The 144,179-nt window shown below is 35.2% G+C and overlaps 6 protein-coding genes across 7 annotated transcripts; 3 read left to right on the top strand and 3 right to left on the bottom strand.

Moving 5' to 3' along the window:
* Positions 1-32,678: 32,678 nt before the first annotated feature.
* Positions 32,679-47,208, top strand: shop (shopper). Of its 2 annotated transcripts, XM_068770638.1 has the most exons (12): positions 32,679-32,832; positions 34,228-34,385; positions 34,956-35,070; positions 35,511-35,689; positions 36,633-36,786; positions 39,027-39,216; positions 40,451-40,494; positions 41,858-41,945; positions 43,773-43,965; positions 45,074-45,274; positions 45,957-46,126; positions 47,027-47,208. In XM_068770638.1, the coding sequence occupies exons 1-12, from the start codon at positions 32,807-32,809 to the stop codon at positions 47,153-47,155; spliced, it is 1,647 nt and encodes a 548-aa protein (XP_068626739.1). In that variant the 5' UTR covers positions 32,679-32,806; the 3' UTR covers positions 47,156-47,208. The 2 variants fall into 2 exon arrangements, with proteins under 2 accessions (XP_068626739.1, XP_068626738.1); XM_068770637.1 differs by lacking the exons at positions 45,957-46,126; positions 47,027-47,208 and having other exon boundaries at positions 40,448-40,494; positions 45,074-45,288.
* Positions 47,209-52,201: 4,993 nt separating this feature from the next.
* On the top strand, positions 52,202-53,619 carry LOC137926710 (gamma-butyrobetaine dioxygenase). The gene has a single exon (XM_068770388.1). It carries the CDS (start codon positions 52,377-52,379, stop codon positions 53,613-53,615), a length of 1,239 nt encoding a protein of 412 aa, XP_068626489.1. The 5' UTR covers positions 52,202-52,376; the 3' UTR covers positions 53,616-53,619.
* On the bottom strand, positions 53,612-54,795 carry PolZ2 (DNA polymerase zeta subunit 2). The gene has a single exon (XM_068770389.1). The coding sequence runs from the start codon at positions 54,660-54,662 to the stop codon at positions 54,078-54,080; it is 585 nt and encodes a 194-aa protein (XP_068626490.1). The 5' UTR covers positions 54,663-54,795; the 3' UTR covers positions 53,612-54,077.
* A 574-nt stretch (positions 54,796-55,369) lies between these two features.
* On the bottom strand, positions 55,370-59,620 carry ND-MWFE (NADH dehydrogenase (ubiquinone) MWFE subunit). The gene is made up of 3 exons (XM_068770465.1): positions 59,448-59,620; positions 56,077-56,163; positions 55,370-55,399 (listed from the first exon to the last, which is right to left on the bottom strand). The coding sequence occupies exons 1-3, from the start codon at positions 59,544-59,546 to the stop codon at positions 55,370-55,372; spliced, it is 216 nt and encodes a 71-aa protein (XP_068626566.1). The 5' UTR covers positions 59,547-59,620.
* A 1,658-nt stretch (positions 59,621-61,278) lies between these two features.
* LOC137926676 (cyclic GMP-AMP synthase-like receptor) lies at positions 61,279-72,540 on the bottom strand. Its single transcript, XM_068770351.1, has 5 exons — positions 72,468-72,540; positions 69,226-69,261; positions 64,275-64,473; positions 63,155-63,817; positions 61,279-62,451 (listed from the first exon to the last, which is right to left on the bottom strand). Exons 2-5 carry the CDS (start codon positions 69,252-69,254, stop codon positions 62,089-62,091), a joined length of 1,254 nt encoding a protein of 417 aa, XP_068626452.1. The 5' UTR covers positions 69,255-69,261; positions 72,468-72,540; the 3' UTR covers positions 61,279-62,088.
* Positions 72,541-75,361: 2,821 nt separating this feature from the next.
* On the top strand, positions 75,362-109,152 carry TppII (Tripeptidyl-peptidase II). Its single transcript, XM_068770495.1, has 25 exons — positions 75,362-75,535; positions 75,607-75,738; positions 77,777-77,963; positions 78,436-78,586; positions 79,502-79,665; positions 80,605-80,848; positions 81,633-81,763; positions 82,887-83,049; positions 83,422-83,492; positions 84,419-84,558; positions 85,450-85,627; positions 88,973-89,138; positions 89,779-89,945; positions 90,853-91,031; positions 92,171-92,388; positions 94,385-94,496; positions 95,194-95,316; positions 96,496-96,651; positions 103,486-103,574; positions 104,384-104,589; positions 105,026-105,137; positions 105,933-106,005; positions 106,401-106,486; positions 107,395-107,566; positions 108,722-109,152. Exons 1-25 carry the CDS (start codon positions 75,371-75,373, stop codon positions 108,929-108,931), a joined length of 3,795 nt encoding a protein of 1,264 aa, XP_068626596.1. The 5' UTR covers positions 75,362-75,370; the 3' UTR covers positions 108,932-109,152.
* The last annotated feature ends 35,027 nt before the right edge of the window (positions 109,153-144,179 follow it).

Genomic DNA, 144,179 nt, shown 5'->3' with positions numbered 1-144,179 from the left:
TTTTTAAAAACAATCTTATTCGGTTTTTAAAAAATTATCACTGTTTTTATATCTGGCCTCTATAAAAATTATAAAAAAAATTTCGAAAACAAAACACTTTTCTTGTCAACTACGATATTTTACTCCTATGATGTTTTGCAGAATTTTATTTTAAATTTTACTTTTATTATAAATAAATTAGAAACTTTTTCGGTGGAAAATTTTGGTGCAGCTAGTTTTTAACGGCTCTGTAAATACATTTGGACATCCACAAATTTTTTTTATTATAAGCATACAAAATATAGTCACAAATATATTTTAAGGCCTCTGTAAGAACATTGACTTTTTCAAAAGGCTTTCTCAAGGATGTTCGTGGCCCTAAGCCGTGAATTGCTCGAATGGTTTTCCTTTGTAAAACAAATACATTTTCAATATCCGCACCACTACGCCAAACATCAATCTATAGAACATAATGCGAGAGAAATAACTAAAATACACCATTTTGTTCATCTTACGTAGAAGAGATTTTCCTGAAACGTGATATATACAATATTAAGCATAAGAAGCATAAAAACATTCATACAACATATTTAACACGTTCACTACGGCTTGAGGCCGATTCAGCCTCATGGTAGACTTTGCACTAGTGCGGCGGCTGTTTACACTCAACCGTATGAGGTATGACAAAGACAAATATAGCTTTCTTTATGTCTGCGAAGCATTGACTCAATATTGTAAAAAAAATGATTGAAACATGAGGCAGAAAAGGCCTCAACCGCACTACTAGGAAGTTCAGCTTGAGGCTGATTCAACCTCAGCCGCACCAGCTGAAAGTTCTTTAAAATTGGGCCCGCAGTGAACGTGTTAATGGAATTAGGCGTTATTTTACGGAAGTCCATCCTAAGTAAGACGGTTAGAAATAATAAAACACGCGGGTATTGAAACTATATTTAACGAGCAAGTCAATGTTTCTTCCTCTCCATTATTGTAAGTTTGCCGAAGGACTCGTTCGGGGCACTCGTCTATTACGTGAAATCGCTCACGTGTTAGAGAGGATACAATAAAAAATAGCCCACGTGATCGGTCACGTGACTTTGAGTGGTAGTGGGGGAGGAGGTGGCATATAATAACAAAGCGGTGATAAACTCACTCTGTGTTTGGCACTAATCGGTGTAAGATAACTCCTGAAGATGCCCCGTGGAGGGGTGAAACACGTGTTGAGTGATTTGACGGTGGCAGTTGTGTAATTCGCATTGTTTGCCGCATACGCTTTTATCAGCGGGTTGGCGGGCGGTGTACTTTGTTGCACGACTACCACTGCATGTGCGGAAGTGACTAAATATTGGTCCTTTTCTTATTTAGGATGGACTTCCACAAGTTAACGCCTGGTTCCATTAAATATTTAAAATCGAGCTATTCTTCAAGTTATTCAGTGATCTCGGTTCTTCAGTGGATCGTGTTTTTACATGAAGACTGAAACTATTACCTTAAGACAAGCAGACCAATCACACTTCGACGCGTTTAAGTTGCGAAGACGCGTTTAACTACGAAAGTTGTGTAATTCGCATTGTTCACCGCACGCGCATTTATCAGCGGGCCGGCTGGCTGGCTGTAGCTAATAAATCTTTCTATATATAATATATACCATTTTAATAGGATCCAAGATAATATTCAGAAAGCTCCTAGTGTTACTCAAAAAATGTCAATTTACATTTGTCTTATTCTTCTTCTGGCTTATGGACGCCCACTGCAAGACTTGGGCCTTCTATAAGATCGTAACGACGACCGGTTCTCCGTTGCTCGCATACAACGACTTCTGGCGAACTTAACTAAGTCGCATTCCACCTAGTGAGAGCTCTACCCACGCCGCTTTTACCAGCTGGTGATAACCACTCGAGAACCTTTCGATCCATGTCTCTAGTCCACTTTAAACGAGCAATTCCTCGAGCTACGTCAGTATTCTTGATTCTTCGCCGGATCTAGTCATTTCTGATTGGATCTCGTTATGAAACTCCGAACATAACCATCTGCATTTCTCTCTGGGTAACCTTGAACATTTTTATGAGGTCCGTCTTAAGTGATCACTTCTGCAATCCGTATATCATCACCTGCAATACATTGATCAAAGATCTTCGTCTTCAAACATTACGGAATTTTATTTTGTGTTACTGGTATTATATTTATATACTTTAGTTTAATACATGAGATCGAAACGGGAGAGAGTTATCAGGAAACAAACCTGTTCACTCTATTCTTAAAGATTCCAGAGTTCAAGTTATCAGGAAAAATAGACCCAGGCAGGTCGTTTCAAATCTTGGCGACTCTCGCCGAAAACGAGCTGTTAAACCGTTTATTTCAACTTTTGGGTATATCAATTTTATTTACAATAACAAAAATATTTCAAGTCTACATTAAAGTAGTTGTTTTCGCGAAGCGTTTTGTAAGAGGCGGTCAATAAAATCTAAGATGAAGGCAAAGTACTTACGTGAGGCGAATAAAATCACGACGAGTGGTCAGGGAAGTTGGGCCATAGAACTAGAGATTTATTTTTGTATTTCCCTATTTAATAGGTCATTGTTTTATATATATTTATGTGTGTATATGTATGTATATATATGTGCAGAAGTATATACGAAATATGTTATGTGTTAGGACATATTGTTACAAAGCACGAGTTACAGAACCTAATCAATAAACATGGAACCTTAGAATCACGAACTTGCGTGACTTTGAAGTTATTTATAAATTTTTGTATAAGGTTCTCGGAAATTCTAACCGAATACTATCTCGAACTTACTAGAATCTTCTCCGTAGTATGAATATGTGTACTCCCCATGTCGACAGTTCAGTGTTGTTTTTTGAGTTATAAGATTAAGATCTACGATCAATGATGCAAAGTAACTATTTGGTAAGTTATTTGTACAGTGATTTCTTGCGCGATTTGGAAGCGTAGTTTGGACTAAGCGAAAGTATACTTTGTTTTAAAGTAGAGTGACCATCTGATTTGTGAATAAAGGAATCCTTGTGAACCACTGATGTTTCATTCCGAGTCAGTACTTAACAATATGAACAAAGCGTACAGACAAACTTTTACCATTCGTTCATTGAACGTTTATTATTGTTAAGTGTTATTTTACTTGTTTGTCTTTTTTGAAAATCATAAAAACATATCTTAACTCATTTAAATCGCTTTATACAAAGTATAAAACATATATAAGTAATTATTTTTAAGTTGGTGTTCTTATATACTCCTTTTGGGGAGTGTGCGACAAGATGCAATGATTCACGATATCTATACACGGTTAAAGTTCCTTCCATATTGAGCGTTTTGCTAATACTTTTATAGTGAAAACAGCCAAGGTATGGAACAAACTACGGCGTCGTTAGTTCAAGCCTATACCCAAGATAAAATAGCTGTGATATTAGAAATCTAAACTAAGTCCTGTATAGATAGTAATAAAATAAAGATCAAGAATAAGTAAATTGTAAAATAAACGATAAGAATACTAAACATAAAATTGTAGAACTCTGGAGGGAAATAGAAGGAAGTGAGACGAATGAAAGACATTGAAAAGGACGAAAGATGCGTGTTAAATTTAATCATATATATTTGAAAAATTACAATGTAAGGAAAAACCCATGAAAGTGGTTGAAAACAAAAATATAGGAGCCTTCAAGTTAAGAGTGAATAGGTTTCTTCTAGGCAAGCTTGTAACATCGTAGACCTCCTCATAACTTAACATCAGGGGAGACAGAGGTCAAATTACTTTGTATATAGTCGTTAAAATAAATTTATTTATTAGTTATATTGTGAAGTACGAAAGTAAAGAATGGAAGATATTGTGACGCGTGAAAGAGAGTGATTAATAAGGAAAATACTAAAAAAATTATTGAATAATAAAGTCCCTGATCCCAATAAGTTAGGGGTACGAGAGGCCCCCAATAGCGGGGGCCATATAAAAAATACACAAAGTTAACACTACTTAAATAAGATTAATTTACAGTACTACATCTTTATAAATTTAAATGGCAAAAGAATCTTTCGACGTGGGAAAAAAATTTAATAAAATTATTTCCGCTTTTTTCGTGGACACAAAAAACCGAGACCCTTACATTAAACGCGATTTTTTTGGCATTATATATTGTTTCATTTTTTTTCCCGCCTGCCATATTATAAGAGCTTACATGTTTTTGTAGTGTTTTGTGTTTGTAAGATATTTGAGATATTAATGTATTCTTCTGTGCAGATTTCGTTCTATAAGACTTTGTAAATAGGCATAAATATATATATATATATATATATATATATATATATATATATATATATATATATACGCGAGGGATAGGTTCCAAAAAAAAACGCGTTAACTGAAATTCGCGTATAACGAGGTTTATGATTAAACGTAGTCAAAAATTATTACAAAAAAATACAAATCATTTTAATCAATCACTTTAATTCTAGGAACACTTTATGCAATACATACTCTTATTTTTTACGGAAAAATACATCTACTGTCTTTTGGGTAACGTTTTGTTTACATTCTTATAAAATACGTTCATAACACTGTTGGGGATTGTGATCCCGCGACCATAGAGAAGTTGATGACTAAATTATATTTATACGAACTCTTTCGCGTAATTCGAGGCATTTGAGCGCGAAATTTGCAATTCGCGTTATAGTGAAACCGCGTATAACGGGGTCGCGTAAAGCGGGGTATTACTGTATATATATATATATATACACATTTTTTTAAATGTCTTCTTGCAACCCAAGCTTGAACACGTGGTATTGCGGGGTCAATTCCCGGGATATAATCTTATATAATTCCCACTTTGTGCATTAATTATACGGGATTGGTACTGCTCACAAATAAGTTTCCATAAGAAAGGCAGCAGCGTGCTCTGCTTAAATAAGAAATAGGGTTAGTTTATCAAGTTCTAAGTATCTTCTTCTTCCTTCCCTTTTCCCTTTATTTGGGGTCGGGTCTCCTTATCAATTTGTGTCAGGCCACTCTATCCTGGGTTGTTTCTGCATCAAGTTGAAGGGTTTCCAGTTCCTTGATGATATTAGACCACCACGTAGCTTTTGGACGCCCTCTCCCTCTTGGGAAAGTTCTAAGTATAATAATAAGTAATTAAAAACATAAATATAATGTTACTTATATATATATATATATATATATATATATATATATATATTCGTGTATATAAATAGTAGTAAAACCTATTAAATAACTTTATAAAGGCATTGAAAAGGAAATAAGATGTCGTACGAGAGAAAGTTTCCGGTATGAGCATTCGACACACATCGACTTCCTCTATACTCTACTCTGTTACGTTTGCAGCTCGTGTTACTCGTCCGTCCGTGTTTCGTTTTTACGTTCATTTTTATTCTTTCCCATGTTTCAGTCGTTCAAAAAACATTTGTACATTTTTTCATAAAGTAGATTATGTTTTGGATTATGTTGGAGTTACGCTTGACTACGATCTTGTGATAATCATGTTAACTTCTTTGTTAAAATAAGTAGGTTAGTCATGTTTCAAGTTCAAGAGAAGTTGCCGAGGTATACGATGCGACATGATTACCTTGAAAAAACCTATTTACTCTTGTCTTGAACACTCCTAAGTTATAGTTGTCTGGAAACAATGATTCTAGCAGGTTGTTCCAAAAATATATAAATGTATACGTACTGGTGAATGGTATTTAAATAAAATTTATTATTATAATGTAACAATGATAAATGAAGAATTGTTATTAAAAATAAGGTTATTAAGACAAGGTTAAGGGTAAGCAACTTTTGTATCCTGCTCTGCTATGGATATATATATATATATATATAGTGGTGACTACGAGGCAGTACACACTGAGTGGATGGCAAGGAGTGCTGGCTCCCCATTAGGTAAACTGAAGACATAGTGAAGGACACAGAAAATCACTGAACATATAATAAATAAACCTTTACGTACTGGTGGATGGTATTTAAATAAAATTTATTATTATAATGTAACAATGATAAACGAAGAATTGTTATTAAAAATAAGGTTATTAAGACAAGGTTAAGGGTAAGCAACTTCTGCAACCTGCTTTGCTACGACGGTATATATATATATATAATATAGTGGTGACTTCGAGGCAGTAGACATGGAATGCTAGCCCCCATTAGGTAAACTGAAGACATAGTGAAGGACACAGAAAATCACTGAACATATAATAAATAAACCTTTACGTACTGGTGGATGGTATTTAAATAATTTTTATTATTATAAAGTAGGAATGATAAATGAATATCATAATAAAGGAATATCGAACGGCACCCAGTGACATGTGTTGTGTTTTTGAATTTGTATTAAATATTTAGTACTGTGATTAAATAACAAACTAAAGATTATCTTATATCAATTTTGAATCAATGTCTAATATGTACATTTGAGTGACGTGTGTTTTATGTAAAAATGATTACATTTACATCACTAATCATTTATTATGGCGTCGTTGTATCTGAAGTTGTAGGCGGATGACTTTAAAAAAATAAATTGCGTCTTCTTTTCATCCAAGCGTTTTAATTTTTTTTTGTGCTCCAGCTCGTTAGGTGTTGTCTCAAAAGTTACCTAATAAACTTATTAAACCCCGCAATACATATATATATATATATATATGTGTGTGTGTGTATATGTATATATATATATATATATATATATATCTCGATTAAAATCTCGACAGTACCATTCGCACGCGGTGACATAGTAATGGACATTTAATCGAAAACAAACAAACAAATCTTAAATTGAATATTTATTTGTAAACTTCTCGTTTGCGGGCCGAATAAATCAACGGAGCCATCTGCGCCGAGAGACAAATGGCCGGCGTAATGGGAGATAAAAAATTATTGTATCCGAATGATCGAGCCGCTTTGTATTTTGCTTCGACCACTACTGTACTGTGTTTCAAATAGAAGGATTTATTGTTTTACATAATCACTTAACATTTATTTATTTATTGGAGATAAACAGTAACAAAAAGTAGTAAGAGAGTACAAACTAGAAGCATAGACATATAAAATTAGTTACAATTGCTACCTTATAACTATCTCACTGAAAACATTTTATGAGTTATGGTCAAACAAGACAATGACAGAACAAGTAAAAACATTAATAAAAAAGGGTCAAAGACTATGGTTTATAATTATATTTATATATTATGTTTGTTTATATATCTATATCATATATTTATATTATGGTTTAAATTGTATTGTGTGTACACAATAATTTCGAACGAAGTTGTCTTGTAAAAGATACAAGAGAGCACGAGAATATATCAATATATCATTTAAAACTTTACGCTTAAAATGGCTGAACACTACGTACAAAGATTTAGCTTTTTATTATATTACTAACTATTTAATGGAATCAGGCGTTACTTCGCGGAAGTCCATCCTAAGTAAGAAAAGTACCAACATTTAGTCACTTCCGCACATGCAGTGGTAGTCGTGCAATGAAATGCACCGCCCGCCAGCCCGCTGACAATATATTACTAACCTCTCGTATAACCCAATGTCTTGAGTTCAAAGGCACAGTTTTTTACTGAATAATTTATTCAATTTCTTTTCTTATTATTTCTCCTTCTCTTCCCTCTCTTTGTCTTCACATAATCTTTCATGTGTCGCCTCTTTTCCTTCACCATTTCCTCCTAGACTGCTTTTTAAATTTTTTTTTAACTACATTTTTCATAATTCTGCTGATATTTTTTATTTTCTTTCATAGCGTCATAGCAATTTCTTTTTACCGTTCCAAAGATTGTTACGCTCTTAGCTTTCTGCAATATTTCAGAAAGATCTGCTGACTTTATTTTTGTACCATTAATGAAGCGATATTCCTCTCCTCTATTCTCTTCTATAAAAGAAACTGGCAGTCTATACGCTCCTCGCTAAATACCACCACTAGGCCACAGGTGTAAGGACGTTTCTTGAGTTAAACCTATAAAAGTACTCAGCGAATCCTCCGTGTCTTGTGAACATCTGGATCAGAACTGTCTCCCGCGTAACCGTCGAAGTACCAAACATGCCCAGCCTAAGCTGTTGCTTGACTGATAAAACAGGTCATGAGTTAAGAGTGTGCCAAGCAGATTGGCAGGTTAAAGTGGGACTCCTAAAACGTAAGTCGTCCACAGATAATGTAGACAGATGATCTTAGAAAAATCGTCTTAGAACTAACATGGTATAGTCTTAAGGAGAGGGATGGAAGAGGCTTTAAGGCCACTCATGGATTCAACTTATAACTTCACTTAGATCAACGAAATGAGTTCCATAACATCTTAAGTTAAGCTATACAGGTCATTCAGTGATATTGACTTGAGCTGTCGCTTAGTACGTTATTCTTACACGATAGTTTCAGCTAATTAACGCCCACTGCAAGGCATACGCCTTCCATAACGATATCTATGAGGAAATAAATCATAATCGCCAAGCTTGGCAGACGAGTTGGCGATCGATGATATATTATAGTTTGTAGAGGTCGCTGCTGTCGATCCTCTTGAAACTTGTTTGTGAACAGTGGTAATCCTATAAGATTGTATTTCGGGAATCGTATTGTTCCGGTTCGACAGCCGCACGATTTCCCAGGACTAGTCAGGCGAAAGCAGGTCGAAAGGGAGAGCGCCGGTAGTTGACAGGATATGTTCGTGCCGGTGCGAGGTACGAACAGATTCAACCTCAATGACCGAAAGTTTTTAATAACAAAACCTAGGCTATAAAGATTGTGGCGTAAATTTAAAGATACTCCGAGAATGAATTTGAAGAACGGAGATGAGAATTTATATATTTCGAATATGCCCCGGCGCGTGAGAAGTCACATACCTTGTGAACGCAACTGACACAAAAAGTGTGCGTCCGTTTGTCTTCCTTCCGGTCAATAGATCTATGCTCCAGTGACTTGTGCGCGGGCGTATCTGTTATAAAAACACAAGTTCGAACAAACCGTCCGAAAGAACACTTCCACATTCCCACGCCACTTGAGATGTACTGCGCCCGTTCAACTGTTCAAATATTTTTTTTGTATTACAAATTATGTGTAATTTCTTCCATTCATATTTTTTTGGTTAAAATATTAATTTAGACATTTGGAACGGTTAACATGAAACCTTACAGTATCCGCGACCTACGATAGCAGATATCATTCCATACCACTGGGTTCCCACTATATTGACAAGAAGAAAGTATTCTAGAACAATATCACATGTTCTAAAAATTGAAAGCGTGATTCAAAATACAACCAACGCCATCTATCGGCAGAATTATCAAACTTGACACAAAAGTTTATATTATCTGTTATATTATCTGTTAATTCGTATATATCCAGTGGTTGATAAAAATTAACTGAACCTTAAATCGCAAACGCACTACTGCAATTGAACCCTGTAGTTAAATTTACATTTTGTAAAAACGATCTAAATATTAATTTAAAAAAAGGGGTGTATTTCAATGTCCAGGTGAGAATGACTCGCACGACACGACAGCGATCATCCATCACGCGCTGACGAGTCATGCCGATATCGACCACATATAACGAAAACATTGGAAACCTTTTTTATTCTCATCGTATGATTTATATCGGCGAAATTTTTAACGGAATAGTCACCCTTTTTAATTTGTATTAGATAACGGATTATGTTATCAACTTTATATTATTTAACACGTTGACTGCAATTGTAATTTTCAGAAATCTAGCCTAAAATGACAATTTGATTTAATAGCGTTATATATTATTATTAAAAAGTCTAATTCTAGTATAAAGTTATCATAAAAGGCTAAGATCCACAACTCTTTTTGATTAAATTTTATGTTCGTGCAAGCGTTTTTGTTTTTTTATATACTCGTTGGAAATCCTGCATGGGTTACCCCTCCCCTGCGAGGACAACGAAAGGTTTATGTAGGACTCCTAGCGGCCATGACCCCATGGTTTTCTTGAAAGCCTTTTGTTGGAACTACGGGAACGCTTTCGCATACAACCTCAGTGTCAACGGCGGCGTCCCAGTGCCTTGACTTCTTACTTGCGGCGGATCACACCGACTTTGTCGGCAAAGCCATGCTAAGGGGGTTGGAGAAAGGCACGGTATAACACTCTCCGACTGCGGATGGGGAGCTCAGACGTTCTTTCTCTCTCTTTCTCTTTTGGCAGCCTCCTTCTGCGACATCAATTTTTCGCAGAAGGTTACACCGGCGCTCCATGATCGCTCGTTCATTACTATCGCCGCAGCAATGAACGTATATGTTTGTGCAAGCCTACAATGCTTGTTTGTTCTTTTACCAGAAGCCTATTAGCACTGATATATTTCGAGTGTATTCGTAGCTGCGCAAGCAAATCTACAAATTATCTCATATATAGTCAACGTGTTAATTTTATTATTATTTAATGGAATCAGGCGTTACGTTGCGAAAGTCCATCCAAAGTTAGAAAAGGACCAATATATAGCTACCTCCACACATGCATTCGTAGTCGTGCAATAAAGTGCACCGCCCGCCAGCTCTCTGATAAATGCGCGTGCGGCAAACAATGCGAATTAGACAACTACCAATTTTATTATTACCGGATATAGAAATGACTAATATATGAGTAAAAATAGACGATACGAGAGAAAATGAGTTCTTTATCTTAGTATTGCGAAGCAGTTGAGGTCATGGAAGAGGAAAGAAAGAAGGAAGAAGAAAAACAGAATTTGTGTTCAAAGGTTTTAGGTTCAATCATAAAACTTATAAGTTATTTTAATTGATACAGATTAAGTTATATTGTATTGTATTATATTAACTATTTTTAAAACCGAGCTGTTGGATACTTTAGAAACTAATGTGTTCGCTTACGGGCGGTTTTTTTGCAGGGCGGTTGTGCAAATTACGCGGTATACAATATTATTTAGTGTCAGTTTGTTACAACAGGAAAAAGAATAATAAGATAGGAATACAAGGGTTAAGGAACTCACCATATGAGTATTAATTCTGGTCCTCAGAGTCCTTAGAGTGGGCAGGACAATCAGGAAAACATTCGGCCATTACAGCCGCATGAGTGATGTGCCCCGAAAGCTGTCACTTCTTATGAGCAATTCTTCGAGCTACATCGTGCATCTTGGTTCTTATGCGGATCTCTTAATTTCTGATCTCTCCTTTGATCTCTTGGTAGCCTGGAGCCTATTTAAAGGCCCGATGTGTATGTGTGTGTAGATAGATATACAGTAATACCCCGCTTTACGCGACCCCGTTATACGCGGTTTCACTATAACGCGAATTGCAAATTTCGCGCTCAAATGCCTCGAATTACGCGAAAGAGTGCGTAAAAATATAATGTAGTCATCAACTTCTCTATGGTGTCTTGACTATCTGTCAAACAATTAAAAACAGTGTAGGGTGCTATGAACGTATTTTACAAGAACAAAACGTTACCCAAGAGACAATAGATGTATTTTTCCGTAAAAAATAAGAGTATGTATTGCATAAAGTATTCCTAAAATTGAAGTGATTGATTAAAATGATTTGTATTTTTTTGTAATAATTTTTGAATGTTTAATCATAAACCTCGTTATACGCGAATTTCTGTTAACGCGAATTTTTTTTTTTTTTGGAACGTATCCCTCGCGTAAAGCGGGGTATTACTGTGTAATGCTTTAATTACTTGGAGTACATACAGTTCTCAACCATATGTCCTTCACCGAAACCCTTCATAAGTATCATTTCTTTACTAGTAGCCTATCACTTATTGTCGTTATTACAGCACAAAGATGCCCACTACAAGATATAGGCCCACCACAAAGTTATCTCTGATAATATTGTCTCTGTTCGGAGGTTTATATATATGCGAATAATTATTTCCAAATATAAAAAAATGGCCACCGAATAAGATTGGGTAATGCACCATTAAAAGGCTGCATTCTGTAGGTACCTTTTCAATTCCATCTGATATTAAACAGCTTGTGTTGACAGTGTCAAATTTCTCATCAAAATTTCAGGACAATTAGTTCTTATCGTGTTGGTTTATATATATGTATATGTACATACATATATATATATATATGTGTGTGTATATATATATATCTGCAAGCCATAGAGCAACGACGAAAAGTTACCAGTTTATCGATATTCTACATACTGCATTTTGGAGAGTGAGCAGCGGAATTACACAAGATGCACGGACTGACGATATTCGTAAACCGTTGAAAGTCCTTCGATACACACTAAGCCTTTTGCTAACACTTGTAAACTTCAACCATATAAGCAACCCGCAACTTGATTTAAGATTGTGTACCTTTTTAATTTAACGTTTATTATAAATCAAGTTTTGTTAATTATTATTTTGTGTTCATTTACGTGCGGTATGCTAGACATTTTTTTAAATTTAAGTTGTCTTGTTAGTTAAAAAGGTTGCTGATCTCTAATCTTGAGTATATTAGATTGTCTGTCATAATACTTACAATATGTTCTATATATCAATTGCTTTATTTCTGTATATAATATAGTTAATTTTATTGGGAATAATATAAAATAAATTTTAGGGAATTTAGAACAGAATCTCAGCAGACTTCTCCCTGAACAGCATGAGAGTCTGGGCACGAACGCGATGCACAGCATCTGTCCCGGCTCGACTAATTTAGTCAATATCGGCCGTATTCATTTCAAACATACTGTACATTCTATCGATTCCAATTTCATACCACGGCCGTCGGCTTCGTTTAAATAATGGATGCGGTAAAAGAGAATATTTTAGAATTTAACCACACTTGTTACAGCCGCATAGTGTTTTTTAAACCACTATTAACAGGTTCACTGCGGGCCCAATTTTAAAGAACTTTCAGCTGGTGCGGCTGAGGTCGAATCAGCCTCAAGATGAACTTCCTAGTAGTGCGGTTGAGGCCTTTTCTGCCTCATGTTCATCAATATTTTTTTACAATATTGAGTCAATGCTTCGCAGACATAAAGAAAGCTATATTTGTCTTTGTCATACCTCATACGGTTGAGTGTAAACAGCCGCCGCACTAGAGAGAAAACACGAGTTTTACGCGCCGCACCAGTGCAAAGTCTACCATGAGGCTGAATCGACCTCAAGCCGCAGTGAACGTGTTAATAGTTAGTTATTGCATAAATAAGTTTTTTTTATGATATGTCTTGCACTGACATAGTCAATTTCAAGTTCTCCGATGATCTAAGCAACATATCATGTGAGTCAAGTAAGAAAAAAAAATCTAGATTTAAGGTAAGTGTTTTAAACAAGATACTATAATGAAAGGAAAGGGTGTAGGCATTCCGGCTAAGTCAAATCGGCAACCATTTGAGCTTATTACGAAATTCAAAAATATGGTAATATTTGCACAGACTAAATATGAACTTAATACAAAAAACCTGAAGGTGCTACAGCTTATTAAGTTGGTTTTTAATTAATATTGATGTACTTCACCATCACTGAATGTTTTTATATCTGGCCAATCTATTTATAATGGGTCAGGAATAAGAAGATCATTGCGAATTCGATTTCGAAAAAAAAACCGCGAGTAAAGCTATCTTCATTTTTTCTTTGGGAAGGACAGGGTCGTTTTAATTTTTTAATTTAATTTTTCTCACTCTCTTTTTTATTTCCATACTTTCCTATCATTCTTTACATAATCTATCTATCTTCTACTTACATTCTACAATATCTATCTTTCTTATCTTTAACAACTATCATTCATTTATCGCCTCGCTTCCTTCGCTTCGTTCTTTAATATCGCAGGTTTTGTTATCTCATATATTTACATAGTATATACTTATTTACCATTTTACATTTTAACCCTTAATAATCTGATTTACAAAAAAGATTTTTTTTAATATTACTGTGTTTGCTTGATGGTCTAGATGAAGAGAAAAAATTGATTTTTTTTAAATTTTGTTGAAAAGAATATTATACAACAGTAAAATTCGTACAGCCAACCTATAAAAAAAAACTAATAATAATGTGAACATTCGGTTTAAAAGATTGGTATCAAAATTATAAATCTAGGCTATTAAGGGTTAAATTTACTTATTATTACTATATACCACAGAATTATTGATTATTTATTTAATTGATTTAACTATTAATTTATTTCTTTTCTATCGACCGTTCTTTTTTCGAAAATTTCTATATTGTTTTATTTTTAATAGGCCTGATATAAAACACTGTCAGTTTTGTAATAACCGGTATCAGATTTTTAAAGAATTTAATTCGAAATTAAAATCGCATATTAAAAATAAATTGACGAAAAAAGTTTATTATTAAATAAACGAATATTTAAATGATAAGAACCCTAGGCAATGATGTCGCTTGATTTTTTAGATTTCGTTTAGGCTATATCTGATAAAGTGTATATATATAAATTTCTATTAAACTTTATTAAAAGGTGTATTGTTGTTGATTTTCTTCCTAGTTTTTCTCTACAACTGTAACACCTTGCGAAGCGGAGTAGACTCAAAAATAAAATATTAAACAAATAAATAATAAGTTCACGATCATATTACAAAATGATTTAGTAAACTACGAGGCCTTACCCAAAAACCTTGAATAACCAAACCACATAGTAAACTGAATACATGAGAGATAATTATATAAACCATCTGAAATGCCGTATCAAATGGTTGGTGGATTCGTAGCTCCGTGTCCGAGCAATATGGGCAGGGCTGTACACCGCGAGACATTCCACTATTTACCCAACAACGTAAAGCCTTCATCCCAACCCCGCGCCGCCGGGCGATTCTCTCCCTTCGAAGAACCTCCGATAAACTTGACCTTTTCTTTCGTAACACGTGTAGCATAATGCAATAAATAAAAATCACATAAACATTAACCGTATTACAATTTCAGAATGATGTTACGCTTTTTTTTAAATTTAGTAAAAGTGCGTCGAACATATAAGAAACACTGTATTCAATGTTGCTAATCGATTTAGTTCTTTATTCTCTTCTGGCTTGTACCTACACTTCTTTGTTCTTTGCTTCTCTTGTTTCATATGGCTTCTTTATTTTGCCGCTATCTATACATTTTGCGTAGTACAACTCGTGGGTGAGTGAATCCCCACTGCGTGTGGTGAGTAATGTGCGAGCGAGACAGCACTAGAGATTAATCTTTAACGTATTATTGGTTGATTGGGCGCTCCCCATGTAGCTAAGAATTACTGTCAAATTCTGGTGCTATTGGAAATCTAGGACAATGGCATATATCTAGTAGTGGACGTACGGCTGGATGATAATAAAGGTATGATGATGAAACTGTCTCCCGACATATTATCTAACTCAATGAACAACACCTAAACCTCCCTTGCAGGTCGGGGGACCTCTACGCTTTCTAAGCCATGAGCAAGGACCAGTTCGATGCGGCGTGCTTCCTAAGTCTGCCTTATTTCAAACCCAGATGCTCACCGGGCACGGAGGCTTTTCTTTTTATCTATAAAGCAAATCTAAGAGCAACCTTACGTGTACTGCTGAGATGGAGAAAAAGCCGCTATACTTGTAGCTGGGTTGTTCTAAGTACGGGCGGTACATGGGAGATTTGAAGTCAGAGATTGGTAGAAAGTCGGACCTTGGCGGGTTGCTGAAGATCATCTCCAATGAAAGATCGCCCGTTTTCGCTTTCAGAGACCGATGTACCAGCCAGGAACCATAGAATAAGGTTTCCTAGCGGAACCACGGTATATATATATATATATATATATATATATATATATATGTATATAAAGGAAGGTAAATCAATTAGATAAAAACCGGTTGAAACAAAAAAAAAACAGGTCGATCATACTAAATACCATCTTTTCGAATAATAGGTGGCAGGCATTAATAATTATGACATTACAATTAAGATCCAATTAAATGAATATAGTAAATGATATAGTAAGTAGATAATTAAGAAAGAAAAAGAGACTAAAAACGAGATAGTACAAGGTCTCTGGCATTTTAAAATAAAGATTTATGGCGACTATTAATAAAAAAGTCATCCTTAACAAGCCTAGACAAGCTACATAGAAAATCCAGCCCCGAGATTGTGGTTGGATATCCTGAGCTGCGCCCGCCGGTCTATGGTCTTCACACCAGAACCTCTCTATCTAACGGTTTCAGAGATATCGTTTTGAGTCAGTGTGTCGTTGTTTTGGACGGCGTCAACAGATGGCGCTCATAGTTTTCTCACATAAACGTATAAAAGGAGCACCGTGCGGTGGAATCGACATTAAGAAAGAAGACACGTCAGCGCACGCACGCTATGTAACCTGCCGTCACTTCTTTCATACGTCTACGAATCTAGGCATTCCCAATTATATTTCAAAGATTAAACCAATAAATAATATTAAATTTAAAATGTTACCGAAAATCCACACTCAATAAATTTATAAAGACAGGAAAGTAATTTAACTTTTGATGTATTTACGACGAACAAATAGAAAGTCTGCCGATATGGTGAGTGGAAAATTATAATCGATATTATCGATATAATCGATTCCCGGAATACATTCTAATATGATTCATACTTTATGCATTAATTATAGGATTACCGCTGCTCACAAACAAATTTTCAGAGGACCTGCAACAGCGCCTTCCAAGGGCGGCAATTATGGTATATACTCCCATAGATATCTTAATGGAAGCCCTCTGCCTTCCTGTCTCTATGAGTTAAAACGACGATAAATACGTTAAAATTCATTTGGTAGCAAAACCTTCAAAGCTATTACATCTATTTTAAAAACACTCTACATAGAATGATTACTCTGAAATATGTTACAATGATTTATTATTTTCTATAAGGATTCCACAGGCCAGTTATTTCTGACACCACAGACTGCAGGGACAGAAAGTAAAAAATAATTAAATTTAATATGTTATTCGAAGTTTAAAAACTCTTTTTCTTACTATATTATTACGTTGTTAATTTTTTTCTCCAGTTTAAATCTTTTACATCGATAATCGATCCGATATAAATACTTGAAACATACGAGTCAATGTTCTAATAAATAGAAATAAGTCCAATCTGGAAGGCTTCACCGCTATACTATCAAGAATTATATTTTTTTTTACATACGTGTCGATCGCCAGTGTACAATCAGAGGCTTCTTTTAGGATTAAACAGGCTTTTATCGTATTATTTTTCTTCAGTATTCCACAGACATTAACGTCCGTGCCTATGTTTTACAGTTACATCCTTTTTATTTAAAAATTTTTGCTTGCGTTTCTGCGTGATTATTACTACGTCTCTTAAAATATTTCTTAGGTTTTTTTGATCATTGAATCTCTGTGAGCCACTAACATTTGAATCCACACCTGGGAGCCCGCGAGAGCTTGTGATTTGGACCCTGGTTTTCGATTTTGATGTCTAAGGTCTGTACCTTAGTTCTTATACACGACCATTTCATGTAAGTAATCACCTAACCACCACCACTCGAAAGCCTTTCGGCTAGTCAATTAATCTTGCTGCTAGCAAACTTACTTAAATAGAACCTTTGAATCCATAACACTTTCTAATTTGTATTAAAAATATTTTACATACACTTTATATTTATTAATAATTAATTTATCGATGTCGATAATACATGATAATGGCAACATCACTAGCGTTAAGATAAAATTTTAAATTGCCTCCCTTAGCCTGAGTAGATCTGATATCAACAAATAAATGTAGTATATTATCATATTGCTCTCTTAGTTGAATTGGATCGGAACGAAAAAAATGCTAACTCGATTCAACTTTTTGGATTGAATCATATTATACTTCTAGTGCGTACAAATATTAACTTAATCTATAGAATTTTCTAGAACTTAACCTTTTGAGAGCAGTTTAGCAGACTTGCGATAGTATATCGTATTCGATTCCCGGGATATAGTGTTATATATAATTAATACTATGTGCATTAATTATATAGGATTGCGACTGCTGTGCGTGTGTGTGCGTGGGCGTGTGTGTGTGTGTGTGCGTCGGCGTGTGTGTGCATGGGCGCGTGTGTGTGCGTGCGTGTGTGTGTGTGTGTGTGAGTTTTCGTGCGTGTGCGCGTGTGCGCGTGAGTGCGTGTGTACGTGTGTGCGTGTGTGCGTGTGTTTATCTGACGCCAGATCTTTCTAGAGGAAACTGTAAAAGAATATTCACAACGTTAATAAAAAGGAATGCCTTATGTCAATATAAAAGATAGATGAAAATTGTGTTATAGAAATGTATAATAGTAAAGTATAATAAAATAATGGATACAAAATAAAACATAAATGAATATAAGTATTGTTAAATAAATATCAATAATTAAAATTATCAATTGTTACAGTATTCTGAATGTAAACTGAATAAAATATGACAGATAACAGGTTATGGAAAGGAATGTAAGAGAATGACAAAGACAACAGAGGATAATAGAGAAGAAAAATTTGTTGTAAATAATGACACTGCTTACAGAGAAGCACGAAAGGTACACAAAAACGAAGGCACTAAATAAAAAAACCTACTTTATAGAGAGAAATTAAACTTTTTTGCGTAAAACTAACTAACAAATAAGCAAAATAGAATTAAAGCCGTAAATAAAATATATTTTGATCTACCACCAAACGTGATATTAATCTACGTGAAAAAAGAATTATACAATCCATTGCGCCGTTCATTTGTATCGTACACGCCACTTGACGCTAAGAGGCCAGCATTACGTATTCAACGAGCTGTTGTTATCGCTCCGAGATCATGACTCGTCGAGATAGAGCAATAAGAACTAACAACCTCTTTCACCGTTTGCGGTGAGTGTCGATGTCATGTAATTTATATATTGTATGCTGTCTGCTTGTAATCCAATCTGATTTGAAACGTACCATATATTTTATGTTAAAATTCTAGTTTTACTACTTTTATATTAATACAATTTTTATGCTATAAAAGAGTAATACATGAAATCTTCTTATTAAAGATGTCAGTCGGCAAAATTCGTGTTTTAAATTTAAGTTATAAAAAAGTAACTTAAAAAATATATTTATTTTAATAAAAATTGAAAATGTAAATAATGCGGATTTAGTTTTTTTTTTTTAAATCATGTTGTCTAAATATTAATTATTATTTCAGAAATATTTCTGGAATCTGACCACGGTATTGACACTCACTGTTAAAATAATCGTGGAATTGTACAAACCTCGCAAATGATATTAACTTTAAGCTCTAAGATAGTTACTAGATTCCAATACATACTTTACTTTATAAATACTTTCACAAAAAAGTCCATTAAGATAAGATCCGGTGTTCTAGACTTGTTAATTCTTCTGGAGATAAATCATAAAAAAGGGCAATGGTTTCTCTAGCTGTATGCGATGTGGCACCATCTTGTTAAACCACGAAATCCAAACTAATGACCGTATGTTCTTTAAATAAAAGCACGAAATAATCGTCGAACATTGAATTGTAAATAAATAAAATAAATATAAAGAGTCGGTGTTAAAAAAATTATTAATGATAATTTATTTAAAAAACTATGATCCAGGAATATAGATGAAAGAAGGAAGGAGATGCAAGAAAGAAGATCTACAAGCAAAGAATGACAGATCATGAAAAGCGTAAAAGGAATGAATAAAAGATAACGTGAACCACGAAAAACAAAGTAGCAGAAAAATAATATAAAAACTCCAAAACTCATTTTACCCAAATTCGTTACGTCCGACCTCACACAAGGCAGAGTAAAATAGATCAATCAAAATCCAAAGGGACAACAAATAAAAATAATAAAAGAAATCATTAAATATTTTCCAAACAAAAACACGTTATTGAAAGCCTTCAAAGATTTTCCAAAATAACATGGCCTGATGATTATGGTTCCATTACTGGATAAAAGGAACTAGAACGTCACTGTAGGACCATAAAATGACTGCTGATGGTTCAATCTTGTTTATTAACGCGTTCATTTAAATGAAAATTAGTGTTGTCTACTATTTTGATCGTATTATATTTAGTAACTCTCTTACATAGTCGAGATAGCTGCCCATAAACGCCCACTGCAAATACCTCCTTCAAAGTTATCTATGAGAGTATAATAAAATCATAATTATCAAGCCTGACAAGTGGGTCGCCGATCGCAGTGTGGTATTGTTATACGAAGAGGGCGCTACTGTGCAACATATTTAAACTCGCTTATGAGCAGTGGGAATCTTATATAATTAAGGCACAAATTGTTAATTACAAGATTGTGTCTAGGAAATCGAACTAAGATCTACGAAACCTTCCAAATCTGCCTCCAGTCGCTGGTGAACAACTCCTCGTAGACCTATCGGAATGGGTAATAACACCACGTCTCAATCTAGACTAAATAAAGGCTTATCACCACGTTGATCTTCTTCTTGTTCTTATCTTCACCCAGTGACTCAATGGAGGTTCTACCCATACCGTGTCTACCAGATTGGCGTCAATCGAACAATTCTTCGCGTTACTTCAGTGATCTTGGTTTTTCAGCGGACCGTGATTTTACATGAAGACTGAAACTATTGCCTTAAGACAAGCAGACCAACATTTCGACGCGACACTTGCACAAGTTGCGAAGATTAATGCTACGAATTCTTTTGGCACTGCAAATTACTTTATAGAATATAACACACCTTGTATTCACCACCAAGTTATTTCAATGTTTAATTAAAATTTGTAATTTAATATTACATAAACATATATATAGACCCTTGGAGTTTCTTTCCTTGTATTTTCAGATCTGAGGCATTTTTACCCGAACAGGTGATTGACTCAACTATTGATGTAACATCGTATTTTAAATAAAGAATTTACGAATTCGAATTTGGTGATAAGATATGAGATATTATTTTTCACTTTTAAGTCTCCTTGATTATTCCTTCAGTTAACGACAGAGAAAATTTTATACAAACAAGAAATTAGCGTTCTTAGTGAAATCTTTAATAATTTTAAAAAAAGGTTACGTCGTATTTTTTTGTTTAACTTCTAGGTTTAGACACTTACTTCCTATCATTAGATTTTAGTTTGACATTGATTTATAAGAAAACCTTGCATGTATTATTACGTATTTCATTTGTTTTGTTTTTTAATTTAAAATACTGAATTGCTAGTATTTTAATATAATGTATTAATTTCACAATTTCCTTCTACATTTATTTGTAGATCGTACTACGGCGTAGCAAGCTACGAAGTAAGAGCTACGAGTTTTCATTACTGTCTTATTGTAGCGGCAGAGACACTCAGCGCTACGTAAATAAAGAAAAATGATTTATAAGCCGCCCACAATACGCGCTCAAGATTGTTTACCTCGAGTGATTGATCGCGGTTCTATAAAGAATCGATTCCAGATGATACGACTTTAATATTGAAAATTGAAACTTGTGTGTCACGGTTTCCATTAAAAACAAAGTGTAGAAGCCGAGAAAGTACTTGAAATTTTTCGATATTCTAATGTATTACGAAATCTTTTATAGCTAACCTAATGTGAAACGATACATGAAGGAAATAATTACATATCTTTAATATTTAATGGAATCAGGCGTTACCTTGCGGAATTCCATCCTAAGTAAGAAAAGGACCAATATTTAGCCACTTCCGCACATGCAGTGGTAATCGTGCAACAAAGTGCACCGCCCGCCAGCCCGCTAATAAATGCGTATGCGGCAAACAATGCGAATTACACAACTGCCACCGTCAAATCACTCAACACGTGTTTCACCCCTCCACGGGGCATCTTCAGGAGTTACGTTACACCGATTAGTGCCAAACTCAGAGTCTCTGTGTAATTAAAAATTCAGTGCACTGTGGCGGTGCACTTTGTTGCACGACTATCACTGCATGTGTAGAAGTGGCTAAATATTGGTCCTTTTCTTACTTACATATCTTCATCAACTCGTTACCAGTAAGTTATAAGGACCTGAGAGGTTGTCGTATAGAAGAAGCCTCATAAGAAGGCTCAAGATAACTCAGAGAGTAATGGAGAGGGCTACTCGGAGTTTCGCTGCGAGATGGAGTCAGAGAAGAGAAGATAAGGAGAAGAATCAAAGTCAACGAAGTAGTTCGAAGAATTGCTAGTCTGATGTGACAAAGGCGGCACACTTTCGTGAAACCGATTTCCGTTGACGCCAAAAGGTTCTAGTCGCGGCGATCTTTAAGGGAGGCCTATACCTTGTATGGCGTCATCAGCTGAAAAGAAGAAGATAAACGCTACATATATTTATATATACAGAATACAGAAGATATCTAATAAATGCTGGAACCAGGTCACTTCTGACCAGTCTTATTGTTAATCTATGGTCGAATTTTGTGTCCAACTGTGGATATCTTACTGCTTAATAATGGAAAAACATATTTTCCACAGTCACCCATAAGAAGATTCAATTACGCAAATGATTAAATTTTCAATCTGAAAAAAAAAATAATTCATAGATCGAACCATACAAACTTGTCAATGATGCCATTAGAAACATGAGACCAGACAATTTCAACCTACTCGAGTCAATGAGCTACGAGATGCTCCGTTAACATATGTGAGTACGTGTTCCTAATACAAGCGAGCGATATTAAATTGTGAAATTTATTTAAGAATTTTATCTATAACTAGCTGATCCCGCAAACGTTGTTTTGCAAAAAAAAAGTTTTTAATTAACAAATGTAAGATAAGGGTTGATCGTAGAGGGGTGAAAATTTAGGTTTGTATGTATTTTTGTATGCTGTATCATAATAAAATAAAAACCTAAAAAATTGTCTAAAAAATTAAAAATAAAATTTAGAGGTGGACCACCCTTATCACTTAGGGGTATTGAAAATAGATAGTAGACGATTCTCAGACATACTGAATACGCATGTAAAATTTGGTAAAAATCGGTCAAGCCGTTTCGGAGGAGTTCAAGTTCGAACACCGTGACACGAGAATTTTATATATTAGATTATATTCTTATTTCTTTTCTAGATTACCTTTCAGCATGCCAGTCCAAATTGTCATATGACGAACATATGAAGATCCCGCATATGTTTATCTCTTTAGATGTTTCCTGTTCAGGTACTAACGTTACAGACCTATTTTTCAGTTTTCCAGAACTTTCTAGGTCATATGAAAGTTTTCTTTACATACAAATCTTTAAAAACGTAAATAGTTTTGCTGCATTCTACATATATATATATATATATATATATGTATTATAACATCAATATATATATTTGGACAGTTAGAATTATTAAACTATTGAAATGAACGCAATAAAATCCCGTAAAATGTATGTACCGCCAAATACCGTTCAAATTTATTTCGTTGGCAACCTCCCAGCAGGTGAAAACTCGTGAAATTAATATCGAAAATATATTCTGTAAGTTTCAGTTGATAAATAAATAGATGCTTGAAAGCTTTTACATCTATTTCCAATCAATTTGTACAAAGTGATCACTCTGAATAATGTTAAAATAAATATATTTCTCTATTTAAATGCGATATTACTTAGTCTGCACAGACAGATAGTAAACAACAATTGATTTTAATGAGCAGTAACATGAATTTTGATAACGCTCTTTCTTATAACATTATCTTTAAAAATTTGTAAATTATGTTATTGTTTGTAAAATATGTTGAACTAATTATGTTTCTTTATTTAAATGCAATATTACATAGTCTGCACAGATAGATAGTAAACAATAATTGGTTTTAATATGTAATTACCCGGATTTTGATAACGCTCTTTCTTATAACATTATCATTACGTAATTTATTGTTTGTGAAATATGTTGAACTAAATATGTTTCTCTATAATATAAATGCAATAGAGTAATATATTTTATCAGTACAAAGTCTGGAGAGAGAGATAGGAAAAAATAATTGATTTTAATGCGCAGTAACATGAATTTTGATAACGCTCTTTCTTATAACATTATCATTACGTAATTTATTGTTTGTGAAATATGTTGAACTAAATATGTTTCTCTATAATATAAATGCAATAGATTAATATATTTTGTCAGTACAAAGTCCGCAGAGAGAGGTAGTAAAAAATAATTTATTTTAATGTGCAGTAACATGAATTTTGAAAACGCTCTTTCTTATAATATTATAATTACGTTATTTATTATTTCTGAAATATGTTAAATTAAACATATTTCTTTATTTAAATGCGATAGAGTAATATATTTTATCAGTACAAAGTCTGGACAGAGAGATAGTAAAAAATAATTGATTTTAATGAGCAGTAACATGAATTTTGATAACGCTCTTTCTTATAACATTATCAGTACGTAATTTATTGTTTGTGAAATATGTTGAACTAAATATGTTTCTCTATAATATAAATGCAATAGATTAATATATTTTATCAGTACGAAGTCTGCAGAGAGAGGTAGTAAAAAATAATTGATTTTAATGCGTAGTAACATGAATTTTGATAACGCTCTTTCTTATAACATTATCATTACGTAATTTATTATTTCTGAAACCATTGATCTTTGTAAAAGGTTTTACCATACGTTAATTGACAACAAATGGTTTATATATTTATCCTATTAAGGCTTTTATAGCTACATATTGATGTTAGCAAATTAGTTGTCCGATGACGATCATTTAAAATCAGAAAGCCTATATTATTTAATCTGTAGTGAGTACACTAGTGAACCGTGATAGTCTAGCGCAGTGATTCCCAAAGTGGTCTATATCGACCCCTAGGGGTCTATGACAACCTGCAAGGGGTCTACGTCAGCGGAAAAAAATTAGGGGGTCCATGAAATGAAATTTTATGTTTATTTAATGTTACGTATATTTTACATGACAGATACAAATTTTACAAACAGATACATGTACACAGATAAAAACAGATACATATAGACAGATAAATATTTTAATTGTAAAGATAAGATAAATATTTTAATTGTAGTTTTAATTTAAATTTAATTAATATATATATAAAATAACATGTGTTTTTTCTTTAAGTTTTCAACACTAAACTTCACTACAGTTAGAAATTTACAGGAAATCAATATCAGGTAAGTAGGGGGTCTACCCAACACGGAAAAACATGGCAAGGGGTCAACGACACAAAAAAATTTGGGGAACTCTGGTCTAGCGGACTGTGTATTGCGATCATAGGACACGGGTTTGATTTCCGTGATATAACCTATTATATATATATATATATATATATATATATATATATATATATATATATATATATATATATATATATATATATATATATATAATTTACATTTTGTGTATTATGTAGGATTGCCACTGCTTACAGTAAATAATAATTTATTATAATATATATTAAACTGAATTTTTAATTATGAAACCATTGATTAACATCCAATCAGCTATACTTTCACTCCTTTAAAGTTTTTACATATGTATCTAATAGATTCAGGCGTTACTTTGCGGAAGTCCATCCTGAGTAAGAAAGGGACTAATATATAGCTACTTCCACTATGTAGCAGTAGTCGTGTAATGAACTGTAACGCAGTGTATATACTGGTCGGTGTAACATTATTCCTGAGGATGCCTTTTGGAGGAGTGAAACACGTGTTGAGTGAATTGAACGGTGGTAGTTGTGTTTCGCATTGTTTACCGCACGCGCATTTATCAGCGGGCTGGCAAGCAGTGCACTTCATTGCACGACTACTGCTGCATAGCGGAAGTAGCTATATATTAGTCCCTTTCTTATTTACATATGTAATCAATCACCCTATTTATTAATTGTCTCTCCACTTTATTTAAATTCATCTTTTTATTAGGTTTTACAAAATAATAAAAGAGAGTGAAAAAATAATAAATAAAATAAAATCCCTGTTCCCACATAAATGGGGATGAAACGAGAAGTCCCCAAAAAGAGGAACATTAAAAATAGGTTTTACTTTGTATAAGGCATAGATGGAAAAACTGGATTATTGCATAGAAAAGTGAAAATAATAAAAGCAATATGAAGACTATTGAAGATTTGCGAATCTGACAATTCGTTCTAAACTTCGCGCGTATATAGCGAACTGTCAAACGTGCAATTCGCGCGCTTTTTATGATCAAAGTCGCCGGTCTCGCGCTGGCGCGAGACGAGAAGAGTATGGTGATGAGCCGGTTCCGTACCGGTGCGAAATATCTACCAATTAACTTTTATGAGCCAGCACGACGATGGCATCGCGCGAAGTAACATTCTAACGTGTCTTGCGCTTGCAATATGAGCACGAGAAAGGATTCGCCACATGTCAAAAACACGACACATATCATTGAGAGAGAATCCCTTCCGCAGTGCCGATCTCGCGCCGGTGCGTGATATTTTTAATATCTTATTTTTATATTATAATTACTTCATATGTGCAAAATGGTGCTTAATTAATCAAACAAACAATAAAAAGGAAAGTTGGCTTCTCACTTACTCTAATGTTCAAGACATTGGGAGCGCAACTGCTAATGCAATTAAAACACTTGTGTTAATATAAGTAAAAAAAAAAAAAAAACAGAATTGAAAATATAATTCCGCCTCACGTTAGCAGAGTAATAATGTACATTGTTCATTTGAATACAGTCGCAAAGAAAAGTTTATTCTAACTTCGAATGGAACGTTAACGAAGGTGGAGCCTTGGGTTGTTAAGTACATTCAGGGCGTAACCCATCCTAACTGAACCTCTTTAGGATTCTCTCCACGAATTCCGAGACGAAAAGGAACTTATTGTCAAGACTTATATGTAGTTATCAGAAGATTCAGAATGGGCGGTGCCGCGAGTGCTAGCGATGGAATTATAAAACAGATTAAAATATCACATCTAAAGATTTTTTATTTGAATAAAAATTTGTTAAAACAGTACAAACTACAATACATTAGAACTCGCTCATAATAGCATCTTATAAGATAAAATTTCTTCATCTCTCTTGTCTAAAATACTGCAATGTGTGGGGACGAAGGTCATGGTCTACGGAACGGTCTCATAAGAAAGCTCCAGGTTACTAAGAGAGCAGTGTAGAGTATCAGACATGAAGAGATCTGCAAAAAACCAAGGTCAACGACGTACAATGCGATTAAAATAAGAATAGGACGGGCTCTCGGCTAACTTCACTCATATAAGTACGGTCAGCATTAAATATTTAAAATAAAAAAATAAAAATCTCCCGATATTGAACTTTATGAATTAATAAAAAAAACAGGCCACCGAAAGATTACACAATAGATAACATATTAAAATCGCATGGCCATAAAGTGTTAAGACTGCCACGAGCGTTTAAAATCAAAATACGTACATTCACTAAATAAAGATAGTTCAATGTGTTTCTGTGTTTACTTTAGTTTACCTACCTATGATTCGTTTTTAGACTATTTTTTTCTCTACCTATCAGATAAAAAAGTAAGTGCTATTACAATATAAAACAAGCTAATATTTTTTAACATTGTTTTTTTGCACACTATACCAAGTTCCCGTTGTGACGTCACAACATGGCGCTAGGCCGGTCCTATTCTAATTTTAATCGCATTGTAGGTCGTATTACTCATCTGAAGTGACAGTGAACGAGAGACATCACTCATGCAACTGATGGCTGTTAGGGCCAAAAAGTTCTAAATTGGCGGCCTCAAGGCGGTAGACCCGGTGTGCGAAAGCCTCCCTCTACGTGGATTTACGACATAGTTAAAGTCGCGAAAAGTCTCTAGATGCGGGCAGGGCAGGGCCAAAAGCATATGCCTTTTAGAGGTCATCTATTGGTTGAAAATAAGAAGTTTATCTATTATAAATACATTTAAAAAACTTTTAAATCAAACGGTTTTTTGATACCGATATTGTGATGGTTGTGGAAAAATATGTACCTAGTCCGCCATATTGGAACGGCGTCCATCTTGAATTTTAAATTTTGACATAATCATCGTGTTTTACTAGTGTAGCCCTTTCATTTGATACCCATATTGAGAGGGTTAAGGAAAAATATGTAATCCGCCATTTTGTATCGGCGGCCATCTTAGATTTATAATGTTATTGATTTTATTATATTATATTGTCATCTAAATTAAAAGTGTGTACCAAATTTCAGATCAATCTGTCAACGGGAAGGTACTTAAATTTTAATTTCTAATTTTGACCCAAATAAACTCCGTACGGGTCGAACTAAATAAAACCGTTTAATAACCTATGTATGAAGTTCATAACAGTTACCATACCATCTGATTCGATGAAGATAAACTAAATAGTGAAAATATATTATATACATATATAACATGATAAACATAAGTACAAAACTATGACAAATATACATAAAACAAATTAACGTATCGTATATATTAATTTCGTTTTTTCTTAGAATTAAAAACATTTATTTTATGCAGTAAAAAGTTTGCATCAACAGCTGACTTCATTACACATTTATTTATTCCAGTAGCAATACATTAAGTTACCTATTTTGCTTTTATTTTTACATGGCAACACTTAAGTGTTAGAAATAAATCGTACCAAATCGTGCCGAGCGAAATTATTATATTTTCATTTGGGGAACGTTTACAGTGAAATTTTATAGCGGGCTTAATTTTTCTTTTATGACAGCCATTGCTCATTTAATGGGTTTTCAGGCGAAACGGTGTTTTTTTTTGTTATTAGCTTCTTAGGTACGAAATAAAACGCCTACACGCGTAATTGCATTTTCGAATTTATTTCTTGACATTAAATCTTAATAGAAATCTTTTTTTTAATTATTTACACTTCAAATACTATAAAAATGGCCACGTTCAAACTGAATACTGCTGTCACAAAAAACCCGAAATGGAACACATTATAGAGAATTTCACTAAAATAATGGTTAAGAAAAAGTATGCTATAACTGTGATACTAAAAAATGTGACAAAAGATGAGAGGCGGTGTTTGAAAGGTAATAAAGTATAGAAAGGAATGGAAGAGAATGTTTTGGACAAAAAAAACTAGCAAAATATATTGAAACTGATAGAAGAAGACAAAATACAAAATTATGTGATTAAATGACCCATGAGAGATACAAGAGGGCCTAAAACGCGGCAATAATACAACCGGTTTTAATGCAATGGATGTTCTGCATATAAAATGATGACTTGTTTAGAAAGAGTGAGAGATTGTCTTAACTGTAACATACGTTTAATTTGACATTTATTTCATTGGTGTTATATTGGTAGTATTGCCATATAAATTTGTATTCAAAATATAAGTAATATTAAATTTTTTTTTTTATTTCAGTGCAAAAATTAATGGTGCATATTTAAGTCATAAGCATATTGTTTATGATGTAATAGCACTTAATTATTATTAAATTAATTAAGAAAAGGGCCAATATTTACCACTTCCGCACATGCAGAGGTAATCGTGCAACAAAGTGCACCGCCAGTCCGCTGATAAATGCGCATGCGGCAAACAATGCGAATTACACAACTACCAACGATAAATCACTCAACACGTGTTTCACCCCTCCACGGGGCATCTTCAGGAGTTATGTTACACCGATTAGTGCCAAACACAGAGTGACGTGAAACGTGAGTCACATTTTATTATTGGTCCTTTTCTTACTTAGGATGGACCTCCGCAAAATAACGCCTGATTCCTTTAAATATAAAAAATAATGTTTAATATTAATTAATATCAATAATCATAACGATGTTGCCCATTAAAAAATTGTTACAACAAATACAATGAGGGCAACGAGCGGACTAATGCATGGGCTCTTTAAAAACTCATTAGTGACTTGGGTTTGCGCACTTACATATTTTCTTACGTAACAAATGCAAGTGTAACTGTTTAAATTTACATCCTTGTACCGCATTTATAAGAAATCATATTTGATATACGCAAAATATAAAACCTCTTTACAGTCACACGAATTTAAAAAAAAACGTATTAAAAGAAACGTCAACCTCTTATTCATGTATATACGAATCTAGACTTATACTATATGATACTGTGATCAAAAATTAAAGTTAATATGTTTATCTAATATATAAAATTTCAATGTCACAATGTTAGTTACCGTTCTCCTCCGAAACGACTTGACCGATTTTTGCCAAAAATTTGGCAAATATATGCGTATTCAGTAGGTCTTAGAATCGGCTATTATCTATTTTCCATATCCCTAAGTGATAAAGGCTTGTCCACCCTTAAAAAATTTTTTTAATTTTTTAACGAATTTTTTTATTTTATTTTTTTATGATACAGCATATAAAAATACATACAACCCTAAATTTTCACTCCTCTACGATGAACCCCTATTTTTTATTTGTTAATTAAAACATTGTTTTTGCAAAACAACGTTTGCGGGATCAGCTAGTATGATATATAATTTGTTTATAACTTCTGTATTTAGTCTTCCAAATCTATTTCATCCTATAAAGTAGTAACCCCCTTCCGTTAGAACTTACTTTTTTCAATTATTTTCCAGTTTTTTTTTTAATGGCCCCCGCTATTGGGGGCCTCTCGTACCCCTATCTTAGGTGGGACAGGGTCTTTATTGGCAATTAAATTTTTTTCACATAATTTTTTATTTTCATTCTCTACTTTCATTCTTCACATAATCTTTCATTCTATTCTTTTATGCCACAATTCTGCTTTCTTTCACTTTTGCTCTGTGTCCTTTCATTCCTCCCTCATTACTTGTGACATTTTATCTTGTTTCTTTAATTTACATTTTTATCACACTTTATATCACATTTGAGTTACATTTTATCACCTTTTTTCTTATTGTCTATTCAAATTGTTTTTTTTAAAAACTTTTTTAATTATTTTCTTGCAGCATGAGAGGAATTCTTCCCTAGTTTCCTTTCCGCCTATCAGGGAGGCTATTGTCTCCTCCCTGATTTTAACGCCAGACCGGCACTTTCCAGTGCTTGAAACATTCGGAACAGTCTTTTTCCAGAACACCCTTCAAGACCCAAGACTCGGTTTTTATCTTCTCAAGCGTGTCAAAATGGCGTCTTCGCATTGGTCTTTGAGTTTGCTGAATAGCTAGAAGTCACACGGACTCAAATCAAGCGAATGCGGTTGTGAAATGTTATCAGTCGAGTTTATGACAAAATAATGTCACGAATGTATTTTGAATGTATTTTGACATCGACCAATCGAGACTGAAACACAAAACATGCTTGAAAATGATTTGGGCTGAACCAAATGACATTCCAACTTTTATATCTAATAGATTCAGGCGTTACTTTGCCGATGTAAGAAAGGGTATGGTAACATATAGCTACTTCCGCTATGCAGTGCACTGCATAGCTATATATTAGTCCCTTTCTTACTTAATTCCACTTGACTAACAGATGCTTGGCAAATGTTATATACAATCCTACCAACCTAAGAAAAAAAATTACCTGCCTTCATAATGCACGGGAATTTTAAAAAGGCAATTTCTTATTTTTTTAACACAGTCTATATCACTAAATTTTTAAAAGATTTTCATATAGAACTTATTTAATCTGTCATAAAGAACGTATGTAGAACGAAGAATATCAATTTTTTATTAATTATTTTGTTTACAAATCTGACTATACGCCAATTTTACTGACAACATTATTAAAAAAAAAACTTCCTTCGATTCTCAGGATACATATAGAATTTCCACTGCTCACAGACAAGATTACAGAGGCAGCAGCGTCCTCTGTGGTAATAGCACACTGCGATTGCCAAATCACCTTCCAAACGTGGCGATTATAGTCGGTTGGTGAGTATATGTAATCTCTCCATAGATATCTTTGGGTTTGGCCTATGCCTTTCAATAGGCGTCCATATGCTGATACGATTTCATATAACTACACGTTAAGGACTACTAAGATGTTGATGTAGAAGTAAGACTGTTAATACCTTCCATTAGACCTAGAAGTATTATGATATAAGACTACGTACAGTTATCTCATTTATCAAATTGCCCCAAAACATGCTTCAAAAACAGTAGTTTGTGGAGGTTTTCACAAAACGGTCCAATAATTGTAAAAATATTACCCTTATATATCTAACATTTGTTCATAACAAGTTACGACTCCTATAGCTGTAATTCACCATGGAATCTCTGCCTAACACCTGTAGCGTTGGGTGTGTAATGCTTTGGGGCTGATTTTGTGGATCAAATACACACATGGGTAATTCACAACCACTCACTAAGCGTTTATACACCTAAAAGTAAAACTAAAACTAAATTGCAAATTTTTACGGGTTATGCTTATTTTTATAACAATCAATATGTTAAAATTGTCAATCTTCTGATATGTTCTGTATCGGTTTTTTTATTTTTTTTTTTAGTTCATTTTACTTTGCATTTAAAACAAATCTTTTTATGTTTTCCGAAACAAAATATATTCATGTTCATTTTAATGTAATAAACTTTTGATTAATATTATGCTCGATGCTTCGATTTATCGGGACATATTTTAAATTTGATTTTATCTATTATTAAGAAATATATTTTAAGGTAAGGATAAAATCTGTCTTCCTCGTTTATAGATTTGTGGCATTTTTCTGTACACAATTATTGTAATGTACAGGCAACCTTGACAGATCTGTCAGATAGGGTTTTTGACTTGTCAACTAACGGTATTATATACCTTTTAATAATAATCAATAAATAAATATATTAAAATCTCGTGCTAGTACCGATCCTTCAAGGATAATTGGGACATTCAAGGATTCCCAAAGATTATTTTTTTTTTAATTTTTTTGATTTCTTTTATTAAAAATTATTAAATTTATAATAGCAACACCAAATATATGTCAAAACAAATCTGACGTAACTATTTGTTTTGATGGTCGGATCTTATGTTAGATATCTCATCGATAACATGAGTTCAATGAAGGTTAATTTAAAAGATTGCATTGTTTAAAAAATTGATAGTGAACCTATGTTTGCTTTACAGCATTACATTGATTTAAAAATCTTGAATAGTCTGGCAAAATGTCGCTTCGTAAACTTATATTAAGGCAAGTAAAAACTTTATTACATTATTAATTTACTTAATATCCGTTTTAATTAAAACACTGCTTATTTATAAAAAAAAGTAATCGGCAATGGTTTTTAAATGGTCTTCCAAGCTCAACAATACTTCGTTCGTATTGAATTTACCCCTGTTTCATACGGATTAATTCTTAACTATTGCAGATGTATTTTTCTTTATTAAATTCTCCACCTGAAGGTGGTGGATCATATAAATATTTTGAATTTATATATATTCGTCACCAAATGCAAAACATTTAAATAGTGATATTTTTTTGAATATCGAAATTCTAGAAACCGATGGAATATATAAAGTTCTTAGTCGAAACATATAATGGAACTCCAATATTAATAGTCTGGTTAATAGATTTACCCCAGCCAGGCTAAAACACTTGAAATTATAATTAAACAGCTACTTCACAGTAATGTCTAAGGGCATATCACTGTTAGGTAGTGCTACTATAATGAAAAAAATTTAATCCTGCAAAAAGAGCTATTCATGCTATTTATAATGTGGTGTCTTCAAGAGCAAAACTATACAATTTAACCATGCTTGCCATTTATACATGTATAAAAATGTATTTATGTACATAAACCGATTTTTGCAAAAACCTTATTTTTGATACCTAAAACTTAATTTTGTTAACTTAGTGAATCTTTCTATTGTCAATATACATACAATTGGATCATAGATAATGTTCAAAAAGTTCCTATTGATATATTTAAAAGAATTATGTGTGATTTACTAAACTGTAAAGGACTTCTTAGAACATAGTTTATATAGAACAAAGTTTATAATTCTATATTCTTTTAACTATTTTCAGACTGAACTGAAAAAAAGCCTGTATATACTATGTCATTTTTTAAAAAATCCAATTAGAGAGAGTTGCCGGCATAGCTTTTTATTATATTAAACTTGTTTTGGTTGAATATATTTTATATTTCCCAATAGCACTTGTTAAAATTAAACTCATACAGTGTAAAAATAATAGATGGCTAGTTGAACAATAGTATTCATTTACTAAATTATTTTAAAGAAGAAAAATGTAATAAAAAAAATTACCTTCTTTTTCTGTTATTTTGTATCTGTCATCTTGTTGGTTACCGGTCATTAAATTTTTAATTAGTCTTTATTAATTTGAGTTTAATCAACATATACAATTTAAAAAAAAAACAAATTATGTTAATGTGTAATATTTCTTTTTAAATAACATTGTATTTTTTTAATTAAAATAATATTTTTTTTTAAATTTCTGGAATACCTTAAAAAAAGGCACATAGAATTTAAATTTTATAAATTCTATGTGCCTTTTTTTTTAAAATCCCATGTGAAGTTGTGTTATTTATTGTATTATTTTTTTTAATAGAACATTACATTCCAGGTCACTTCTTCAACATAATAAGCTGAAATATTTTCCAGTCGTATCACAGCATCACAATTACTGGAAAGAAAGAGATTATGAGGACAAACACAGAAAGAGCAAAAGAAATTTTACAATTACTTTGTTTGGATCTATTTTAGTTGGTTCGACAATCACAGGTATTTTGAATGTTACTAAACAATGTACATTACTTTATAATAAGAAAAAAAACGTAATGACACATTGTAAATGTAAGCATGTAAAAATGACAATATACAGTCAATATACAGGATGATTAGTTTTAGGTGTAAATGCTTTAAGATGAATATAAATCTAATTTGGTATTAATAAATCTAGTAATTTTTATTTATTTATTAAATCAATATACAATAAATATTATTGTCCCCGCTTTTATGATTGGAAATTTTGATGACAAAAGAGCTATATGTTCACCTTTTTAAAGCTCACATATAAACAATCATCAACATCTGTCGGAGCTACTCTCCTCTGATCTATAGTATTCAATAAGCTTGAAAAGATGGATAAAGGTATTTAATCATATTCGAAACACTTCAAGGTATATGATGACATGTAAACATTTTTTTATTAAGTATATGTTGATAATACAAGAGATAAAATGTCAATTGTTAATAGATATATTATTTTATTAAAATCAAAACAATCACTCTATTGCACATGACAACTAAAATATAAAAGCTCGTGAAGTTAAAGTCATGTGTCTCTTTCAGATGAAAAAGAGAGGCTAAGGGAGAAGAAGAAAGAAGAACAAGTCATAGAGGCTGGTGAGAAAAGGCCTGATCTGCCTACATTTAGAGCGGAAGAAGTCAGCAAACACAACACTATGTTTGTATTTTCTTTTCAGTTCTTTATTTGTTAAAAAAGGGTTCAAATTGTTTTAATGAATCACCAGCATATAAGGTAAATTCAATCAAAAATATCACGGCACTGCTATAGGAATTTTCTTTATCAGTGTGTTTTTGGCACGTGGCGGAAGACCCTTTCTCGTACTCATATTAAAGATGCAATATAAAATATAACTAAAAACCAACAATTCGCCAGCAAAGTTTGAACGTTCAAGTGTAGTGCAGTCATGTTAGCATGTTACTTCACGCAATGCCGGCGCCGTACTAGCTCATTAAAGATGGTCGATAGCCAACTCGCACCGGCGCGAGATCGGCACCTCACTGTATATCCGGCGTCTCGCGTCGGCGCGAGACCGGCGACTGAGTTATTAAATCAAAAGTGCTAAATGTTGAGTATTTAATTCATACACATTTCCACAGGCAAAGCTTTTGGGTGGTATACAGACATGGTGTGTACGATGTCACCACATTCCTGCCCTCCCATCCTGGTGGTGAACAGATTTACAACGCAGCTGGTCTCAGCATTGAACCGTTCTGGAATGTATACGGAATGCATAAGACAAAGGAAATTTATAACCTGCTTGAATCATACAGAATAGGTAAGAGATCTGAATAGTTGTGATGATTTTAAATGACACACACATTCACACAGGCACACAGAGAGACACACTTGCGCGGGTGCTCGCAGACATATACAGACAGGCATAGAGGGAGAGAAAGAGAGAGAGAGACAGAGAGGACACACACATACACAAATTTCTAACAGCTTACCTGACATCTGATTACACTATATTATAAATAATTTAATGAGATGTCAGAATAAATAAATAAATAATGAAGCATTTCCGAAAACAATCAACATTTGCATGCAGAAAGAAATGTTTTTTACTTTTCGCTTACTTACCTATAAAACTAGACTAGTGTATATTTTAATTATATATCAATTTACACACACACTAACATATATATATATATATTATGAGAGCCAGCCAGAAACCTAACCGAAAACTAAGCCTATAGTTGCTCTTTTATAATAAATTTAATAATTAAAATGTAAATTATAATATCAATCATGTAAATGAGTTAATTTTTTATTCATTGTATATATGTGTCTGCCTATTATTAAAAAATGTAACAAAACAAATTTTCTTACGTAATGTACTTAAAGTGTTAATAATATAAGTAATTGTTTAATGGAATCAGGCGTTACCTTGCGGAAGTCCATCCTAAGTAAGAAAAGGACCAATATTTAGCCACTTTCGCACATGCAGTGGTTGTCGTGCAAGAAAGTGCACCGCCCGCTAGCCCGCTGATAAATGCGTATGCGGCAAACAATGCGAACTACACAACCACCATTGTTAATTCACTCAACACGTGTTTCTCCTCTCCACGGGGCATCTTCAGGAGTTATGTTACACCGATTAGTGCCAAGTGTTTGGCACTAATGGCTGGCGGTGCACTTTGATACACGACAACTACTGCATGTGCGGAAGTGGCTAAATATTGGTCCTTTTCTCACATAAGTAATTGTGTTTTTCAAAGGAAACCTCCACGATGAAGACATAGTCGACCACAGCGACGAAGAACTCTGGGTAAGGGAGCCATGCAGGGACAAGAGACTCATTGTGAAGACTGCGAAGCCATTCAACGCTGAAATACCACCAGAGTATCAAATTGCTCACTTCGATACACCCAAGTAAGTAATTACTTATAATATATTGACTTTTGCATATTATTACACACTTAAGCTTATATGTTGTATTTACTTGTATACCAGTGAAGCATAAGTGCTGATAAAAATTGGAAATATGTGGGGTATATATAGGTGTATATATTTTTTCTTTATCACTGTCAGAAATAACTCTCATTCATTTTATCCCAATCGAAGGTTATTTGTGTCGATTCGATGTTTAAAGCAGAAATGTTTACATCATGAGAGATGGTAATAAAATCGGTTATCAAAACAAAAAAAAAACTTATTTGGAAAACCGTGTAAAAGCGAAAACGTGTAAAACAATTACCGTGTAAATCGTGGGATAGGTGTATAAGACAATTTCTATGGACTACGTTGGTATATGCTTCGTTTAAAGTTGTTATTAAAATTGTGGAAACTTTTTTAATAGTTTATTCTTTTATATTTTAAATTATCACTTTGATATCTCAAATACCAACTGCTTTACCGACCACGATAGACGCCATCATAACAACATTAATAACAGCGCCATCTATGAAGTGTCAAGGTTAAATAGACGCTGCTTTACCAACATTACAGTACCCAGCGATAAATATATTGCACCTTTAGAAAGAGACAATTGGCTAGTTCTGGCTACGTACAGCATTATCTCTGTTCCACCCTACCTATGTGACGTTTTGTCAGTCGTGCGACAGAGATAACGCTCTACGAAACTGAAATCAGCCGATTGTCTCTTTCAAAAGGTTGTTGTGCAATATTAATCGCAGAGTATTAAAGAAACTAGTTTCTTTATATGTGTTTACTCTGATTTATTTACCAGAAAGGACCTGTACGGTCTATCTATAACTTAAAAGCTATGATTCACTCACAGAGGTGTTTTTAAAATTGATTTTCTTACGTTATTTTTCGACCTTAACACATTCCATGCCATACGGGTCGTATACGACCCCCGCTGCACTTTCCGTTCAGGCCATTTGCAGTTCTCATTGAAAAACAAAGGATTCTTAAACAAATTAACTGTAGGCTCGAATATAGATAACTTCGCATCACGCATGCGTGTACGTAATGCATATTAAAATTTATATATTACTTTGTCCCGCTAATCATAGCCTTGCTGTTATTAAAAAAGGATAAAGCATACGTCTTAAATGACTCTTTGTTTTTAAACTCAGGGTCGTATACGCTCCACGCGGCCTGAATATAAAATCTTCAAAAATTGTCGCGGCACGGAACGTGTTAAACTATCTTGTTTGAAATATAGTACAAAGATAACTCCAAGATGAGTCAGCACATATATATATTTAAAAAGAATATTCTAGATCGTTCACATTATTACACATTACATTTACACATGCGTTGAGTACAACGCCATCTAGTTTAATCGCTTGCAACAGTATGCTGTTTTATCGACACCTGTTTTGTAATTTAGCGTCATCTAGTGAATTATCTGTAATATATACGTCATGTGAAGTTTGAAAGGCTTTTTTGCATTGTATTAGACGTAACTAGATGACTTTGTAACACTATATGAAAATAAATAGAGAATGAACGAATTTATATTAAGAGTAAATAAACCATTTAACCAAGACAGCAACAAACCTTTCTCTAATATATGTATACGTATGTATTATATTCTTTCCTTCCATGTCATATACTTCTTTTTAAATATTTATTTAATAGTAATTATATAATATATGGATATGTATTAACATCTGATTCGCAAGGCGTCTTTTATTCACAAATCAGATGGTTACCCTTCTTTAACACAAAGTATACTTTCGCTTAGTCTAAACTTGGCTTCCAAGTCGCTCAAGAAATCACTGTCCAAATAACTTACCAAATAATCACTTTTTATCAACGATCGTAGATCTTAATCTTATAACTCGAAAAACAACACTGAACTGTTGTCATGGGGAGTACACTTATACTACAGATAAGGGTCTAGTAAGTTCGAGATAGTACTCGGTTAGAATTTTCGAGAACCGTACACAAAAATTTATAAAGAACTACAAGGGCATTAAAGAAAAAGATATGCTGAAATTAATTATAATTTACTATCTCTCTTTAAAGACTTTGTACTGATAGAAGTTATAGACTTCCATTCCAGCTACAGTGGTCACCTATTACTGAGTGATTAGAAACAGATGTTCTATTCCCATGGTGCATTAATTAATTAAAACTCCCTCATCCTTTGAGCCATATGATGGCGAATTCTCTATGACACTCTTTGTTTTTTTTTTCAGCGAATTGTTTTACGTGCGCCAGCACATGCCTGTTCCAGAGGTGGATGCTGCCAGCCACCAGGTCCGTGTGGTTGTGGAGGGTACTGGCAGCGTGACAACGCTGCCGCTGCAGCAGCTCGATCAGTTCCCACGTGCCACCTTCCGTGCCGCGCTCATGTGCGCCGGCAATAGACGCAGCGAGATGGACAAGGTGAAGGACTATAATATCTTTTTAAACGATTTTATTTAGTTCGACCCGTACGGAATTTATTAGGATCAAAATTAGAAATTGAAATTTAAGCACCTTCCCGTTGTCAGATTGATCTGAAATTTGGTACACATAATTAATTTAGATGACAATACAACATAATAAAATCAATAACATTACAAATTTAAGATGGCCGCCGATACAAAATGGCGGATTACGTATTTTTCCTTAACCCCCTCAATATGGGCATCAAATGAAAGAGCTAAACTAGTAGAACACGATGATTATGTCAAAATTTAAAATTCAAGATGGACGCCGTTCCAATTAACAGACTAGGTACATATTTTTGCACAACCACCACAATATGGGTATCAAAAAACCGTTTAACTTAAAAGTTTTTTAAATGTATTTATTTCGTTTTCTATCAGCCATTCATAGATACAAACTAATAACAATTGATATATTAGTGATATTGATATATTCTCGTGTTTTCTTGTATCTCGCAAAAGAAAATTTCATTCGAAATTATTTGATATACACGATATAATTTAAATCTCATTGCAATATGACTGCTTGCTGTGATTCGTAATTATTAGTCTATTCTGCAGAATGCGCTGGATTATTGATCCCTGTTTGTTAATGTTTTTGTTTTGTTTTATTGTTGTTTTAAGGTAACAACTGTAACTAATTTTATATTTCTAAGTTTATACTTTCTTACTGCCTTGAATATATTAGATCAGACTACGACGCGTGACAGTTTCAACACGTGACGTCAGTGGTAAGCGGGCCGGGCCGGACTGACGGTCGGCCGAGTGTAACAACAACCTTTCTTTCATTTATCTGTAGGTAGTCAGTGAAACTGTGAAAAAATTCTCGAATTCATTTTACTACATTGAATGCTATGTTTATAAATACTTCATGTTTTTTTTTCTTTTATTAGACACCCTATATATATATATATATATATATAAATTTCCTTTTCAAATTTAATAATTATTGACTTAATTCTTTCTCAAGTCTGGTGAATAGTATATCTGTGTCTAATTTATTTATTTATCTAAACTGTATTTTATAGAAAACTACCTTTGTTTTAAGGCTTACCCCTTTATGTTGTACTATTTCTATCCTTTTTATGTACAAATTTCAGTGATCGATGACTCAGCAGCGGTCGTCAGCTTAAACATCCTGTATAAAGAATAATTTTCGACGAATTAAACTTTTCTTTGTCTTAAAGCAGGTAAAACCCGTGAAAGGCATCAGTTGGGCGGGTGGAGCGATCAGGTAATCAAAGTTTCTCTTATGTTTTTAAGAGGAGAGGAACTGCTTTTACTTTTTTGGGGGGAAGATAAGGTGATGTTGGACTAACATCTTCCTTAGTACAAGAAATAGAAACGAAATTATTATACCTTTCTCTAGTCTCTATGTAAAATTAAGAAATAATAGAATCTAAATTGTCAGGCAATAGATTAAAAAAGTCCAAAAGAAGTCCTATTAGTTCATGCTATGTAACATCGTGCTGTATAGCTAAATAATTCACACTACGTAGCCTATGCTATATAGCTCATGATATAGCTTGTGCTAAATAACTCATATATAGCTTTTAGGCTCACTATTAGCTATATAGTATATGCTGTTTAATTCATGCTGTACAGGTTATGTTAAATAGCTCTTGCTATATAGCTAAATAGTTCATGCTATTGGTCTTACGCTGTATAGCTCTTGATATGTTGTTTATGCTATATAGATCATGTTATATAGGTTATGATGTATATCTCTTGCAAAAGAGGATTATGTTTGACTTCGAGATTCAATTAAAAATTCAAGTTTTTTATTGTTATTACTATACATATTTTCAGCGATATCATTTATCGCTAAAAATATGTGTGTCTGTGAATAAAAGGAAGCGTTTGAATCATTATTAGCCGCTTTACCTTTTTATTTTTGAAAGATATCATCATGTATGTGCTGAATTAGATCCTAATTTCTGTGAAATTATACCCTGTGGACATTTTTTGATGTGAACAATTAGATAGTAAATATAAATTTACATTTTTCAAATTGAATTGTTTCTATTATTCATTTAAAATTATTCATAGTGTAAACGCGTCTTTACCGTCAAAAATAGTGCACAATCATGATATAATATTTATTTTTATTTACGTTTATTTATTATTTATTTGAGTTGTGTACAACTTTCATAATATTTAGGACATGTGAAATACTAACTGAATAAAAAAAGTATATTAAGGTGGTTTCGTTAGATGATGTAGATTCATCCTTAACCCTTAAATTCATGGTTTTTTATTGCGGCCTGGAAAAAAATGTTTCCTGGTAGGTATTTAGGTTCATATAACATAAAAAATTGAAATGTCAAAAAAAATAGATTTTCCGTCGAAACTTGTCCAATTTCTTTTTTGAATCTCAATATATTTATTATCTATGATCGTCAAAGTGCGTTCGGAAACACATACCATTCGACTTCAATAAGATAACGTGAAACGTGATATGTATACATTTGGCAACAAGATGCATGGTTAAGTCTAGGGTAGGATGAATAAAAACCTTAAGTTATTTGTAAGAAAAAATTAAGCGAAGTTTAGTAAGTTTTGTGTGGAAGTCGATGGAAGTTTGTCTTTCATTTCAGCAACGCCGTATGGAGCGGAGTGTATCTACGTGATGTACTCCTACATTGTGGTGTGGACCCAGAAGACGTGGATGGGAAACATGTCATCGTGAGTACATATATATATTGAGACTAGCTGATCCCGCAAACGTTGTTTTGCAAAAAAAATTGATATTTTAATTTACAAATAAAAAATAAGGGTTGATCGTAGAGGGGTGAAAATTTATGGTTGTATGTATTCTTGTATGCTGTATCATAAAAAAATAAAAACAAAAAATTTCGTTAAAAAAAAAAAAATTTAAGTGTGAACAACCTTTATCACTTAGGGGTATAGAAAATAGATAGTAGCCGATTCTCAAACCTACTGAATACGCATATTAAATTTGGTAAAAATCAGTCAAGCCGTTTCAGAGGAGTTCAAGTTCAAACACCGTGACACGAGAATTTTATATATTAGATTTTTAAATACCGACCAAACAATCAATTTTTATAAAACTGAATTTAGCCCAAAAGTACGTTATGTTTGATACACTATGTTGTCCAAATTTAGTTTACCTTTGATACACTTTATGTAATATTCGAGTGTTGACCAAATTTAGTTTACCTTTGATACGCTTTATGTAATATTCGAGTGTTGGCCAAATTTAATTTACCTTTGATACGCTTTATGTAATATTGGAGTGTTGTCCAAATTTAGTTTACTTTTGATACACTTTATGTAATATTCGAGTGTTGATCAAATTTAGTTCACTTTTGATATACTTTATATAATATTCGAGTGTTGTCCAAATTTAGTTTACCTTTGATATACTTTATGTAATATTCGAGTGTTGTCCAAATTTAGTTTACCTTTGATACGCTTTATGTAATATTCGAGTGTTGTCCAAATTTAGTTTACCTTTGATACACTTTATGTAATATTCGAGTGTTGTCCAAATTTAGTTTACCTTTGATACGCTTTATGTAATATTCGAGTGTTGACCAAATTTAGTTCACCTTTGATATACTTTATGTAATATTCGAGTCTTGTCCAAATTTAGTTTACTTCTGATTTACTTTATGTAATATTCGAGTGTTTTGCAAATTTAGTTTACTTCTGATTTACTTTATGTAATATTCGAGTGTTGTCCAAATTTAGTTTACCTTTGATACGCTTTATATAATATTAGAGTGTTATCTAAATTTAGTTTACTTCTGATTTACTTTATATAATATTCGAGTGTTGTCCAAATTTAGTTTACTTCTGATTTACTTTATGTAATATTAGAGTGTTATCCAAATTTAGTTTACTTCTGATTTACTTTATGTAATATTAGAGTGTTGTCCAAATTTAGTTTGCCTTTGATACACTTTATGTAATATTCGAGTGTTATTAAAATTTAATTTACCTTTGATATACTTTATGTAATATTAGAGTGTTGTCCAAATTTAGTTTGCCTTTGATACACTTTATGTAATATTCGAGTGTTATTAAAATTTAATTTACCTTTGATATACTTTATGTAATATTCGAGTGTTGTCAAAATTTAGTTTACCTTTGATACGCTTTATGTAATATTAGAGTGTTGACCAAATTAAGTTTAATTTGAGTAAGAAAAGGACCAATATTTAGCCCCTTCCGCACATGCAGTGGTTGTCGTGTAGCAAAGTGCACCGCCCGCCAGCCCGCTGATAAATGCGCGTGCGGCAAACAATGCGAATTACACAACACATTGCCAAACACAGAGCACTATAGTGTTAAACACTAGCACTAATCGGTGTAACATAATTCCTGAAGATGCTCCGTGGAGGAGTAAGACACGTGTTGAGTGATTTACCGGTGACATATATATATATATATATATATATATATATACAGATAATTTATGACACACATAGAATAATCTAGTGTAGTTGAAATGTAGAGTATAGAAATATCCTGTATGTGTCTTTGTAGTTAACCGGGGCTGACGTGGATGCGACTGGACACAACTTTAGTACCTCGATCCCACTACGTGAGGCGTTAGACGCGAGTGCCCACGTACTGCTGGCAACACATATGAATGGAGAACCCCTACCGCCTGACCACGGCCGCCCGCTGCGTGTCATTGTGCCAGGAGCACCGGCGGTGAGGAGTGTCAAGTGGCTCGGTCAGTGAGTTTGATTTTTAAACGGTTTTATTTAGTTCGACCCGTACGGAATTTGTTTATTTTGGTCAAAATTAGAAATTGAAATTTAAGCACCTTCCCGTTGTCAGATTGATCTGAAATTTGGTACAAACATTTAATTTAGATGACAATACAATATAATAAGATCAATAACATTATAAATCTAAGATGGCTGCCGATACAAAATGGCGGATTGCATATTTTTCCTTAACCCACTCAATATGGGTATCAAATGAAAAGGCTATACTAGTAAAACACGATGATTATGTCAAAATTTAAAATTCAAGATGGACGCCGTTCCAATATGGCGGACTAGGGACATATTTTTCCACAATCTCCACAATATGGGTATCAAATAAAACCGTTTAAAAAACCGTTTAACGTAAAAGTTTTTTTACCGATTTTTATTATGTCAATACCTTTAAAGTTTCTTTTCGTTTTTCAACTTTACTACGGACGTATCGTGAATTTTGAACCATAAATATATAAATAAATCATTATTGTTTATTATTCGAACAGTGGTAGTTCAGCTGTAGACGAATTAGCGTTGCGATCATAGATCGCGGGTTTTATTTCCGAGAAACACAAATCTTATATAATTCACACTTTCTGCAGTAACCACATACAATTGCCACTGCTCATAAATGATTTTCCAGAGGATGTGCAGCAGCGTCTTCTGCTTACTAGTATCACACTGGGATCGCCAATCCACCTGCCATGGCGATTATGGAATATCCCCTCATAGATATCTCTTGAGAAAGGCTTAGACATGCAGTGGTCGTCTGTAGACTAAAACTGTGATTCGTGGTCGTGGAGAGACCAAATATGTCCCAGAAAAGATGGTCTAAGTCCTAATGGTTTTGGGATCTAAGTCCAACAAACTCAGCGTAGCATATTGACCCACAAGTTTCCCACACCTTGTCACCATCATGTCAACAATGATGTCATTGTTAAGACGCTAGATGGAGGTGGCTTCCAAACTATCAACCGGAATTTATAGGGGAAGTTAATTCCTCCCTTAAAACTTAAATATTATAAGGTTTACCTCCTTGTTCTGCCTAAATAAATGACCTATCTTTGTCCTGAATAGAATGTATAACGGTATCGGACGAAGAGAGTCCTTCGCATTGGCACAAGAAGGACTACCGTTCGTTCAACCCGTCCACAACATGGGAGGATGCAGATTTCGAACGCGCCCCACCTGTATATAGCCTTCCTGTAACTTCAGCTATCTGCAAGCCGCAAGATGGCGACACTGTGCTCGTGAAAGATGGCTTCATCGAAGCAAGCGGTAAGTAGAATTACCTCAATATTATTTTAACTTACGTATAACTTAGTTTTAAATCTGAGATTAATAGTTGATTATTAAATAAACCTTATAGCATTCAAGAGTTTTTGTTCGATCGAAATGTATGGTTGGTTTGTTGTCTCGTTTACATGAGTGATATTATAATGTACACAACAAATATTTGAAAGAGCAACTGTTGAGTTTCTAGCCGCCTCTTCTGAACAGATCATCGTGAGCCGCTGATAGCTTGCTACTTATAATGTTAAAATATTCGACGATTCAAAAGCGAATGTAAATTAATTATTGAGGAATGATTGAGAAAGGAAGGTGGAATTATGGAATGATAGAAGGAAAAAAAAAAGATATTGTGAACTATGGAAGACAAGGACGAAAATAAAAAATTCATGTGGAAAAAATAGTTAAGAAATAAAAAACCCTGTTTCCAACAAAATAGGGGTGGAAGGAGAGGTCCCAATAGCGGAGGCCTTATAAAAAAAACGAATTATTGAACAAAGATAAGTGAAGAAGGTAGCTGGTGACGAGATGTGGGTAAATCCTCACTAGGTGGTCCGATGACATTATTAAGGTTGTGGAAAGTCGCTGAAAGGGTCATGGTGGTGATCCTTGGATGTCTATACCATCCTATGGGCGTCTATCAGCTGGTATGATGATGAAGTACGTACAGGATACGCATACTCCGGCGGCGGTGCCCGCGTGCTACGAGTCGACGTGAGCGCCGACGGTGGGCGCAGCTGGCGCGAGGCTGAATTGCAGCAGGACTCAGCCGCAGCGAGGGCACACTACGCCTGGACGCTATGGCGCGCGCGCATCCCCGTGCCCGCAGACTGCAAGCAGGTACACCGAAACCAATGCTCAACTGACACCTCTCACACTAAGTACACTAACTCCCTCGACTGCTAAATTTAATAAATACACCAGTATATATGCTCAACCGCTACCGCTCACACTAAGTACACTAACTTCCTCAACCGCGACCTTTCACACTAAATATACAAGTACGGATGCTCAACCGCGACCTCTCACACTAAGTATACTAACTTCTTTGACCGCAACCTTTCACACTAAATACACCAGTACGGACGCTCGACCGCGACCTGCCACAATCTCTAATCTTATTTTATATAGCTATACCTGTATTACTGAAATTTTATTTCACTTGATTCACTTGTTAAGTAGATTTAATTCATGCCTCAATATACTAGAGGGCGTTAGTAGTCGATGTAATGGCGACTCTTTACCTTCTGTGTTATGGGATATAAGGAGATGGATTTTTCACGTTAATAAATCCTTAGAGGTCGACAGCTAGTTTTCATTATATATTCGCATATACATACACTAAATACACCGAGGCAAGCTCGGCCGTGACCTCTCACACTAAGTTCACTAAAATACACGCTCAACCGCGAATTCTAACACTCGGTACATCAAAATTCAGGCTCAGTTGCGATTTCTCACACTTCACACCTAGTTCTAAATCTGTTTAACAGAATCGTTCTATACAGCATAAGAACTCAACGGTGACGTCTCATCCTCGGTACACTAAAACACACGCTCAACTGGGACCTTTGATACTCGGTAAAACAACATAAACCCTTAAACGAAACCTTTTATACTCCGCACGACACCATCCAAATTCTTTCCTGTGACGACATCTATCAACAGCAAACATCACCAAATAAAAGAAAACTTTTAGAAAGCTTTTAGGTCTTATACTGTGTTTCGATCTGTGACTAGACGGAGCTTTGGGTGAAGGCAACCGATAGTAACTTCAACACGCAGCCGGAACACTTCGAGCACATTTGGAACATCCGTGGGATATTAAGCAACGCGTACCACAGGATAACTGTCAAATTGGAACACTGAATTTTGGCGGGAAAACCCTAATGTCACGTTGACATTTGACATCGGCCATTATAAAGTACACTTTTAAAAAATAATATTCAAAATACGTTTTTTTACAAATATCTACACAAATGAGGAAATTAATTTATTTATTTGAGAATTGTATCAAAAAAATGTCGAAATATTCGAGAAAATTCTTTGAAAAGAAACTGAATGTTTTCTAAAATACGCCTGAAATTTATTTCAATGCTATTTCAATCAATTTATCACAATGCTACAAATCTGTTCACTGTTGTTAATGACCCCAACAAAATAAGTTTTCTGGGGAACTTTTTTAAGGCTTTTTGGGTGCATCCCCTATCATATTGAAGACAGAGACCATTACTTCAATTATATTTTTAGTTTGTGTTTTCTTATTACGCTCCTCTTTAAGTTCTTTCACAGCCTCAATTACTCTTCTTCCACTCATTCATTCCTTTTTGGTCTCCTATCAATTATTAACATTCAATTCCCATCTCGCCTCACTTCCTTCGCCACAGCTTTTAAGTATATCTTTTATTATCACATTTTGAGTTTTTGCATTATTTTAATTTCAGGATTAACAATTTTTTATATTATTTCTATATTTTCTTATTGAATCTGAAAAACTTTTCTCGTATATCCATTCCATATAAATGTGTCACGAATGGCCTTGTCTTACTGGAACCATGATAACACTGAACCTTCGATTAAAAAAATAAAAATTAATTTTATCATAGCTTATACTTTTTAGCTATAATCTAATTGTATGTTATACTTTGTATATATTGAAGATATATATAATGTCAAAAGGACAGCCGGTTTTTTTTACCTTATGTAATTAATTATTTGAATAATTAATACAGAAAATCTTGGAACGATTTTTTTAAATAATCGAACACGAATATAGTTTCTAATAGTGGTAGTAGGTGTAGAGGATTGTGACTTGAGATCTTAGGTCTCGCTTCATGCATTAATTATATAGGATTGTCACTGTGAACAAACAAGTTTCAAGAGGATGAACAGTAGCGCCCTCTACATACTGTAATGCTTATGCGGTTCATGGTTTATCTCCCTGTAGATATCATAGAGTAAGCATCTATGGATTTACGGTAAACATGAATATACAGGATGTACATTTAAGTACGCAAAGCAATGTCATATTGTATGTCACTGTGTGAAAAATATAATAAGATTTAAGTAAATGCAGCTCGAAGTGTTATTTTTAAGTTTAAATTCAGCGATCAAAGTATAGACATTTAGTCTTATCTGTTAAACAGAAGTAATAGTTATATATACGAATTCTAATTACACTTTGCCATGCCATAATTTGAGAATGGCTTTATTGATATCATTCATCTTGCTTTATAAGTTTCCTAGTTGTTTAGATTTGTACGAAAAAAAAATTGCGCAGAAGTTTGATAAATTTTGGTTGAAACTGCGCATTTTATAGTTGGCTGTGAACTTCCGCTGTTTGACAGCTGGCTATGAACTTTCGCTGTTTGACAGCTAGCTATGAACTTCCGCTGTTTTACAGCTGGCTATGAACTTTTTTTATTATTATATATATTTTTCAGTTCGTTATTTTACAAGTCAGTATTTAGCGTTTACAAAATTAATTAACTTATTTTACATGTAATTGATAAACAATGTGATTACTCTGAAATATGTTACACAATATTTTTTTTCGAAATGTGACAAGCGAATGACTTCTGGCAGTATAATCTGATAGGACAGTTGTTAAAAAGATTTAAAAGAGAATTTTTGTAAAGTGTACCTAGAATATTCAACATCTAGTCTTTAAGTTATTGCAGTGAACAATATTTTTAATATCTTTCCATGTTTATTTTTTTATTTTGTTTTATCTGTGTAATTAATAAAATAAAATATAGAATAACGCAGAACACTTTGTTTTATTTAAATAACCCTGTAATTAAGAATTGACAAAATGATGTAAAATATGTTTTACATGGTTGCAAGGGAACGCGTAGATTTCGTGTAGCCTTCGGAAAGCTATGAAATATCTTCTCGTCCAAAATCCCACGATGCCTAAAGACGAAGGTTTTATATCAATGTGCTACCAGCCCCACGGCACCCTCAATCTCACAGTCTCGTGTAGCGATTTTGAGTTTTATTTATTTATAGATTAAAACTCATTTATTGCGTAGAATGACTTTACCATGTGTAGGTCGACGAAGTAAAAAAATCGAGGTATACAAAAACTTTATAACGTTATTGTTTCCTGTGTAGCATAATCGCGTTGTACGAGTATTCTCGTGTAACTTGCTAATGTGGCTGAAAAGTAAAATTGGATATTTCTGAAATTCATCATTTCAGGCATAGGGCGTTAACTGAAAATAGGCTTCCTCCATAGATTTATAGACCAATGATGATATCATTGGCGAATATAAAGCTCAACGAATCCGCTGGTTTGGTCTCTTGGAGCGAATGGGTTCGGATCGGAGCGTGAAGGTAGCGTACCTGGAAAAACCGAGGGGTCGAAGACCAGTGGGTAGACCCAGGTATCGCTGGAACGATCGCGTTGAAGCAGACTTACGCGAATTGAATGTCAACCAATGGCAGACGATGTCGCAAGATAGAGGAAAGTGGAAGTCTCTCGCTTCGGATGCCAAGACCCACTTTGGGTCACTGAGCCAGCGGAGTAGTAATAGTATACATTTATAGACCGGTATGAAGCTTCCATCATCCAATGTCTTTCAAGGACTAGTTGACACATACTATGTAAAATCATATATAACTTACGCGTACGGTAAGCAAAAAAAAATTCACTCACGTGATCGATCACGTGACTTTGGTAGTGGGGGGAAGTATATAAATAGCAAAGCGGTGACGGACGGAGCTCACTCAGTGTTTAGCACCGGGCGATCTAACATCTGAGGATGCCCCGTGGAGGGGTGAAGCACGTGTGTAGATTAACGGTGGTAGTTGTGTTTCGCATTGTTCACCGCATTTATCAGCGGGCTGGCTGGCGGTGCACTTCATTGCACTACTACTGCTGCATAACGGAAGTAGCTATATATAAGGTCCTTTCTTAGTTTATCTATATCTATTATATATACATCAAATTATTCTCCGTGTTTATCACTTTTATGATATTGTTTCCTACTCCTACCTTCTGGCAGTACTTTAGGAAGGTCCAGCGACTTCCTTTTTGGTTTACCAGAGGCAATGTTTTCTTCTTCAGTTCTTTACTGCAACCGAAATTGGTATACTGTTCTTAACGTGCCAAGTTATGGACAGCCATAGGTGTCTCCACTTTAAAACCTTTACCTAAGCGGCCATCTATTGGTGTGGCCATCCTAATGCCACTACAACCTGCCATATCACTGGCCTATGTGTTACTTTCGTTCATATGTATATCTCATTTTTAATTAAATGTGGCAATCTCAACAACTTGTGACGTGCATATCGCGCGCCACTCGCTAACCGCTCAGCATTTGGACCGCGCCTCGAAAAACGCGTTGCCTAGCAACGAGCTCTTACCCACGTGTCCGCGCAGTCGATCGCATCGTGGCAGCGTCGTAATGAAACGGATAAATGATAGATGGCGCCACGGTAGATGGAACAAAAGTTTGCATCGCGCTGTTGAGAGTCTCCGCGCTCTCCGAGGTGTGGTCAACATTAACAAGAAGCTACAGTACTACGGCCACTCCTACAAACTCATTGAGCAAGTATAAGCTTGCCGCGACCCTCTATAGCTCGCGTTCAAGCGAGGGCGGTCCGCGCATGAGTAGTCCTCGCTCCGCATCACTTACACTACACCCCGTTTACTACACTATACACCTATGTAATGGAATCGGGCGTTACTTCGCGGAAGTTCATCCTAAGTAAGAAAAGGACCAATATTTAGCCACTTCCGCACATGCAGTAGTAGTCGTGCAATGAAATGCACCGCCCGCCAGCCCGCTGACAAATGCGCATACGGCAAACAATGCGAATCACACAACCGCCACCACCAAACCACTCAACACGTGTTTCACCTACACGTGTATAGTGAGTGCGTCTTCAATGTAAATGGGAAACTATGAACCAGCGTACATTTTTAGTCCGCGGACCTACTGTTTCCACGGACTCAATTTCCATGAAGCTACACAAAGCCTAAATAGACTAACAGCACAACTCGGCACATCAAATACAAATGCGGCATTCTCGGAAGCTATGGTGACGGTATCATCTATTCCTATGTACCCAAGATGGGGAAGAGAGTGTTCACAGCACGTCGCCATCCCGAGCGGTCTTGACCCTCGCGCTTTACTTCGCTCCACGTCATTCCAACTGCCTTCACTTCTGCAGTGATCGTCCGCCTCCAGGTTTGCTTTGGGCGATTCCATTCTAGGGCGTGCCTCGGTATGTGATCAGGGTCCCTTCGGAGCGTGTGACCTCTCTAATTTCACTTGCGGCGTTTGATATGCTGGTCGATCGGCATCTCACCGCAGCGTTTCCAGAGGTTTACGTTGGAGATTTTCTCATGGTGACGATATGATAAGAGGTTATTATCGACGAGAAACAACCCAAGCGAAAATCCCCTTGTGGGGACCTTTGAACTTAGTCACTCTATGAAACGTTCACCGAAACAGTCACGGATATCAGCGGCGTCCCGTTCCGGTAAGTAGCGTATGTACCGGCCCAAATTAAGGCTCCTCCAGGTACCTTCGAGTTTCGCTATAGGTCTTAGGCTAGGTGCACACTGCATGCCACCTCAAACACGTGATATTTACTAACGCCATTTGGGCAGCAGAGTCCGATCAAAAAAAAAAAGTTTGTCAAGAAGAGAAGTCATCACTCCTAACAAACATTGCTTCATATGATGATTGGTGATAAAAGTTCAACGTGAAATTTAACGCGTTATACATAGCCAAACCGTGTTATAAGGTTGAAGATAAGAATCTTACAAAATAGCCATTCTCTCTCATCATGTTCATATATATATATATATATATATATATATATCGTTTATCAGACTTCATTGCTTGTTGAAGCTAAAAATAAACATGCGAGACAAAATACTAGTATAACCAGTTTTGTAATAAAATGAAATATACGGTTATATGACTGAGGAACATACAATATCTGACAATCGGGTAAAGGTTTTGATAAAAACATGTGCGAATCGTCTAATATAATAATAATGTTTACTATGACGTCATTGTACAAATAAAGATGGACCATTATCTCGCACAAAGTCCCTTGGAACGCGGTTGACATGTTATTGATAAAGAAGCTCCGATCTGTGAGTAATTTAATCGAAAGTTTTAAATTAAATTTAAATAAAAACAGTTTAATTAGAAACGCATCGAGTTATAACAATGATATATTGGCTCTAGAGGTCAAAGGTGAAACTTTAAAATTTCCATACGTGTGGCTGAGAGATAATTGTAAATGTGAAAAATGTTTCCATCCGACGGCAAAGAGTAGAATACTCGATTGGAGTAAATTCGACATCAATGCAAAACCAAAAGACATCACAAAACACGAGGACTACATTCATGTAACCTGGAATGATGGACATGTATCAACTTTCGGACTAAATTGGCTCAAATTCAGAAGTTTCACACCGGAGAACCAACATAAATACACCAATGAGTTATATAAACCTTCTAAAGTCACATGGAAAGGTGAAAATTTCAATCAGGTCTGTAGAAAACATGACTATAGTGAGATTATATCATCAGACGAAGCCTTGTTGAATTGGTTAAAAGATACATCCGTGTATGGAGTAAGTTTGATACAAAACACACCAGATAATGTAAATTCAATAGATGATGTTGTCAAGAGAATTGGTTTCCCTAAACAAACACACTATGGCGTTAGATTCATTGTACAGAATGTAGCAAATACTAGCAATGTAGCATATTTATCAAGCAATTTGCAAATGCATACAGATCTACCATATTACGAGTATTGTCCTGGAGTAAATCTACTCCACTGTCTTGTTCAAACAAAATCATTGGGAGGAGAAAACACACTGTCAGACTGCCACTATATAGCAAACTATATGAAACAAAACCATCACAAAGAATATGAAATCTTAACAGATACGGAAGTAGAATGGAGTGACATAGGCACGGAAAATGGAAATGAATTCTACAAACTGTACAGATCGCCAGTGATATCCCTAGATAAGCATGGCGAAGTTATAAGAGTAAACTTCTCAATACCACAAAGAGGCAACCACTTCCCAGGTCCTATCGAACAAGTTAAACCATGGTATGAAGCATATAGTCTCTTTTACAAGCTCAACCAACAATTTTCAGCCAAATTCAAAGTCGATCCAGGTAATATACTAGTGTTTGATAACATAAGAATGCTACACGGTCGAAGCAAGTACCAAGACAGTGAGGACAACATAAGAAAACTCATAGGTGTATATGTCGATTGGGATGAAATATACTCCCGTATAAGATCATTAAAAGTCAAATTAAATAATGAAACTTTGTATTAAATAAAAGCCTTATATACACTTAGTTTTATTTCTTATTCATTTTACATTTACACACAATATATTTTTTTACTTTAACATTTATGAATCGACTATATTAACATATAACTATGAGATTCTTCCTCCGTAATCTCATGATACAAATGTAGAACTTAGAGTATTCTCTAGGAAATAAAACATTTTAATATGTATTTATAACATTACTCCTTTAAATTACAATGTTTTGCAGATTTTAATGCAATATTTTATAATTAATATAAACATACAAGCCTCTAATGGCATATGACAGTAATGTACAATGAATATTAATTAGAATAAAAAACTACAATTTTGGTGAACGGAATACCTAAACAAAGACAAGAGGTAATAAGCATTTACATTCACAATATGAGTACAAAGTAAACAATAATGTATTCAAATAGAAAATAACTCTCTTAATCGAGAAATTATGATATATAGAATAGTTTACTTCATTTCAACATAAGCATCAATACTGTAGCCTCTTATATTAAATCTTCTCAGTGGTAGAATTTTATCGTGTTCTTTAGCCTTTTCTTCAACTTCAACTAGAGGGAACTCCTCTAAATCAGGATTAGAAGCCATGGATACAGCAGTGGACTCGTTAGTGTGAAGAAATATTGTGAAACTCCTGTCATCTGGAATGTCCCTTAGTTTGTTGCTCATAGCAGAGAGATTTAAGCAAAATGCACGTAGATTTTGCTCAACTTGCACCAAATAGGCGTCGGAATCCTCTTCGTACGCCACGTTCTTTTCGAAATCGAAGACGAATTTTATTATAGGCGTATAGTCGTTATCCGTAACCGCGAATTCCACGCGTTTCATGGTGCCTTCCCTCAAGCACTCAGCCACGCTCTTTAAGCACAAATCAATGTACTGATTCACATCAGGATGTTGAGAGCGGTAAACTACAACGCTGTACTTCTTTCTCGTTTCAAAAACATTTGGCGGATAAACCGCGGTGTAATATAGGATGTTATGAAAAGCAACGGCCAAGAATTCCACAGTTATGTCTATGAAACAGTTATTCATCTTAATAAGCTTCTGTTAATTACATATAACACATAAATCGTGAACTTATTGATATATCGATCACTCTGATATTTACGCATCAGCGGCAACGGAGAAAACAGAGCAGACAAATGTCAATAATCCGAATGACAGATGCTTTTAATGCAGTAAAGTATGTAGCTATGAACCTTTGGCCAGAAACAAAATTCACCTTTCATAAAATGATATGATTTATTACATACCAAAAAAAGAATATTTTATTTTTATTCATAATAAAGACGTAACTATATGTTATCTTTCAAGACCCAAGTTTACATTATCTGTGTACAATAATTCATCAACATATCAATCCATTAAAATATTGTTTACGTAATTTTGCCTTGTAAGGAATATGCTTTTTACAACATTAGATCCTACATAATTTTGTTTGTAATTAGTAGAATGTTGATTATATAATTACACCAAATATGGAGTAGGGTATTGGAATGTCGTTCACTGTATTAAATATTAAAGAAATATACAACGATGTAACTAATTAATTTATTAATAATTTACATAGAACGGGAGCAAATTTATGGACATTTGTATGTTCATACTAATAATAATTAAGTCAAAATTGAGAAAATTTACTTAAAACACCAATGACATAATTGAAATAAAACGAATGGCAGATAAATCTACTTTAAGTTATTTATTATTTATTTAACATCCACTATCGAGAATAAACTTTATTTAGCATCCGGAATTGTCTCCAGGCCCTGTAAAAAAAATTTCATTAAAAAAATGGCCCGTTCCACAAAAAGAGATAAATTATTGTAACATATGTCAAGATGTTCCCTTTATACAGGTGATTAATTTTCTTGACCTGTCTACAAAATAAAAAAAAAAACTATCACCATATTATTAATGTCATATAATAATTAAAAATCTTCGAGTGAATCTGTCAATTTTTTAGATTAACACTACGACGAAATATCGATTGCAAAATTATTACAAGTGAAAGAAATATAATTAACCAAACCTTATAAAAATTAGATCACTACCAACAATCTATCTTAATGGAAATCAATAGCGGAGGCTTCCGGACATCCTATGACTTAAAAGATGACATATGAGGTACTAAGATTGTCAATATGAACTACCTTAACTAAGTAAGAAAAGGACCAATATTTAGCCACTTCCGCACATGCAGTGGTAGTCGTGCAATAAAATGCACCGCCCGCCAGCCCGCTGATAAATGCGTATGCAGCAACAACACACAACTGCTACCGCCAAATTACTCAACACGTGTTTCACCCCTCCACAGGGCATTTTCAGGAGTTATGTTACATCGATTAGTACCAAACACAGAGTCTTAGTCTTATTCTTAACTAGTAAACATTTTATTAAGATAAAAAAAAAACATTTTATTAAAAAGACATTAACTCCAACTTACTCTGGTGATATATGCATCATTTACAAGCCGTGTGTCTCTCGCATAGAGCATGCGATCCCATCTTTGAACCATTGAGCGCCTGTAATGCTAAAAATTTAGAAAAAATGGTTATAACACTTAGAGTTACACATTTAAACAACTCGAATGGGTTTCCAAAGCTCCTTCTGGAATCTATAAATTATTCCTGGCAGGATCCGACACGTATCAAAGGGCAGTGTCCAATTCAAAAGCCAATATGGGCCAAATAAAACACTGTGAATAACATTGTAATAATTATTATATAAAGATAAATTTATATAATAATTATTAAAAAATTCGCTGCGAGATCGAATTAGAAATTAGGAGATCAGCAAAAGAACCACGATCACCGACATAGCTTGAAGAATTGGTTGTCTGAAGTGGCAGCGGGTGGAGCAGATCGCTCGTTGAGAGACGACCACGAGCCAGTAGACGTGACGTTGGTACGCCGCCCAATAGGTGGACCACACAACATACTTAAGGTCATGGGGAGTCGCTGGATGTGGGAAGCACAGGACCAGTCATCGTGGCCATCTTCAGGGAAGGTCTATGTCTTGCAGTGGGCGTCTATTGGCTAAAAAGAAGAAAGATAACGCATTACCACATTCTATGCCATGTGGGGCATATACGACCCCTGCTACAATTTCAGGCCATTTGCAATTCTCATCGAAAAATGATTTTTAAAAAATAAATTGTAGACTCGAATATAGATAACTTCACATCACATATGCACATATGTAATGAACTTTTTTCATCTAATTATAGATTTGCAGTATTGAAAAGGTGTAAAGCATACATCTTAAATGACTTTTTTTATTTTTAAAGTGTGAGTTGTACGCATCCCATGCGACATGAATGGTAAATCTTCAAAAATTGCTGCAGCACGGAACTTGTTAACTATGTCCCTGATATTACCTTTTCATTTTTTTTATAAAGACACTCAAAATCTTCTTCCATCACTCGGAAGTGAACTTTAAGAACCTTTACAATTCCAATTCCAATTTAATACTAATTATTATATTTATACCCAGAATTATACCAAAAAAAACTTTTCTAGATCTGGTGAAATTTGTGTTCCTGTATACAGTCATACATGTAATAATTAGCGCTAATGGTATCAGCTTACTTGCTTTAGGTGGTAATTACTAAAGACTGTGTCAAACTGACCATGTCAGGGTTTGTTTTCCTCCGCTCTATGCCATTAATAATGCTTTTTTTAGCTGAGATTTTCAAAATAACCCAAAGCATTCTTTGGCAGAACCACAAAAATTTTCATATCAAGTTACTAGTCGATCTATGCTTTATTACTACAAATGGCCTGAGGACCTGTCATACACCCTATATTATTTTCGGGAATAGGACAAAAGTGTTTAATAATTTTTTCACATTTCTTGTTATCATCATTCTTTTCTACCCATCTTCATAGCTCCATGCTTAACACCCTAACTCTAGCACACGGCATCCTAAATTTTCACATCTGTACCTCTACAAGATAAAGCACCAATTTAATGCAAAGAATAATGGTTAATGGGAATGTTATCTGTTTGTGATCATCCAACACATCTCTTTCAACTGATTGCATTATACAGAGGAATAGAAAAACCCAGTTGCAGAAGACTTGACACTTGCAATCACAGGTCACAGGTTCAATCCTTGAGACACAATCTTATAGTACAGGGCTTCTTAAACTATGGGTCGCGACCCCAAATGGGGTCGAGAGATTTTAATGTCAAATGTTTATATATACCATTTTATAACATCACTTTAGTTGGTGGAATACAGTGGACATGTAGTGTCTAGACACGCACATTTGTTGAAGGTTTTAAACTAATATAAATACAATTTTATAATTTTTTGTGCAATTTTTAATTTTAGAATTTTGTATGTTTCAAAACTAATTCTTTAACTATATATTTTCATATGTATATGTATATTGTTACCTAATAAATAAATCATGGAAAAATATTAATTAATTTTTTTTACATTTGTATGGGGTCGTCAAGAAACTAGCAATCATATATGGGGTCGTGAATGACAAAAGTTTAAGAAGCCCTGTTATAGTATAATCCTATATTATTAATACACACTGTGTATTAATTCATACCACACTGTGTATTAATTATATAGGATTAACACTGCCCACAAATAAGTTTCCAGAGGATAGACAGCAGCATCCTCTGCATACCATAATACGAAACTACAAACACCAACTCGCCAGCCAAGCGTGGCAATCATGGTATATGACCTTATTGATATCTTTGCTGGAGGCTTATGCCTTGCAATAGGCATCATGGGTTGAAATGACAATAACTAAAGACGAGAAGTATCTGTTAGGTCAGCTAATTGTATATAAAATTATACCAATTTTTTTTATACTTGATGTGAAAAGATTGACAAGTTTACATATACAGATTGAATAATTATAGGGTAATGCTTTAAAAGGAATAACATGAAAAAAAGCTTAAAGCTCTTCTGACACCTATAACTATTATAGGCATTACATTTGATGTATTTATAAAAATTAGAAGCAAACAGTGTTCAGGTCTAAAATCAAAATTTATTGATTTACATCAAATTTCAACTTTATAAAATCAGGATCAACCTTTTCACTGCTATTTGGTGAAAAAGCACTGCCATATTTATCTTGAAATCCTTAATATACTATTTTTGTGCTGCGAGTTTCAGTTCATCTTTGTTGACCAAGTTATACCACCTCCATTCAATGCTACACCCATAATTATTTTTACCACATCATTGCTTGAAACCATGGCGAGGGAATATCAAACAAAAAGAATTAAAATAGATTCATATTTGTCAAAAAATGTCCTGTAATTTTCATGTGTTCTTGAAAGAATTGCTTAGGAGTCAATATTAATACTCCTACCTATCAAAGCCTCTTTCAACAAGAGAAAGCTTTTTCTATCTCACCATAATAGAGCATTAAGAAGCAAGTTCAAGAGTGCAAAAGAATCAAACTATATTTTTATTACAATTTACTAGCCAGTATATTTTACTGCCCACCTACAGTGAAACATTATTTGAGTTTGGACACCCCTGGTTTAGCGCAATTATTAAAAGCATTTTTGGTCAAATATACAGATAACATAAATACATAAAATATAAAAACTTATTACTTTGTAATATTCTAGAGTGACGAAAATGTACTTTGGAAGACATATAAAGGCAGGAAACGAAAACGAATGACAGTGAAATTAAGTAAAATAATTATTTGTGTTACTGGAAAGATAATGTAATATGTAATTGATTTATTTTTAAAAATTTTGCGATCAGTTTGTTGTTAGGTTAAATTTCAGCAGTGTTACCTAACAGATAACGAAATCCGTAAAACTTACATTTCCTAAGACCAAATTGTGGATATGATAAAGACCCCAGCCCGGCAAGCCCAGAGCGGCTGTTATAATAAAAACACTTGGCAACGCTTCGTACCACATATTTTGATTTTGATTTCGCGAATTAAAACCAAAATCTACTGTACAATTTTGTTCTACAAAATGACATCTTTTTAACAGTGTTGTAATAAAAAAAATAAAAAATGAGTTGCCAAACGATAAATTATTCCATTTGTTAAGTGTTATGGAAATCGAGTACAAAAAAAATTTGCTAAACATATTTCATAATCTTTGTAGATTTTTAGGGTTTTTAAATAAAAAATTATATCTCAATAATAAAAGATAAAATGCACTTTCACATTTTCTCTTTTAAATAAAAAAACGAATGTACATTTTTCTATTGAATCCGATCGTTTACAACACCTTTTTAATATTATAAATAGATTTTGTTATTAAAAATTTGCAGTTGAAATTAAAATGTAATCGTTTCACATATACATTATATTATATTATTAGTTCAACCATAAAACCGTCGCCAAGGATGCCGCCCTGAAGAGTAAAAGAAGGCAAAACTACGAGGAATTCACCATCTCATTGTCAAGCGGCAGGTTAGACTGGGAACACTTGAATGGAATAGGAGGTATATGGAAGGAACTATGGCATCGACAACGCGGAACGGGGCACGAAGGATTCTCAGAGTACCTTCACAGGCTTAAACTCAAATTAAATTTAAATGAAACAGAAGGTTATGTAAATATGCAAAAAATGTTTAATTATGATAAAACGTGAAATTAAACATGTATATTAATAAAGGATATTATATATCTTAAATTAGATTGTAATGCCCTGTCCCATAAATAAGATAGGGAAGAGTGAGAGGACCCCAATGGCGGGGGCGATAAGAAAACCCATAAAACCGAAGATTTTGATGGGGTTTTCTTTTCAATATTCGCAAACCGATTGCAACACATGCTTCGAGTAATTCGCAAAATTACTTACACGACTATAGACAATGCCAACTTGCATTTTAAATGCGCTAATAGTAACTTACATTGCCGAGAACCAAGTAATGTATCCACCACAACCCATAACCGCCAAAAGCAACACATCCCGTCACCACGCCAAACGATGGAAGAATGTTAAACCACATATTTTTATAAAATCAATATATCAGACAAATCTTTACGAATTTCGTTTAATTTGAAATGGAATGGGAGTGATATGTCATAAGCTTATTATTTTTTTTATTGGCAATCAAAAATAATCTTGCACCAGTATTTTTACTTTTTATTTGTATTTAAACTTAATAAATTATATATTAAATAATATTTAATAAATATGTATTTTAGCAGAAATCTGTAATAGTGTTTCTCAATATGTTTTTATATAAAAGCTTCAGATATTTTTTTGGAACGGATTGTCGTTTGTTCTCAAATGACATTTACAGATTCCGAGAGTTTGAAGTGGTATAGCGCAGAGAGCGCCCTCTCTTGTGATAGTGAAGTTGGAGGGCTCCCGGGGACCCATGCACGGGCGGGACATTAGCGGAACTGCGGATTGCTTCGGTGGACGCTCCGCGGAGTGACTAGGACCAAGGTCCATCGCAAGACGAGGCCTCGTGAGGTCCCCACGTTTTACGTCAATAATACCATCTTAGCAGGAAAGGACTCGCAGGTCATGATTAAAGTGACAACTACAACCTCAAATTCTTTACAAGAATTCAGTTCAGAATATTTAACCACACAATTTTAATTAGTAAAAATTTAAACTATGTTATTTTATCTATAATGTTAGAGTAAAATTAAACAATTTTTATGTATATATCTTTATTATATAAAAATAATAATTAAAACTAATATTTTAATATATTGTAAATATTAATGTTATCATACAGTATTCAGAATATTAATGAATATAACATATATTTTTCTTTTAGACAACATATTTCTTATCTTTAGATCATCATTTCAGCCATGTAGACATAATATGCTAAGAAAGGGACTAATATATAGCTACTTCCGCTATGCAGCAGTAGTCGTGCAATGAAGTGCACCGCCCGCCAGCCCGCTGATAAATGCTTAACACCGAGTGACACTGGTCAGTCTAACATCTGAGGATGCCCCATGGAGGGGTAAAACACGTGTAAAGTAAATTAACCGCAGTAGTTGTGTTTCGCATTGTTTATAGCACGCGCATTTATCAGCGGGCTGGCGGGTGGTGCACTTCATTGCACGACTACAGCTGCATAGCAAAATTAGCTATATATTAGTTCCTTTCTTAGTTAGGATGGACTTTCGCGAGGTAACACCTGAATCTATTGAAGACATAATATGCCACATGTTTATGCATTAAACTTGATTTATAATAGCAACATTTAATTTTTTTTAACCTATGGTCATAGAAAAATTTACTTTGAGTTATGAGCGCCTTATGTTATTAAAACTGAAGTCTTCTACTGTATTAAAGATGTTCCACAGAAAACCTCAGCAAGTTTGTTGAAGGCTTTTCTTTGATTAGGGCATGCTAGGAACCATTGTTACTTAAAGTATAGTAGGGTGGCTAAATTTCATTGGACTTTCCTAGCATGATTCATGTAAAATAATGGTCTTAAATTTAAAGAAAAAATGGAATAAACATGCTGTCACTAATGTATAAATTTTTTATAGGACTCAAATTCATCATCTGTCAACAAATACTTGGCAGCGATGACATGACCCTGATATGTATCCAATGATCGCAATAAGTTGCCAACTATGTTGGCGTAGGATTCCAAAGTTTGGTCCGCTACATTTCCGATTAGGTTACATTTTGGGTTCCAGAAAAATTTAATGCTCTTTTCAAGCAAAGCCTTGTGAAACTTCTTGATCATATGCTTAAATAGCGTCGCCAAGTCGTTCCTACTCCAAAAGTATGGATCTTTTCTCTCGTCTATCTCCCACAGGAACAGCGTCTTTATATAGTAGCTCGCTATTTTATTCATACCTTTCGAGTCGCGGAGTTTCTTAAGCTGAAATAAAAGGAATATTGTTTAGTTTAGATGGCAACATTTAGAAAATGTCAAATTAATATTAAGAATAAAGCTTATTGCATTTTGATATAATTTTTTAAGGCCCCCTTTATTGGTGACCTCCCTTATGCTCCTATTTTGGGAGAGACTGATTTTATTTTCCTATTTAATATTTCACACATCACCTTACTTCCTTCTCTACAATTTCCACTGTATCGTAGTTACAATTTTTTGTTATTCTAATAAATATTTGAAAATAGTTTATACAAAGGTTGTTACTCTGTCAGTTCTAAAAGAATTCTAAAGAGACTGAAATAAGAAGAAATCTGAACATGCAAGGCCAGGGCTATATGGCAGATGAATTATCACTATCAAACTAAACTTTTTTTTTTTCCTAAACGGCTAAAGATGTGTGTGGCATGGTAGAAGATTATACTTCAATGATTAATACTGCCTCTTACCATTTGAGAAAGATATTTTTAACCCGACTGATACAGGATTTTGATTAATACACCTAAACCGCTCATGGTACTGATGTCAGTTGGGGTTAAAAGGCTGTAGAGTGGCGTCCAAGAGTCATTAAGCTCGGCGTGAGGAGGTCACCCTCTAGTTGAACTTTAAGATATAGCTTGGACAGCGCAAGACAGGATATCATTGCGATCTTCGAGGTATATTGACCAGCATGATGTAACAATACACTTACCAACTTAACTGTCATGCGTAGATTATGGCTGTCATGCATCATCTTTCTCTCCTGATCCTGGAGGTTGATCCTCCAAGAGCGATTCTCATCGTGTTCGTCATGTCCGTGCTTGTTCGGCTTCGGTACCAATGTCCAATCGCCTGCGTCGCAATGTTTGGGTATGTCCCTGTAACCTTCGACCGGCCAGCGGGTTTCGGGGAGTCTTAGAACCGGCACCATGTCCACGTCCAGGCGGAAGCCACGGGGGTTAGTTATTTTAAGTGTCAATGCTGGTCCACTCTCTCTGGTTGATATGTTGTAGACGTTCTTTTCACCGGTGTTCAATTTTTTTCCTGGTTCCGATAAATGGTCAAGTGCTTTATCGAACACGCTTTTGAACCAGTATATGAATTTGGAGCGTAGGATGTAGTTTTTCTCGTCCAACCAACGATGTGCTGTATTGTTTACGGTGTCGTCGCCGTCTCTGATCGGGATGTTCCTGTATTGCACCCCGCCGCGCAGCTGTGCGTAGCCAGGGTGCTTCGGTTCTATAACGATGTCGCTCGCTGAGGAGTTGAAGCGGTTCTCCTGTTTGTCCACGGGTATGTCTATCACTATATCCATGTCGTATTCATCTGGTTTTTTAATCCTCAATCTGTCATAATGGCTGCCGGCGTATTTTATCTGCAATATTTATTAATATAAAATATTACAATTACACAACCATATGCAGTATGTTTGGAAACAGGTGTATACCTGTTTCCAAACATACTGCACATGCAGTGGTAGTCGTGCAATAAAATGCACCGCCCGCCAGCCCGCTGATAAATGCGTATGCGGCAAACAATGCGAATCACACAACCGCCACCGCCAAATTACTCAACACGTGTTTCACCCCTCCACGGGGCATCTTCAGGAGTTATGTTACACCGATTAGTGCCAAAAACAGAGAGAGACTCTGCATTTATCAGCGGGCTGGCGGGCGGTGCATTTCATTGCACGACTACCACTGCATGTGCGGAAGTGGCTAAATATTGGTCCTTTTCTTACTTAGGATGGACTTCCGCGAGGTAACGCCTGATTCCATTAAATAGTACTTAAATAGTTCCTAATAGTACTTTCTATTCTTAAAATTACTTACCGGACCCGAGTAGCGATCATAGTATGGGTCAACCGCTTTCATTGCTGCGTGGATTTGGTGGAAAATACTGTGGAACACTTCGTAGTACAGTTCGCAGTCTTCTTTTTTGAGTGCAACATGTCTCGCGTAGATGTCTGAAAGTACCGCATTCAAGTTCCTGAGCACCGGTGCAGCTGGAACTGACGACGCCGATATCATTCTGAAATAAATTAATTTAAATTTAGTGCGAAGTGGAAGCGGAAAACCAAGATGGCGGACTCCTCCATCAGATGGGAGTAATAAATGTCAAGGAGAGAGAGAGAGAAAAAGAGTTTAAATTAATTTTTTTAGTGTCAACTGACCACATATCTAAATCAGAGTTGTTATAATTACTATCATCTTTTGAAAAAGTCACAAATATTATAAAAATAAATATTTAGTTAGTCAAGTTTAATTAACCTGTGACTTTTTTTATATTGCAATAAATTAAATTATAAAGAAAGTACCAAAATAGTAAAAATATTAAAAATGGTGCGAAATTGTAATAAATAATAAATAAAATAAAATTGTAAACTAGAATTAGCATGTAGTGGTTGAGGATGGATGCAAGGATAACGGAATGGAAGTGAAAGACTGGGAAGACTGTAGAAAGAATGAAAAAGAAAGAGATAATAAGAAATATGCAAGAAGAGAATGGAAATAAATAGAGGTGTGTGAATAAATTAATAAAAAATTTAAAGTCCCTGTCCCACACTAGATAGGGGAACGAGAGGTCCCCAATAACGGGGGCAAAAAAAAAAGCCTGAGACTTTAAAAAAAAAGTTGTACAAGAATATATTTCTGCAGTTTAACTCAGTGCTTTTAAACTCTTTCTGTATCACGCCCCCACTTAAACCTAAATTCTTACACCCCCCTATGTAATATACAGGACATAATTTTAATATTTTTATATATTAGCAAAAGGATTATACTTGTGTCGAGTACATTTTCCGATTGCCCCTCTTAACAGTCAAATTCCCCACCTATGGGGCGTGGGCCACGTTGGGAAACAGTGGTTTAACTTATTTAGAGAAGATTTGAGGACTCTGTGAGTTTGAGCTAGTGGCCTAACTTAGAACTCAAGCGGTGACTATCAGATGACCCTCACGTTCTAACGTGAGGGTCATCGGTCGTGTTTCTTGGAAGAGACATCGAATGTTCACATAATCTAGCAGACAGCTTATTCGACTAAGGTAAGTCTAGAAAACATATGTAATAATTTATTTTTTTAACTAGTTTTTAATCAGCTTATTTGTAAATATATGGCGGCTTTTTGGTTATATTACAATCGGACAATCTTTAATTAATTTGTAATAATAAATAAATAGCTACGTTCATAATAAACACATTTCTAATTGCCGTACTCGATAAAGCGTAAACAAATTATGAACACGGTAAATGTATTGTAAATCAATCCGCCTATTTCTGTGACCATCGTATATATTTAATCACAATGCACATATATCGATATTTATCAGCAAACCCTGTGATAAAACAATATAAATAATTGTATTGATAAAAGATAGTACGAATGTAAAATTTCGATTCGTAATGAGGTAGGTGAATAACATAAAATAGGGCCAAAAATATAAAAGATTTGACGTCATCCAATGCGATGTCCGTATCTGTCGAGTTTTCATGCCGTGTAAATAGTTGAAAGTTTTAAAAACAAAAGTAAGTTAAAACTTCCCGCCATTTTCTTAACAGTAATTTATATGACGAATAAATTTTAATTTGTTAAAACCTAATAATTGTAAAACGACAAGAGGCTTAGAATTATTAACCAAATAAATAAGTTAAATTAGCGGAATTATTATTACTAAAGTTATATAGGTTTGATGAAGAGGCCATCTTTATTCGTGGTTGTCAAACTGCTGCTGACGGCAAAAGTTCAATGACCTCGCTGTTAAACAGATTAAATAACATTTTTGTTAATAAAAACAATAGTATTCTAATTTTGTTTATTGATTTAAATTTTATCTATATTATGATGTATTGTAGTAATTATTGTTATTAATATAAATTAATTAACTCTGGTCTAAGCGTATGTAACGAAGTAAATGACTCATCTGTCATCATGAAAGTAAAATAATATATTTATTTAGGTTAAGGAAAACAGATTATAAATTATGATTTTTAAATGACTGCAGAGTTAAAACTAAATTATTACTACTATGGCAGATAATAAATACGCATAAAAAATTGTGGAGGCGTCGCATATTTGAACAATTCACTGTGTAAGTCGTCACAAATTGTTTTGGTTTAGTATAAATTATCATTTTATTATAAAAAATCTTATAACAATATATTGCTGAGAGAGAATCGTTAAAACGAATCAAATTTTCGAAATTCTTAGCGAGCCACTTAAACACGTTAAAGTAAAATTCTTATTATAAAGTAAATATTATTACTAAAACTTTTTAAAAATGCCTTTCATTATCGAGTAGGATTCAAATGTTAACGTCTTTCTCGAAGTTGAACACAGTTCCCCCATTTCATTTAAAATTGGTGAAAGAATTAGCTGGTTGTGGTCTAAAGGGTCCCCAATAGACATAGACAATAAACCCACCCAATAGACATAGTCAAGATCGCAGGAAGTTTCCGTATGCTGTACAGCACGAATCATTATGGAGATCTTTGGGAAAATCTATACATGGCGTCCATCGGCTAGCATGATGATGCTACAAATTCAATAATAAACTCAAGATATCTTTATTCAAGTAGTCATTTACATGCACTTTTGAATTTTCGATTATTTTAATACAATAAATAGTAAGCTACCACCGGGTCGAAACGATCTGTTGAGAAAAGAGGACAGAAACAACAATTGCTCCTTTAACCCATTAACGCCCAAAATGAAACTGCAGTATATTTTTCTATTGTTTTTCTATTTATTAGTCCATAAGGGATAAAATATGCTATATAAGAAGATAAAATGAAAAAAATACATTTACATATCAAGTTTTAGGGGTGTACTCAGCCGTGTACAATGGGCGCTTTAGGAGTGAAATTGTTTGAAACAAGGTCGTTCAACACATAGCGTTTTCAAACAAATTTCGCAACGCCAGCGAATTCTTTGGTGACAGATAACACATCGCAATGGGTTTTCCATCCGATCAGGATTATGACCATTATTGTTCCGACACCATAGTGCCGCTGAGGATGACGGACGGCTCTTAGTTTTCGTTGGACGTAAATAAGTCCGTGCAATAATTCGTCTGAAAGATAACTGGTCCATGTAAGTTATCTCTTGTTTAGTGAGTTTGTGTAGTTTTACTGAGCAAAACATGTAGTCGCCAAGCATTTGATATCGCCATATCTAACAAATAGGTAAATATAACCCACCACCACTTTTTTCCTTTTATTGAAATCCGATAAAGGCTGATAGACTGATCCATTTGGTCAACTCCACCCATTCCTTTATTATAGTTGACAAACATTTTAGGCATATTTACGTCAACCTTTTGCTATCTGATGTTACACCATCGTTTGACTTTGCCCAGAGGCTCTATGTCATCAAAATTAGTTCCCATTGTAACGACATTATTGTCCTTCCAACGTACCATAGTTATCTCATTCTTTGTATCAAAACTATAATCATATTCCGCCCTAGGCTTCTTCTTCATATCATATCGGTAATTTCATAAGTAGAACTATAGGTTGGCTGAGTTTTCCTCCATACAGGTAAATGTACATCACATTTTTTGGCACGTTTTGCAGGAATAGGTCTTAGCGGCTCATCATCACTGTCGCTCAATTCCGAAACATCGTAGTCAGGATGACGCCGACCTACCTCAATAGTCCCTGGAACGTCCATAGGGAATCTTGAAGCCGCCAAATTATCTTCATTACCTTCTTCCTCATCACTCACCACAGCCGGATCTGGTGGCACTAATACCATATCGTACTCTTCATCATTGCTTTCATCAGCCATAATTGATTCCAAGGCTTCCTCCAGTCTCTTATAGCTGGTAAATACGTTCCTATTGGGCATTTCAACTTATAAGTAATACTGTAAACAAAACGATATTTTAGTACGAATCTGCCCGCTGTACCCGCCTGTGTACAACAAATGAAACAAACCCTACTTTACAAGTTTTGTAATAAACTTTAATTCTTATGTTATTATTACCAACACAAATAAATAGACTCCATAAAAATAAAAAAAGAAGTTGAAATATTTCACTATTTTTGATAAAAACCAACAAAATAATCTAACCTTGTATGTCGTGTCTGGACTCCGTATTTTATTACAAAATAAGTGACATTTGTTTTCGCGCCACCGCCTATTTTTATTTATTATATGGTAACTAGTGTCATCTAGATTTGTAATTTCTAACTACTTTCAACACTTACCATAGATAAAATACATAATTTATCGATTAAGTAGTTGTACCTGTGCAGGTACAGACGGCGGTAATGGGTTAAATACAATTTAACATTTTTTTTCACGTGTATTATAATATCAATCATATAAATGTGTCAAACCTAGTTCCACATATTTCGAATAAAAACTATTGAATGCTATAATAATATTTATTTAATAATATACTTTTGATTTTAAATTTAAAACTAAAAAACGGAACTTCCTGACCCATGAAAGATTTGTGAACTTTTTGGGGATCAAATTAAGGTCTTACCAGTTTATTTTAATCATATTTTTGTCACTATTTTTAGTGCAAGTTTTTAAAATATTACACAAATAATATAAAATTGAAGTGCGAATCAACAGTCGCAATACAATTTAAAAAAAAAAAAACATCTTAGGGAATCTAATTTTTAGGTTATAATAAAAACAATACAGAAAAATCGATTTTATTATTCCGAAATTTAAGAGGCATTAGGATTATTTAAATATATATAAAATTAGTGTATCGATTTATATGAAAACAATTAGATGTACAAGATTAAATAGTATACAAAAAAAACTCACCTATCAATTTTACTTCTTCCTGATGTCATCTTGTTTCTGAAAAAAAGAATAAATAAATTTATTTCGAGCATCCTTCTCTTTCTTAGAGTTTTATTCTCTTTCTTCCTTTTAATAAAGTTATAGCTTAATTCTTAATTGACTTTTATGAACAAATCTCCTAATAAAATGTTTAGAACCTCTGTATAATTGATTGGTTTTAAGTAAGAAAAGGACCAATATTTAGCCACTTCCGCACATGCAGTGGTAGTCGTGTAACAAAGTGCACCGCCCGCCAGCCCGCTGATAAATGCGTATGCGGCAAACAATGCGAATCACACATCCGCCACCGCCAAATTACTCAACACGTGTTTCACCCCTCCACAGGGGGGGATCTTCAGGAGTTATGTTACACCTATCAGTGCCAAACACAGAGTTTTAAAACTCTGGCTTTTTCTAAATGTTGGTCCTTTTCTAACTTAGAATGGACTTCCGCAAGATAACGCCTGATTCCATTAAATGATTGGTTTTAGCTTTGAAGAGGTGAAAATAAAAATCATTTGCTGTCAATCAATGTATGGCACGTTCTATCTAAAAATCAATGGTTTCAAAACAAAGAACGCAATGATAATATAGCAATATAGTGTTTTTAAAATTCCACTTACTAAATAGTACACTTACTAAAATTAGTTTTCGTGTACTATCTCTCCCTACAGACTTTGGCACTGGAAGAAATTATTTGCCTGTAGCATTCCCAAAAAAAAAAAAAAAAATTCGCTGTCGTCGTTTTAGCCTATATATATATGCCTACTGCAAAGCATAGGCATATCTATGGTACGTACTATAATCACCACGTTAAGCAGTCGAATTAACGATCGCTGTGTGGTAAGGTCAAGAGCTGCTTAACCTATAGTGCAGTGTTCAATGCACACAGGCGCCGCTCGCTAAGAGCATAGTCTTGGAATCTTTCGGATTGCTGCCAAGTTTCGCAACAGAAATATGCTACAGGCATAAAAACAATGAGTGTTATTCTGCCGTAATAAAGACCGTAAATAATACCATGCTGTAAGCTATACCTACTTATAAATTAGCTTGTTGGAATATGAGAAATCTTTCTTGTTACGACGGCAAAGTTAATTAAGAAAAGGACCAATATTTAGCCACTTCCGCACATGCAGTGGTAGTCGTGCATCAAATTGCACCGCCCGCCAGCCCGCTCATAAATGCGCACGCGGTAAACAATGCGAACTACACAACTGCCACCGTTAATTCACTCAACACGTGTTTCACCACTCAACGGGGGATCTTCAGGAGTTATGTTACACCGATTAGTGCCAAACACCAAATCAACTCGGTGGCATGTGCATGGGCGGAAGTGGCTAAATATTGGTCCTTTTCTTACTGAGGATGGACTTCCGCAAGGTAACGTCTGATTCCATTAAATGGCAAAGTTAATAGTTATAGCCGCGGGGGATGGGTGGGGGGTTAGGCCTAGATGGCGCCAGGGTTTCATTGCACACGGGAGCTACACGAGCTGGAGGCGCCCCTGATTATGGAGCGCAGAGGACGCTGCTGTCCATCCTTTGTTTGTGAGCAGTGGCAATCCTTGATTAATTCACGTGTGATTTATGTAACATTGTATTCAGGGCATCGACCCCGCAACCTACAATCGCAAATCTCATTTCTATACCGCTGAATTATCCATATCATTATATAGGTGAGCCATAATAGAGTATATTTTTAACATTCAATGTCATGTGGGGCGTATACGACCACCGTTACACTTTCCGTTCAGGCCATTTGCAGTTCTCATTGCAAAACAAAGTACACCTATCCCCCGATTTACACGGTAGATACGTTCCTGAGAAAAACGTATAAATCGAAAATTAAAAATTTTCAAGTCAAAACCGTTTAAATCGAAAAACTTCCAGAAAATGCATGATTTTGCTATTTAACAGTTGTGATTTTTTTCAATAATTTTTGGTGTACACAGAAATAAAAAAAATGCATTGACAAGTTAAAATATTTAATATATTACGGAATTTTTTTTTATTTAATTACAATACATTAAACAGAAGAACGAAAAAGAAATTATTCTCATTTTTTTTTCGGAATCGAAGGTTCGAATTCACTTTCATAGCTCAGTTATTTGTGCCGATTCGATGTTTGAAGCAGAAATATTTACATTATGAAAGATGGTAATAAAATCGGTTATTAAAACCAAAAAAAAAACTCTTTTGGAAAACGTGTAAAAGCGAAAACGTGTAAATCAAGTACCGTGTAAATCGGGGGATATGTGTATTCTTAAACAAATTAATTGTAAGATCGAAAATAGATAACTTCTCGTACGTAATGCATATTAAAATTTATAACTTTTTTCCCCGCTAATTATAGCTTTGCAGTATTGAAATAGTATAAAGCAAACGTATTAAACGACTTTTTTAAATTTAGAATATGAATAGAAATATTATATAATATCATGAATAGAAAATCTTCAAAAATTGCCGTGGCACGGAACGTGTTAAATATAACAATATATGTTATTGTTTAACGATACTTTTAAAATCATACAAATAAAATAATAAAATTTACTTTTTTTAATCATCCCCTATAAAGCTTTCACAGTTTTTGATCATACTGTATAATAGAAATATGAAAACGCGTAAAAGAAATAACTTATAACGGGATTATTAAATCGCGTAAGTTTGTTTTATATATTTTAAAAATGAAACAACTTACACTCTAATATATACCGGCATAATGTTAACACACTTTTTTTTTTAAATAATCACAATAAGCGAGCTTCCACAAGCTTCCACACACTACATATAAAACCGAAAACTGTTTCGATGGATTTATATAGAAACGGGACCGTCCAACAGTCTCGAAATTAGAAAAAAACGTTTCATTTACATCAATACTAACATTGTTTCGTATGAATGCACTTAAACAATTATTATTTCAATAAAGATAACATTTCTCGAAAGCGATTATAAACAAACTACAAAAACCTACTTGTTTTGTCATAAGTGACATCTGCAACATTGTATTAACTAAACAAACATTTAATTTATAACTTAAAATACAGATAGGACAGATTTATTAAACACACGACCTAATGTTTATATCGAAAACTGTTTATTTTATAATTAATGTCATAGAGATGTTATTTTATATAAAAATAACTGGCTTATCGCATTAATAAATACAAATTATTAATAATTAACAACAATGAAACGTTTTAAAAGCTATAATATGATTATTACCTTTCCGAAGGACTTGAATGACACAATGTTATTCGTACTGATAATGTTATTGAGTCAAAAGAGGTTTTATACTAAATTGCAATCAATGCGCTGTCATAAGCTGTATTTAGATACGTCAATGTGATAAAAATTCCCCAAGCATACGGAGTGACCATATATAAAAAGTTTAGACCTTATTAAAATTAATATTTCCACGAAGCTAACAGATTTCATCGTTATTAAATTTCGTAAACTGATACACTTATTAATCGGAAAATTAAATAATTCAAAATGAAACGTTTAAGTACGTGCTCAATTCCGCCAAAAATTTAACATTTTTGTAATATTAATTTTTCGAAATATATGGCATTGTAGAATAAATATTTCAGTAGTAAAAAAAAGTTTTCTATTTTACATTTTTTATACAGAGTTATTCCATGGATAAGTCGTGAATGCATGAATGTGTAAAGCTCACTTTTATGTCAAATAATGTATATACACCCTATCCTTAAATCGATAATTTCAGAAATACTAAATAATGTAGTTATAATATAAGTAAGAAAAGTACCAATATTTAGCTACTTCCGCACATGCAGTGGTATTCGTGCATCAAAGTGCACCGCACGCCAGCCCGCTGATAAATGCATATGCGGCAAACAATGCGAATCACACAACCGACACCGTCAAATTACTCAACACGTGTTTCATCCCTCCACGGGGCATCTTCAGGAGTTATGTTACACCGATTAGTGCCAAACACAGAGTCCATTGCACATCGACCTTTGGAAAGAAAAAAATTGGCTAATTTCGGCTTCGTAGAGATTTCACAAAAGCTTTGTGACGTTTTGCCAGTCGTTGGATTTCGTGTGACAGAGATAACGCTCTACGAAGCCGAAATTAGCCGATTGTCTCTTTTCAAAGGTCCTGTACATGTTAACATTAGCACCCTGCGTAAAGCCAGATGTTTTTGGCGTCTCGTATTCCAATAAAACAATTCAGAGAGCTTACTTTATATAGGATGTGTAAATACAGTTATACAAAACTTTTATGAACATTACCGATCACCCTATGTATTACATAGTCATAAGTAGGGAGTAAATATATTTTTCTTCGTCTCTACAAGAATTAAATAATAATTGTTTTAAAAATTTTCGTTCGTTCCGTTCATAAAATATGTCGAACATTAAAAGAGATGATAAAATTACCTTGTGAGATGGGAACATGTTTGCAGTGGTAACACCACTAGCAGGAAGGGAACTTTTTGTATGTTGTCAATATGTAAAAAATAACAAAAGACTTTTCTATAAATTCATAACATTGTTGGGTTACCTAATGTAAAAATATGTTTAATAGTATCAACCAAGCAATGAAAAAAATATTACTTTTAAAATAAAAACTATTGTTAGCTGCATATTTAAAACATAACAATAATAATTTAAGCTGGGGATAATTATTCATATTTTTTTTATTATCTTCGTGAAATGTAATTCAGTCCCTTTATAAAATTATATTACAAATATCGTGAGCTATTACTATAGTGAAAAGAAACATGCAAATAGGTTTTTGATTTAATTTCTATTAAAATATTCAACTTTTACACTACGCTCTGAAGAGGAAAATATTTTTTTAATATAAATAAACAAAGTTTTATTTTTTATGCAAACTTTATTGAAACAGCATACTATATACAATATTTATTTATTTATTTACTTTATTGGAGATAAACAGGGAAAAAAAGGCTGTAAGAAAGTACAAACTTAGAAATATAAAATTATTTACAATTGTTCCCTTATAACTATCACACTAACAACATTGAATGAAGTAAAGTCAAACAATAAAAAAACAAAGAAAAACATTAACAAACAGGGATCAAAGATTTAGGGCATTCTGCAGAACAAACAGTAACAATTACGAATCATAGCAAGCCGTCACGTTCCAATGAGGTTTAAATTGTATTGTGTATATTCAATAATTTCGAATGAATTGTCTTTTAAAAGATACGAGAGAGCACGAGAATATATCAATATCACTAATATATGAATTGTGGAGTTCCGAATAGTTAACATGGCCAGCACTAATATTTTTAAGTGTAGTGGCGTCCAGAACGTCGATCCTTTCTGTCGGCGATCTGCTTAACAATTTTTTATAAGAATCCCGGGAGCAATGCATTTGGTAGTTCAGAATACGATGGAATTTTTTTTGTACTCTTTCAATTTTATTTTCGTAGATTGCATACAGTAGATTCCAAAAGGGGGATAGATATTCTAAGTGAGATCTTACTAGAGATTGATAAAGAAACATGAATATGTCTCTGCGCTTAAAGGATTTTGTTATATGTGTAACAAAACTCAGCATACGATAGAATTTATTAATAACTTCGTCAATGTGTCTGTCGAGAATGAGTTTTGCGTCCATATAAAACCCCAAATTCCGGTAATATTCTTGAATTAACCGGCTGTTCTTGAATTAAGGTGCTTTTTAAGGCTGAATAGACTTGGTATATGGATATACTAGTTTTTCCAATATTTTGGAGATAGCGGAAAGAATTGAAATTGGTCGGTAGTTCTCTATATTATTTTTCTATATTATAATATACGAGACATTAAACAAATTACATTTATAAAAATCTATCTATTAATCTGAACATTATTGTCTTATAATTATCAATTTTATTATATTTTTTGTTAACATTTAATTAAATATCAATTTATTCGTATTACATATTAACAAGTTTATAGCTTTTGTGGTTAGTGGTTAAATTCGATATAAACTGTAGAGTTTTGTGTAGCTACGTACGCAATTATATTAAAATTTTTAAATGGATTATAATTAACAACAGTCTTGTATTTTAGGAAATTAAAAAAAATAGATACGTAAATTTTAATGCAGTGATCATGGCAATACTGTTTATCGGGTCATCAAAAATGGCCGAAGTAACGATCGAGTGTGAATTCCCCATATGGGGATTATTGCCGAAAAAAGAGACGGGGGTTGTGTCTTTTTTGAATAAATACCCAAATTACGACGGCAGGGATACTGTAATTGCAATTTTAGATTCTGGTGTCGATCCGGCGGCCACTGGTCTAAAGGTAAGTTTTACTTGTCATGGTTTGTTTGGTTGTGTATTGTTGTGATTAAATTTGTTCTTTGTTGCATTTAGGTGACATCAACAGGGGAGACGAAAGTTATTGAGAGATTTGACTGCAGCGGATGCGGAGATGTGGACACCAGCACTATTATTCGTAAAGTGGCTGATGGTCAAATTGCCGGCATTACTGGAAGAAAACTTAAGGTAAAATTAAAATTTTGTGGTATTATTATTACCTTTTAGGTACGAAATTTTCCACACATGCCACTATTCCATTGGGTGGATATGTATGTTTTTCGCAATGTCATCAGGTCATTGACTTGCTCATTGTTTCACAGCTGTTCTGTCATTTTTTAGGCTTACCCATTAAGTTTCGTTTTATCGACTATTAGATTAAATAAAGACAATTTAATATTCAGTTTTCATTAAAAATACTTTTGAATTGTAATTTTTTGTAAGCTAAATAATAATTAGGTCTGTAGGACATTTTATTTCGGCTAATAAAAGCTCTCTAAAAGTTCAGCATACAATTATATATGTAACTCCACCATTATATGAGGCTGCTATAGTTTAGTACAATTTTTATTTCTTAACCATTTTAATGCCAGTCAAAAAAGATGTGCCTATGCAAGAATAACTGGTCTAATTTCATTTTTACTAGGGTTCAGTCAAGTCATATTATTTATCATAATTTTATGTGGACTAATTATTATGAAGTATATCTCTAAACGGTTTGATAAGGGCCTAAACCCACAGCAAATGACTCAACAGCTTGGATGTAGCTGGAGTGGTCACCATTGGTGTTTATGCTAGATTTTGTTACCTCCATATTCGGTCATCTTCCACAGAGTTAAAATTAGATCATTTATAAAGTAATACAAATTTATTATTCAATTAAGTACAAGTATATATATTTAATAAAATTTATTCAATAAAGTTCTGCAATACAAATAGTAACAGCTGCAAGTGTAACAGGAGCCGATATATCAGTTTCCGGCACTAAAAGGGTTAAATATTGGAACTCTTGAATATTCTAAACTATTTCCAAGGAAATTGATTTATTTTATTTAATTATGTGATGTTATTATCTTATGATATTAATTGTTAGATTTTAGTCTAAAATTATGTAATAAAGTTAATAATTTCTAAATACCCTATATTAAATAAAGATAGTGCTGTCATTTAAGTTCATTTCCTATGGGTATTCAGCAAAGTACAAACAGTTAATTATATTACATATTTTCCTTATTTTATACATTCTACTGTGATCAAAAAGTCAAGTGAAATTGTCATTTGAAACTGATAAGGGTCACATGATGACAAAAAGATTTGGTGGTCAAAAATTGTTGATTGACAAAAATAAACGCTCAATCTGCTGCTGGTTTAATCACCAATATTATCACTAAGATGTCAATTGGTTTATGTCATACTGGATTGGTTCTTCACTACCGTTTTTCCAAAACCTTAACACATCATTCTGAAGCCTACATTTTGTCTTATTTGGCTCTGTGCATCACATGGTTATAAAACAAAAGGCCAATATGGGGATTTTGTTTTGACAAGGTTAAGATAAAAACTGAATTGTAGACGGTTTTGTTTAACCTGTAAAAGAGACAATTTTTACTGATAACTAAAAAAGCATAGGCAAAAGTATTTTATCACATGGGGATTACTTTGAAAGAGGTGAAATGGATTTGGAAGAATAGAAAAAGAATTTACATTTTGTTAATAAATTTCCTTTACTCTTTGATTACAGCTTAACTGTTTATGTTAATATTTCTCTTCATTTTTTAAAGTCATTTACTGACAAAATATTTTTATGTATACCTTTTTCATGGTTCTCTATGCTGATAGATGCAGTTGGTATAGACTCCCCAATATTTGGACCAAAGATATTGTTAAGGTCTAGGGTTGTCACTGGATGCAGGTTGTGCTACCTACGATTGGTCATCATGATCTTTTGGGGAGGCATTTTTCATGAAGTGTCCTCATTCGGCTGACTTTTGTCCTAGCGTTTTCCCATACAAGTAATTAGTGTATAAATATTATTTTATGTAATATTGCTACATCTCTCTCAAGATCTGGCAACTGTAAAGATTTGTTATAATTCCACAGATTATATAATTCTAAAGAATTGTTATAAGGGGGTTTCTCTCAGTAAGAGGGCAAAGCGAAGCGCCAATGTGCCGCACATACAGTTGAGTTATTCCTTTATATTAACATTAAATGAGCTTTGTTTTAGATACCAGAAACATGGAAGAATCCGACCGGAGTCTGGAGGACGGGTGTATTGCATCCGTTCAGTATTTATCCGAATAAATTAAAAGAGAGGGTACAAGAACATCGGAAAGAGCATCTATGGGATGTTGGCCATAAACAAGCGTTCGCAGAGGCGAATGCCAAACTTCATGAGTTTGAGACTGATATTGGTATGTTTAATTGATAATTAAGAAAAGGACCAATATTTAGCCACTTCCGCACATGCAGTGGTAGTCGTGCAATAAAGTGCACCGCCCGCCAGCCTGCTGATATATGTGTATGCAGGTACCCCTCATGGGGTATCCTCAGGAGTAATGTTACACCGACCTGTGCTAAACACCCAGTGACGTTTAGTAGGCTGTCTACTTCATTGCATGACTACTGCTGCATAGCGGAAGTAGCTATATATTAGCCCCTTTCTTACGAAGAATAAATATATTTCATAATTTGTATATAAATTGATTCATAGGATTAAAGCCAATATTTTTTTCATGTGTTTAGTTTTTTAACTTGTTGCAGTTCCCTGTTAGTATTATTTTCGTTAGAGAAACATTTTATTTGTATTATATGTATAATATGAATTTCATTAGGAGTGAGACAATGTTTCTTATTCCATTAATTGTGTGATCGTTTTGTTTTTAGCTGCAAAAAACCCTAATTTGAGCCCTGATGAGAAACTCCAAAAAGAAGAGTTGGAGGCAAGAGTGGAAGCCCTACAAACAGCTGAGAAGAAGTATACAGACGTCGGTCCCACATACGACTGTGTGCTGTTCCATGATGGAGAAATTTGGAGGTAATATTTTTTTATTGTGGTGTAACCTTTATAACTATCAGCTACAAATTAAGTTTATGATAGTTGGAAAAAGCCACTTACGGAGAAGAATAAATTAAAAAGTGGAGCCATTTTTTTATGTTTGTATTAAAAAAAATTTCCCAAAAATCTATTATTTTAAAATATAATAATTGTAAATAAATAGAATGATATGCCTTTTAGCAGAGTGTGTTTTAATAATTTTTTTTGAATTTACTTAGAGATAATTTTATTTGGTTTTGTAGCTTGTTTTGAAATAAAAAAATGCCAGTGTTAGATATCTAAATGTGTACATGTATGATCATTCCTAAATATGATGCATTCATTTATTTTTTTCAATTGAACTGTGACAAGCCAGTAAATTCTGGTAGTACAAAGTCTGTATATAATAAACTATATAAAACTATATATGTTTATAGAAAAACTATACATCAGTGTTTCTCAACATGGCGCCCACGTTCAGAAACGGTAATTTTATTGTTAAAGGGGGCAATTCGAAAGTGGACTCGACAGTAGTTTCCATAGGGCATATGATTTTTTGAAAGGCTTATGGTATGGCACTTATACGGTTTGAAAATACTGTTTTACAACCATTTCTGATCTCCTTTATATATCTTAATCTTTTAATAACTATGTTATTATGTGTTAGAGGTACCGGTAAGTAATGTCGCATTCTTAAATTAAACTCATAGAACCACATTTTTAACAAGTTTTTATTTCTAATCGGCAATATATTTACTTTTGTCATTAACAACCATTTGCCGCCTAGTGTACATACAAATCAATGCCAGAGTGGTAAAGATCAATCGGTTTTTCTATAAATATTTAGAAATTACATTACGTTTCCCCTATTAAAATGATTTTCAATATATGCAAATGTTAAATTATTGATTCTAGGGCATGCATTGACACAACAGAGTGCGGGGACCTGGAGAATGGTTTGCTTCTGGGAGAGTACAGCGTTACCCATGAGCATGCACACCTTACACCGCTCGATGAGATGACGGTCAGCATCAACGTCCATGATGATGGGGATACGCTTGAAGTTGTCGGAATGTGTTGTGAGTATCATGTAATATACATTAGAAACAAAGACGAGCTGCTTTACACCTTTCTCTTAATTATGTCAGGGATTAGCAACATTTTTGATCAACATGCCTATTTAAATTAAATTTTATTTATTTATTGTAGTAGGTAGTATTGATAATTTATAAAACATATTTATTAAAAAAAAACAGGAATTAAAAAATTAAAAAGTAGAGAATTATCATACAAATGTTATGAAAATGTAAAAAAAAAGAAAAAAACTAAATTAATTTAAATTTGTGATGATAAATGTTTTTTGATTCATTGTTTTTTATTAGTATCAATATTAGTATCCATTTATATTAGTACCATAGATAAAATATATTCAATTTTGAAAATAATTGGTGGGCCACATACACCACGTTTAATGGTCCCTGTGTTGTTCATCCGTGGTCTATGGTATTACAATACACCCTGAAGTGTATTTCAAATGTTTTATTTCTGTACTGTGAGATTCAATCATTAAAAAATTAAATATATGAAGTTGAAATCAAAGCAAAAAAGTTCCTTTTTTTTTGTAAATTTGTTTTACATAAGGAGTGTTTACAATATGTGCATACAAGCGTGTTATAATCTAATTCTCGTACACTCATTTCCTATAACGCGAAACTAATCTGCAGTTTCATAGAAGGGGTACAGTATACAACACAGGGTGTTTGGAAATAAGTTATCCCTCATTAAGTTATTACTTATTTTTCAAATAACTTAGGATAGAATGTTTCATACAATATTTGATACCAAATTAATTTGACAGCCTTAAAGCTTTTTCTTTGAACAATCACCCTGTATTTGTATATATTTTATAATTGAATTTATTTTGATTATTAGTTATCATTTATGCTTAATCTTAGTAAGAGATATGATGTCGATGAGAAAATAAAATTAAAATATTTAAAACATCCTGTATATTTTAGCGACCCACGGCACCCATGTTGCTGCCATCGCGGCCGGGTACTTCCCCGATCAGCCGGACCGCAACGGAGTTGCACCTGGAGCCAAGATAGTCTCCCTAACCATTGGCGACGGTCGTCTAGGATCCATGGAGACCGGCACAGCGCTGGTCCGCGCCTGCCTGAAGATCATGGATATAACGAAGACAACGAAGATTGATGTGGTCAACATGAGTTATGGGGAACATGCGCACTGGTCTAATGCTGGGTGAGTTAAGTTTTCAATAATGTATTCGTCCAAAATACCACAATGTCTTAAGTATGGGTTTGTGAAATGGTCTTTGACGATGGGCCTAAAAAGTCTCAAGGTCACTTGGAGAGCAACAGAGAAGGCTATGCTCGTAATTTAGTTTTGTGATTGAATCAAAAATGAAGACATCCATAGTAGAATAAGTTTAACTATGTAGCTTGAAGAATTGCTCGTTGATGTGGTGGTAGGACACACCGCTTGTGCAACCATTGGGGCTGAAGAGTCCTTGACTGACGACTAAGGCGGCAGAAGCGGAGTGGTAGGTTTCCCACTAGGTAGACCAAAAAAAAATGATGAAGGAATATTTTCGCTCTTTATTGTCAGTATTGACTGGACTTTACTGACAGAAGTTGTGGCCTATGGCATTCATATAACAAAAATATTAATGTAACATGTTTCAGAGAGATCTTTATACTAAATGTGTAAATTTTAGTAAGTACAACCAATACCTCGCTTTGCATAGTTTCGTTTTGCGTTTTTTTCGAAGTTGCGTCGCTGCTTAATTAGTAATAATTTTCACTGTGCATCGTTAGATTTTCGAGGTTGCGTTGTTTTAGGTTTGCGACTTTAATTTTTTTTTTCTAAAAGATGGCAACACTTGTTTCTATTAGCGCCAAGCCATCAAAACTCGGGGATTTCTTTTCTAACTAAAAATCAGCGCAATTTTATTAGTTTTATTTTTACTTTTTTTCAATTTTATTTATTTAATATAGATTAACCATTGTGTAACTCTTGTGTGTAGGCGTGTTGGTGAGGTGATCAGTTCGGTGGTGAATCGCTACGGTGTTTCGTGGGTGGTGTCTGGTGGTAACCACGGACCAGCGCTTTGCACCGTTGGTGCACCTCCTGATATTGCGCAGCCTGTGCTTATTGGTATGTGAAGTTTCTAAATCTATTACTTGTGAAACCAAATTTTAATTCCTCGTATTATTATTAATTGCTAAAACTTTTACATCTTTTTATTCTTGGATTCTGTCTCTTTAGTAAGTTTATATATATATAGCTGATCATTTGGTATGTTTGTGTGACTTTTTCCTATATAAGGTGGTGATATCTTCCATCATTTGTGATATACCACACAAAATGACCTATGTAAATATTAACATGTGAAACACTAGGGCTCTCCCAAAGACGTTTATGTCTAGGTTTGTTTTCAGACTATATGTTAATTTCACTTATAAACATCGGATCAAAATAATTGTGATGATCGTCTGAATAAGTATTGCAGAATCCAGTGTTTACCCTAATTTAAATCTAGATCCAGTTTTAAATTACAATAATTAAAAAATATATAATTATGTACATATATATATATGTGTGTGTGTACTTTGTAACTCTATATTTATGTTTTAATATAATATCAAATAGTTTCAAAGACTAACATACACTGTATGTAAAGTGTAATGTGTATATAAAGTTGCAATATCCGCTATTAAGCTATATAGTGTCTCACACATATACGGTTCTATAACTAATTGGCAAGTTACATGATTAATTTATCTTATAGTAAATTCAAGAAATATATAAAGCGCAGGCTCTGTCAAAAGGCATTTTACTTTTTTTTCAGATTATGTTCAAGATATATATGTTTAAAATTGAACAGTTCCAAATTTAAAGAAAAACTTGTTTTTTTGTTAATATAATTGTACAAAAAGTTATAAATTACTGCGGGTTTTTTGTTAGTTCTCGGTAGATGGCGCTTTAACCCTTAAATGCATAACTTATTAATACTTTAAATAAATATGTGTATATATATATATAAATTTTGCAGATAAGTACACTACAATACAGGAAAAAAAAGAAAAAAATATGTATAATATTTTTTACACTAACTTTTTAAGAAACCTTATGTTGCAGATATACAACACTGCATTGACTTTTAAGTGTAGTACTCATTTTTCGTTTAAGTGGTATGTTGCAGTTTTTCATCAGTATGCATTTAAGGGTTAAAAACTAAAATAAAGCTATTTTGATATAACTATGTGATCTTTTCCAGGTGTCGGCGCGTACGTGTCGGCTGAAATGATGTCGGCCGCGTACTCTATGCGTGCTCATGCACCGGCTGGTGCATTCAGCTGGAGCTCCCGCGGGCCGTGCGCGGACGGAGCACCCGGGATCTCGGTTTGCGCACCAGGTGGTGCTGTCGCCTCTGTTGCAAGGTACAAAGATAATTCTAAATTTCTATACTTTACACACACTAATACTTTAACACGTGTTGAGTAATTTGGTGGTGGCGGTTGTGTGATTCGCATTGTTTGCCGCATGCGCATTTATCAGCGGGCTGGCGGGCGGTGCATTTCATTGCACGACTACCACTGCATGTGCGGAAGTGACTAAATATTGGTCCTTTTCTTACTTTATATTGTGTGTTGCTTGATAAGAAGGTCCAAAGTCACCCAGAGAGGAATGGGAGGACCTATGCGCGGAGCTTTTGTGAGATAGATTCATTTGTGAGGATATCGTTGAGAGAATTGTTTGTCCAAATTGGCAGTTGTTTTGTGTGTCACTAACCTTATGTATATTGTCTACAGGTTCACTCTTCGCAACTGTCAGCTTATGAATGGCACGTCTATGGCAGCGCCACATGTGGCAGGCGCGGTCGGTGAGTGTAAAGTTCTAAAACCAAAATATCTTTATCCGAGTAATTGTTACATGCAAGAAACTCAACACTTGGTCTTTTTAAATTAAATTTCACAATTTTGGATATATACATTATGATATTGATCATGTAAATGTGTCAACAAAATGTAAACTAAATACCTTTGAATGCTATCATAAGATCTATTTGATATTATATTAGGGGGATAGGAAAGCACGACTACATTTTTAACAAGTTTTATTTTTCTTTTCAACAATATATTCACCTTAGTTATCAACAACCTGTGGGCAACCCCTCAAATGTTTTACGTCATTATAAATAATAAAATAAATTTTGCGATCTGGCATACAAATTTTCAATGCCGCAGCGGTAAAAATCAATTTTTTTTTTTTGTAAAATATGTCGACAGAAACCACATTACTTTCCGGTCCCCTTAATATATTTAATTTATATTTAAAATTAGGAAAAGGAAGGTCAAATGTATGTTTTGGAAATTTTATATTTTGTATATATGTGTTTATCACACTATTTCATATGAGATTTTAAATATATGTTAATAATATCAATTAAAAACATATCTGAGAAAATCTCTAGCTTTTAAATTTTAAATAACCTGCACATATTTTTCTTATATATATATATACATATAGGCAATGTAACATTTGCAACTACAAGCATTCTGTGATGTTGTTCATATGGAATACTTATGCGATATAACTTCACACAACAGTCTTTTTATAAGGATAGGGAGAAATTCTTGAGTGGCGACCACCAGCCGGTAGACTCAGCGTTGGTGGGGTCCCTACAGCTAAGGTACCAGGAAAAAGCTGGATGCGAGCAGTGTAGAACTAGAGTCATCGTGACGATCTTTGAAGTAGGCATACGCCTTTTGTTAGGCATCTGAATCTAAATCTAACTATTGTTTGCAGCGGCCTTGATATCCGGATTAAAAGAGAAGCAGCTTCCATACTCTCCGTATTCCATCAAACGCGCATTAGAGAACTCGGCCAGTTACCTCAGTCACGTGGAGCCGTGGGCACAGGGTTGTGGCCTGCTCAACATTGAGAAGGTTGGGATATTATTTTTATCATGCATTTACATATTCCAATTGTGAACACGCAATCATTTGTAGTTATCGGAATATGGCAGCCATTTGTAGTAATCGGAATATAGCAGCCATAATTAGTAACCGTAATATGGCAGAAATTTATAGTAACTGTAATAAGAGGCAGCCTTTGAAGTAACCGGAATAAGGTAGACATTTGTAGTAATCGGAATATAACAGCCATATTTCGTAATCGGAATATAGCAGCCATATTTGGTAATCGAAATATGGTAGCCATTTGAAGTAACCACAATGAGGCAGATTTTTGTATTGATCTTAATAGGGCAGAAATTTGTAGTAATCGGAATATAACAGCCATATTTAGTAATCGAATAATATCAGCCATATTTAGTAATCAGAATATGGTAGCCATTTGAAGTAACCACAGTGAGGCAGATATTTGTAATGAACTTAATCGGGCAGACATTTGTAGTAATCGGAATATAGCAGCCATATTTGGAAACCGAAATATGGCAGACATATGTAGTAGCCAGAATAAGGCAGCAGAATAACTGGAATGTAGATGAGGGAATAAAGGCGTTATGTGAATGAAAGATCAGAAGTGAACAATGAAAGATTTTGTGAAGGATGTAGGGAAAGAGGTAGAATTTGTCAAGTCAAATAAACTGTGATACTGTAATAATCAGCGATTTAGAAATTAGAGCTAGAGAAGGTAGGCGATGTGTGAAAGAAGATATGGGAGAGAACAGAAAAGAGATATTGTGTGTGGAAAATTTATGTATTAAAAAAATATGTATATCCGATAAAGTAAAATGCCTAAAACTCAACAACCCACTTAACTTAGTGGGAGACCCACTTGTGGTTACTAATTAATATATAATAAACTATTTTCAGGCATTTGAAATATTGAAAACATACCACAGCGAACCGGAAAGAGATGTGACATTCAATATTCAGTGCGGACCATCTAATGCCAAAGGTATCCTGCTGAGACCTCGGCACGACGACCCGCCTAAAGAGATTGGCATTGCTGTGGAGCCCCAGTTCCTGCAGAACTTCACCGACGTTGAGAGTGAGTATTCTAGTGTTACCAGTGTATAGTTGCGGAGGTTGTTGTCCAATCCTCGCAGTGCCTCTGAATCTAATCCTCTCTTTGATACTTCATGCACAAAGATTCATGAAGGCTTTCAATCGATCAGTGTAGTATGTTAGTGACAAAATCTGTATGATTTTTTTTTAATACTCATACACCCTTATCTGTTACGAACAGGGTTCTATATTTTTAATATGGTGTTTATCTCCTTGTTTTTTTTATATATTCTATTATTATCTACGTTTTACTTTTATTTTCATTTCCACCTGTTTATACATACCCAACCTATGTTATCTTTTGGTACTGTTTCTTTTGATCACGTCCATATCTATGTCTCTGTAGTATTTGAGAAGCGATAGTATATTCACAACACACCTGTTACCGTCTCAAACTGTTGGATATTACACCAAGATCCAATATTAACTTTGCTTAATGAGTCCAAAGGCTAAATAGGCTGCCAAAAATCTGGGTATTCTATGGAAGGTTCAACAGTGTTTTCACACAATGACAGCTCTTAAATCTGTATGTAGCAAGTAATGAACTAGTCCAATCATGAATAGAATACTATAGCCATTTTTGAGATATGATCGGAGAAGTATCAGCTCGAAGCTTTGGATTCCATATGGAGATGATCCAAGAACTTGAAGCATTGGCAATAAGTTACGAGTTTATCGTTGTTCAATAGACCACATTTTGTAAAGTGCAGCGAAATTACACCAAATAATTCCCTTATCTTTCTTCCATTGGACAACAAGATGTACAGATTCACTAAATCTAAATGGTTAAAATCACTTCAACTCGCACTAAGTGTTTTGATAATAATTTTACCCTGCAAACAGCCAAGGTATGGAACAACCCACCGTCTTTGTTTTCAGCTAACTATTCCTTGGAAGCCCCAAACATTGAATAGGTTTCTTCTAGGCAAGCATGTAGCATTTTAGATCACATCATTGATCTATAGTCGATATAAAAACACATATATATGTGTGTAAGTAAATATTTCCTTGCAATTTTTCAATTTATTCACAAAAACCTTCTATGTATATAACTAAAATTATAAAAAATAATAGTCGAATTGTACGGAACACTACTCAATGTTCAGTGGTTGCCATACATACAGGAAGTCATTTTTATTAAAATAACATTAAGTGTGAGTGTTTTTTATAGCTGTCAACATCATATGTCTAGCCAGTGTTTGTCATTAGTACATAATTGTTTTTTTTTCCAACTCATAGGCTACGAAATATCTTACCAGTGTTGTCATTAGTTTGTAAATGATTTTTTTTCAACTCATAGGCTAATGAATGTCTAGCCAATGTTGTTAGTAGTATCTAAATAATTTTTTTAAACTCATAGGCTACGAAATATTTGGCCAGTGTTGTCATTAGCATGTAAATGATTTTTTTCAACTCGTAGGCTTCGAAATATCTAGCCAGTGTTGTCATTAGTACTTAAATGATTTTTTGTAAAGTCATAGGCTACTAAATATTTGGCCAGTGTTGCCATTAGCATATAAATGATTTTTTTTCAACTCATAGGCTACGGAGACAAGGTTACTGAAAAGCTTGGTCTAGTGGCACATCTGTGTCTATGCGGTATGTTTTGTCAACGTATGATTTAATCATGTCCATCTGTATGAAATGTACTGAAGTAATTGTGGTACAAAGTTTAAATGTATATAGATTTCCGCGAGTACCATACTTTATATTAGTAATTTTAATTTATTCGTAATTACTTTTAGTCATAATGTTGGTCAATGTTAGTAAGTTGTGATATCAATTTCACATCAGAATATATCTCGATAAATACACAAAAACTGTCTGAATGTACTTGAGAGTAAAATGTAAAGTTTAAAGTCCCCCTCTCTTACTCCTGAGTTATGTTTGATCCGAAGGTAGTGTGACAGCCTGTATATGGTATACATTACACACAAACAACACACTGTTAATTTATATACACACATATACATATGAAATGACACACAAATACATATATATATGAAACTTCAAGCAACTTACATGTATTATGTATTATTAACATGATTAGGTTTTAAGAAATAGACAAAATATTAGTTAATAATAAATAAACTACGTAATACAGTGTTTCCCAACGTGGGGCCCACGCTCCAATGGGGCAATCTGTTTGTAAAGGGCGGCAATTCGAAAGTGGACGACACGAGTTTAAATCTTGTATAAAAATATGTTTACTATATATATATATACATAATAAGTATATATAAATGTATACATGTATATATTTATCTATAGAAAATTATATATCTACATTATAAATGTCAAAGCACAGTGACATTTGGCGCCATTTGTAAAAATTAAGGCGCGTTCACATTGACATTACTTTTCATTGCATTTAAAGGTGAATGTATTGCTCAGACAGAAGTCTCAGAGATAGATACTAAACAACAATTACTTATATATAGTAATCTGAATTTTGATTTTTTTTTGTGGGATTCGCCTAGAGCCGGTAGGTCTTGGATGTAATAACAACACAAAGTTCCAAGTAGAACTCCACATATATATATGAAACACAGCCTATACTAATATTGATTCTTAAAACAATTTTAAGCCAATTAAACTGGCAGCCAATCACAAGCCAACAAATGTAGAGCGCTCTAGCGAGGGATTCCCCTATTCGATGCGCCGCTGACGTAATTTAGCTCCTACTATGCTGTAAGTCATATATTATTTCAGAAACTATTGAATTTTTGAATATGGTGTATCATACAGTAAATGGGAGCAAATGAGCTGTAGCAGGAGTAAGCTCTTTGATAGTGCGACCCATTTTTCAAATTTTAAAATGATTATAATAAAAGTACATAATATGTGTATTGAAATTAAATATATTAAGCACACGTATATGACAGCACTCCTAATAATACTTAAGATGCCGGTTAGTTAATTATGATCGGTGTTTTGATTTCGTTAATTTTTTTGTGGAATAATAATAATTATTATTCACACCATTATTTTCTTTTAATTTCCCAGGAGCAGACATGGGTTATATAAATTTAAATATTGCAATAATTTAACTATCAATCGGAGCCGAAAGTAATCGTTCAAAGAGCCTCAGTTTGGTCAACCCTGAACTATACATTAAACCCGTTTAAAACTTATATCTATAACTAATCAACATTTGTTAAGGGAAAAAAAAAGAGAAATAATTTGTGCAATTTTATGATTTATTTTAGTGTATTTTAGAGTCGATTTCTATTTGTAATTATAATTCATGTATGTATATTGTAGTTGTAAGATTGTTTTAGTTGAGAATAGATACAAAAAAACGTATGTAGCGTGATGCGTGTTGCAGACAAGTCGGTCATTCCCAAGCAGATCGAGTTCGGTATACGGTTGGCGCTGGCCTGCGGGGCCAGTTGGGTGTCTGCGCCTGCGCATCTCGAGCTTATGAATGCGTCCAGAGCGCTGGCCCTGCGTTTGCACACCGCAGGCCTACCGCCCGGGGCACACCACGCCAGGTAATAAATCATACCTTCTAGTTTCATGGCTTCGACTACGAAGCTCTTCATACAGAGGGCAAGGGGGACTTGCTGAGTATCTACCCAGGTTTAAACTCAAAGAAAGAGAGACTCCTGTGACTCAGTGGTGAACTAGACCATGTTGCTTGGCTTCTCTTATTTTATGGCATCTGTTATTTATTCGTATTATATATATATATATATATATATATATATATATATATATTTAAATCGCTCTCTTCCTTCATGTCCCTATCTCCATCCCAAGGTTGTCTGGAGACCGCCTGTAATAGCTCTATATGATTTCTTTTGTAGTTAATGTCTATGGTGTACAAAAAATGTAAATAAATAGGTAATCATAGGTCTAGTATATGATTCTTAACCATTTTCTTAAAAATAGTTTGATAAGGAAGCTCAAGTGGAGTACATATTGGTAGGACGGAGGCCACTTTCGATCAGCTTGGTCAGACTTGATGTATCCTGATACACCAGAACCCCAATCCATGAGAGTTTCCAGTCAATGCGAAGACTGTACAGTTTGGTTTTTGGGGGGAATTATGACCACCCCTAAATTCTGCTGTTTAGATATTGTTCATCGATTATTTATGTATATTTGTCTTACCCAAGTTATCGTTTCCAGTATCGACGCTTACGACGTGTCGTGCGTGGAGAAGGGTCCTGTGTTCCGCGTGGCGATCACTGTGCTACAACCGCAGCCGTTGGCGCTGCGCGGACCAGCGTGCCCACAGTTCTCGGAGAAGGACGTACTATTCAAGCCCGCCACCATCAAACGACACTTCGTTATAGGTAAACGACAATCGACTTTGAATCTTGACCTTTTGGTCTAGAACCACGAGTTTGACTCGTTGTGATAAATTTGTGTCATAAACGAAAGCCACGAGCCTGACTCGTTATAAATTTGTGTCATAAACGAAAGCCACGACTCTGATTCATTATGATAAGTTTGTGCCATAAACGAAAGCCACGAGCCTGACTCCTTGTGATAAATTTGTCCTATAAACGAAAGCCATGAGTTTGACTCGTTGGGATAAATTTGTGCCATAAACGAAAGTCATGAGTCTGACTCGTGATAAATTTGTGTCAAACAAAGGCCACAAGTGTGGCTCGTTGTGATTAATTTGTGCCATAAACGAAAGCCACGAGCCTGACTCGTTGTGATAAATTTGTCCTATAAACGAAAGTCACGAGTATGACACGTGAAAAATTTGTGCCATAAACGGAAGCCACGAGCCTGACTCCTTGTGAGAAATTTGTGTCATAAACGAAAGCCACGACTCTGACTCATTATGATAAGTTTGTGTCATAAACAAAGGCCACGAGTCTGACTCATTCTGATAAACTTGTCCTATAAACGAAAGCCACGTGTATGACACATGGTGAAAAATTTGAGCCATAAACGAAAGTCACGAGTCTGACTCGTGATAAATTTGTGTCATAAATAAAGGCCACGAGTCTGACTCATTCTGATAAATTTGTCCTATAAACGAAAGCCACGTGTATGACACATGGTGAAAAATTTGAGCCATAAACGTAAGTCACGAGTCAGACACGTGATAAAAATTTGTGCCACAAGCGACTGACCGAACACGCGATCCCTACGATCAAATTTGTAATTTTTTTTCTATTAACGAAGTGTTGCACATATGCATAATATACTTTATAATGGTGAGATAAAGTTAAGTATCGCTTGCAGCGCCTCCTGAGGCGACTTGGGCGGTGCTCCGACTGAGCACGTCGGACAGGGAGCGTTCGGGGCGGTTCCTGGTGCACACGATGCAGCTGCTCTCGCACCGTAGCTGCCGATCGCACGAGACACAGAAGATGGTCAACGTGACCGCCGAAGCGCCCACACTTCTGCCATTCCAGCTCGTGGTCAGTAGTAACACTTCGATATTACAATAACATATCAAATGAAAATTCATACATAAGCGCTTTCCATACTTGCAAACACTTTGCGTAAATAAATATAATTTTTTTAGATACAAGTTCTATACGTTTTAAGTGAAACTAACCGTTCCGCCGTTGGACCGCGCCTCGAAACACGCAACGAGCTCTTACCCACGTGTCCGTCTATCGTATCGCGGCGGCGGCGGCAATGAAACGGATAGATGACAGATGGCGCCACAGTAGACGCAACAAAAGTTTGCATCGCGCTGTTGAGTCTCCGCGCTCATTATAACTGCGAACGGAGTTGCGGTCAACATTAACAAAAAGCTGCAGTACTACCACTACTCCTACAGAGACATCGGCTAATTTCGGCTTCGTAAAGCGTTACACCAAAACCTCGCTTTGCGTTTCGTTTTGCGTTTTTATCGAAGTTGCGTCGTTGCCTAATTAGTACTTATTTTCGTGGTTGCGTTGTTTTGGGTTCGAGTCCTTTTTTTTTTATTTTCCTTTTTTTTTCTGAAAAACGGCAGCACTTTTGTTTCTAATTGCGCCATGCCATCAAAACTCGGGGATTCCCTAACTAAAATTCAACGCGATTTGAAAACAGTTTTATTTTCATTTTGTTTTGCTAATTTTAAAGAGTTCAGTTTCAATTAAGTAGTGTGTTGTGCTTTTTTTAAAAGGGAGTAATAAATTTATATAAATTTTTACGTGTTGTTTCTGGTTACAAAAAAGTTAAATAATATTCCAATTTATTTATTGGCAGAGTTATACTATTTTTGTTTTTTATATGCTTACTTTGCTTAATTTTCTTTTTAAAAAGTAGTATTTTCGTAACCCTGGAACATATCTTCGATCTATGGTTTGCTATAGAAAATCTTAATTCTCTTTGTGGCGTTTCAATTTGCGTCGTGTTTTTTTGGAACGTAACCACGACGCAAAGTTAGGTATAAGTGTATCTCTGTCGCACGAAATGCAAACAGTCCTAACGCTCTTTGAAGCCGAAATTAGCCGATTGTCTCTTTCCTAAGGTCGATGTGCAATATTTACCGCGTATGTGTCACGTATGTCTTTCTCTTGGTTCCAAAATATAATTTAAACAAAAAATATTTTAAATGTTCTAGGGCGGAGTACTCCTGGAGGTGGTGATAGCTAAGTACTGGGCTAATATCGGCGACCTGGCGGTGGATTACACGGTCGAGTTCCACGGTCTGAAACCGGACTTCGGTCACCAGCTGTGGATGGGTGGACCCCAGGGGCTGGGCTGCGTGATGCTGTCAGCGCTGCGGCTGCAGGACGTGCAGCCAGTCGCGCAGCTCAAGCACAGCGAGCCTGTCTACAGGTATATATACATACACACGCGCCGCATACATGCAGAACCGTATATTCGTACAAGGAGCGTGCATATTGCACACACGGGTCATGTATACGAGCACATGGGGCATGAATACGCGCACACGGGTCACCCATACTTATATCGCCACGGCGGTTGTGTTATTCGCATTGTTTGCCGCATACGCATTTATCAGCGGGCTGGCGGGCGGTGCATTTTATTGAATGACTACCACTGAATATGCGGAAGTGGCTAAATATTGGTCTTTTTCTTGCTTAAGTACGCATTTGCACATATGGAGTATGAATACGCACATACGTGTCAAGTATACGAACACGTGGGGCATGAATACACGCACACGAGTCAAGCATATCTATACACGGGTCACCAATTCAATCACACAGCTCACGTCCGTAATAAGTACGCATTTGCACGCATGGAGCATGAATACGCACACACCGGTCAAATATACGAGCACGTGGCGCATGAATACGCGCACACGGCTCACTAATACAATCAAACATCTCTCGTCCGTAACAAGTAGTTATCTGCACACATGGAGCATGAATACGCACACACGGGTTAAGTATACGAGCACGTGGAGCATGAATACGCGCATACGAGTCACGCAAATCTTTACACGGGTCACTAATTCAATTACACAGCTGACGTCCGTAAAAAGTACAGCAGTACATGAATACATATACACGGGTCACATATACGTGCACGTGTGGAATGAATACGCGCATACGAGTCACACATACGTGGGTTTATAATCTCACACAGAACACGTCAACATGTATGTATCTGCACATATGGAGCATGAATACGTGCACACGGGTTACTAATTACACAGAGGACATGTCCGTAACAAGTACGCATTTGCACGCATGGAGCATAATTATGCACACACGTGTCACGCATATCTATACACGGGTTACCAATTCAATCACACAGCTCACGTCCATAAAAAGTACGCATTTGCACACATGGAGCATGAATATGCACATACGTGTCAAGTATACGAACACGTGGGGTTAATAGTCACACACAGAACACCTCCTTAACATGTATGTATCTGCACATATGGAGCATGAATATGTACACACGGGGTATGAATATGCATGCACGGGTGACTTATATAAGCGCACAGGAAACGTATTAGTACTAATAAGTAGCATTTAGGTATGTACTGCTTATGTATACAAGCACATGGACATTTAAAAGTTTTCGTTTTTGATCGAATTATTTGGAACTTGGTTTGTTGACTCATTTACATGATTGATATTATAATGTACATGTGCTAAATTGTTAAATTACATTTCAAATAAAAAATATTGAGTTTCTGGCCGAGCAGACCAGCATTCCGACCTGGTAATAGCTTACTACATGTTCGGAACTGTTGTTAGAGGTAAACTTTCGAATTCCTGCAGCAAGAACGCGTTCTAGATCTCTCTTTTTTTATCAACGGCTAAGACAAATATCGGTAAACGTGCATCCTTATACAGAATGTGTGACCTCCACAATTCATATATTAGTGATATTGATATATTCTCATGCCCTCTTGTATCTTTTAAAAGACAATTTCGTTCGAAATTATTGAGTACATACAATGCAGTTTAAACCATAATATAGATATAATATAGATATATAAACAAACATAATATAAGTATATAAAACATAATCTTTGATCCCTGTTTATTAATGTTTTTACTTGTTCTGTCATTGTTTGACCATAAATCATTAAATGTTTTTAGTGAGATAGTTATAAGGTAACTAATTTTATATGTCTAAGCTTCTAAGTTTGTACTTTCTTACTTCCTTTTATTACTGTTTATCTCAAATAAATTAAATAAATAAATAAGTACTTGTAATGTTAAAATAATCAACGCTTCAAAAGCTCATGTAAATGCATACTTGAATACACATCTTAATGTAACAAATAATGTTTTAAGTGTTGTTTTGTACGAATTGCTACGATACTAATGTTGTATGGTAACCGCAGGCCGGCTGAGTCCAAGATAGCACCTCTGAAGGCGCGTGACGTCATACCGCCCGGCAGACAGATATACCAGCTGATCAACACCTACAACTTCCACATAGCTAAAGCAACAGAGGTAAGAGCTTACACACGAATTACAATATCACAAGATAGATTTTTCACAGAGATCGATTTAATAATAAATGTCATGGGTAAAGGCACAGTTATTTTACAACTACCTTTCATAGTGACTTACATAGGTATATACAGACACTCATAGGCGCTTAGACTCTCACAGACACTCGCAGACACTCGCAGACACTTGCAGATACTTGCAGATACTCGCAGATGCTCGCAGATACTCGCAGATACTCGCAGACACTCACAGACAAAAACACACACAAAACACAAATGTGCACAGAATATCCAGACACAAACATACACGTGCAAACAATTTGCCTACACATACAGATACAAAAACTAAGATTCTTAAAGACACTTACAGAAACTTGCAAATACTCACGGACACACGCAGACACCCTGAATAAACCACCGCTTAAAGCAAGACTGAGAACACAAACGATTGAAAATTAAAGAAATAGATAAATTATATCAAAATTACATTGTTTAAAATTTTTATGTCTATCTGTTTGTTCCGGCTACTCTGAAATGGTTGGACCGATTTTATGTTGACGTGACTTATTACTATCAGATAGTCGATGTAATAAGTGGTAATTTAGGCAACTTTTAAAAAAACTATTTTTTTTGATAATTTCCACACGAAGTTGATCGAAGCTAGTATGAAATAAAGTTTATTTGGTTGTTCGTACCAGGTGTCACCGATAGTGTCGCTTCTGTGCGACATGCTGTACGAGTCGGAGTATGAGTCGCAGATGTGGATGCTCTATAACAGCTGCAAGCAGCTCATGGCTGTCGGAGATGCTTATCCGTCTAAGGTATTTTTTATCTTTCCATAGGTTGATTCTATTTTTATATCTCAAATAATTATTATTTAATCGTCACGACGCAGAAAAAACCCTTCCTAGATCAGAGTTCACCAAACTTTTTTGTGTCGTAGACCCCTTGCCATGTTTTTCCGTATTTGGTAGACCCCCTACTTACCTTATATTGATTTCCTGTAAATTTCTAACTGTAGTGAAGTTTAGTGTTAAAAACTTAAAGTAAAAACACATGTTAATTTATACATTTATTGATTGAAATTAAATTAAAACTACTTAAAATAAAATTTTGTATCTGTTATGTAAAACCATATGTAACATTAAATAAACTATAAATATAATAACATAAGCAATAAGTCAATATTTTTAGTGAGAAGGAAGGGTGTATCTTAAATCTCCTCTGCTAATGATGTCCAGATATTATAAGATAGTATGATGTAAGTAAATAGGTACTATCAGTGTATGTGTTGACATCCACTATCGTGAACCCCATTTTCATTTCATGGACCCCCAAATTTTTTTCGCTGACGTAGACCCCTTGCAGGTCGTCATAGACCCCTAGGGGTCGATATAGACACTTTGGGATTCACTGCACAAGATAAACAAATCTTATGTTCGCTGATAAACTCAGGTCGCTTACAACCAGTACTATAGAATATCTAAGGTGCAGGCCAATGCCCAGCTGTGGACATCATAATCACACATCGTACAACTAGAATTGTGTTCCGTGTAACAACCAGTGTTACCAGATGGCTTTCAGCACAGAAACGCGGTCTCCCACAGTCTGTCAGCCTTTTTCATGGCCCCTGTTTTTGGGGATCTCTCATTCGCTCTATCATATTTTTAAGACATGTACTTAGATACCAAATAATTTTTTTCTTCTATTAATGCACACTCCTTCTCTTGTCTATCACACTTTATTATCTTCCTTCTTTCATCCTTCACATTATTAATGATTCTCACAGCATTTGTTGATATTTCATTGACATACCATCTCAAATTCGTTGCCACAATTCTTGCAATTTTACATTTTCAATGTACTTTCATTATTTTTCTTATTTATTTTTATTTACATTACCTTAATGTATGCTCCCCCTTGTGCGTGGACGTCCGGAGACCACGGATCTGAAAAGAACCAGTGGTCTGATGTTATTCAAAGCATCTTGTTTGTGCCAGTACTCGGTGAAGCTGGAGAAGGGAGACTACGTGCTACGTCTGAACGTGCGTCACGACAACCGCGCGCTGCTGGAGAAGCTGCAGGAGCTGCCTGTGGTGGTGCAGCAGCGGCTGCCGCAGCCCATCACCCTAGACGTCTACTGCTCCCAGGCCCAGGTACTCATCTTTATTAGTGGAACTGGTGGTAACACACACCTAAATATGTACATTGCATTGAGTATATGCCTACTGTTAAATATCGCTTCGTATGTATGATCTATGTATGATGTATAAAAGACGCACACGAGATATTTAAGAATAGACGGTTTGACGTTTGTGTATTTAAACCGTTCCGCCATACACTATCGTCAGCATGAAGCATATGGGCTGCGAAACAGTTGAGCACGCGATTAAAAAGACGCACACGAGATGTTTGAGGACAGACTGCTTAACGTTTCTCTATATATCACGTTCAGCCGTGCACTATTATCATCACTTGAAGCGTATATGTGTTGAAACAGAGGAGGAAGTGATCAACAAGACGCATACGAGATATTTAAGAACAGTCTGCTTCACGTTTGTCGATTTATCTCGATCTGCCGTACACTATCGTCATCGTCTGAAGCATATGAACAGTGAAATGGAAGAGGATGTGACTGGCAAGACGCACACGAGATGCTTAAGAATAGATGGCTTAACGTTTCTCTATATATCACGTTCAGCCGTACACTATAGTCATCGCTTGAAGTATATGTGCGTGTAAACAGAGGAGGATGTTGTGCCGTTATAAGGAGATGAATATATAATATATATTTAATAAAAGGGTAGTAGTAGATGGCGACAAAAAAAGCACACAAAGAAAAATATGTATGTGTTTAATTATCTAAGGGTAGTGGGCAGAAGGCCTGGTCTAATTTTACATCGCAGCTCGGTACTCCCCTGATGGTGGTGGTAGCCAGCCGCACGATCTTCCAGGACTGGTCAGGCGGCAGAAAGTCGAGAGCAGGGAGCGCCGGTAGGTAGCAGGATGTGATGGTTCCGGTGAAAGTTGATATAATTTCAACAGTGTAAAACTCGTAGTATGAAACTTGCAGTATAAAACTTGCTGCATAAAACTTGCAGCATAAATCTTGCAATGTAAACTTTGCAGTGTTAACCTTGCTGTCTAAGACTCGCAGCATAAAAGTCGTAGTATCAAAGTCGCAGCGTAAAACTCGCAGCGTAAACTTGCAGTGTAAACTTTGCAGTATAAACCTTGCAGTCTAAAAGTCGCAGTATAAAACTCGTAGTATAAACTTTGCAGTGTAAATCTCGAAGCATTAAACTCGCACCTGTGAATAAATGTCACAGTTATGATATACATATATAAGTATATGTACATATTGCTCCGCTGACAGTAAACCCGGAGATGGCTTGCGATGATGGAAGGGCAGAAACCGAAAGCAGTTGATGTGATTGTTTACTGTCAGAACGGAGTTACAAAATGTAAAGCATGTAAAACAAAAATAGAAGAGATAAATAAATAAACAAATTGAAAAGTGATAATGAATACATAATGATGGAACTATGGACACAGACAAAACGTTGAGCTCTAACTTTTAGATAAATGCTACGTAATAATGATGTCTTTATAATATTTGTTCAACACTTACCCCTTGGGGTGCGAGACGATGTAAAGGTCGTGGCGTAAACTAAATGATGCCCGGAGAATAAATAGGACCAAGGCGTGAATTTATAACGTAAATTCTAATTGGCCCCGGCGCGTATGTAGACACATAGCTGGTGAACGCAACCGACACAAAGAGTGTGCGTCGGTGCGTGAGACGACACCTAGCTAGTGAACGCGACCGAGGCCAGGATCCTTCTCCCGAGCACTGGAGTAAACTTTGTGTGCTGGTGCGCGGGCGCATTGGAATTTTTGTTATAAAAACAAAGATCCGTTAAACCAATAGCATGCTCCCACGACCCCACGCCACTTGAGACGTACCGTTACCCGCTAAGGGTTGAACAATTTTTTGCTGTATTGCGATTTATGAGACGTTTCTCGTGATTATATTTTTTTGGTTAAAATTTTAACTAAGATTTATGGGACGTTAACTTGCAACGTTACATTACCCCGCGCGTCACCGAAGGATTTTATTTCATTTAAAGGAAATAAAATCCGAACTTATTGATAACAATTTCATTTTTATCCTTTTAAACTCATTCTTTCATACTTCTCGCAAACAAACTAGCAATAGTAATCATTATAAGGATTACTAACGCGACCAAACAATTATGAAGGTTATAGATTCATTCTAATAACCCAAACGAAATATTACGCGGTTAATGGTAATGCTTCAGTTTATGTTGTGTCGCATTATGTTTATTATTTATTCAAACCTATTATTTTTAAATCCTTTATGTGCCATGTTCCAACATTTTTACCGGCTATGTTTTCTAATACATACACTAAGAGAGAATTATTTTTAATTATACATTTCATATAAAGAATCAAGAATAACGTATGTCTTAACAAGCACGTCTTCTGCGCTATCAGAATCGTCCGAAATTTAATTGGCTCTATTAGTATAAAACATCCTCAGAAGGAAAAAGAGGACCCAGTGTAGCGATTTGTTTACGTAAGTTGTTAACAATAGCGCCATGTTTAACCTACTTTTATAAATTGGTAAAGAGAGAAAGAAGAAAAAATTACATGCACCACAATAAGGAAGGTGTTGAACAAGTATTCTACTCAATCTACTCCGTTCTGTTACAAATTCACTAACGAACGTTATGGTTGCTAGTATAAGAATTAAAAAAAATAACACAAAAAATATGAAAATGATGCGTATAACTGCAACTAATGTGTACGGTCCTATGAAAAAATAGCAGAAGCAAAAAAAGTTACAACATAAGAACAAAATGTATGTTAAACTAAACAAAAACTTTTTTAAGTGAAGGATGTACACTTCAGTTGCTGGCAGTAGAAAAGGCAAAAATAACGTTTTACAAAATTAATTAAATAAAAAAAACAATCACATAACTACACTACAATGCAAAATCAGACCTTTTAATACCACGTTAAGGGCGCCAGTGTGCCGGTTGAAGGAAATAGTTGCTGGCAATAAAAAAAGGCCACACAAAGAAAAATATATATGTATTTAATTATTTAACTGAGGGTAGTGGGCAGAAGGCCTGGTCTAATTTTGCACCGCAGTTCGGTACTCCCCTGATGGTAGTGGTAGGCAGCTGCACGATCTCCCAGGACTGGTCAGGCGGCAGCAAGTCGAGAGCAGGGAGCGCCGGTAGGTTGCAGTATGTGTCGGTTCCGGTGCACGGTGATATAATTTCAACAGTGTAAAACTCGTAGTATGAAACTTGCAGTATAAAACTTGCTGCATAAAACTTGCAGCATAAATCTTGCAATGTAAACTTTGCAGTGTTAACCTTGCTGTCTAAGACTCGCAGCATAAAAGTCGTAGTATCAAAGTCGCAGCGTAAAACTCGCAGCGTAAACTTGCAGTGTAAACTTTGCAGTATAAACCTTGCAGTCTAAAAGTCGCAGTATAAAACTCGTAGTATAAACTTTGCAGTGTAAATCTCGAAGCATTAAACTCGCACCTGTGAATAAATGTCACAGTTATGATATACATATATAAGTATATGTACATATTGCTCCGCTGACAGTAAACCCGGAGATGGCTTGCGATGATGGAAGGGCAGAAACCGAAAGCAGTTGATGTGATTGTTTACTGTCAGAACGGAGTTACAAAATGTAAAGCATGTAAAACAAAAATAGAAGAGATAAATAAATAAACAAATTGAAAAGTGATAATGAATACATAATGATGGAACTATGGACACAGACAAAACGTTGAGCTCTAACTTTTAGATAAATGCTACGTAATAATGATGTCTTTATAATATTTGTTCAACACTTACCCCTTGGGGTGCGAGACGATGTAAAGGTCGTGGCGTAAACTAAATGATGCCCGGAGAATAAATAGGACCAAGGCGTGAATTTATAACGTAAATTCTAATTGGCCCCGGCGCGTATGTAGACACATAGCTGGTGAACGCAACCGACACAAAGAGTGTGCGTCGGTGCGTGAGACGACACCTAGCTAGTGAACGCGACCGAGGCCAGGATCCTTCTCCCGAGCACTGGAGTAAACTTTGTGTGCTGGTGCGCGGGCGCATTGGAATTTTTGTTATAAAAACAAAGATCCGTTAAACCAATAGCATGCTCCCACGACCCCACGCCACTTGAGACGTACCGTTACCCGCTAAGGGTTGAACAATTTTTTGCTGTATTGCGATTTATGAGACGTTTCTCGTGATTATATTTTTTTGGTTAAAATTTTAACTAAGATTTATGGGACGTTAACTTGCAACGTTACATTACCCCGCGCGTCACCGAAGGATTTTATTTCATTTAAAGGAAATAAAATCCGAACTTATTGATAACAATTTCATTTTTATCCTTTTAAACTCATTCTTTCATACTTCTCGCAAACAAACTAGCAATAGTAATCATTATAAGGATTACTAACGCGACCAAACAATTATGAAGGTTATAGATTCATTCTAATAACCCAAACGAAATATTACGCGGTTAATGGTAATGCTTCAGTTTATGTTGTGTCGCATTATGTTTATTATTTATTCAAACCTATTATTTTTAAATCCTTTATGTGCCATGTTCCAACATTTTTACCGGCTATGTTTTCTAATACATACACTAAGAGAGAATTATTTTTAATTATACATTTCATATAAAGAATCAAGAATAACGTATGTCTTAACAAGCACGTCTTCTGCGCTATCAGAATCGTCCGAAATTTAATTGGCTCTATTAGTATAAAACATCCTCAGAAGGAAAAAGAGGACCCAGTGTAGCGATTTGTTTACGTAAGTTGTTAACAATAGCGCCATGTTTAACCTACTTTTATAAATTGGTAAAGAGAGAAAGAAGAAAAAATTACATGCACCACAATAAGGAAGGTGTTGAACAAGTATTCTACTCAATCTACTCCGTTCTGTTACAAATTCACTAACGAACGTTATGGTTGCTAGTATAAGAATTAAAAAAAATAACACAAAAAATATGAAAATGATGCGTATAACTGCAACTAATGTGTACGGTCCTATGAAAAAATAGCAGAAGCAAAAAAAGTTACAACATAAGAACAAAATGTATGTTAAACTAAACAAAAACTTTTTTAAGTGAAGGATGTACACTTCAGTTGCTGGCAGTAGAAAAGGCAAAAATAACGTTTTACAAAATTAATTAAATAAAAAAAACAATCACATAACTACACTACAATGCAAAATCAGACCTTTTAATACCACGTTAAGGGCGCCAGTGTGCCGGTTGAAGGAAATAGTTGCTGGCAATAAAAAAAGGCCACACAAAGAAAAATATATATGTATTTAATTATTTAACTGAGGGTAGTGGGCAGAAGGCCTGGTCTAATTTTGCACCGCAGTTCGGTACTCCCCTGATGGTAGTGGTAGGCAGCTGCACGATCTCCCAGGACTGGTCAGGCGGCAGCAAGTCGAGAGCAGGGAGCGCCGGTAGGTTGCAGTATGTGTCGGTTCCGGTGCACGGTGATATAATTTCAACAGTGTAAAACTCGTAGTATGAAACTTGCAGTATAAAACTTGCTGCATAAAACTTGCAGCATAAATCTTGCAATGTAAACTTTGCAGTGTTAACCTTGCTGTCTAAGACTCGCAGCATAAAAGTCGTAGTATCAAAGTCGCAGCGTAAAACTCGCAGCGTAAACTTGCAGTGTAAACTTTGCAGTATAAACCTTGCAGTCTAAAAGTCGCAGTATAAAACTCGTAGTATAAACTTTGCAGTGTAAATCTCGAAGCATTAAACTCGCACCTGTGAATAAATGTCACAGTTATGATATACATATATAAGTATATGTACATATTGCTCCGCTGACAGTAAACCCGGAGATGGCTTGCGATGATGGAAGGGCAGAAACCGAAAGCAGTTGATGTGATTGTTTACTGTCAGAACGGAGTTACAAAATGTAAAGCATGTAAAACAAAAATAGAAGAGATAAATAAATAAACAAATTGAAAAGTGATAATGAATACATAATGATGGAACTATGGACACAGACAAAACGTTGAGCTCTAACTTTTAGATAAATGCTACGTAATAATGATGTCTTTATAATATTTGTTCAACACTTACCCCTTGGGGTGCGAGACGATGTAAAGGTCGTGGCGTAAACTAAATGATGCCCGGAGAATAAATAGGACCAAGGCGTGAATTTATAACGTAAATTCTAATTGGCCCCGGCGCGTATGTAGACACATAGCTGGTGAACGCAACCGACACAAAGAGTGTGCGTCGGTGCGTGAGACGACACCTAGCTAGTGAACGCGACCGAGGCCTGGATCCTTCTCCCGAGCACTGGAGTAAACTTTGTGTGCTGGTGCGCGGGCGCATTGGAATTTTTGTTATAAAAACAAAGATCCGTTAAACCAATAGCATGCTCCCACGACCCCACGCCACTTGAGACGTACCGTTACCCGCTAAGGGTTGAACAATTTTTTGCTGTATTGCGATTTATGAGACGTTTCTCGTGATTATATTTTTTTGGTTAAAATTTTAACTAAGATTTATGGGACGTTAACTTGCAACGTTACAATGTGATCGACAAGACGCATACGACATATTTAAGAACAGTCTGCTTCACGTTTGTCGATTTATCTTGATCTGCCATAGACTATCGTCATCGCCTGAAGCATATTAACAGTGGAACGGAAAAGGATATGATTGATAAGACACACACGAGATGTTTAAGAATAGATGGCTTAACGTTTGTCTATATATCTACCTATATTTCTGTCTGTCTAGATGTATAAGACCTCCCATCACCATATTCATATTCCTCAGGGGGTAACTAGTACTTCCTCAATGTAGCCAAACACAAACGTCTCTAAAACTGTGTTTGACTAATCAAGGAACCATGTGCTGGTTTACTACAGTAGTTGTGATTTCAGGCCATCACCGGCGGTAAGAAGTTCACTTCTGCGTCTCTTGCAAGCGGTACCCTTCTTCCACTCTACTTCGCTCCAGTCGCAGCTGACAAGTAATTAACTTTTTATTTCTTATCGTAGTCACAACAACAAAAAATACATTACTCTATGAAGGGTTAGCTACGACTGGTCATTGTGTATGCGACTTTCTAATTTACTATGATATTATTCGTTTATTGATGTTTAACAATTAAAAAATATTTTTTAACCAAGTGTTTCGGCAAGCCCGGATCACACAAGCTGGACTGACAACAGGTGGTCGCAAAGCGCTGTATGTCGTTTCCAACCGGTCCTATAAATCTATATTAGTGATGAATATGTGCGTAATTTAGGTTGAGTATATTTAGTGTGACTGGGGCAGCGAATTGGCATGATGAAGTGATAGCGAGCTGCTACGTGGTGTACAGAGAAAATAGGCCGATGTGGATTTTAGGTTCTGGTCTCTGTATCAACGTCGCTTTCAACCAGTTTAATGGGGAAGGCCTATACCCATCAATGGGTTTCCTGATGATATAAGTGTTACTTGTACAGGTTGAGTTATTAGAGTGTGATTGGAGGCAGTGAATTGGCATGTTGAAGTGGCAGGGAGAAAGTTCCACAGCGTACAGAGAGAATGGTCGCTGGGGCCTTGAGGTTCTGGCCTGCAACTTAACCAGTTTTATGGAGATCCAGATGATATAAGCGTAACTTGTGCAGGTTGAGTTACTTGAGTGTTATTGTGGGGCAGCGAATTGGCATGTTGAAGTGGCAGAGAAAAAGTTCCTCAGCTTACATACAAAATGGCCGTTAGGGCCTTAAGGTTCTGGCCTGCAGCTTAACCAGTTTTATGGAGATCCTGATGATATAAGCGTAACTTATTCAGGTTGAGCCGGTCGAGCCTGACGGTGGGGCAGACGCTGAGCGGCACTGTGACCTTCGCTAAGGAGGAGCTGGCGCGACGTGTGGACGTATATTCGCTGCGTTTGGCGCCGTGCGAGCCTCCGAGACGGCCTCCCGCTCCTGCCCGGAGACACGAAGATTACGCAGACGCTCATCGGGACCTCGTCGCCACGTGGCTTCCCAAGCTAGGTAAGTGAAGTCTGTAAGTGTAATTCTCCAATGAAGAAGTGCAATATACAGAAGTAAGTCAAAAACAGTCAAGCAAGACCTCAAATAGTTCAATTAAAGGAGAAACATACATACATACAACATACTCCAATAAAACCAGCTTGAATTAATAATTAAATCGTTGGAGCAGTTTTCATTACCAAAAATGGATAGACAATTCATACAAATAGTAGAAATTGCGAAGGTTGGTCAAATAGACATTGTAAGAAAAGGACCAATATATGGGTCCTTTTCTTACTTAGGATGGACTTCCGCAAGGTAACGCCTGATTCCATTAAAATGACATTGATTAAATATCTTCGAACTTGGCGGGCATTTTGAATGTAGATCTAGAATTAGCCTCTTGGTTTATAATCGTCTGTGATCTGTGATATTTTCATGCGATATTTATTTACAGAGGGTGATAAGCTGGAACAGCTGTATGAAGAAATGCTGGAGAAATATCCAGGCCACCTAGGAACTCACGTTGCGTATCTGAACAGCGTGGACTCTCCAACTGATCCTAAGAAGTAAGTGATTTGTATGTTGAAGCAAGACTGTATTTATGTGGAAACGATGCTATACAGGGTCTTGGATAAAAGACGCCTTCAGAGTGTTCAAACTTATTACATTTGCAGAAATCCTTTCTCTTATTAGTTCAACCTTGCTTCCAGAATGTTGTTAGTATCGCTTATCACATTTTAAATACGTCTCACTGTCCATGCTGGCTGTACCTTATATTGAACGTATCATGTTCCAGAAAGTTCCCTATTATCAATTGACCAATCAGCAAACGGCATCGAACATTCTTGGACGGTTTTTGATCTGTTTATAGACTTCTTTTAATTCTGAAAATGCCGTGTGACAATCGACTTTATTTCTTTGCTGTTAAGGTCCGATCTTGCTTGTCTTGTCCGATTTTGCAAATCGACCTTTGTAAAGACTCTTTGTTTGGCACTAATCGGTGGAACATTATTCCTGAAGATGCCCCGTGGAGGGGTGAAACACGTTTTGAGTGATTTAGCGGTGGTAGTTGTGTAATTCGCATTGTTTGCCGCATACGCATTTATCAGCGGGCTGGCGGGCGGTGCATTTATTGCACGACTATTACTGCATTGGCGGAAGTGGCTAAATATTGGTCCTTTTCTTACTTAAAAAAAGCGTTCAAGATCGTGGGGTTTTAACTGGTTTGAATCCGGCATAACCCATTCGTTGTCCACGCAGCGGAGGGGGGATGGTATACCATGCAGAATTTCCTCACGAGTATAAAAATAAAAAAATTCCAATAGCCATGTACGATTATTAAACAATTTAAATAATTACAGATTACCTAATGCAACGGAAGATCCAGACGTGACGACGGCATGGTGCGAACAGTTGATTGCTATTTCAGATAAGGTAATTTGATTTTATGAACCACCACCTCTAGGCACAGGCCTCACTCAAATACCTCCATGATGATCGGCCACATAATATGGAATATATAATAAATATGGAATTATTTGTTATATGTTCCAAAATTTAGTGAATATGAAGCTGTTTCATCAGTAAAAAGCTTTAAAACTATTAATCATGTTTCTAATCATCATGTATAAAATGATAGTATTAATTTTTATTTCTGTTGTATCGATGGATAGTGAACAATGATTTAATATATTTGTTTAGAGAGAACCATACGTTTATTGACAGAAAATATGTTTTACATTCATCGCTTCAAAACTCTCAAACCATACCGAACATCCTGTATATTTGAAAGTATTTCCAATATTGACATGTTCTTCATCACAACGCAGGTGATAAAGCAGATCGACCAGGACAAGTTGCTCGCGTACCTGGGCATGAAGAACGACACCCGCAGCGACGCCACCAAGATTAAACAGTGAGTCCTCCCACTTCTGACATGGATCTTCTTCATAGTCGTAATCGTTATCCTAGTCGCAATCTTTTTCCTAGTCGTGAACTTTTTTCTAGTCGTAAACTTTTTTCTAGTCGTAATCTCTATCCTAGTCGTAATCTCTATCCTAGTCGTAATCTCTATCCTAGTCGTAATATCTATCCTAGTCGTAATCTCTATCTTAGTCGTAATCTCTATCCTAGTCGTAATATCTATCCTAGTCGTAATCTCTATCCTAGTCGTAACTCTATCCTAGTCGTAGTCTCTATTCTAGTCGTAATCTCTATCCTAGTCGTAATCTCTATCCTAGTCGTAATTTTTATATTACTTGTATTTGTATTCTATTGATTATTCTTCTTCCTAGAAGTAATCTATCTAGGCTTTATATTACTCTGCTTTGTATGTGTAATCTTCTTATTAGTACTTTTTAATTGTGTGTGTTATATAATACTTAAACATGTTATGAATAAAGTGGTATAAAGCCTGTAAGATTTTACTGTAGTGTTAAGCTTCATAAAATTCGTAACACTTGTCGGCAACTGTACGGTATTACAATATAATCTTATGTAACAGATCTAAAATACCACTTAATACATTTTAAATATTATGAAAAAATACCATAATATATAATACTATTATAGTGTTTCTTTATAAGTGAAAACCATAAAAAACACCAGTCTGAATTCGTTGTAGGCTTAGGATGCGTTTAGAACCATTGTAATTTAGTTGATATAAGAGTTCACTCAGATTCTAGATTCTATCAAATTGCAATTGACATTCTTAACCCATATATATATATATATATATATATATATATATATATATATATATATATATATATATAATTGTATTAGCACTTGAGGTTTGACACAAGTTGTGTACGTTGTTATTAGGGAACAGGAGCGACAGAGAGGGTGGCTGGTGGAGGCGCTGTGCCGTCGCGGCGCCGCCTTGTGCCGGCTGCATGCGCTTGCGCACAGTGCCGCAGCTCGGGAGAAGATCGCGGATTCCTTGCGCAGCAATCTAAACGACTTACTCCGTCTCGCCGACCTGGCTGACACCAAGGTAAAAATTAAATCTTGTAGAGATGCCCTCTACACTTTTCGCTTACGATATAAAACCTTCAAAGGGCTTCCGACAGGCATAACTTACGCACGACACCAACACGTTAATCAAGAGCCTTAAAATCAAGGCTTTATGTCCAAAAGAGCTCTAGATGAACCCTTTCTAGAGTTATGTTTAGACCTTCGCAGCTTGAATGAGCTAGATATCTAATGGATTCAGTCGTTATTTTGCGGAAGTCCATCCTAAGTAAGCAGCAGTTGCAGCATGCTGCTGCATGGCGGAAGTAACTATATATTGGTCCTTTTCTTACTTGAATAAGTAGATTTTCAATATAAGGTCACCAAAGTACCTCGAAGGTCCATCATCATCTCAAGTTTGAGTTAGTCAGGAAAAAAGATTCTTTCTTCAAGTATTGTGGTCCTGTCTGTAACAAAAGGAAACCAAAACAAGGCATAAGTACTACGGGGAACGCTTAATCAACCAATAGTACGTCAAACATTAATTCCTAGTGCTGTCTCGCTTGCACAGTACCTACAACACACAGACATGCAAATGTTCACTCACCCACGAGTTGTACTACGCAAAATGTATAGATATAGCTACAAAATAAAGAAATCAAAAGAAGCAAGGAAAAGCAAAGAATAAAGAAGCGCAGGAACAAGCCAGAAGAGAATCTAGAACCAAATTGATAAGGAATATTGAATACAGTGTTTGTTATGCGTTTGACGAACTCCTGGTTTCCTATGGTACCAAAGTGTTAATAGTAAGGCTTTTATGCAAAAGATAGTAGTAACATACAAAAAAAATATAGTATAAAAATAATGTGAGAATTAAAATAAGAATTTAGATGAAGGAAGGAGATGCGAGAAAGATCTGCAAGTGAAGAATGTCAGTTCATGTCAAAGGAATGAAAAAAGATAACGTAGAAGAAAAATAAGATAAAAATTGAATTCACCAGAATTTGGAACCAGAGGCTTTCAATAACAAGGGTCATATTACAAATTAAAAGTACCTAGATGAATAGCTCTTCGGTAGGCGCTCTACGATATTAGGTGAACAGGTGAAATGATCAAGTTTGAGGGATATCTCCCAGCACCTGTATCGTGGCGATATATGAGGAAGACTATGGGTTCATGATGTACTCTCTTTTTCCAGGTCCAACATTACGGCGTGTGGCATTGCTTCACTCTAAAGCAATGGGGTCGGGCGATCAAACTCCTCAACAAGATCCAGGAGGAGAGACCCTCCAAGGAGGTTGAGGAACGGCTCATCCAGGCCTACCGTCAGCTTGGCTGGGATTACCTCGGAGACTTCACCGCATCCTCCATGCCAATCAAGTATCCTACAGCCTACAGGCCTTTCTGAGTAAGAGCCTTTTACATTGTACGATTCAGTACATTCGTGCAGTACATAGTGAATGTATTTATGTTGGTATCTGGTTATATATCCATTAGTATAGCACTTGAATCTAAATTCAATTTGAACACCTTGCATTTGATGAGTTCATTGATCTTTAGCCTTTGTATATACACCGTTCATTCATTTCACAATATTGTATAATGCTACCGATACCGCTGTACCACGTCTTAGGTGTCGGCGAGACGAGGGGAAGGGGTGTGGGAAACAATCGACTTCCAGGCACCGTCAGTCTGCCGTCAATGCTTCCTTTACTTCGTTGACCCACTTGATACATTTATTATAATATTTGCGACCAATCTATTTGAAAAAAATATATACTTAAGGAAACAGTTTTTATACCCCCCATTCTGCTTTCCTAAGACGCGGTACAGCGGTTCCGGTAGCACTAGAAAACCTAAGCGATGTATTTATTTGTCCAAAGGGCATTACCTTGTTGCTATTAACAAATAGGGAAGTTAAAAGTTAATATAAATGAAATTTCATTTGCCATATATAAATAATTTATTAATTCAATTGAAACCTGTTTGTTTGTACACCTACCTCAGCATATATAATGCAAATCAATGATATAAATAGTATCCATCTTGTGTTATATAATCTGTACACATTTATAGTCTATACATGATAATGGTCAATGTAACCTTATGACAGATTGTAATTCGATTTAAAAGTAAGGTGTATCAATAATTTTTTTTTACTAATTTTATATGAAACAGGACGTCTAGATGTTTTAGTCAATGTGTTAAGGAATTTTAAAATAGATTTCAATAGATATAGAAAAATTATTTAAATCCATAGTTAGGTCGTACAATTTAGACTTAAACGCATGTGTTGCTATCTTTGCGTCATAGATGTCGCGGATACTGTCTTTTGAGCACCCAGTTCTTTTTACTACTGGCTATATGAATTTAACTGTTTTGTTTATTTTAATATTTGTGACAATAAATTTGAAAGTTAATCAAAATGTTGACAACATTGGTGTACTATTCAAGTTACGAACGCATATGTTGCTATCTTCGCGTCATAGATGTCGCGGATACTGTCTTTTGAGCACCCAGTTCTTTGTACAACTGGCTATATGAATTTAACTGTTTTGTTTATTTTAATATTTGTGACAATAAATTTGAAAGTTAATCAAAATGTTGGCAATATTAGTGTACTACGCAAGTTACGAACGCATATGTCGCTATCGTTGTGTCATATATGTCGCGGATACTGTCTTTTGAGCACCCAGTTCTTTTTGCAACTGGCTATATGAATTTAACTGTTTTGTTTATTTTAATATTTGTGACAATAAATTTGAAAGTTAATCAAAATGTTGGCAATATTAGTGTACTACGCAAGTTACGAACGCATATGTCGCTATCGTTGTGTCATATATGTCGCGGATACTGTCTTTTGAGCATCCACTTTTTTTAATACTTGTGGGAGTATATTTGATGATACAAATTAAACATTGTCCAGTATTCATAGATATAAATTGTACGTTCTCATCTATGGAATAAAGTTGTTAAATAAGATTAAATAAGGAAAGTCTCTGTCGTCAAATCAGATAATTGTAGTTAGAATCACTGTCGTAGGTAGAATAGAGGAGAGAATTGTACAGGTATGTACTGTAATTCATGTCGTGAATTCGTATATCGACTTCTACTGCGAGGTATAGGCCTTCCCATAAGGTCCACCTTTTGCCACGATGACCGATATGATGTTCACAACCAACGAGTTCTCAGACTTTGACTACGTCATCGATTCACCTACAAAACTATCATTAATTAATCCACCATTATCTACGTATCCCCCACCCTCCCACTTCCCCTCCCGCACACTCCCCCTCCTCTTTACCCGACTCCACTCCGCTACCCGCTACCTCCCTCCACTCCCATACTCCTCCATTCCACGCTCCCCCACCCCTCCTCCTCAGCTCCCTCCCTCCCCTTTGAACTACTCTTTTACGTGTTAGTTTTTTTATAAGTATATTTTCATATAAAAGTAAATTAACTGGTTTTTGCTAAATGCGTTGCCTATAATAATGCTTTAGCGATTATTTTGAAGTACAAAATTTTTAATTTTTAAATTTGAACATTTAGTTTTTGATATCACAAGAATATGTCATATATAAGTTGGACAATACTTTAAGTTCGTCGGAGAACGCTAGATGGCGCTTACAATCGATCCTATTTGAAATCTATGGGAAAGCTTATGTCTTGCAGTAGACGTCCTGACGATAATATGGAATACGATAAATTATAATCCCAGCGGTGGGATACTGTTAAATATAAATGTACAATTCTCTTCATCGACGTCTCAATATATAGTATCAATACAAAGCTGTCCGCTCCAATGTAAAGTACACTCTACTGTTGTTGTTTTAGAGACCATATTACAGTGTTCAGTTAGCCATTTTTATAGATAACTACACTTATCCCTCGTATAACGCGGTGTTTGAGTCATTATTTAATTTAGAACGTGTTCTGAGACTGAAGATTCACACTAAAGCGTGTTATACAGTATCCAAAAATCAATTGTATCAAAATAATATATATAATTATTTATTAACCATCTGAGGACTTACTATCAGTAGATATTGGACAGTCGCGTTATAACAGAAAAAATAACGTATCGTATTTAAAAGCGATAAATATTGTACATCGACCTTTAGAAAGAGAATCGGCAAATTTCGACTTCATAGAGCGTTATCTCTGTCGCACGAAATACGATGACTGACAAAACGTCACGTAGGTAGTGTGGGACAGAGACAGTGCTCTACGAAGCTCTACGAAATTAGTCGATTGTCTCTTTCTAAAGCTTCAAAGCTTTTTATAATAAATGAACTATACATTCAAACCCACAGTCAATTTTCACGTATATCGCAAGATATGCCCGTGATGTTGAAAAAATACGCGTTATAGGTGGGTCTGTAACCCGTAAACCGTGTTATAAGAGGGATTAGTGTAGTATATGTACTAACAGCTTTGTAAACCTTCGTCTTTAAGCTTTTAATGAAAAATAGTTAATTATTATGTATAATTAATTTTACAATTACATTTTAAATCGTATTGCCATCCACGAAGACGCGATAGACCAGGGTATCCCTATCTAAAATTCTTATGCCCCCCCTATGTATCATTAATGATTAAATGATTTGATATTACTTTTAAATTTGGCATTGAAATCTAGTATTGTATTTCGATGGCTCCGTAGCAAAGGAGTTAAACACGTGTCGAGTTATTTTTGGAATTACCCGCCTTAAAAATCTAATTGCCCACCTGTGGGGCACGGACTTGACGGTATGCATTGCACTAGAATTCAATATCTATATAATTTATTCCATTTTCAAATTTTAGAAAAGCCCACAGACTAATAATGAATAGGAGGAATATTTAAACTCAAGTTTATAACGATCATATCTATTGAAATAAATAGATGCATTAGTTGATGCGTTGGAGCCGAAAGATTCTCCAGTGGCGAACAGAAGCTGGTGGACGTGGTGTAGCCCCCCCTCCCCCTTCCACTAGGTGGACCTACGACATATCGTTCACTAACCAAGTGGCCAAACCGCTCTTAACTGACATAATTCAGATTCTAGTCTTTTTTTATTGAGCATGCAATGACCCACGGATTCTTCCCCAAAGAAAGGAAATTGCCGAAGTCATTGGTTCTTGAAGCGTTTCAAAATCTTAACCAATCCCACGTATTATCTTTCTATTAGGGACTAGAGTTGGTAAAATCTAAAAATAAGGAGATTCAAGGAGGCGAAGGAACTCTCTTCCTCAGAACACATACTCCAGGCGAAAGGAAGGAGAGATCACTGGAGACATTTTTCTGCAGGTATACGATGCAGGGAATATCTGCAAATCATAAAAGACTTTCTGAGCGTTCAAACGTTTTAGTATTATGGTGTCGCCCAAGAATCGATCCTCGATCTGATTCTGTACTCTCCTTACACCAATGACATCGTGTGAAGTGTTTAGAACTCACCCTGTTAGCAGTTCCGGTGTTCATCACCAAACGTCACCAAAGCGCTAATGTCTTGGGACGATGGTTCCGGGAAAGCTATAATTTACAAATAAAACAGCTTCTCTCTATCAGCTCTGATCACACATGGACAGTTCGGTGTCATGGGTGACTCAAACCCTATATTTAGGTATCCTGAATGACAAATTGAACTTATAAAATATAAAGTTTGCTTTCGTATACTGTTGCATCTATTCTTTAATAAACAGCGGTAGTAAAGTGACATTATAAAGCTGCGATCAGATCTGACTTCACATAAGCGAGTTAATGTTTCGATTCTGACTCCAGGTCGTACGGAACAGGTTTATGCGTACTATCACCGTGTTTCACTCCTCAACGGGGCTTCCTCAGGACATCTCCTGTAGTACTCCTGTAGTTTTGCATTATTTGCCGCACGCGCATAAATCAGCGGGCTGGCGGGCGGTGCACTTGATTGCAAGACTACAGCTGTTTTCTTAGTAAAGACCTGGATGTCGAGCTGGAACTGGCCAACAATCGTCTAGTGCGTAGACTTCAATTGATTGGAATCTGCTCAATACAAATTCATTGCAATTTTCAATACATCCGGTACATTCACTTTACTGTTCCTTGGGACAAAGCGACTCGAGAACGTATCTTGGTCGAGACCAGGTTCTCGAGTTTTGGTCTCGTCGGAAAACGTGGTCTGATCGTATATCATAGGGTACACTAACCCTCGATCATTCTAGAAGCGTTGCTGAAGCTTCCACCACGCCAATAGCAACCGACCAAGCCGGTATTTCCTTTGGGGGCATTTGAATCGAGTCATTCCATAGAGCGTCCACCGTAGCAATCTAAGAGCCCGGCAGTGTACCAATTCGGTATAAATAGTATGTTAAGACCCGAGTCAAGCCTCCCCCAAAGCCTTCGATCTCCATTCTTTTTAAAGAGTTAGACTAGGCGCCTTTTGCGCTTGCCGATTTAAATCCCCCCTAATTCAAAAAGGCTAAAACAATATGGCCTATTGTAGGTAAATAAATTTTTAACTTGGAATCTACATAAGGGCATTAGACGCGGCGTGTCTAAGCTCTTTATTGGATGAACCGACTTTTGGAAAGAGACAGCTAATTTCGGCTTCGTAGAGCATTGTCTCTGTCCCACACTACCTATGTGACGTTTTGTCAGTTGTTGTATTTCGTGCGACAGAGATAACGCTCTACGAAGCCGAAATTAGTCGATGTCTCCAAAGGTCGATGTGCAATATTTATCGCCGGATTCTGTACATAAGTTGCAAGATGTCTAAGACCAGCGACGGTAGCCTTTGGGAGAAGATAATGCCTTGCATTGGGCGTCTAAAGGCTGGTATTATGAATCAAGAAAGAAAGAGAAAAAACCTCTCTTTACTTCCTGTGGAGTCATATAGTTCATCTGTGAACGCTTCGCATTGGTTCGTTGAAATCAGTTTCTGTGTCAATCAAGCAAATCGAGTTTTCTTTAGAATATTTCTTTCATGGTGCACGTCCAAAAAAAGTCCCAGGATATAAGTATTATTACGAAGGTTTGTAATACAAAAAAATAAGTATCGCGTCTCCGTGGATTCCCTCGTCTTTAGTGTTGCCACATAAATAGACACATCCAATCTGTTAAAAAGCTGTAGGGTACGATTTAAAAAAAATCGGATAGTTTTATATTAATGCATTTTTCTTTAGGCCTCATGTATAAGGTTGTCTTTGTCTCGTATTTTCGTTTTGTGTAGAAGATATCGAGGTACCGTTTTGTTGTCGAAGTGTATCCATAGTTTTTTTTTTTTATAAATACAACAGGGTGCTAATGTATTATCTGTGTGCTTTCACAGACTAATTTTTTTTACACTCGTTTAGGTATCGATGTTTTTTTTCGAAACTATGACGTCATTAGAGTAACCGGTTGCCTCAGTAGACAATGTAATATGTAATAAGTGTAAAAGAGAGGTGTAGCTTTTAGCCGAGAGTTCGCACAAGTGGGCGTAGCTTATGATGACGTCACAATGCCCACTGATCGATGACGTCACAGCACGTGTTTAGCAAAAAAATTTAATATGAATTTTGTTAAGTATAAATGAAATTAGTTTTTACGATTTATTCACTAAGCATGATCATCAGTGGGCAGTGGGCGTGGTCAGCGGTAATTAATGATACTTGTTGAACACGAAATGCTTATTTGGAGTCGCTTTTTAGGCAAAGTGAGTGTAAACTGAAGCCGAAATTCTCTGTACAGATTCAATAGTCGTATACTTCAGCTGGTCAATGTGAACGTGGCTTTCTAATTTGCTATGATTTAATTAGTCGAACTTACTCGAATATTTTTTTTGTTTACTATAGAAGTTGACGTAAAACTTTCTTTGTATGTAGCTCACGTATGGTTACTATAAATTATAGGTTTCCGGACTACTTTACTCCTAGGACCATTTCCAAAATTTAGATGATGGTTGTTGACCTTCTGCATATATTGCTACCATAATATCAAAACTTCAATATAGAGTATACAAATTTTTATAAATACTAGTATATGGACCTCTTATTTAATTCGCCTGCATTGATGTATGAAGTCAAATCAACGTTTTAAATTATTCACCATCAAAATCGGATAAATTCTCGTTCGACCCCTGCTAATGCTGACTTAGACCCCCTATGAAGTCTGACCTCTTGAGGTCCATAACAGATATATGATCAAAAGTTACACACAGATACTGGCGTACAGCCTGAGAATAGAAATATGGAGTAGGGATGAGGAAGTGATAGCACGAAACGTAATGTTAAAAACTGAAGTTAAAAGCTAACATGGTTATACGCGAGCAAAAAAAAATTAGAAATATTGAACGTCAAAAAAAAACATCAAATAGAAGTAAACATATGAATTAGACATTTTTAAAAAAATTGTATTTATATTAATGCCACATCTAGTGTACGTATATCTTTGCACAGCGAGTTTCGACTTCAATGTACGCATTATACGTCGGAGATGGCTGTGTACAGTCGCATATATAAATGTCGTAATTAAATATTAACTTTTGTTACGTTTAGGTGAGTAACTGTTTAAGCGCTTGTGTATGTGATTGTACGTGAGGTTGTGATCCGCGGTCACATCCAGATGTTCTAATGTTTGTTAGTTAAGATGGAATAAATATTATTTGAAATGCGCACTGTTGTTTCTATTTTTAAACGGTTTTATCCGACCCGTACGGAATTTGTTTATTTGGGTCAAAATTAGAAATTGAAATTTAAGCACCTTCCCGTTGTCAGATTGATCTGAAATTTGGTACACACATTTAATTTAGATGACAATACAATGTAATAAAATCAATAACATTATAAATCTAAGATGGCCGCCGATACAAAATGGCGGATTACATATTTTTCCTCAACCCCCTCAATATGGGTATCAAATGAAACACGATGATTATGTCAAAATTTAAAATTCAAGATGGACGCCGTTCCAATATGGCGGACTTGGTACATATTTTTCCACAACCACCACAATATGGGTTATCAAAAAACTGTTTAACTTAAAAGTTTTTAAAATATATTTATGTATATGTATCCTTTTTATATAAGCAGAGATTTTATATAATTAATCAATCTACATTTCTTTATAAGATCCAATCAGCGCGTGGCCAGAAGATCACGGATTGGCAAGCGATCTGAAGAAATTCCACTAACAAGGTGGACCTCAGGTTATCGGAGTAGTCTTCCGATTGATCCTATTGAAAATCTAAAAGGACTTACGACCATCAGTGGGATTAAAAACTTAGTTATCGGGCTCGCGCCGGCGCGAGACGCGACGTGCATGTTGAGGGCGCTGGCATCGCGCGAAAACTAGCGAACTATTGTTTTTTTGTTAACTTTAAAAAAAAAATTATTGCGCGTCCAATATGTGTACAAGAAAGCGTCCGCCACTAAAAAAGTGCGACCCAGCACTGATAGAAGATATAGATACCTTATATATGCAAATGGTAATTAATTAATAAAATTTGAACACTTTTTAAACAATTAAACAACGAAAAGAAAGTGACAGTGAACCTCTTATATCATGATGAATTAAAACTAAGTGACGATTATATCAAGTGTATACAAGGTAACCGAATGTATACTTTTTAATATTTTTACTTTTTTCTTGAGAGGTCTTGGACATGATACTGTGATCAAAGAGTAAGGTGAATTTAACTATAAAACGTTAATTTTTTATTTATTCTTCCAAATCTATTTCATAACCTGTGAAGTAATCATCGTGCGATAAAACACACATTTGCCAACGCTTTTTCATAGAAAAGTATTTTCTAGTATAGCCTTTAAGACCTTCGATTCGCGTTTTATTTCCCCAATCTTGTCTACGTCTCCGTATTGGTCTTTTGAGTTTGCTGAACAGCCAGAAGTAGCACGGAGATGAAACAAGCGAATACGGCGGTTGCGGAACGATACGAGTTGAGTTTTTGGGAAAAAAAAGTCACGAAGAACCAATGCAGTGTGACAGAGACTACGTGTTGGAGAAAATTGAAAGATTTGCTTTGCTGTTATCTACATTCGCGACACCGCCTATTCTGCGCCATCAGGGAAAGACTCTGTGTTTGGCACTAATCGGTGTAACATAACTCCTAAAGATGCTCCGTGAAGAGGTGAAACACGTGTTGAGTGATTTGGCGGTGGCGGTTGTGTGATTTGCATTGTTTGCCGCATACGCGTTTATCAGCGGGCTGGCGGGCGGTGCACTATGTTGCACGACTACCACTGCATGTGCGGAAGTGGCCAAATATTGGTCCTTTTCTTACTTAGGATGGACTTCCGCGAGGTAACGCCTGATTCCATTAAAGATTCTACCTCTGTTCCGCAGACCATCTCTAAAGGTGGCTACACCTCGGGAGAGCAGAAGTGAAATTTAGAGAAATGAGTAGTTCTTCTTTACCTATGTTCCTTTGAATGGACCACAAGCGCATATGTCGACGTCAGACTTCACCGGCTGGAGGTGCTAGCTGTAAATTAGTTTTTTCTTTTGTTTTATCGTCCATGTTTTTTGGACCTCTAGTTCCCCCTGTCGTGTGCGAGACAAGGACATTACATATTCGGGTAAATAATTTCTTCAGTTATATCGATTAGTCGACTAATCGGCGTAACGTAACACCTGAAGATGCCCGTGGAGGGGTCAAACACGTGTTGAGTGTATTAACGGTGACAGTTGTGTAATTCGCATTGTTTGCAGCATACGCATTTATCAGCGGGCTGGCGGGCGGTGTACTTTGTTGCACGACTACCACTGCATATGCGGAAGTGGCTAAAAATAGGTCCTTTTCTTGCTTAGGATGGACTTCCACATGGTAACGCCTGATTCCATTAAATATTTAGCTATAATTTTTATTTCTCATTTTCTTTTTATTTTCCTTATATTCTTTAGTGTCTTCCTTTCGTCGTTCACGATATCTATCTTTCCATCGCTTACATATCACCTGCCTTTCGTCGCATTCATTCCTTTATTTTCACTCTTGGATGGCAGTTTGAATCATAGGTATATTTTTGTATCACAGTATTGACTTATTTTTATTTAGATTTATTATAATTTTTAGCTGGAACCATTTTATATTTTTCTTTCTTGGGATATTTTCTACTTTACTTACATTAAGGCCCTGCTCCTTGTTTGTTATCTATTTCATAGCCTTTCAAACAGGACATCCGGCGGAAAGGAGCACTACTGTCTAGTTCAGTGATTCCCAAAATGGTCTATATCGACCCCTAGGGGTCTATGACAACCTGTAAGGGGTCTACGTCAGCGGAAAAAAATTTGTGGATCCATAAAATGAAATGGGGATCCACGATATTGGATCTCAACACATACACTACCTATTTACTTACATCATACTATCTTACAATATCAAAATATTTACATTATTTATAAAAGTACCTATGAAGTAAAAAATATGTTTATTTAATGTTACGTATATTTTACATAACAGATACAATTTTTTTTGAGTAGTTTTAATATAAATTCAATTAATAAATGTATAAAATAACATGTGTTTTTACTTTAAGTTTTTAGCACAAAACTTCACTATGGTTAAGAATTTAACAGGAAATCAATATCAGGTAAGTAGGGGGTCTACCCAACACGGAAATACATGGCAAGGGGTCTACGACACAACAGTTTGGGGAATTCTGGTCTAGTCCACATTATGAGAAACTTCCTTAAGCGTAAACCTATACAGATACACAGAACCCCATGTCCCGTGAACACCTGGACCAGACATGTGTCCTGAACTTTCCGGAGTGTGCGATAGGAAGTCACAGTTATGGATATTTCCACGGCAACCGCTTTCTTACCGTTGCCTTTGTACAGCCTAAACCGCACAACGAGCTTGCGTGTTTGATAGGCTTCGCCAAGCGTCAAGACAGGTAGGTTCTGCGGTTGATATTTTCCCGCGCTTTAATAATGTAGCTGTCAGTTTGTCAGTTCCCTATCCTTTTTATTCTTATCCTTTTTCCACTCACGCATCAATACACCGAGTGAACAGGATAAAAAATAAGTTAAAATAAAGTAATGCATACCGAAAAAGGAAAGATTCAAAATGTTTTACTCTTTTTTTTCTCAATATTTTGTGTATTATTAAAAAAATCGATAGTGTAATTTGAATTGGAATATTATAGTAACATTGTTATACAAACTCGAACAAACAAAGATATTTTCATCACGTAAAACAGACAACGTAAATATAATTCAGAAGACGTCGAGTTCTTTTCATTTCAACACCTAACTATATAAAAGATTTCTGACTTGTAAAATCTTAAAAAACTGATTTCATATCGTCGAAGATTCCTTCGTCGCGATTATTGAAGACGTTTCAGTCCATTTAACTCGGTACTCGCTGAACATTGTCGTCGTCTAGACATTGGCTTAACGACTGGAGCACATCCGACTTTACTAAGACGAAACGTACGTGCCAAGTTTCGAAATGTACATAATATACTTTTGTTATAAAAAGAATAAAGTTAAATCATTTAAAACAACTTGACGTTAAGAAGGGAATTAGTTTTTTCTGGTTTAGAAGGACTGTTTTTGAGGAGACCCACAAAAGAACTAATATCACCGTCTGAACTGGCAGTGGTTGAGCACATCTGTTGAAAAGAAGGACTGTCTATAACAGTATTTGCCAACCTTATTTGTGCTACGCCTATATATGTATATATATATGGAAAGCATTAAATTTTTATATTGAAGCGAAAGAATTAAACTCGTGTCAAGTCCGTTTTCAAACTAATTCCCTACTTAAGCCCCACGTTGGTAAACACTGGTCTATAACATTTCCCAAGAGTCTTTTTGTCAAAATGTTTTAATAATTTCAATTTAGGTAAATGCGACAAGTCTCGATTGGTGCAAAAGTAGGTCAAATTTTTGGTAAAAAAAACGTCAAAAACTCGACTAACATTGCTCACTGGTTGTCTGATTTGGCTCCGCGCGATTTCTGGTTATTCAGCAAACTCGAAAAGTCAATACAGGGATGCCTTTTTGAAATGATTGAGGAAGTAAAAACTGAAGCAAAGGTCTTGAAGGCTATGCTGGTAAAAAACTCTTCCGACTGCTTCGAGTACGGAAATAACTTTAAAGGGAATATATATATATATATGCAAAGTAATAAATTTTTATATTAAAGCGTAAGAATTTAACTTGTGTCGAGTCCTCTTTCAAATTAACTCCCTCGTGGGACTTTTTTTTTTTTTTTTTTTTTTTTTTTTTTTTTTTTTTTTTTTTTATTCGTACCCCTATCTAGTTTGGGACAGGGTCTTTTGTATCAATATAATTTTTCACATTTCTTATTATTTTCTTTCTCTTCTTTCTTTCCTTATAATGTCATTTCTTTCATTCTATTTTCTATCTTTCATTCCACAATTCATCTTTCTTTCTCATTCGCCCTATTCAGCTTTCATTCTTCCCTCTTTTCTTATTAATAATTACATTTTTATCTTTTTATTTACATTTGGATTTCTTATTTTATAATTATTTTTTATTTATCACAGTCTTATTTCTTAATTTTTTCCCATTTTATTGTCGCTTTGTTACTTACTTATGTTTGTCTTTTATTTATTTCTATTGTTCTTTTAACTATTTCTTTGCAGAGGGTTATGAAATCTTGCTGGTATTCTCCGCCTATCAGGGAGGCTATTGACTCCTCCCTGATTTGAACCCCAGACCGGCACTCGAAGCCGAACCGGAGTCCCCCGAATGCGGGACACCGGGCCACAAGGTGGATCACGGTCTGGTCCACGCCCGGTTCACAGAAGCACGAGGGGTCCTCCTTGAGCTTGAACCTATGAAGGTACTCAGAGAACCCCCCGTGCCCCGTGAAGAGCTGGGCCGAGACCGCGTCCACCTCGATGCTGCGGAGCACGCGGTAGGCTGAGACGGCGTCCGGGAAAAACATCCTCGTTACCGAAGCCGTCGTTCCTTCCACATACCTCCTGTTCCATTCGTCGAGCGACTCCAGTCTCAGTTGCCGCTTGACGAATGAAACAGGGCATCTCTCGTACTCTGGTCGTCTTTTACTCTTCAGGGCCGCTTCCTTGGCCAGCTGGTCCGCCCTCTCGTTCCCCTCCATCCCCGCGTGCGCTTTCACCCAGAACAACCTTACATCCTTCCCTTTCTCTCTCGCTTTCATTACATTCTCCTTCACTCTTAACGCTAAGGGATGGAGGGTGTCCGATCTTGCGACAGTTTCGAGAGCGGACCGCGAGTCGCTCAGTACGGCACAGACTTGCGCCGACTCGCCGGCCGCGTACCCTGTTGCCTCAGCTAGAGCCAGCAGCTCTGCCTGGTATACGGTGCAGAAGTTGCCCAACTTGAGTTTCTTTGTGTATGACTCTACGGCGCCCCGCTTGACGCAGAACGCCGCACCCACCTTATCCTCTATGCGGCTGCCGTCGGTATAAATTACCAGATCGGCAGCCGCGGTGGCAAGTCGGACTTCCTCCGCACTTTCCCCCAGACAGGAGAACTCCACACCAACTTGACCAGACGGGTGTGGTAGTCTCAGGTAGCTGACCGGTACCTCCAGGTCTCGGTCCTTTACCACCTGCCGGGAATGACCCTTTCTTATTTCAAATAAGCGGGCTGCTTCTTGGACCCGAAGGTCCAGGGGAAGCAACCCGGCAAGTATAAGGGCCGAGTGCAGGGACGCGGTCCTGTGGGTCCTCGCGATCTTCTGCGCGAAGCCCCGCTGGACCGCGCCCAACTGCCTGCGGACCAGCAGCTTCCTAGCCGCCGGCGCCCATGCACTCGCTGCATACAAAATCGTCGGCTCCAGCACCGCCAGATACATCGTTCTGATCACCTCCGAGTTCAGACCCCAAGATACCTTCGCAGCCCTGCACAGCTGACGATAGAGGCCCTGTGCCTTCTTGCTCACGTTCTTCACGTGACTGTTGAACGTGAGCCTATCGTCAACTGTGAGGCCTAGTATCCGGACCTCCCCAGTCCGTCCAAGCGGCTCACCTCCCATGCTCAGTAATGGGTAGTCGAACTTTAGCTTGTTGGTTAGCACCATCACCTTGGTTTTGTGTGGTGCGAACCCCAGCTTATTCCTGACCCCCCACTCATGAACATGGGCGAGAACGGCGTTGGCCCGACTCGAGATGTCCTGGGCCTTCTGCCCCGAGAAGACCAGCACGACGTCATCTGCGAACGCCTGGCAGTGTGTCCCGGTCTTTGCCACCTCCTCCAGGAGAGGGTTGATGAGGAGGGTCCAGAAGGTTGGGCCGCCTACGGATCCCTGCACGCACCCCTTGGTGGTCTCTCTGGCCCACTCTGCCCCCGCGTACCGTACGGACACCTTGCGATCGCTAAAATAGCTGTCAACAAGACGCCCCTCGTGGGACTTGGGCCCCACGTTGGGAAACACTGGTCTATAACATTTCCCAAGAGTCGTTTTGTCAAAAGTTTTCAATAATTTCAATTTAGGTTAATGCGACAAGACTCGATTGGTGTAAAAGTCGCTCAAATTTTTGGTGAAAAAGCGTAAAAAACTTGACTAACATTGCTTCGTCACCCTCGTATTTGTCTGATTTGGCTCCGCGCGATTTCTGGTTATTCAGCAAACTCAAAAAGTCAATACAGGGATGCCTTTTTGAAACGATTGAGGAAGTAAAAACTGAAGCGAAGGTTTTGAAGGCTTTACTGGAAAAAGACTCTGAAAATGCGTTAACGTTTTATCGGACAGAAATAACTTTAAAAGAAATGATTATATATATATATACCAGGGTGAATCAAAAAGTTCTTAGAAGTGCATATATGTGAAACCTTTTTGGATCAAGTTCGATATTCAAATTAAAGAGTGTCTATCACACTATATTTATGCAGACTGTCACTTGTTTTCGTCAGTTCGTTCGCATGTAATAAATTTTTTTCTGCAACGAGTTGCTAAAAAGTCAAAATTATGGATAAAAGTGAGTTATGTGCGGTGATAAAATATCTCAGTTTGCAAAAAATGTTTACGAAGGAAATTTTTTGGACATTCAGCAGACATTAGGGGGTGATGCTGTACCCTATTCTACGGTTGCGTACTGGGTGGCTGAATTTAAAAGAGGTAGATCAAGCTGTAAAGATGACCCGCGTTCTGGGCGGCCTTCAACCTCCGTTACAGAAGAAAATGTCAAAAAGGTTGAGAATCTGGTTTTGGAAGACAGAAGAATGACTATAAAACATATAGCTGAGATCCTAAAGATATCTTTTGGTAGCGTTCAATCCATTTTAATTGATTCACTGGGGTTCAAAAAAGTGTCTGCAAGATGGGTGCCACGAATGTTAACCGACGAAAACAAAAAGCGACGTTTGGAAATTTCCAAGCGTAATCTCGAAATGTTCCAGCGTGATTCGGATAATTTTTGCCGTCGTCTTGTCACCATGGATGAAACGTGGGTCCACCATTTTGATCCTGAAACTAAAAGACAAAGCATGTCTTGGAAACGACCATCCTCTCCATCCATTAAGAAATTTCGAGTTGCTCCTACCGCTGGCAAAGTTATGGCCTCTGTGTTCTGGGATAGTGAAGGAATCCTTTTTATTGATTACATGCCAAAAGGCCAGACGATTACTGGACCCTATTATGCAAATTTAATCCCGAAAGTGCGTGAAGCGATTAAAGAAAAACGTCGTGGAAAACTGTCGTTGGGCGTGTTGTTCCTTCAAGATAACGCTCCTGCTCATCGATCGGAAGTTGCGCTCAACGCAATCCGCTGTGCTGGCTTCAATCTCCTTGACCACCCACCATATTCTCCGGACTTAGCCCAAAGTGATTTTCACTTATTTCCAAAATTAAAAGAGGAAATTCTTGGAACAAAATTTCACGATAATGACGCGGTTATAGCTGCCGTAGAGGACTTTTTCGAGAGTCAAGAAAATATTTTTTTTTTCACAAGGAATAAGGAAGTTAGAAACGCGTTATTCTAAATGCATTGCATTGGAGGGAGATTATGTAGAAAAATAAAATATTATTATTTAAATCTTTGCATTTTTTAATATTGATTCCAAGAATTTTTTGATTCACCCTCGTATATATAGAGAGAAAAAGATTTATTGTGCTTTATTTACGGCTGTCAAACTTTGACATTTGATCTTAATACTAGAAACAAAATTCTGACCACCTACAGAAGAACAGAGTAAGTAAACATACGTATTTAGGTGTCGAAGAGTATATCAGAAAAACTCCAATTCACAGCACCGTATTTTTATTCCACTTTTAATACTCTTATAGGCCAACTAGCATAATTTTAACTAGACAACTTATCACTTCGATGGTTATTGAACGACTGCTCCTGACTCAATAATCAAACACGCTGTTTCAATCCCCACCACTCTCAATTATTTCCGGAAGCTGTCACAAAAGTGTGACGGGGTCAATAAGTGTTGCTATTTAAGAAAAATAAAACTACCTTTTAGTTATTACATGTATAGAGATTAAATAAAAACTTTCAGCGTCATTACAAGTATTGGTTGAGCCTTTCAAGTTTAGGAATAAATTTTTACTGATACACTTTGAAACACTTCTATTACAATATCTTAGAAAAGCGACTCTGTGTTTGGCACTAATCGGTGTAACATAACTCCTGAAGATGCCCCATGGAGGGGTGAAACACGTGTTGAGTAATTTGTCGGTGGCGGTTGTGTGATTCGCATTGTTTGTCGCATACGCGTTTATCAGCGGGCTGCCGGTGCACTTTGTTGCACGACTACCACTGCATGTGCGGAAGTGGCTAAATATTTCTTTTCTTACTTAGAATGGACTTCCGCAAGGTATAGCTTGATTCCATTAAATATTTAAAAGCGAGACAAGAATTGATTGTATTTTTATTTATATTCAATTTATTTACTTTTTCCATTTCTACCCTCATTTCTCTTTTGAATGTATTCGATATAGTTTCATAATAGTACAGGTAGATGGGGTGTACCTGACCGAGTCTGGGGTTGCTTAAAATCGATCTGCGATAAATCGGCCAGCGCTTAGGATTTAGTTTAATCTTCTCATATATAATCCGGCGCTATTATTTCTATTTTATGACAACCCTATTCGGAGCCAATCTCGCGTCGCAATAAAAGTCTGCGTCGCGATCCGATGTTGCTCTGTTGTTTTGTAATATACTGTTTTTAATTTATTATTTATTTATTTAGAATTCTATTTGCTTTGCCTGTCTTCACTTTAACTAACCAATCTATATATCTTATGGGACTTTATTATATATACGTTAACTGGTGTTACCCCTGATGTCAAAGTCCAAAAAATATACTCTTTATGTTAGGGTTGGCAACACTGTGAAAATTATGAATATTTTTGTGTTATTTCGCTCATAACTTTTAAAAATTGAGGTATTTTTGTATACTTTTTTTTTATTTACTCTGAAATGAATGCACTGTTTAAGAAAATTACCACTTTAGGTATAACTTTCTTCGGCATAATGTATCTCTAGGAAAGGGCGGCTTAACCTATAGTGCAGGGTGTGCAATGCACACGGGCGCCGCGGCGTTCCCTGAGACAGCTAAGAGTATCGTCTTGGAATCTATCGCGGTTCGCCGCTTAGTTTCGCAACAGAGATGTGCTACAGGCATAAAAACAATGAGTGTTATTCTGCCGTCATAAGAAGAAAGGCCGTAACTAATACCATACTGTAAGCTATACCTACTTATAAAATAGCTTGTTGGAATATGAAAAAACTTTCTTGTTACAACGGCAAAGTTAATAGTTGTAGCCGTGGGAGGAGGGCAGGCCTAGGGGGCGCCAGGGTTTCATTGCACACGGGCGCTACACGAGCTAGAGCCGCCCCTGTCTCTTGGCATCAAAGTCTGAACGACGCCATGTCTATCTGTACCCTTTGATAGTGGTACGGATAGAGATGGTGTCGTTCTAAAATACTATGTACAGATGATGATCTGTTTTACCTGAGTTTATAACCTTGTGATAACTGATATGTATTTAAGAATAGGACCAATATTTAGCCACCTCCGCACATGCAGTGGTAGTCGTGCAACAAAGTGCACCGCCCGCCAGCCCGCTGATAAATGCGTATGCGGCAAACAATGCGAATCAACCTCCACCGCCAAATTACTCAACACGTGTTTCACCCCTCCACGGGGCATCTTCAGGAGTTATGTTACACCGATTAGTGCCAAACACAGAGTAACTTTCGCGAGGTGACGCCTGATTCCATTAAATATGATATATGTTTAGTTAAAAGTCTAATTTAAAATAATTTGGACAATGCTATGGGCTGCATAACGTCATACAATAGTATATTTTTATTGTGTAAATGATATAAATTAGGCTGCCTAAATCGGGACATAGACTCATTACGGAAAAAACCAACTTTCTGAACTGAATAAGCTCTTTTGCTCCTACAAAGTAACTTTGTTTATCAAGCACTAATTATTATACCTTTTTAGAAACTAGACAAACTGAACAAATTTTTGAGCAAACAATGGGCAATTAGAAAGCAGTTCATTTTTTTGCAATGAATGTTTAACCCTTTCCACTCCAAGGCTGTTATGTAGCATCGATAAAATTTAATTGAATTATAGTATCTTGCGATTCTAGAATATGTTTCATTCATTCGTGATTCAATTGTTTTCCTGTTTTAAAATTTTCCGCAAAAAAGACGTATTACACCGTGTCGAGTATCGCTCGACAGTGGAGCTTGTGGAACAAAATCAGTGTCGAGTGACACTCGACATTGGAGTGGAAAGGGTTAAGTATTGACAAAAAGTAACAAACAAAAATATAAATAACTTCTAATACAAATTTTCAAAAAAAAATAACACCTAAAATGGTAACTATCTTAGATAGTGCAAGCATTTATAAGTAAATTATAAAAAAAGTACACAAAAATATCTAAATTTGTAAAATTTATGAGCAAATAACGTGTCGCGGTAGAAAATTTTCGAAAAAACAAAAAAATAATTATATTTTTCACAGTGTTGCCAACCCTAACATAATAAGTATTTTTTTTACCTGGTCATCAGGGCTAACCTTAGTTAGCGGATTATCCACTATTTATGACAGACCCTGTATATACTTACACTAAGACCCATGAAGTTTTACTTTTTTGAAATTCAAATTTAGGAGTTACGAGTTTATTTTTAATTCTTGTATTTATCATGTATCTGAACCTATTTTTATGTGTATATTATATTTTGTACCCTAAATTATATGTTATTTAATATTATGCACTGAAAAGCAACAGTCGAAATACTTTCCTCTGGTTTTAAAGTTATAATTACTAACTATATTTCATATTGTTAAATAAACACAATTGTTTTCAGTGTAACCGTCTTAAAATTCTTGTAACACAAAATAACTAATATATAAAGTGTATATATATTATGGTATAATACAGGCAAGATATTATAAATGTTGCCAAGAACAAAATAAAATTATTGAAGTAACATATCAAGATTAAAATGGACGTCTCTAGAATAAAGGTAATATTTCAAAGTAATCACTTAATCTAGACATTGGTTCAGTTAAAGCTAAGTGTTTCTTTGGACAAATAGCTTTGCCAGGCATAGTGGTTAGGTTTACACATGTGATTGATATTGGACTTTACGAACAGTGTTGTTGAACAAGCGGGGATATATAATATACTACTCAAAACAATAGGGCCCACCATCATTTTGCCCCTTAATTTATATGCATACATGATTATTAAATTTTTACAATTAGTCAATGTTGAATTAGGGTTTTACACATTAAGTAAACACAAAATAACGTTTGAATTGTTTAATTTTATCGCAATACACTCAAATACACATTTTTAGAGAAAATAAGCACTAAGTAGACTGTCATTAAAAACTTTTATAGTCACTGTTTGTTTTTAATAAACTTGCCGGGAGCTTTTCTTTAGTATCGAGTAGGACCTCCTTTGCTCCGTATGCACTCTCTGAGCCTATCTGGTACACTCTCAATCAGATGAGTGATGTTTTGGTCGGGCATTCGTTCCCAACAGAGTTTCAGAGCGTTTATGAGTTCCTGTTGGCTGTTAACGTGGCTATGGGTCTCTTTAAGACTTCTTTTCATTTGATCCCATAAATGCTCAATCGGGTTGAGATCGGGACTCATTGCTGGCCAAGGTAAAACCTAGATATTGGCATTATTATATTCTAGCTTACCATCGAAATTACATTTCTATAAGACTTTATTATAAGTTGTATATTAAAATTATTTAATTATTATTTCTTTTTACACGACCTGTCTTATGCGTACTATATCTTTGGTTCACCTATGTCGCGTGTACCGGCTAAACACCTGTTATCAGCCAACCTCGCCACGTGACCCAGCTCTACTTTCTTTGTAGGGAATAGGTAAGTGCATCTGTTGTTTACGTTTTTTTGCGGATTCCTATTTCCTTATTTTGTCTTTTAATTTTATTTAATAGAATCAGGCGTTACCTCGCGGAAGTCTATCCTAAGTAAGAAAAGGACCAATATTTTGCCACTTCCGTACCTGTGTGGTAGTCGTAGTGGTAGTCGTGCAACAAAGTGACTCTGTGTTTGGCACTAATCGGTGTAACATAACTCCCGAAGATGCCCCGTGGAGGGGTGAAACACGTGTTGAGTGGTTTAACGGTGGCAGTTGTGTAATTCGCATTGCTTGCCGCATACGCATTTATCAGCGGGCTGGCGGGCGGTGCACTTTGTTGCACCGACTAGCGCCATCTAGAAGGTTTTTAAAGAAATATAATAAAACAGTTCTATGTATTAGTTTAAATCACAGGTAAATTTTATTACCACTGTATTAATTCATTTTTATTTACATTTATACACGTATAACAAAATGTTACATTCTAAAATGTTTTAAAATTTTAAAATTTGCATTCTACTATAGTTGTTCCATTTGAATGGAACACTTCCGGTAAATATGTCATTTGTCACAGCATCACCAAGCAGGGGCAGTTCTATCGGAAGCAAACCCCATGCCAACTTTATTGAAGACGGAACAAATGTACGAACATATTGAGCAGACATCGAGTTTCTTGACGCACCAATAAATTTAAATAAGATGTTCAAACTCGTTGGCATGTGTTCATTTTTCTATTTATTAAATAGATAGGTTAATTTAAAAATAAAAATTATGATATTAACCCATTTAAGAGATTTTATATATATATATATATAAAATCTCTCTCTCTCTATATATATATATATATATATATATATATATATATATATATATATGTCCCCCCTGTCCGCAATCAGCGACTTTTGGGTATGTCAACAACGTATAAATGAAAAATATCCGATTAAAGAATGATATTTTTATATATATACATATATATATATATACATACATATATATATATATATATATATATATATATATATATGTATATATATAAACGTGTTGAGTATACTTTTATTTTAATTTTTATTACAATGTCTCATTTTAACAATAGATATAATGGTGTTTATTATGTACAGTTGTATTTTTTCTCAATAATTAAATATGTAAACATAATGTGAACGTGTTTTTTTATTTTATTTTACTCCAACCTAAAGCCACAACTTATAGAAAAATTGGTGTATTTTAAATAATAAAAATAACTAATTACCAAAAGATGCAAAAGACACTTGTTGTAACAGCTCCTAATAGATACTGGACTGTTTGTATTTCGTGCGACAGAGATAACGCTCTACGATGCCGAAATTAGCCGATTGTCTCTTTCCATATAACGATGTGCAATATTTATCGTCGGGTACTGTAATAAATGATTACTCATGCGAATGAAATCATTTTTACATAAAGCAAATACCACTCAAATGTACATGTTAAATATAAGTTGTCTTTAATTCCTTTTTCAATTACAGCACTAAAGATTTACTACAAATTCACAAACAACACATACGTCACTTGCTATTTTTTACAATTAAATATTGAGAGGTGTGTAATGCGGTTTTGTAAACAAACTGAATAGCGTTTTGACTTCTGCAATTATTTCGCTACAAAATTCTATTTCAACAAAAAAAACATTACAACACAGTTGTAAATGCATTAATATTTTACAATGATTCAAAAGAATTCGTAGCAGAGAAAAACTGTTTTCGCTTGAAAAAAATTGTCGCTGTAAAATGCGAAGAATTCAGATGCAGCAAGACTAAACATTGTTTACGTGTTACAGAGACTATTTTTAATTTCCAACAACTCGACATTTGCAGATTAAAAAGAGAAGTTCTTCTCCATGTTTTATTGTTCTCATTTCTGTCGGTTGTGACTTATACCACTAGCTTATGTCACCACATCAAAAATCATTGTTAGACACCTGTATGTCATCATTTACTTTATCTCGACATACCGTTTTGCCCCGCCTCCCCCCACATTTTATGGTTGACCATCAGTTTCTTCAAGTATATCAAAACAGAAACCAATTAGGCAATAGGCAAAAAAAGTTCAATAGGCGGTTATTAAGAGTTCTGGTTTTCCATAATTCTCCTTCTTAGTTCTTTATGATTGAGACTGGCGGCCGATCATGTCAGTGATTACCATTTTTCTCCAGGATCTTCTACTTCTTCGAAGGTTTATGGTGTGTACAGTTGTGTTGCACCCTTATGCTACCATCCTCTAGAACTTTTACCTTGTCAACAGATATGAACCACTTCAAATTTAAAGAAAAATGATTTTGTATATAAAATGCAAATTATATATTTATTCTATTAAATCAATTTCATCCCCTTCAAAATAATTGCCTGCCGATAAAACGCATTTTTACCATCGCCTTTTCCAATCCTCTAAACACTCGGAATTGTCTTTTTTCGATAAAGCCTTGGAGGTCTTCGTTTCGTGTCAAAACGGCGTCATTAGTTTTTTAAGTTTGCTGAATAGCAAAAAAAAATACGGTGGTTACGGAACGTTATCTGTCGACTTTTTGACCCTTTTCAGCGATTTTGGCACAAATTATTTGACAAAAAAATCATTACACGAAGATAAATAATCTTTAGACAAATAAATGCTTGGAAAACTTCATAGACAGTCCTACCAACCTAGAAAAAAATTACATTCATTCCTAAATCATAAATCGAAGATAAATAACCTTTAAACAAATGCTTGGAAAACGTTATAGACAGTTCTACCAACCTAGGAAAAAAATACATTCATTTCTAATGTCCGAGAGTTTTAAATGACTATTTCACTTTACTTTTTCACCATAGTTTACTAAAAAATGTCTACAGTAATCGGCGACAAATATTGTACATCGACCTTTGAAAAGAGACAGTCGGCTAATTTCGGTAATAATTTTCGTAGAACATTATCTCTATCTCACAGTATCAATGTATTTCGTGCGATAGAGATAACTATCTACGAAGCCAAAATTAGCCGATTGTCTCTTTCCAAAGGTCGATGTGCAATATTGCCGGGTATTGTAAGGTGTCTTGTGGATTATATTTGCCTAAACTTAGGTGTTACGAAATTACATTTATTTCTTTCTTGTATTATTCGTATGTCTGCCACTGTTTTTTTAATATAAATATTCAAATATGTAATTATATTCAAATAACCGAGTACTCGTTTGAGGATGATAAAGAATCTTGTAGTAATTTTGAGTTACTTGAGAAATGGATATGTATTTTTTGTAATTTTATTTTCTAAGTAGGATTTCAGTTGACTTAAAAATGTAGAGTGTAGTTAAGATAAGCGTTAAAACTGCTTTGTATGCGAGGTGACAAATCTTATTTGCATTCCCGTCCCGGTTTAAGTTTAAGTGTAAAATAGGTAAGCGTTTCGCTTAAGTAACGCCTTAAGCAACTTAATGTTAAGAACGGTAAGTAAAGCTCGGATTACTCAGTCGATCGTTGGTACTACCTTGTCGTTAATATAATTTTTATTTTAAAAAAAAACCGCTCTATCGAACAGGTGGTATAGGCCTCCCATAAATATCGCCAGCATGAGCGATCTCGTGTTCCCCACATCTAGTGACTTCTTGGGTCATTAACTTTGTAAGTCTACCTAATGGGGGTCTACCTAGGGGAGGATCTACCTAGGGGGATCTACCTAGGGTGGGTCTACCTAGGGGGATCTACCTAAGAGAGGGTCTACCTGGGGAGGTCTACTTAGGGGGTCTACCTAGGGGGGGTCTACAATCGCCGCGTCTACCGACTTGTTTTAAATTTATGAGAAATACTCCAATGAAAACATACTCGTTTTGAGTTAGTTACCTTTGATTTGGATTCCGTTGTTTAAGCCATACTGTCTTTTGAGTGAGTAAAATAGTAATAAACATGTAAAATAATAAAACCATTATGTTCGTAGTTCTCGGATTCTATTCCCGGGATATGATATTATATAATTCACACTTCGTGCATTAATTATATAAGACTGCTATTGTTCACAAACAAGTTTCTAGAGGTTGGGCAGCTGCGTTCTCTGCATATCATATCATATACTGCGATCGGTAACACGTCTGCCAAGCGTGGCGATTATAGTATATCCCCCCCATATATGTTTGGGGGAGGCCTGTGCATTGAAGTAATGTCTTGCTTTTGTATCATCATAATTTCAGCAGCACGTCCTGAGATGGACATAGGCATCTCCGGTAGATTTATAATAGAAAAAGGTTGAATGATTGCACCCAAGTTATTATATATATTAGTTTTAAGCAAACGGCCTTGGAGGTTATTGCGCACAAAAGGAATTATTTTCAAAAGGCTCTTTCGGTGTCTTAAGTCGTAAGCCAGATGTTTACTTACGTGCGATCATTTTTCTCTTCTCTTTTCTAAAGGTTGTATATAGTAGAATCTTTAATGTTATGTCACCTATTAAGGAACACATAACAGAACAATTACTTTTACGGTAAATTTTTATGTAATTTTAACTGTGTTCCACTGGTGTACGTGTATAAATAAATTTCAAATATTTATATATATCTATATATATATATTTATTTAATATAAAGGCTTAACGATACGTCAATATAAACATATTTTCTTATCATTTAATTTTAATTACACTTATACAAAAGATGAGAGTTAAAAATGTTTCCTTAAAATATCGCTAGATGGCGTTGAAATCACAAATGTTTGTAAAAAAAATTAGTGTTCGTTTTAAAACTGAATCGACTATATAAAAAGCTGGAATTAATTTCGTGCTCGCATCCCGCAACTGTCACGTAAATTACTCGTTAGCCTGCCGCTGAACCTCCCTGAAACCCTCCCCCATTTCCACCCTCGAAGCCTACCCTCCCAAAATCACTCCCACATCAGATTTGTATCTGACAGTTGCTTTATAACATTTGACATTCATTAACGTAATTACTATACGTCAAGTTTAAATGATTAATGATTTATTAGGTGGAGTTGCGGTCAGTGTCGTCAATGGTGCCTCAATTACTTGAAATTAAATGTGGACTGTACTAAAAGAGGCTTTCATTTATTATGTACGTATTATACAGTGTATATAAGCGAACTTAATGTCGAAGGCGTTTTCTACCATGTAGATCATTTGGACGGTGTAGACATAAAATAATTTTATGTAACATAAAAAAACATATATATATATATCTTTACTTCCTTTTCACAAGCCATTTCGGAGTTGACTGTCTGAGTAAATTGTACATATATTTTTATATATAAAATATAACCGTGACATCTATTATTTAATGGAATCAGGCGTTACCTTGCGAAAGTCCATCCTAAATAAGAAAAGGACCAATATTTAGCCACTTCCGCACATGCAGTGGTAGTCGTGCAACAAAGTGCACCGCCTGCCAGCCCGCTGATACACCGATTACATAACTCCCGAAGATGCCCCGTGGAGGGGTGAAACTCGTGTTGAGTGATTTAACGGTGGCAGTTGTGTGATTTGCATTGTTTGCCGCATAAGCATTTATCAGCGGGCTGGCGGGCGGTGCATTTTGGTTCACTGGTCACTGTAACATTATATATATATATAAAATTATTAGCATTATATATATATATATATATATATATATATTAATTAAACGAAACAACACACAGTGTTGATAATTTAGGAACGCCAGATGTGACCGATGTCGCTCAGATATGAAGAAAATCGAAATACATTGTGCTCGCTTGAAACGTACCTTGTAAATTTAAAATAAGAAGCAATTTACTCTTATTTAGTTGTGTTTTTGGGCTTGATTGTAATGCCTCTATATCTTAAAATAGTATTTAATGAAGTAACAATTCTATACGCGATTATGGTATTATTCCCCTATAGATATTTTTGGCAAAGACATATGCCTTTTCAGTGGGTGTCTACGAACTAAAATTATGACGATGCAAATTAAGTTTTCTAGTCAGTCTACCCACGGGGAAAGACGAATTTACGGTAGTTGGTAGAAATGGGATGTGCTTGCTTTTGGATGTCTATAGGAAAGGCTTAAGTTCAGTGAAATTCATATGATGCTTAATTTAATTTTTGTTGGTTCAAAAACTTAAAGTGTAGTCTTTCCTAAATTAAATCCTTAACTAATTAGTTGCTACAACTTTATAATTATAGAAATAATCTCTTCTTCTTCTTCCTTCCCTTTTCCTTTTATTTGGGGTCGGGTCTCCTTATCAATTTGCGCCAGGCCATTCTATCCTGGGTTGTCCCTGCATCAAGTTGAAGGGTTTCCAGTTCCTTTCCGATATTAGACCACCACGTAGCTTTTGGACGCCCTCTCCGTCTTGGGAATTGTGGGAGGTTTAAGGCAGTTTTTACCTCGTGGTCATCTGGTTTTCGTTGAATGTGGCTATACCATCGTAATCTTTTTTCCTGTAATTTGCTGGGGATCGGAGCTACCTTAAATTAAAGAAATTAAAGAATTAAATTACTAAACTACCTTAAATTAAAAAATTAAAGAAATAATATCTGGATTTACTTCAGCAATTTCGAATAATCCTTATTGTGGGTGAGACAGAATGAATTATGATCTATTGTGGCAACTTTAACAATGGCACTAGAATTGGACGACGACTTCTCGAATGTTCTTTGTTATTCGAGAAATCGATTCACTTATGTCTGTATTTATCTATAGTACATCTTGGACGTTCAACTTATTTTGGATTATGACTATACTGCTTATATATATGTTTTAGTCAACTTTTATTCAAGGGCACACAATACATTTGCATTAGATGTTAGCAATTTATAATATGTAAATGACTTTTATTACTCAGTACTTAGTATGTAATCTGTGATAAAATGTAAAATAACGTAATTATAAATTGTAAAATAAAAAATAAGTTAAAGCTGTGATAGTAAGGAACGAGGCGAAGTAAGTGAGGCGAATGAAAGAACGATAGAAAGTAAGTTAAAGAAAGATAGAAATTGTAGAGTGTAAGTAGAAGAAAGATAGATCATGTGAAGAATGACAGAAGAGCATGGAAATAAAAAAGAAAAGAAAGTGAATCATTAAAAGATAAAAACGCCCCTGTCCCATAAATAAGATAGGGGAATGAAAGGCCCCCAATAGCGGAGGCCATTATAAAAAAAATATGTATTAGACATTAGATATTTTATGTTATTATTTACACAAAGCCAAAATTGTTATTGAAACGTTGTCACTGGACTTCATTAGCAGGCTCACAGCCGCTGAAAGATACCTGGAGTTGAATGAGCTGGGTATTTTTCTGTGAGGTAGGAGTAACCATTACTTCCTGGATCATTGGAGCTTTAAAGTGTTTGAAGAGGTGATGAAGAAGGTAAACAGAAGACTTTGAAAAGATCGAAATCTCTCGGTACAGACATCTCACAGCTGAAACGAATGAAAGGTCATTTCATATATTCCTTCATTCGCACCACGGTCTTAAGTCTCAGTTCTATAAGGCTATCAATTCTCGATGTAAAACCACATACACATATGATTTATTTTAATCAGGGCGAAGTTTACACCTGGAGGCTATGTATGGATCGCTACCTTCCACACTTACCAGATATGGTGTCCTCTGAGATCTTATATCGCTTCAGCAGAGATCCCTGAAGCTTGGACAGTACCTCGACATCCTTTTTAGCATTCCATCTCAAGGTCATCTAAAAGAGTCGAACACCGGCTTAGACAGTTGCTATTGCTTGCTTAACATTACTTACACTTCGGAAAGCGTTTGCACTGAGAGAAGAAATGCCAGAAGAAACTCCGGTAATTCTTCTAACATGATAGCCGGTTGTTGTCCTCTGTTATGTACTAATCGATCTTATATTAGGAGACGCCATTTTGTTTTAATGTCATAATGTCCGCAAAATTGCGCGAGGTAATCGACCGCCAACGCCATCTATCGTTGTCCAAAGTAACAGCGTAACGAACGCCATCTATTATTAAGTATTAAAAACTTAGTACACGGTCATATGCGTTTATTTAAAATAACAAGCTCTAGGTTGTGAAAATTGCATTTATATTCCCTGCAGACCTGCGCTCGGAGCTAGTCGGTTGGCAGTTCTGTGTTTCCTTTGTTGAAGTAATTTTTTATATTACTTTAATCTGGTAACTAAACAGGTTACGCGCCATTGTACGTTGTTCCAGTTAAGAGAACGTGCTTACTCAGCTATTTCTTTTGTAACAAACTAAAAGGTAATGTAATATTATATTTATGAGGACGTGTTTCTGAGATATAGTGTCGTCGTTTGTTTATTTATTTACATCTTATACAAGCATATGTACAGGATGATTATTTATGTTCCAAAGCCTTAAAACTTTCATGTCTTTTTCCAATAAAGCCCTGTTAATCGATTACTTTCAAAAAAGGAACATTATTTTTTTAAATTGGAATGCGACAAGCCAAAAATTTTTTGCCACTAAAGTATCTGCAAGGACATGATATGCAGTATTCCGTATTATGTAAACGCTTTTTCTTATTATATTATCACTACGTGATTTATTATTTTTGAAACCATTGATTTTAAGATAGGGTGTGCCATAAATTGATAGCAAATGAACTATATTTGTATGTACACACTCACACATAGTATGTGTGTGTGCATATAGTGCATATATATATATTTATATATGTGGGATTGTTAAGCATTAAAGGCTTCGTTCCCGAACACAAGCCTTTATTTTATTCTAGCAGCGTAATAGTCTCTTTACTCTATATTTATCCTAATATTGCATCGACTTGACGGATAAATATCTAGAAAACAAAAGTGACAAATGTATAAGATTATGAAGTTACATATATGATATATAAAATCTAGATAAAATATGAGAAATAGGTTATGGAGAAAATGAAATATAAAAAAATAGAGTTATACAATGAGATAGACGACGGAGTACATTAATGTGAAAAGGAACAGCATGTAATAGAATGTCATTTATCGCAAATCAGTAAATTTGAAATAATATCATATAATAGTGAGAGATGAATATAAATGCGATGGTCGGTCATATCTTTAATAGAGGTATCTTATAACAGGTGGCGCAAAAGTAATGACATGATGTGAATGTGCCTTAATTTTTACAAATGCGACAAACAATGCGAATCAATACTGTAAACCAATCAGTGTTTGGCACTAATTGGTGTATCATAACTCTTGAAGATGCCCCGTGGAGGGGTGAAACACGTGTTGTGTGATTTGGTGGTGGCAGTTGTGTTATTCGCATTATTCGCCGCATACGCATTTATCAGCGGGATGGCGGGCGATGCACTTTGTTGCACGACTGCCACTGCATGTGCGGAACTGGCTAAATATTGGTCCTTTTCTTACTTAGGATGGACTTCCACAAGATACCGCCTGATTTCATTAAAAAAATGTCACAGTACTAAATATATATATATATATATATATATATATATATTCATTATATATATCGTTTTCCGTATATATTATTTATACACACATATATACAAGTAGTGAAGGACGTCCAAGGTTGAAAGACGATCTTTAGAGTCGTTTGAGGAAGTTGGAAGCTTACTAGTTCCAATAGGCCTTATTGGATATCTATAGGAGAGGCATATGTCCAAAATACTGGTCAATTTTTATGTGTTACTTCAGATGAAGTTAATCATTTAACTTTAGGAGCTTTTAAATCTCCATCGGAACGGCGTTCACGGAACTATAGGATCCGTATTTGAGAATTTAAAATAGGCTATTGTATTTGAGTTTGCATAATGTCGAGGTTGTCATACATGAGATTATGTGAAGTGTAATGCATGGTGGTATGCTTTTGAAGGAAGCTAGGAACACTCGCCCATGCTGCTCGCGAAGGTGGGGGATGGACAGCCACCTAGATGACTTATGGCTAAAAATAACTTTGTATCATTACACGTATTTTGTAAATTCGTAAACATGACATACAAAATATATATAAACACAAACATAAATTTTATCCATTTACCAGCGACCTTTCCCATCTGGTAAAAGGAAGGTTGGTAGGAGAAAGAAGTCGTGGCTTCGTAATATTAGAGAGTGGACCGGAATCGCCAGCGCTGCTGAGCTATTACGCAGAACTAAAAATAAGGAAGAGAGCAGGAAGCTGATAGCCAACCTCCACTAGTTGGAGAGGCACTTCAAGAAGAAGAAGAAATTTTATATTCTAGCCTCTGAGTATGAACACTAAATACAAAAGGTAGCAAAAAAAAATTGGTGCAAGTTAAACATTTTCGAATCGCGTGCACGTTATTGTGTTGCACGCTGAACTCTGCATGCATTTAGATTTTCCTACTCATTCCTTTTTCGGTGCCAGCAGTTGCATGCATAACGATTTTGTAAGCGCGATGAAAATTGCGATTACACTTGCTTGCAACGAAATTGCTCTATGACATATATATGACAGGCTAATTTAATTTTTTTTATTTTTACTCGTTCAGGAAATTTAAAAGCTAGTTACATTTTAACAGGCAACTTATATATCAAGGAGTCATTATAAGTTTCCTCCTTTAGCATCATTTAAATTGTGAGAATGTGCAAAATGATCATAATCCTACATAGAATAAAGTTACTTAATAAACTCTATAGCATTTACAGGATAAGGAACAAAGTCTTAAAAGATACATATAAACATATGCAAATGCTAATAATAATTTATATAAAAAAACTTCTTAAATCAACTAGAAGTAAATTAGATATAGATAAGTGAAACAAAAAAGCTATAAATAGCATGCTAAATGCTATTAGATAGCACTGCTTGATAATTATAACATTAAAGTTAAGATCTTAATAAATCAATCATAGATATAAGAAATTTGATAAAATAAGTAGGAAAATAAGAAAAAAAATACTATTAATGAGGTAGGTACAAGGTTTTTGCCGTTTTAGATTTAAAGTGTAAGGCGACGATAAAAAAGATGCATAGCTGCATGTAATCGCATTTGTTTACCTGACTTCGGAACGTTAAGGTAATGGTGAAACAACATATTTTAGTTCCCAGAGCTAAAGACAATCCTTTTTTATACAAAAAAGTACAATGGGCGGTTCTATCATATATATATACACATACACACACACACACACACATACATATATATATATATATATATATATATATATATATATATATATATATATATATATATATATATGATCCCGAACGATTTTTATCCGGTATTCAAAGCCGGTATTTATGTAAAAATACCGGTATTTCGGTATTACATTAGTTAATGAAAATTGAATTTATGCACAATGTAAATTCAATTTAAAATTATATTTATTAATTACAAGAATTTTTTAAAGAAATACAAACAATTTCATTGTATTTAAATCTATATCAGGCACATTTATTACACAAACGGCGACGAGTATAGCACCATAGAGAAGCGGCGGTGTCCACATAAAGCGATTGTCCACGTTTTATGTCTACTGCTCAATTAAAATGTCTTGTTTATACAAATACATAAAGTATGTAACACAAAAATGATTAAATAGTTCAGATTACGTAGGAAAAGGACCAATATTTAGCCACATCCGCACTCTGTGTTTGGCAATAATCGGTGTAACATAACTCCTGAAGATGCCCCGTGGAGGGGTGAAACACGTGTTGAGTAATTTGGCAGTGGCGGTTGTGTGATTCGCATTGTTTGCCGCATACGCATTTATCAGCGGGCTGGCGGGCGGTGCATTTTATTGTATGACTACCACTGCATGTGCGGAAGTGGCTAAATATTGGTTCTTTTCTTACTTAGGATGGACTTCCGCGAGGTAACGCCTGATTCCATTAAATAGTTCAGATTACATTGTTTCATTTTGCAAATCAGCTGTAGTGTTTACAAATAAAAATTGAACGATTAATTCTTTATGTTTTTCAAGAGCATACTTTAATAAACAAAACGCAAGTTATTAATATTATTTCATAAATAATCTCAATCTAATTTTATTTTTTGCTTCTTTAATTGTATAATACCATTCGAGCCTATTATATGTAAAATGTAACATATAATTGAATATTGAACTTCATATATTATTAAATAATAGTAAGTAAAAAAAAATAGTAATTTTTTTATTAATAATACTGGTTTTAATACCGGTATTCCGGTATTTCAAATACCAAATACCGGTATTAAGATTTTAGTTCGGTATTGTAAGTCCTAGTTGTGTACATATTATAATGATTATTGTATTTTAAATTCAATAAACATAATTTATAAACCAAATTTGGATCAAAATAAATAATATTTGTTTATATCATTTCCCGTTGATAAATATTTTATTAACCAAATGTTACTTAACCATGCAGTTTCCGGTCGAGTGGCAAATCGAATAAATCGGCAATAAACCGCTTCCGGTCATTTTAAAGTTATTTATATGTTTTTAATTATTCCTATAGTTGAATTTTACATTTGACACAACGGAAATAAATTTATGTTTTGTTTTGTTGTAATACAGCGTGTTTGGTTATATACGTGTAAAAACTTATCGTATTATACGTCTAAACCAGAGTTCCCCAAACTTTTTTGTGTCGTAGACCCCTTGCTATGTTTTTCCGTGTTGGGTAGACCCCCTACTTACCTGTTATTGATTTCCTGTAAATTTCTTACTACAGTGAAGTATAGTGTTAAAAACTTAAAGTAAAAACACATGTTAATTTATACATTTATTAATTAACTTTAGCTTATTTTTAATTTTACAAGTTCAAAATGTATTGCGACAAAAAAGCGAATACCAACATCCTACAACTAAAACAATTTTATAAACATATATAATAATTTTTTACTTCGTAGGTACTTTTATAAATAATGTAAATGTTTTGATATTATAACATAGTATGATGTAAGTAAATACGTACTATCAGTGAATGTGTTGAGATCCACTATCGTAGACCCCCATTTCCGTTTCATGGACCCTCAATTTTTTTTCGCTGACGTAGACCCCTTGCAGGTTGTCATAGACCTCTGGGGTCGATATAGACCACTTTGCGAATCACTGGTCTAAACATTTATCGGCTGTTCACTTATTTATAATCAACATATATAAAGTGATTATCCTGAAATATGTAGCATTAACTTCTTTCTTTCGTAATGCGCTACGCCATTCTTCTGGCAGAACAACTCAGACAGACAGTAAACAATAATAATTTTAATACATCTAATATATAAAATTCTCGTGTCACGGTGTTCGAACTTGAACTCCTCCGAAACGGCTCGACCGATTTTTACCAAATTTTATATGCGTATTCAGTAGGTCTGAGAATCGGCTTCTATCTATTTTACATACCCCAAAGTGATAAGGGTTGTTCACCCTAAAAAAAAATTATTTAATTTTTTGACGAAATTTTTTGTTTTTATTTTTTGATGATAGAGCATACAAAAATACATGCAATTTTAAATTATCACCCCTCTACGAGCAACCCCTATTTTTTACTTGTTAATTAAAAACTTTATTTTTTTAACAAACAACGTTTGCGGGATCAGCTAGTAGTTAATAGAATTCTGAAAATGATATTTTATTCGATGCTCGCCTTCTCCGTTGCTCTCTGTTTGAGTGTATTATCAGAAGTTATTGGTCCATCACCTATATGTCATTTTGATGTTTTTTATTTATTATTGTATTTAAAATAAGTATACATATGTTATATACATATGTATGTGTATATTTGTATATAGGTACACTTTAATTACCCGTTTTTATCCCTCTACTGTCTCTCTGAAGCAATTTCTTACAGGCAACCATACTATGGTTCGAGTGATAAGACCTGAGGTACTATTTTCCTTACTGTTATGCAACTATGTATATATTTCTAATGGATTCAGGCGTTATTTTGCGAAAGTCCATCCTAAGTAAGAAAAGAACCAATATATGTAAGAAAAGGACCAATATTTAGCCACTTCCGCACATGCAGTGGTAGTCGTGCAACAAAGTGCACCGCCCGGCAGCCCAGTGACAAATGCGCATGCGGCAAACAATGCGCTCTACACAACTGCCACTGTCAAATCACTCAACACGTGTTTCACCCCTCCACGGGGCATCTTCAGGAGTTTAACTCTTGAAGGGAGGGTAGAACGGAGTGTGGAAAGTGGCTAAATATTGGTCCTTTTCTTACTTAGGATGGACTTCCGCAAGGTAACGCCTGATTCCATTAAATATTTAGGACCAATATAGCTACTTCCGTCAATAGGTCATTTTCTTACTTATGTATATTTTCTTGCTTATAGAATAAAGAGTATTAAAATAAAATAAATAGAGATATTAGTGCGATTACTTTATACGGAATGATTGTAAATATGAATAAAATGATTTGATTTTGGACTGTTTGGTAAGAAGCGAATGTAACACCTTTACATGTATAATGAATCACTCTGTATATAAATGTAGCCAGGGGTTGGACAGACGCAATTATATATTGTTCCTGAATACCGATGACGTGGCAATTCGCGTAGGGCAAAACCATAATGCCGCATCCACGTGACATTGTTGAGAAAATGTTTACACAGATTTCAAGGGTCCCCATTGAATTGGTATTTGGTTAGGACAAATATTAATTGTCGATGGAGAAAAGGGCTTAGACGTTATTGAACCACCCACTCTCTGTTACTTAGAGGGTTGTTTTTAGAGTGTGACGTCATCAATTCAGAAACCTTTCTACTTAGAAGTACTTAAATAAACCTGTTTTAAAATCATCAACATTTTTTAAACACTATGGTAAAAAAAAGGAAAAGGAGATAAATTATAAATATACGTGATATAGATATAAGATAAAAATAATAAAAGAAAAATTAAAAATTAAAGAATTTTAAAACATCAAGAAGGGACGGTGAAAAAAGGCGATGAATAAAAGGTACTCAAGACGTGGAGTATTCAAGAGGCCTCCAGCAATAGGAGTCACATAACAGAAATACAGTGCCCGGCAATTAATATTGCATATCGACCTTTGGAAAGAGATAATCGGCTAATTTCGGCTTTGTAGAGCACTATCTCTGTTCCACACTATCTATTTGACGTTTTGTCAGTCGTTGTATTTCGTGCATTGTACAATATTTATCGTCGGGTGCTGTACACATTATTAGTGTTTGTTATAATAATAAAAACATTATGTTTATAATGTAGTTTATGTCTGTTTGTTCACTAATTAATAACTTCGATAGTTGTATGAGAAAGAACAAATAATAAAGTTCTCTACTAAACGGTTTAATTTAGAGTTTAGCACAATACAAAGAGGTAGAAACTAATTTTAGCCAAAAGGTAAAACATTAACACTTTCCATTCCAATGTCGAGTGTCACTCGACACTGATTTTGTTCCACAAGCTCCACTGCCGAGTTATACTCGACATGGTGTAATACTTCTTTTTGCGGAAAATTTTAAAACA

The sequence above is a fragment of the Battus philenor genome, unplaced genomic scaffold (assembly GCF_028537555.1).
Source record: "Battus philenor isolate CCGP_79_NKW_IND1 unplaced genomic scaffold, ilBatPhil1.0.hap1 SCAF_3, whole genome shotgun sequence".
Classification (NCBI taxonomy): domain Eukaryota; kingdom Metazoa; phylum Arthropoda; class Insecta; order Lepidoptera; family Papilionidae; genus Battus; species Battus philenor.
The sequence above is the reverse complement of the archived record's forward strand: the minus strand, read 5'-3'. Positions and strand labels throughout refer to the sequence as shown.

What these genes read in the sequence shown, in the direction of transcription:
- TppII (XM_068770495.1), top strand. Translation starts at nt 75,371, where the DNA reads ATGGCCGAAGTAACGATCGAGTGTGAATTCCCCATATGGGGATTATTG. An exon ending in TTACTGGAAGAAAACTTAAG is followed by an intron (nt 75,739 to 77,776) that starts GTAAAATTAAAA and finishes GCTTTGTTTTAG; the next exon opens with ATACCAGAAACATGGAAGAA. An exon ending in CCCGGGGCACACCACGCCAG is followed by an intron (nt 89,139 to 89,778) that starts GTAATAAATCAT and finishes TATCGTTTCCAG; the next exon opens with TATCGACGCTTACGACGTGT.
- ND-MWFE (XM_068770465.1), bottom strand. Translation starts at nt 59,546, where the DNA reads ATGTGGTACGAAGCGTTGCCAAGTGTTTTTATTATAACAGCCGCTCTG. An exon ending in ACAATTTGGTCTTAGGAAAT is followed by an intron (nt 56,164 to 59,447) that starts GTAAGTTTTACG and finishes CTAAATTTTTAG; the next exon opens with CATTACAGGCGCTCAATGGT. An exon ending in ATGATGCATATATCACCAGA is followed by an intron (nt 55,400 to 56,076) that starts GTAAGTTGGAGT and finishes TTTTTTTTACAG; the next exon opens with GGCCTGGAGACAATTCCGGA.
- PolZ2 (XM_068770389.1), bottom strand. Translation starts at nt 54,662, where the DNA reads ATGAATAACTGTTTCATAGACATAACTGTGGAATTCTTGGCCGTTGCT.
- shop (XM_068770638.1), top strand. Translation starts at nt 32,807, where the DNA reads ATGTCGCTTCGTAAACTTATATTAAG. An exon ending in GTCAGCAAACACAACACTAT is followed by an intron (nt 35,071 to 35,510) that starts GTTTGTATTTTC and finishes ACATTTCCACAG; the next exon opens with GCAAAGCTTTTGGGTGGTAT. An exon ending in GACGCAGCGAGATGGACAAG is followed by an intron (nt 39,217 to 40,450) that starts GTGAAGGACTAT and finishes GTCTTAAAGCAG; the next exon opens with GTAAAACCCGTGAAAGGCAT.
- LOC137926710 (XM_068770388.1), top strand. Translation starts at nt 52,377, where the DNA reads ATGTTATTGATAAAGAAGCTCCGATCTGTGAGTAATTTAATCGAAAGT.
- LOC137926676 (XM_068770351.1), bottom strand. Translation starts at nt 69,254, where the DNA reads ATGACATCAGGAAGAAGTAAAATTGATAG. An exon ending in GGAAGAAGTAAAATTGATAG is followed by an intron (nt 64,474 to 69,225) that starts GTGAGTTTTTTT and finishes AATTTATTTCAG; the next exon opens with AATGATATCGGCGTCGTCAG. An exon ending in TACGCATGACAGTTAAGTTG is followed by an intron (nt 62,452 to 63,154) that starts GTAAGTGTATTG and finishes CTTTTATTTCAG; the next exon opens with CTTAAGAAACTCCGCGACTC.